This window comes from Oncorhynchus keta, chromosome 17 (assembly GCF_023373465.1).
Source record: "Oncorhynchus keta strain PuntledgeMale-10-30-2019 chromosome 17, Oket_V2, whole genome shotgun sequence".
In the NCBI taxonomy this organism is placed as follows: domain Eukaryota; kingdom Metazoa; phylum Chordata; class Actinopteri; order Salmoniformes; family Salmonidae; genus Oncorhynchus; species Oncorhynchus keta.
Genome location: NC_068437.1, coordinates 4,315,479 through 4,450,836, shown reverse-complemented (window position 1 = coordinate 4,450,836; position 135,358 = coordinate 4,315,479). Strand labels below are relative to the sequence as shown.

Below are 135,358 nucleotides of genomic sequence, written 5' to 3'. Positions count from 1 at the left end.
TGCATCTAAATCTTTTAAGGGGGGTGAGAAGGATTACTTTATCCTATCCTAGGTATTCCTTAAAGAGGTGGGGTTTCAGGTGTCTCCGGAAGGTGGTGATTGACTCCGCTGTCCTGGCGTCGTGAGGGAGTGTGTTCCACCATTGGGGAGCCAGAGCAGCGAACAGTTTTGACTGGGCTGAGCGGGAACTGTACTTCCTCAGTGGTAGGGAGGCGAGCAGGCCAGAGGTGGATGAACGCAGTGCCCTTGTTTGGGTGTAGGGCCTGATCAGAGCCTGGAGGTACTGAGGTGCCGTTCCCCTCACAGCTCCGTAGGCAAGCACCATGGTCTTGTAGCGGATGCGAGCTTCAACTGGAAGCCAGTGGAGAGAGCGGAGGAGCGGGGTGACGTGAGAGAACTTGGGAAGGTTGAACACCAGACGGGCTGCGGCGTTCTGGATGAGTTGTAGGGGTTTAATGGCACAGGCAGGGAGCCCAGCCAACAGTGAGTTGCAGTAATCCAGACGGGAGATGACAAGTGCCTGGATTAGGACCTGCGCCGCTTCCTGTGTGAGGCAGGGTCGTACTCTGCGGATGTTGTAGAGCATGAACCTACAGGAACGGGCCACCGCCTTGATGTTAGTTGAGAACGACTGGGTGTTGTCCAGGATCACACCAAGGTTCTTAGCGCTCTGGGAGGAGGACACAATGGAGTTGTCAACCGTGATGGCGAGATCATGGAACGGGCAGTCCTTCCCCGGGAGGAAGAGCAGCTCCGTCTTGCCGAGGTTCAGCTTGAGGTGGTGATCCGTCATCCACACTGATATGTCTGATTACTCCTTAGTCCAAGGACCTTACATGTTCTAAAGCTTCTTCGGGATCAGTGTCCCTTCCACCGGAAGGTTGAGCTAACGTAGGCTAATGTGATTAGCATGAGGTTGTAAGTAACAAGAACATTTCCCAGGACATAAACAATATCTGATATTGGCAGAAAGTTTACATTCTTGTTAATCTAACTGCACAGTCCAATTTACAGTAGCTATTACAGTGAAATAATACCATGCTATTGTTTGAGGAGAAAGCACAATTTTTAACATTAAAATTTATTAATAAACAAATTACGCACATTTGGGCAGTCTTGACACAAAATTTTGAACAGAAATGCAATGGTTATTCGGATCAGTCTGAAACTTTGCACATACACTGATGCCATCTAGTGGCCCAAACCTAAATTGCACCCGGGCTGGAATAATACATTATGGCCTTTCTCTTGCATTTCAAAGATGATGGTACAAAAAAATACAAAATAATAGTTCTTTATTATCTTTTACCAGATCTATTGTGTAATATTCTACTACATTCCGTTAACATTTCCATAAACTTCAAAGTGTTTCCTTTCAAATGGAACCAAGAATATGCATATCCTTGCTTCAGGGCCTGAGCTACAGGCAGTTAGATTTGGGTATGTCATTTTAGGTGAAAATTGAAAAGGGGCTAATCCTTAAGAGTGCAAATTGGCTCTGGAAGCCAAAACATAAAAATATCCTAAACGTGAATCGATTCTCAATTGCGGTTCTACTATCATACCACATCAAAATAATTTCACAAATGCAAAATACACACTTAATTGCAGCCGACAATATTTTTCAGTGACAACAAGTTTGTGGCGTCTGTTTTCCGTTTATACACTGGTGTTCGGAGACGCTTATAGCTAGCACAGGCCTTCCGTCTGTTTTATGTAAACAAGCGCTGTAACATGGAAATATGGCCTTGTGGGAGCCTAACCTTATAAATGTGTGTTCACCATGGAAGACAGACGCCAGAAACGTGTTGTCACTGATAAATATTGTTGGCTGCAACTGTTTAAAACACTGTAGAGTAAGTGTGTATTTTGCATTTGTGAAATAATTTCGATGTGATACGACAGAGGGATTTATGTTAAGTGTGAGTTTTTTGACAATTTTTTCCCGCTGATAAAGATATGATCCTTATGCTTCCAAAACCGTACTGCAAGCATTTCGTGCTAATGTGGATTCATGGATTCATTGTTACAGCAGCTGATGTCTTAGCCTAGTTTATTTAGGTGGTAGTGACTTATGTAGTCACATGTTACAAGGTTACATAATAGGATGCATTGTTACAGCAGCTGACAGAGTCCTAGCCTCGTTTATTTAGATGGTAGTGACTTATGTAGTCACATGTTACAAGGTTACATAATAGGATGCATTGTTAGCATGGTGCTACACAGGAGACTGCAGAAGTGTAATTACAGAACATATTGTAACATTTGGAACAAGACAATCTTGTAGTTACATATACATATATCATGAGTAATTACACATGGAATAACTCATGGAATGACAAGCTGAGTTGTAATTACATATCCCTGTTCCACTTATGTACTAACCTATATCGCTAAAACGTTTACAGCGCAATTACATTTAACTGCTATGTTATAAATACATATATTACTATTTAGTTACACATTAATGTACACTTAAGGTAAAGCGCTACCCATGAATGAAAAAGGTCCTCCATATTCACTAATCTGTTCAATTTAAAGAAATATATGTTTAAGGAAAGGATGGTCCCATAACCAAGGATAAATGTGACTGACCGGCAGTCATTTGAAATTGTGTTTTTTACAATGGATAAAAGTAGAGACTCAGAGCTATAAAATGGTATATCATGCACTGCAGTTGACCAACAACGAGAAAGTAATTCTGCTTTGAAAGTTGATAAACTTGTTAGCCCACTTTTGAGAAAGTGTCCCTTTAATGTTTTGGTACACCTACTGGAGAGCTCTTCTTTGTCTACACCCATTCAGCATCGTTCATACCCTCTTAAGCCTGAGCCCTACCCATCTCACATGTGAGGCCATGTGCTAAACAGAGCGAGTAGTTTAGTAAATAACCAAAGATTTCAAGACAAAGTGATGAAAGTTGTAGAAAGAGTACACTTTATCTAGAACTTGGCCTATATCCTAGTCTGACTTTGGTGCAGGTGTTCTTCACATTACCGTCTCTGGTAAACACACTATATCAAATACAATCTATGTTTATTTGTCACATGCACAGGGTACAGAAAGTGTAAACATTACAGTGAAATGGCAATTTCAAAAATAGTAAGCGTCCAGATAAATATTGCATACATCTTTTATAATTATTAGATTATTCTTACACAGACACACTTGTCTAAATTGATGGGTCATGTAATCATCAGAAGTGGAGTATTTTGATTAGACATAGCTAACTAAAAAATGAACCTAATGGTGCTTTCAAGACAGCTGGGAACTTGGAAAAATACGAGGTCAGAGATTTCAGTTCCCAGCTCCATGTTGTTTTGAACACGGTAATAATTACAACCCATACTGATTGTCATAGCTAGCCACCATGCACAAATCTGCAGGTAGCTAAAGCTGACCAACTAGGTTCAATGTTAGCTAGGTTCAATGTTGCAAATGGCTTTCTGAGATACAAATAATCTTACTACACATATCATACATGTAACACTAGCTAGCTAACAGTAAGCTTTAATGTCCAATGAAAATGACTTTGACTAAATTAGAAACGTATAATATCGAAAATGTAGCTAGCCAGACTCTTACCCGTATCCATGGCTGAAAGCTTCTCCCTCTGTTATGGATGCCATGGTTGCCTTTAGTTTGACGATGTAATCCAGAGAGGTGTTTTATACAACAGCCTTTCTGTGTTCTCTATTCGACTCCCTCCACATATTTGTAATCAAACGGCAGAATCTCCTTAGCTATCATACTCTGCTTCCACCGAGCATTACACTGATTTCAGAACTCTGTCAACTTCTTCCGCGACACCACTGTTGATCACCGTTTCTTCCCCATCACTGTGAACAGAAGTCTCTTCAATGTCTGGGTCAATGAAAATGTTTTTACCTAAATCAGGGATTTCCTCATCGTCGGACTCATTTTCAGCACGGCATGATCGTCCTCCAGAAGGTGGAGAGCAGTAGCAGCACCTTTGCAGTTCTACTACGTAATATATTTTAAAGAAGCAGCATTAGAAAGGATTACCTACACATACTGATCAGCTCATATTGTAGACAGAAGCAGCTACATGGCAGACCAATTCGAAACTCATTTCTCAGCATGTCCAGCCCACCCATTATCTCAGCCAATCGTGGCTAGTTGGTTCCTGTCTTTTTCCATGTCTAAACCATTAAGGTTCGTAATTTAATATTTTATTTGTTTTTACAGATGGCATACAAGTTTGTTATTAAGGCACATGAAATTTCACATGTTCCAGAAGGCATTTCTGCCCCCCAAAAAACACATTTAGATAAAAAATGTAATGTTGACGTTCAAATGCCTCTCCTAATAAGTAGTGATGTGTGACATACTCCTAATTTCCTGAAACAGGTCACAAATGGCTTCTACTTAGTTCAATCAAAACGTTTTACTTATCAAGCATCAGCCCATCTGCTGGTTTTTACACCAAAACACAGGTCACATGGAAGTATGCCAGTGAAACAAACCGATTGTGAGATAAATCCCATTGTTGAAAATCCAGTACACTTCAGTTGGTATGTCTGGTGCTCCTCCTACAAAGGAACACCAGACACTGTATCCACCTGTTTCCAGGTGGATATAGACAGGCCTTCATGGTAACCGTAGTATACCAGGTGGCAAAGCCGCCCACCATGCTTTGCCCTGTCTGGCAATTCCCATAAGTAACCTGTTTCCGGCTCCAAAATCTTGGACGAGGGGTTGGGTTTTTGAAAGGCTTGCAATGTTATTGCTGCTTAACACTGTTTGGCAATGCAATGATAGAATATATATAAAAAGACTAACTACATTATTGAGGGAAAATGGCTGACTTATTACACCTGTGATACGTGATTGTCTCACCTAGCTATTTTTTATTTTTACCTTTATTTAACCAGGCAAGTCAGTTAAGAACATATTCTTATTTTCAATGACGGCCTGGGAACAGTGGGTTAACTGCCTGTTCAGGGGCAGAACGACAGATTTGTACCTTGTCAGCTCGGGGGTTTGAACTCGCAACCTTCCGGTTACTAGTTCAACGCTCTAACCACTAGGCTACGCTGCCGCCCCAAGCTATCTTAAGATGAACGCATTAATTGTAAGTCACTCTGGATAAGACTGTCTGCTATATTTTGATTTCCTATTATGAATGATAAGAAGCCATATGTGCTCTTTTAAGGTCCTTACTACTAAATAGTGTCTGTTACAGGTGCATAGGAGTCCAAATAGGAATATTGGAAAAGATTGAGACCCGCACTGTCGGAAAAAAAAGAAAAAAGGAATAAATCCAAAACTGAGGCTTGAATGCAAAATAAAGATGCTTATTAAAATAGCACCGTGTCCAAAAGAATGGCCTCAGGCCATCATCATTGTAAATCATTGGCACAAACACCTGGCTTCTATTTCAAGGATAATTGCATATGTCACATGATCCAGCAAGACAATGCATCAGAAAATCTATAAATCAGTGCTTAGTACAACAGAATGCATGAGATGATATACAAAATGTACAAATGTGGACAGAGAAATAACAAAGGATTGCTTTAACATACTGTATGCCATGTCAACATTTCCTCAGAAAACATAACACAGGATTGTAATAGAGTAGGTAGCTAGAGAGACCATTAGATGGGGGTATGCAACACCAGTAAGAGGCACGATACCAGTTACAGAATACACTTCAAAAACAATGCCTGATGGGTGGAGAGTTTTTTAATTAACTCCTCTGAACTGCGTTTCTTTTCAGAAAACTTAACATGTGTAAATATGTGTATGAACATAACAAGATTCAACAACTGAGACATAAACTGAACAAGTTCCACAGACATGTGACTAACAGAAATTGAATAATGTGTCCCTGAACAAAAGTGGGTCAAAAGTAACAGTCAGTATCTGGTGTGGCCACAAGCTGCATTAAGTACTGCAGTGCATCTTCTCCTCATGGACTGCACCAGATTTACCAGTTTTTGCTGTGAGATGTTACCCCACTCTTCCACCAAGGCACCTGCAAGTTCCCGAACATTTCTGGGGGGAATGGCCCTAGCCCTCACCTTCCGATCCAACAGGTCCCAGATGTGCTCAATGGGATTGAGATCCGGGCTCTTCACTGGCCATGGTAGAACACTGACATTCCTGTCTTGCAGGAAATCACGCACAGAACGAGCAGTATGGCTAGTGGCATTGTTTTGCTGGAGGGTCATGTCAGGATGAGCCTGCAGGAAGGGTACCACATGAGGGAGGAGGATGTCTTCCCTGTATCGCACAGCGTTGAGATTGCCTGCAATGACAACAAGCTCAGTCCGATGATGCTGTGACACACCGCTCCAGACCATGACGGACCCTCCACCTCCAAATTGATCCCGCACCAGAGTACAGGCCTCGGTGTAACGCTCATTCCTTCGACGATAAACGCGAATCCGACCATCACCGCCGGTGAGACAAAACCGCTACTCGTCAGTTAAGAGCACTTTTTGCAAGTCCTGTCTGGTCCAGCGACGGTGGGTATGGCCCATAGGCGACATTGTTGCCAGTTATGCCTGGTGAGGACCTGCCTTACAACAGGCCTATAAGCCCTCAGTCCAGCCTCTCTCAGCCTATCGCGGACAGTGTGAACACTGATGGAGGGATTGTGCGTTCCTGGTGTAACTCGGGCAGTTGTTGTTGCCATCCTGTACCTGTCCCACAGGTGTGATGTTCGGAGGTACCGATCCTGTGCGGGTGAAGTTACACGTGGTCTGCCACGTTCCACAGGTGCATGTTCATTAATGGTTTATGGTTCATTGAACAAGCATGGGAAACAGTGTTTAAACCCTTTACAATGAAGATCTGTGAAGTTATTTTGGATTTTTTTGTAATTATCTTTGAAAGACAGGGTCCTGAAAAAGGCACATTTATTTTTTTTGCTGAGTCTAGAACATCCACCTTCATTCTGTCTGGAGAAGACTAAGTTCAAGATTTTCCACCCCTACGTGAACATTTTATCTGCTGTATAGCACAGAAGGGCATGGAGGAGATGGGGTGACCGGCCTCTGAGAAGTGATGTGCAATAGGGAATGTGGGGTAATTTCTCCTTACAGCTCTCTTGTGTCCAATAATATGCGTTCTTATCTGTCTACTGGTTTTACGCTCATATTGCTTGTTGCAAGGACAGGAGATACGGTCTAGGAAGCTAGAAGAGCTGTATGTGAGGAACTGTTTGCTAAATATGCTCAATTTTTCTTTTATAGGAATCCCTCCCTACATGTCGCATAACTACGGCAAGGGTACAAGCCAGTCACCTTGTCCAGTCTTCTGCCATTTATTTTCAGGGGGACATGGGTGTCAACCCGAGTAATTAAGGGTTAGTAATGTGAAAAGAGAGGAGGGTCAGAGAAAATATTTTGGCAAGCAGGATCAGCCATTCCAATGCTGCTTTATCACTCCCTTGATATCATCACTCAAAGGAAAATATATAGTGGTACAGACACATTCATGTTTTTGGATTTCTTTACTTTTATCCTTTCAGGTTGACCTCTCATCAATGGTACATTCTTTACGGAGAGCATCATCAAGCCATTATTTAGGGTATGAGCTTGCCTCAAAATATGTTCATAGTCTCATTTCAAAAGTCTGTTTCATGTGCTTCAGTCTCAGAAATTGTGTGTACGGTAATCCCTTCTTCAGAAATGCGGGATACACACTAGAGGTATGTAGGATACTGTTCTTGTCTATAGGCTTTGCATACAAAGTAGCGGACAAGGACAAGAGATCAAGGAAGGTTCTCGCCCTGACTAATCTCGAGTGTGAACTTGAACTTGAACCATATCGTTAAGGTAAGCGAGAAAATCATCGAACACATTGAGGGACCATTCGTAATGAGAAACACCTTATCAATATATATTTTGAGAAAGGGTTAGGGTTATTGTGCCAAGCTGTTTTTATTAAAGGCACAGTCATTTTAGTGTATGTAAACGTCTGACCCACTGGAATTGTGATCGAGTGGAATAAGTGATATAATCTGTTGGAAAAATTCTGTGTCATGCACAAAGTAGATATCCTAATCGACTTGCCAAAACTATAGTTTGTTAACAAGACATTTGTGGAGAGGTTGAAAAATACGATTTAATAATTCCAATTTAAGTGCAATTTAACTTCTGACTTCAACTGTAAATAGCGGGTGTTTACAGCGTGTCATGTGGGAGAATTATTGGTGCCACTCCAGGGTTTTTAAAAGGGTGTGTGCCGTCTCAGGACAGTTTCTAAACCTATTGCGCCCACTTGGGATTTGACTTTGGTTTTGGATGTGCTGTGTGAGGCCCTATTTGAATCAATAGACACTGCAACATACACTATGGATCCTCTCTTACAACATTGCACTGCTCGTGGCTTTGGTCTTGACTAAATGTATGATTGAGGTCAGGGCTTTATGATGGCCACTCCAATACCTTGACTTTGTTGTCCTTAAGCCATTTTGCCGCAACTTTGGAAGTATGCTTGGGGTCATTGTCCATTTGGAAGACCCATTTGCGACCAAGCTTTAAGTTCCTGACTCATGTCTTGAGATGTTGCTTCAATATACCCACATCGTTTCCCAACCTCATGATGCCATCTATTTTGTGAAGCACACCAGTCCCTCCTGCAGCAAAGCACCCCCACAACACGATGCTGCCATCCCTGTGCTTCATGGTTGGGATGGTGTTATTCGGCTTGTAAGCCTCCCCCTTTTTCCTCCAAATATAACAATGGTTATTATGGCCAAGCAGTTCTATTTTTGTTTCATCAGACCAGAGGACATTTCTCCAAAAAGTACGATCTTTGTCCCCAAGTGCACTTGCAAACTGTGGTCTGGCTTTTTTATGGCGGTTTTGGAGCAGCATTCTACACCGATGTCCACCCCTCTGTCGTCAGGACCCAGTGGGATTCGGCTCTCGCTCCCGGGAACGTATGACGGAACAGTTGCCGGGTGCCAGGGGTTCCTACTCCAGCTGGAGCTCTACCTGGCAGCTGTTCAGCCGGCCCCTTCAGGACGCGAGAGAGTGAGCGCCCTCATCTCCTGCCTGACTGGAAAAGCCCTGGAGTGGGCCAACGCCATCTGGGGAAGGGACTCTAGCAGCTGGTGCGGGATGGAGTGAGCGGGCCCTGATCGACCACTACAGGTGTAGTTTACGAGAGGACGTTCGTAGGGAGCTAGCCTGCAGGGACACCACTCTCAACCTTGACCAGCTGGTGGACTTGTCTATCCGGCTGGATAACCTGTTGGCCTCCCGCGGACGTCTGGATCGGGGTCCTCCCGTTCCTTTTCCCAGCACCTTGGATCCAACACCGATGGAGTTAGGAGGGGCTGCTATGAGTTGGACTGGAGGGGGGACCATTCCCTGCACCAGCTGTGGCAGCAGAGGGCACACTGCTGGTCGGTGCTCGGGTGGTTCTCCAGGAGGTCGAGGTAGCAGGCGGAGCACTGGTGGGTCATCCCAGGTGATTAGGCACACAACTCACCCAGAGCCCCCTGTTGCACACATGTGGTTACCTATGGAATTTCCTGAGTTCTGGGAACTTTATTGACCGCTCCTTAGCACATAGATTAGGGATTCCTATTGTTCCTGTTGATGTTCCCTTCCCTGTAAATGCCTTAGATAGTCGTCCTTTGGGGTCGGGGCTAATTGGGGAGGTCACAGCGCCCATTGCTATGAGAACGCAGGAGGGTCACGAGGAGAGCATTAGTCTCTTCCTGATCGACTCTCCTGCATTTCCTGTTGTGTTGGGTCTTCGTTGGTTGGCCTCTCATGGTCCTATCATTTCGTGGCAACAGAAAGCTCTCAAGTCCTGTCAGTGTTCAGGGAGGTGTGTAGGTGTTTCCTTAGGTGCCACTATGGTGGAAAGTCCAAACCAGGTTTCCACCATGCACATTCCCCCCGAATATGCCGATTTGGCACTCGCCTTCTGTAAAAAGAAGGCAACTCAATTACCACCCCATCGACAGGGGGATTGTGGGGGGATGTCTGTTCTTCCAACAGTCCTTCTCCTTCCTAGGGTACCGCTTTTTAGCATCAGGGGTAGAGATGGAGATTGACCACATTTCAGCCGTACGTAATTGGCCGAATCCAACCACAGTAAAGGAGGTACAGCGTTTTTTAGGGTTTGCCAACTACTACCAGAGATTTATCCAGGGTTTTGGTCAGGTAGTGGCTCCCATTACCTCACTGCTGAATGGGGGACCGGTGCGACTGCATGTCTATATACTGTTATAATCTGTTTTAGGAAAATCTACCCAGAATATTTCTATATATTTCTATATTACTTTACCAAACATATCATGGCATTAGTGATAATTAAAAGCTGTTAAATTTGTGAACTTGTGAACATTTGGGCCATTTAAACATTGTGCGTCCCTCCTATAGACAAGGGGAGAAAAGTAAAAAGCTAGATTTTGTCATTCTAGGCATTTGCAAGGTGTCTGCCTCTGACATTAAACAAATGTTTGACTTCCACACAAAATGACTTCTTGACTTATTTTAGGTTTAAGAAAGTATGTAGGTCACTTTCTTTATCGTAAAGCTATGATAGTTATGCCTTCTCACCCCCCTTAAAAGATTTAGATGCACTATTGTAAAGTGGATGTTCCACTGGATGTCATAAGGTGAATGCACCAATTTGTAAGTCGCTCTGGATAAGAGCGTCTGCTAAATGACTTAAATGTAAATGTAAATTTAGATCTGCCTGCTCGAGACAAATTCAGTGATTGCTTTGCCAAGTCTGTGCCATGTAGCAGTCGAGCTGGATACATATTTTAAGTATAGGCCCTTTGACATAATGTTGCAGTGAAGTGATATTCATCAATGTAATGATGTACCCGATCACCAGAGGGAGGCAAATACAAGTTTATTCAACAGAGAACTGGATTGCTGTCTTCTGACTTATAAAACGGTGGGAAATCAATCAAATAAGTAATGTAAACATATACACTACCGTTCAAAAGTTTGGGGTCACTTAGAAATGTTGTTGTTTTTGGAAGAAAAGCAAATTTTTTTGTCCATTAAAATAACATCAAATTGATCAGAAATACAGTGTAGACATTGTTCATGTTGTAAATGACTATTGTAGCAGGAAACGGCTGACTTTGTATGGAATATCTGCATAGGCCCATTATCAGCAACCATCACTCCTGTGTTCCAATGGCACGTTGTTTTAGCTCATGGCACATTGTGTGAGCTAGGCTAATTGATCATTAGAAAACCATTTTGCAAGTATGTTAGCACAGCTAAAAACTGTTGTTCTGATTAAAGAAGCAATAAAACTGGCCTTCTTTAGACTAGTTGAGTATCTGGAACATTAGCATTTGTGGGTTCGATTGCAGGCGCAAAATGGCCAGAAACAAAGAACATTCTTCTGAAACTTGTCAGTCTATTCTTGTTCTGATAAATGAATGCTATTCAATGCGAGAAATTGGCAAGAAACTGAAGATCTTGTATAACGTTGTGTACTACTCCCTTCACAGAACAGCGCAAACTGTCTCTAACCAGAATAGAAAGAGGAATGGGAGGCCCCAGTACACAACTGAGCAAGAGGACAAGTACATTAGAGTGTCTATTTTGAGAAACAGACGCCTCACAAGTCCTCAACTGGCAGCTTCATTAAATAGTACCCGCAAAACACCAGTCTCAATGTCAACAGTGAGGAGGTGACTCTGGGATGCTGGTATTCTAGGCAAAGTTCCTCTGTCCAATGTCTGTGTCTTTTATTTTAATTGGTCCGTCTGAGATATGGCTAATTCTTTGCAACTCTGCCTAGAAGGCCAGCATCCCGGTGTCGCCTCTTCACTGTTGACGTTAAGACTGGTTTCAGAACAAGAATAGACTGATGAATTTCAGAAGAAATGTATTTGTTTCTGGCCATTTTGAGCCTGAAATCAATCCCACGAATGCTGATGCTCCAGATACTCAACTAGTCTAAATAAGTACAGTTTTATTACTTCTTTAATCAGAACTGTCACGCCCCGACCTGAGTATTCTTTGTTTTCTTTATATATTTTGGTTAGGTCAGGGTGTGACATGGGTGATGTGTTTGGCACTGTCTAGGGTTTTTTGTAGGTTTATGGGGTTGTTTACCATCTAGGTGTTTTTGTATGTCTATGGTTGCCTAGATTGGTTCTCAATTAGAGGCAGCTGTTTATCGTTGTCTCTGATTGGGAACCATATTTAGGCAGCCATTTTCTTTGGGTATTTCGTGGGTTATTGTCTATGTGATGTTGCATGTTAGCACTCAGTTTTGATTTTGTTATTTTGTTGTTTGGTTAGTGTACTTCGTGTTTTTCATCTTTCATTAAAAATATGTATTCACATCACGCTGCGCTTTTGGTCTCCTCAATACGACGATCGTGATAAGAATAACAATTTTCAGCTCTGCTAACATAATTGCAAAAGGGTTTTCATTTTTAAATTTTAAACTTGGATTAGCTAACACAACGTGCCAAGAGTGATGGTTGCTGATAATGGGCCTCTGTTCGCCTATGTAGATATTCCATAAAAAATCTACCATTTCCAGCTACTACAGTAATTTACGACATTAACAATGTCTACACTGTATTCATTTTAATTGACCAAAAAAATGTGCTTTTCTTTCAAAACAAGGACATTTCTAAGTGATCCCAAACTTTTGAACGGTAGTGTAATTTAAAAACAAAAATAAGTAATTCTGTAATTCTGAAGGATTCCTTTACTAATGATTATGGTATCTAGCTAGCATAATTAATGTTAGCTGGATAGGTGACTAGCAAGTACCTCTATGGTCAACGTTTAACGTTGTTAGCTAGACACAAACAGAATGATATGTACAAAAAGATTGACTTTTAGAACGACATTGAAGATCGACATTAAGTTGCGCCGAATGTCATGCCTTTCAACGGAGTGGCAACACAAGGCTCCATGCGGTTGAAGGCTCCGTTGTTGCGAGACACTCTGCGATGTCTTCAGTCTAGCCTTATCATAGACCGGAGGTTTCCAAACCACAGAAGATTAAAATATTGATGACTTTGTAGGATAGCTAACATGTTAGCAACTTGTAAACGATTACCCATTTCTATAAGTAAGTTCTACTTATAGGAATACTTATAGTAATGATAAATAATACACATTGGCTTTTGAGGCGATTCTATTATATGACTGTTGCTTCCTGTTTAAGTTTATTGTTATGGTAATGTCATTTGTTTTTGATTGTAATTATAAGGTGGAGGTCGCTAGCTACAATGGTATCTTCAACCTAGCCTAGCTTTTAGCTAGCTAGCTGCTCTGCAGTTCAAGTTTACCGTAACGTTACAGAAACACGTTGAGGTAACTAAACAAAAAATAACTGATTATCACCTGAAACAATATATGTATCCTGTCTTTTAGAAGTCAAATGGACATCTTACAACGTATTCACCCTCCTAAGGTATTGTAATATAATTATGTTGTACCACCATTAACATGCAAGTGTGGTAAGAATAAGGTTTGGGGTATCACTTTTCTTTAGGAAGCAAAGCAACTCCCTTTCATTGAATCATATGCCAAGTATTCTCATTCTTCCACCCATCTTACACAATGGAACTACAAAGTGTGTTTTTAAAACAAGACTATAAGTAGGAATTTGCTTTCTTTGTTTTTTTTCAACCTCCTTTTCATGTCAAAATGTTACATGTGAAAAATAATTTCACAATAATTATGCCATTCAGTTTCGGTCACAAAAGGTAATCTGTGAATTGCCCACAAGGTGGCAGTATTTTCCCTATTGAAGTGACTGCTCTGCTCTCTGTCATCCACTGCTGAGTCACGACCGCACATTATCCCGTTTCTACTTGTGCTCAATTTTCCATGAAAGACAGAGGCCCAGTCCCAAATGGGACCCTACACCCTAAACCAGATCTGGGCAATTATTTTCCATGGAGGGCCACATTAGAATATACTTTTGCCACCGTGGGCCAGAATCATATTACAGGATTATACATCATGTGTATGACTGTGTTGACAGATATAGCTACTGTAAATCATATCCAGATATGCTACTTATTTTACTTTTTTAACATGCACAGAAATAAACCACATCCATGTTCTCCTTTTGGTAGGTATTTTCATTATTAAACATGCAATGAACTACACAGAGGGAAGAGTATGCTGTGCATTCAGCACCACGGACAGAACTCTTGTTAACCGGTATGCACAAAAACACAAGAAAGAGCTCAACATTGCATTTAAAATACTCAATCAGTGTGAGGAGTGAAGTCTCTGATGGGCATTGCCTAGAGCAGTGAAGTCAGGTATAGTTTCTGACGTCTCTATGCGCAGGATTGCTGAGAGGTGAGAGTCAGTAAGAAATTATCTGTGCCTTGACTTGTTATATTTCATCACTGAAAATGTCTGTTCTCATACATAGGTTGATCCAAACAGTACAAACAACTTCTGAGCATGACTCCTAATCTTTGGAAAGTTTTGTTCATTGAGAGATGCTTAGAACCTCGTCAGTGACACTGTTTTGAATAGTTCTCCAATCACAGCATCCGATTGAAGATCGATAAGCTCAAGTTGCAGGTCAGTGGGAGCGTTATCCACATTGAAGGTGAAAGGAGAGGAAACCAACAGCATATCATTTTCTAACACTTTGAAATCCTCATAACTACGAGACAACTTACCATTCAAAGCAGCAGTGATGTATACTTCTCCCGCTGGTCATCTGATAGGGAACAGACTAGTAGTGTCTGAAGGTGGGTGAGATTGTTAGATTCTACTTGGCGGGTCAGGAGGAGTCATTTTCCCCTGAAGGCTTTGACAAGGCTGTACATCTGATTAGCAAAAAGGCCCTTCCTTTGTAGTTTGGAATTCAGTTAATTCATGAGGGACATGATGTCCACGGTGAAGGCAAAATCAGCCAACCATTCTTTATCTTGCAGTTGAGGGAAATCCACATATTTTCCTCATTTGCAAAAACTCAACAATCTCCAAATTCAGGTCCCAGACCCTTTTAAGCACCTTCCCCAAACTCCGCCATCTCACGTTTGTGTGGTAGGGGAGATCTGCATGACCCGACTCTGTCTCTTCCAACAGTGAGACAAACTACCTGTGGTTTAAAGATGATGCTTTTATGAAGTTTACCACTTTAGTGACTGTATCCACAACATGGCTCATTTTCAGAACACATTTACCCGAGCACCTCCTGATGAATAATGCAATGCAGGAAAATCATTTTCTGATCTGGGTTCAGCTCAGCTCAAAAGGACAACGTTTTTCCCTGTCAAGTTTGAGCACCCATCATTGGTCACACTCAAAAACTTTTGCAACACACTTATTAATCTCCTCCAATAAATCTTTCCCTGTGGTTGTGCTCTTCATTGACTGCACTGAAGCAAGCTCCTCTGTAATTTCAAAGTCTGGGGTTATGCCTCGTAAGAATATCAACAACTGCACCGTGTCACTTGCATCACTGCTCTCATCCAGCGCCAAGGAGAAATAGGTGAAATCCTTTAACTTGTCATTCAACTGTTGTTCCATATTCTCTGCAATGTCCTCAACAGGCAGTGTCACTGTTTGTCTTGACAGGGAAACATTTTCTTGTCGGGGCAAGGTATTGCTGCAGAGTCAATTAAACATTCTTGTCAGGTGTGTGCGTACTGGCAGCGAAGTCAGGTGCAGGAGAGCAGAGAGTTGTGAACAGGCGCACACTTTATTGAGGCAGGAGAAACCAACAGACGGACGCAACTGCGTCAAAACCTCCACCCAATCTACCAAAGTACAAAACGAGCAAAACAGTCACAATAATTTATGTTTAACAATAAACATTTTCGTGAACAACACGGTATAACCAAACCAGTCTGGCACGTCAACAATAAACACGTATTACAAACAATTTCACACAAAGACATCAGGGGGAACAGAGGAATATATACATGCAGTGTGATTGGGGAATGTAAACCAGGTGTGCAGTGAACAAGACAAAACAAATGGAACAATGGAAAAATGGAGAGGCGATGGCTAGAAAGCCGGTGAAGTCGAATGATCCTGCTAATGGGATGGGTGCGTCAAGAAGTTAAGGTTGCAGTGACACATCCATAACCTGAGTAGAAACCAGATTGCATACCAGAGCTAATACTATAGACATCACAAAAGCCAGTCAGTTGATTATTGACAAGTTTTTCCAACACTTTTGATAAACAGGGCAAAATAGAAATAGGCCTATAACAGTTAGGATCAGCTTGATCTCCCCCTTTAAATAAAGGACGAACCGTGGCTGCCTTCCAAGAAATGGGAACCTCCCCAGAAAGGAGAGACAGGTTAAAAAGGTTGGAGATAGGCTTGGTGATGATAGGGGCAGCAACCTTAAAGAAGAAAGGGTGTAAACCATCTGACCCAGATGTTTTTTTTGGAGTCAAGTCTCAGGAGCTCCTTTAGCACCTCGGACTCAGTGGCTGACTGCAGGGAGAAACTTTGTAGCGGGGCAGGGGAAAAAGAGGGAGGAGCATCAGGGCTAGTCACATTAGAAGGGGTGGGAGATGAGGAAATGTTGGACAGGCAAGGAAACATGGCTGATTCAAATAGGAATGCTGACTTAATGAAGTGGTGATTGAAGAGCTCAGCCATGTGCTTCTTGTCAGTAACAATCACATCATCAACTTTAAGGGAGATGGGCAGCTGTGAGGAGGAGGGTTTATTCTCCAGATCTTTAACCGTTTTCCAGAACTTCTTGGGTTAGACCCACAGAGAGAGGACTGCTCCTTAAAAAGAAGGTCCAAGCATCTTCAACAGAGGGGCTCAAGCTGATTCTATACCATTTTACAGGCCAGTTCATGAAGGAAGGCTTGCTCATTTAAGTTTTTTCGCAAGAGTCTATGACAAATCAGGACAGGTCGTTTCACTGAGCAGCCATTACACAGACTGTAAAACAGTGATCACTAAGGTCATTACAGAAAACACCAGACTGATACCTATCAGGGTTATTTGTGAGGATAACTTTCAGTAGAGTAGTTTTTTCTGGGTGTTTGGAGTCATACCTTGTGGAATTGGTAATAATCTGAGAAAGATTTAGGGAGTCCCATGGCTTTAGGACCTGGTCAGGTGGTTTAAGCATGTCCCAGTTTATGTCATTTAGCAGGACAAATTCAGACTTGGTGTAAGGGGCCAGGAGAGAGCTTAGGGCATGGTAATGCCTCCAATACGGTAATAGTTCCATCTTGTTGTCTGACAGGCTAGGTTGAAGTTTCACTATATTGTTTATACTAATCACCTCCTCTCAGATCTCTACAAGTGCATAGGGTGTAGACTCTAGGGGTCCACTTGGGATTGGACCAAATACTACACTGAGTGTACAAACTATTAGGAACACATGCTCTTTCCATGACATAGCCAGGCGCACCAGTTTGAGTGTGTCATGAACTGAAACGCCAATGGGCTTTTCACGCTCAACAGTTTCCAATGTGTATCAAGAATGGTCTACCACCCAAAGGACATCCAGCCAACTTGACACAACTGTTGGAAGCATTGGAGTCAACATGGGCCAGCATCCCTGTGGAACACTTTCGACACCTTTTAGAATCCATGCTCTGAGTGCAAAAAGGGGTGTTCCTAATGTTTTGTACACTGGTGTATGTGTGCAAGTTTAAGGACCAGAGGCAGATACAGGTTCAGATGTCCGACACAGGTTGCCTGTTTTAGCCAATGGTGTAATTGCCTGTGTGAGGGCAGTAGAAGTCACAAGGACGGACAGGTACCACTTGTATGGCAGGTTGTGTCCAAAATGGCAACTTATTCCCTACATAGTGCACTACTTTTGACCAGAGCCATAATCGGCCCTGATCAAAAGTAGTGTGGAATAGGGTGCCATTTGGGACCTAGAGTCTAGACAGGATAATGTGGTCAGACAGTGTGCTCAGGTAATTGCTCTTTGGCATTGGTAATGTTAGGCCCTATGAAAGATTTTATGCTTACTGAATTCTCTGAGTCAGTCCCCTGTATTCAAGTCTGTTTGCGCTATCATGCCAACTCCTTGTCACTCATGGTCATGCCAAAACAATTGTTTTGAGCAATGGAGTTTGCAAGAGCACAAACAGATCTGGAAACAGGCTAAATTGTATTCCCTTCTTTTAACTTTCCTGTACTTCCTCTTGCTGTCTTATTGCTAAAAAATGCTGGGTTAAAAACAACCTCATTTGGTTAAATATTGGACAGAACACAAGTTGGGTTATTTTGACCCAGCCAGTTGGGTTACAAACAGCTCATTACCATGCCCTGCTCAGATCAGAAGACTGGAGGCGTGGCTTATTAGGGTAGTCGCTTGCAGGTCGTTTTTTTTGGGAGGACCAACCATGATAGTAAATGTCATTCTGGTGAATCTGTTCAATTGTAATGTCAACACAGGCTGAGTTAGAGCACTGACACTCTTATAGCTTTAATAAGACTTACACAAAAGTATGAGTTCCTAAATGCTCATCCCAAGCCTTCCCTTGGATTACCCAAAAATGGGTTAATTTATTAACCATCGGTATGGTATTTATTCAATTTCATGCAAGTTTGACCCTGCAGATGGGTATTATTATAATGTAATCCATCTCTTAAGGTCTGAGAGCATGAGTTTTTTTTATGTGCTTGATGTCAGAATGCACTCACTGTTTCAAAATGTGATTGTTACGCAACAGAACAGTTATCCTGCACTGCCCTCAAACCAAGGCATGCTGCCTGCTAATGATCTATAGGCTGTTTCAACTTACCAATTTAAAGTTGTTTTCAAACAGCAGTTTTATTTTCAAACAACAGTTTGAAATGAGGATTTCTGCCTCATTAATGCACATAAAAGTACCCCATTTTACTGGGGCAGCCAATTCACTTTTGAGGCATGCTATGCTAATGTAAGGACAGGATTAGCTAGATGAGCCGGGCAAACTACTCTCTTCGAGCCCAAGCAGTCCCTCAGTGTTTCCCCAGGTCAAGTATGCAGACACACCCCCAGTTAGAACCCGCATGAACTTTTCCCCCTGGCGCATGTTCTAGCTGGCGCACACATATCCTTCATTGCTGTTTACCTTATTCAAAAACTATGGACATGTGTGCATTCCCATCAAAGTATGTGATCTTATATCATAATAGTTTCTGTATATTGTGTTATATAGTTTCTACTGTAGCAAACCATATTTCTGTATGGAGGATAATGTATATGTGTGTATTCCTTTATAACCGCAGACGAATCAGGTAATGATTTCATAACCTTTACAGTGTTTAATTGTGCTTATGTAGGTAACTGGCACCGGAGGGGATGGCTGCAGTTGTACGGCCTCCTAACCAACTGTGCTATTTTGTTAGTTTTTTTGCGTTGTTCATAACTCAATTTGTACATAATGTTGTTGCTACCATCTCTTATGACCAAAAAGAGCTTCTGGACATCGGAACAGCGAATACTCACTTCCCAAAGAATATACTGCTTTGTCAAGACAAGGCCCAAATCCCTGTCAACAGCGAGAAGAACAGACAGAGAATAAGGGGGATGAGGGCGGGGTGCCTTGTAAGAATTTGCAGATGAGTAGGTAAACCACCACTACCCTCCGTATTATTGGCCAAAGTGCAATCATTGGAAAACAAACTGGACGATCTACAATTAACCTCTCTAGGGTATGTGGGAGTGTCCCACCTGGCCAACATCCAGTGACATTGCAGAGCGCCAAATTCAAATACAGAAATACTCATTATACAAATTCAGAAAAGATACAACTATTTTACATAGGTTTAAAGATTAACTTCTTGTGAATCCAACCACGGTGTCAGATTTTTAAAATGCTTTACGGCGAAAGCATACCTTACGATTATTTGAGAACATACCCCCTGCAGACAAGTCATTACAAACAGTAACCAGCCAAGTAGAAGAGTTACACAAGTCAGAAATAGAGAGAGAATTAATCACTTACCTTTGATGATCTTCATATGGTTGCACCCAGAAGACCTTCGTTTATTCAAAAAATGTTCCTTTTGTTCGATAAAGTCTCTCCTTATATCCGAAAACCTCTGTTTTGTTTGCGTGTTTTCTTGAGTAATCCACAGGCTCAAACGCAGTCACAACAGACAGACGAATAATCCAAATTGTAACCGTAAAGTTCATAAAAACATGTCAAATTATGTTTATATTTAATCCTCAGGTTATTTTTAGCCTAAATAATTGATAATATTTCAACCGGAAAATAACGGTGTCAATATAAAAGGTTAACAAGAAAGGCACTCTCTGGGTAGCGCACATGAAAAAGCTCTGTGACACGGCAGGTTCCACTCATTCTGTCACGAGTCCGACCGAGGGTGTTTCCCCTTCCCGGGCGGTTGGCGCTCGGCGGTCGTCGTCACCGGCCTATTAGCTGCCACTGATTGTTTTTCCTCCCCCTCCTTGTATGTTTAGTGGTAGCACCTGTTCATGATTGAATCAGCTAATTAGTTTGTCTTTATTAGGCAGCCGGCCCGCCTGGTTGTTGTGCGGGATTATTGCAGTGTAACCTTCGGCTCTGTTGTTAGAAGTACGTGTTAGTGCCTGGTCGTTACGTTTGCTGTTGTACATTCTCATTCCCTGTGTTTGGGGCCGTTACTATTGTGAGCACCCTGGGATGCGTTGGCGCTATTAAAGACGCACAGCTTTGTACTCACTGTCTCCTGCGTTTGACTCCACACACCTACGACACCTGAAGTGTTACAGAATCCCGCACCACGATAAAATCGAATGGAGTCAGCAGGAGCAGCAGCCAACCCTCTCCCATCGATGGAGGAACGGGTTCTCCACCACACCACCATTCTCCATCGGATCGGATCCGCGATGGATCAAGTGATGGAGAGAATGGACCGATGGGAGAGGAGTGGTCTCCTCTCTCCACCTTCGGCACCCCGACTCCGGACTCCCCATCACTCGACTCCAGCACCCTTCGTCTGACGCTACCGAGGGCTTATGATGGAGCGGCGGCGGGTTGCCAGGGGTTTCTGCTTCAGCTGGAGCTATACCTGGCCACCGTTAGACCCACTCCCTCAGGAGCGGAGAGGGTGAGTGTCCTCATCTCCTGCCTCACGGGTCGTGCTCTGGAGTGGGCGAACGCAGTCTGGAATGGCCCAGACTCAGCGGGAGCACTACCCAGAGTTTTCCTGCCGCTTCCGTGCCGTATTTGATCACCCTATAGACGGCCGAGCGGTGGGAGAACGACTTTTCCATCTCAGGCAGGAGAGGAGGAGCGCCCAGGATTACGCGCTGGAGTTCCGGACCTTGGCAGCCGGATCTGGGTGGAACGACAGGGCCCTTATGGACCACTACAGGTGTGGTCTCCGAGAGGACGTCCGCCGGGAGTTAGCGTGTCGGGACACCACTCTGTCACTGGATCAGCTGATTGACATGTCCATTCGACTGGACAATCTGCTGGCTGCCCGCGGGCGTTCAGAGAGGGTCCTGTGCGTTCCACCACCCAGTCCCTCCGCTCCCATTCCGATGGAGTTGGGAGGGGCTGCGCCGAGGGGTACCGGAGGAGGAGGCCTTCCTGCACCAACTGTGGTCGGAGAGGACACACGTCTGATCGGTGCTGGGGGTCCGTCTGGGAGTAGAGATGGCAGGCGGAACGCTTCTCGGTCACCCCAGGTGAGTCAGCATCAGACTCACCCAGAATCCCTTGTTGGCCATATGTTTGTCTTAATCTCTTTCCTTCACTTTTTCCCTCTTCCCAGCATAGGGCGCTAGTCGATTCAGGCGCAGCTGGGAACTTTATGGATCGCGGACTCGCCCTTAAGTTAAGGGTTCCGCTGGTGCCGATAGATTCTCCTTTCCCGTGCACTCCCTAGATAGCCGGCCATTAGGGTCAGGGATGGTCGGGGGAGACCACGGTCCCACTGGACATGGTGACGCAGGGGAGTCATAGGGAGCGTATCAGTTTTTTTATTATTGATTCGCCTGCGTTTCCAGTGGTGCTGGGGACTCCCTGGCTGGCCCGGCACAATCCTAAAATTTCGTGGAGACAAGGGGTTCTCCAGGGGTGGTCAGAGGAGTGTTCTGGAAGGTGTTTGGGAGTTTCCATCGGTGCCACGTCGGTGGAGAGTCCAGACCAGGGTGCCACGGTGTGCATTCCCCCCGAGTATGCCGATTTGGCAATCGCTTTCAGTAAAGTGAAAGCGACTAAATTACCACCTTATCGACCGGGAAGGGATTGTACGATAGATCTCCAGGTAGACGCTGCGCTTCCCAAGAGTCATGTGTACCCGCTGTCCCAGGAGGAGACGTTGGCAATGGAGACATATGTCACGGAGTCGCTGGGACAGGGGTACATTCGGCCCTCCATTTCACCCGTCTCCTCGAGTTTCTTTTTGTGAGGAAAAAGGAGGGAGGTTTGCGTCCGTGTATCGATTATAGAGGTCTAAACGCCATCACAGTGGGGTATAGTTACCCTCTACCTCTCATCGCTACGGCGGTGGAATCGTTCCACGGAGCGCAGTTCTTCACAAAACTGGATCTCAGGAGCGCGTATAGTCTGGTGCGTATTCGGAAGGGAGACGAGTGGAAAACCGCATTTAGTACTACATCCGGCCACTATGAGTACCTCGTCATGCCGTATGGGTTAAAGAATGCTCCAGCCGTTTTTCAATCCTTTGTAGACGAGATTCTCAGGGACCTGTGCGGTCAGGGGTGGTTGTTTATATCGATGACATTCTGATCTACTCGGCCACTCACACCGCGCATGTGTCTCTGGTGCGCAAAGTGCTTGGAAGACTGCTGGAGCATGACCTATACGTCAAGGCTGAGAAATGCGTGTTCTCTAAACGAGCCGTCTCTTTTCTGGGATATCGCATTTCCACCTCGGGGTGGTGATGGAGGGTGAACGCATTAGGGCCGTGCGTAATTGGCCGACTCCAACCACGGTAAAGGAGGTGCAGCGGTTTTGGGTTTTGCCAACTACTACCGGAGGTTTATCCGGGGTTTTGGCCAGATAGCGGCTCCCATTACCTCACTGCTGGGGGCCCGGTGCGATTGCAGTGGTCAGCACAGGCGGACAGGGCATTCAACAAGTTGAAGGCGCTGTTCACTGAGGCGCCCGTGTTGGCGCATCCGGATCCCTCTCTAGCATTCATAGTGGAGGTGGACGCGTCCGAGGCTGGGGTGGGTGCCGTGCTATCACAGCGCTCGGGTACGCCACCAAAACTCCGCCCCTGCGCTTTCTTCTCAAGGAAGCTCAGCCCAGCGGAGCGTAACTATGATGTGGGGGACCGGGAGTTGCTAGCGGTGGTTAGAGCTCTGAAGGTGTGGAGACACTGGCTTGAGGGGGCTAAGCACCCTTTTCTCATCTGGACCGACCACCAGAATCTGGAGTATATTCGGGCTGCAAGGAGACTTAACCCACGTCAGGCAAGGTGGGCCATGTTCTTCACCCGGTTCCGGTTTACTTTGTCTTATAGACCGGGCTCCCAGAACGTGAGGGCTGACGCACTGTCCCGCCTTTACGACACCGAGGATGGGTCCACCGAACCTACTCCCATCCTTCCCGCCTCTAAGCTGGTAGCCCCAGTGGTATGGGAGGTGGACTCGGACATCGAGCGGGCGTTACGGGCTGAACCCGCGCCTCCTCAGTGTCCAGCGGGGCGAAGGTACGTGCCGCTTGATGTTCGGGACAAGCTGATTCGGTGGGCTCACGTCCTACCCTCCTCGGGTCACCCTGGGGTGACGAGGACAGTGGGGAGCCTTCAGGGGAGGTATTGGTGGCCTACGTTGGTTAAGGACGTTAAGGGTTATGTCTCCTCTTGCTCAGTGTGCGCTCAGAGTAAGGCTCCTAGGCACCTTCCTAGAGGGAAGCTACAACCCCTCCCCGTTCCACAGCGGCCATGGTCACATCTGTCCATAGATTTCCTGACCGATCTTCCGCCGTCTCAGGGAACACCGCGGTTCTAGTGATTGTGGATCGGTTTTCTAAGTCCTGCCGTCTCCTCCCGTTGCCCGGTATCCCTACAGCCCTGCAGACTGCGGAGGCATTATTTACCCATGTCTTTCGGCACTACGGGGTGCCGGAGGACATCGTTTCTGATCGGGGCCCCCAATTCACGTCTCGGGTATGGAGAGCGTTCATGGAACGTTTGGGGGTCTCTGTCAGCCTGACCTCCGGTTATCACCCCGAGAGTAATGGGCAGGTGGAGAGATTGAACCAGGAGGTGGGTAGCGGTCGTATTGCCAGGATCGGCCAGGGGAGTGGGCACGATACATTCCCTGGGCTGAAATGGCTCAGAACTCACTACGCCACTCCTCTACTAACGTGTCCCCTTTTCAGTGTGTGTTGGGATACCAGCCGGTCCTGGCACCATGGCAAGCCAGACCGAGGCTCCTGCGGTGGAGGAATGGGTACAGCGCTCCAAGGAGACCTGGAGGGCCGTCCAGGAGTCTCTCACAAGCGAGTGGACGGCAGAAGAGGAGTGCTGACCGCCACCGCAGTGAGGCCCCCGTGTTTGTACCGGGGACAGGGTCTGGCTCTCGACCCGAAACCTACCTCTCCGCTTGCCCTGCCGGAAGCTGGGTCCGCAGTGTGTAGGGCCCTTTAAAGTCCTGAGGAGAATAACGAGGTGTGTTATCGATTACAACTCCCTTCCTATTATCGAATTAACCCCTCGTTTCATGTGTCTCTCCTCAGGCCGGTGGTAGCTGGTCCCCTGCAGGACAGTGAGGTACCGGAGGTCCCCCCCCCTCTAGACATCGAGGGGACCCCGGGCGTACACGATCCGGGCCATTCTGGACTCAAGACGCCGGGTGAGGGGCCTGCAGTACCTCGTGGACTGGGAGGTACGGTCCGGAGGAGAGGTGCTGGGTACCGGTGAGGGACATCTTGGATCCATCCATGTTGAGGACCTCCATCCGGATCGCCCTGCACCTCGTCCTCCGGGCGACCTCGAGGCCGGTGTCGGCGCTGCGGGAGCCGCGCGTCAGGAGGGGGGTACTGTCACGAGTCCGACCGAGGGTGTTTCCCCTTCCCGGGCGGTTGGCGCTCGGCGGTCGTCGCCACCGGCCTATTAGCTGCCACTGATTGTTTTTCCTCCCCTCCTTGTATGTTTAGTGGTAGCACCTGTTCATGATTGAATCAGCTAATTAGTTTGTCTTTATTAGGCAGCCGGCCCGCCTGGTTGTTGTGCGGGATTATTGCAGTGTAACCTTCGGCTCTGTTGTTAGAAGTACGTGTTAGTGCCTGGTCGTTACGTTTGCTGTTGTACATTCTCATTCCCTGTGTTTGGGGCCGTTACTATTGTGAGCACCCTGGGATGCGTTGGCGCTATTAAAGACGCACAGCTTTGTACTCACTGTCTCCTGCGTTTGACTCCACACACCTACGACACCTGAAGTGTTACACATTCACACTGCTCTTACTCTCTCATTTTTCAGAATACAAGCCTGAAACAATTTCTAAAGACTGTTGATATCTAGTGGAAGGCATAAGAACTGCAATTTGAGTCCTAAGTCAAAGGATACTGTAATGGCATTGAATAGAAAACTTTTTCTCAGGTTTTCGCTTGCCAAATCACTTCTGTTATACTCACAGATATTAGTTTAACCATTTTTGAAACTTTAGAAACTTTGTTTTCTATCCAAATCTACTAATTATATGCATATCCTATCTTCTGGGCCTGCGTAGAAGGCCGTTTCATTTGGACACACTTTTCATCCAAAATTCCAAATGCTGCCCCCTACCCTAGAGAAGTTAAGACTATCCTACCAACGGGGCATTAAAAACATATTAAATCTGAAAACTTATTAAATCTGTTTTACCTAATATCTACCAGCATGTCACATGCAGCCAGAGGAAACAACTCTAGACCACCTTTACTCCACACACAAAGACTTATACAAAGCTCTCCCTCGCCCTCCATTTGGCAAATCTGACCATAATTCTCTCCTCCTGATTCTTGTTTACAAGCAAAAACTAAAGTACCAGTGACTCGCTCAATACATAAGTGGTCAGATGACGCGGATGCTACGCTACAGGACTGTTTTGCTAGCACAGATTGGAATATGTTCCGGGGTTCATCCAGTGGCATTGAGGAGTACACCACCTCAGTCATCGGGCTTCATCAATAAGTGCATCGACGACGTCGTCCCCACAGTGACCGTATGTACATTTCTCTCAACCAGATGCCATGGTTGGGAAACAACATCCGCACCGGGCTAAAGGCTAAAGCTGCCACTTTCAAGGAGCGGGACACTAATCCGGACGCTTATAAGAAATCCCACTATGCCTTCAGACGAACCATCAAACAGGCAAAGCGTCAGTACAGGACTAAGATTGAATCATACTACACAGGCTCTGATGCTTGTCGGATGCGGCAGAGCTTGAAAACTATTATGGAATACAAAGGGTAACCCAGCCGAGAGCTTCCCAGTGACGCAAGCCTACCAGACGAGCTAAATGCCTTTCATGCTCGCTTCGAGGCCAGCAACACTGAAAAATGTATGAGAGCATCAGCTGTTCTGGATGACTGTGCGATCACGCTCTCCCTAGCTGATGTGAGCAAAACCTTTAAACAGGTCAAAATTCACAAAGCCAGATTACCAGGAGGTGTACTCAAGGCATGCGCGGACCAAGTGTCTTTACTGACATTTTCAACCTCTCCCTGGCCAAGTCTGTAATACCAACATTTTTCAAACAGACCACCAGACCAAACAGACCACTGTGCCCAAGAAAGAGAAAGGTTTGAAGGTTGATCACACCATCATGCCAGAAACCCTAGACCCACTCCAATTCACATACCCCCCCCCCCCAACAAATCCACAGGTGATGCAATCTAAAACGCACTCCATACTTCCCTTTCCCACCTGGACAAAAGGAACACTTATGTGAGAATGCTATTCATTGACTACAGCTCAGTGTTCAAAACCATAGTGCCCACAAAGCTCATGACTAAGCTAAGGACCCTGGGACTAAACACCTCTCTCTGCAACTGGATCCTGGATATCCTGACGGTCCGACCCCAGGTGGTAAGAGTAGACAACAACACATCTGCCACGCTGATCCTCAACACGGGGGCTCCTTAGGGGTCCGTGCTTAGTCCCCTCTTGTACCCCCTGTTCACCCACTAATGCGTGGCCAAACACGACTCCAACATCATTATTACATTATTACATTTGCTGACAACATAACAGTAGACCTGATCACCAAAATCGACGAGACAGCCTATAGGGAGGAGGTCAGAGATCTCGCAGTGTGGTGCCAGGACAACAACCTCTCTCTCAATGTGAGCAAGACAAAGGAGCTGATCGTAGACTATAGGAAAAGGAGGGCTGAACAGGCCCCCATTAACATCGACAGGACTGAAGTGGAGTGGGTCGAAAGTTTCAAGTTTCTTGGTGTCCACAGACAGATTATTTCATGTATAATGTACCGTATCAGAATTCCAGTGGGTTAGAAGTTTACATTCGCTAATAGGCTAATTTACATAATTTGAGTCAATTGGAGGTGTACCTGTGGATGTATTTAGAGGCCTACCTTCAAACTTAGTGCCTCTTTGCTTGACATCATGGGAACATCAAAAGAAATAAGCCAAGACTTCAGAAAATAAATTGTAGACCTCGACAAATCTGGTTCATCCTTGGGAGCAATTTCCAAACACCTGAAGGTACCACGTTCATCTGTACAAACAATAGAACGCAAGTTTAAACACCATGGGACCACGCAGCCGTCATACCGCTCAGGAAGGAGACGGATTCTGTCTCCTGAGATGAACGTACTTTGGTGCGAAAAGTGCAAATCAATCCCAGAACAACAGCAAAGGACCATTGTTATGTTTGTAGGAAAATGAGTGAGGCTTGCAAGCCGAAGAACACCATCCCAACCTTGAATTACGGGGGTACCAGCATCATGTTGTGGGGGTGCTTTGCTGCAGGAGGGACTGGTGCACTTCACAAAATAGATGGCATCATGAGGGAGCAAAATTATGTGGATATATTGATGCAACATCTCAAGACATCAATCAGGAAGTTAAAGCTTGGTCGTAAATGGGTCTTCCAAATGGACAATGACCCCGAGCATACTTGCAAAGTTGTGGCAAAATGGCTCAAGAACAACAAAGTCAAGGTATATTAGTGGCCACCACAAAGCCCTGACCTCAACCCTATAGAACATTTATGGGCAGAACTGAAAATGCGTGTGCGATCAAGTAGGCCTACAAACCTGACTCAGTTACACCAGCTCTGTCAGGAGGAATGGGCCAAAATGTATCCAAGTTATTGTGGGAAGCTTGTGGAAGGCTACTCAAAACGTTTGAGCTAAATTTAGCAATTTACTCAAATACTAATTGAGTGTATGCAAACTTCTGATCCACTGCGAATGTTATGTAAGAAATACAAGCTGAAATAAATGTTCTCTACTATTTTTCTGACATTTCACATTCTTGTAACAAAGTGGTCCCAACTGACCTAAGACAGGGAATGTTTATTAGGATTACATGTCAGGAGTTGTGAAAAACTGAGTTTATATGTATTTGGCTAAGGTATATGTAATTTTCTGATTTCAACTGTATATTCTGTATATAGACTTTTTAAGAATGTGTACATTTCTCTTTTTTTATGAATATATCGAACAACAACATTTTGGCCAAGCTATCCGTGGAATAAGTTTAGAGGGTGTTAGATAATATTACATTGTATTATATTTTATATATACAGTTTATGTTCTTAACCCATTAATGCACCCTACCTGACACCCTAGACCCACTCCAATTTGCTTACTGCCCAAATAGGTCCACAGACAATGCAATCTCAACCACACTGCACACTGCCCTAACCCATCTGGACAAGAGGAATACCTATGTGAGAATGCTGTTCATCGACTACAGCTCAGCATTTAACACCATAGTACCCTCCAAACTCGTCATCAAGCTCGAGACGCTGGGTCTCGACCCCGCTCTGTGCAACTGGGTACTGGACTTCCTGACGGGCCGCCCCCAGGTGGTGAGGGTAGGTAACAACATCTCCACCCCGCTGATCCTCAACACTGGGGCCCCACAAGGGTGCGTTCTGAGCCCTCTCCTGTACTCCCTGTTCACCCACGACTGCGTGGCCACGCACGCCTCCAACTCAATCATCAAGTTTGCGGACGACACAACAGTGGTAGGCTTGATTACCAACAACGACGAGACGGCCTACAGGGAGGAGGTGAGGGCCCTCGGAGTGTGGTGTCAGGAAAATAACCTCACACTCAACGTCAACAAAACTAAGGAGATGATTGTGGACTTCAGGAAACAGCAGAGGGAACACCCCCCTATCCACATCGATGGAACAGTAGTGGAGAGGGTAGTAAGTTTTAAGTTCCTCGGCGTACACATCACAGACAAACTGAATTGGTCCACCCACACAGACAGCATCGTGAAGAAGGCGCAGTAGCGCCTATTCAACCTCAGGAGGCTGATGAAATTCGGCTTGTCACCAAAAGCACTCACAAACTTCTACAGATGCACAATCGAGAGCATCCTGTCGGGCTGTATCACCCGATGTCACAGGAAGGCCATAAAGATCATCAAGGACAACAACCACCCGAGCCACTGCCTGTTCACCCCGCTATCATCCAGAAGGTGAGGTCAGTACAGGTGCATCAAAGATGGGACCGAGAGACTGAAAAACAGCTTCTATCTCAAGGCCATCAGACTGTTAAACAGCCACCACTAACATTGAGTGGCTGCTGCCAACACACTGACTCAACTCCAGCCACTTTAATAATGGGAATTAATGGGAATTGATGTAAAATATATCACGAGCCACTGTAAACAATGCTACTTAATATAATGTTTACATACCCTACATTATTTATCTCATATGTATACATATATATACTGTACTCTATATCATCTCCTGCATCTTTATGTAATACATGTATCACTAGCCACTTTAAACTATGCCACTTTGTTTACATACTCATCTCATATGTATATACTGTACTCGATATCATCTACTGCATCTTGCCTATGCCGCTCTGTACCATTACTCATTCATATATCTTTATGTACATATTCTTTATCCCTTTACACTTGTGTGTATAAGGTAGTAGTTTTGGAATTGTTAGTTAGATTACTCGTTGGTTATTACTGCATTGTCGGAACTAGAAGCACAAGCATTTCGCTACACTCGCATTAACATCTGCTAACCATGTGTATGTGACAAATAAAATTAGATTTTTGATTTAATGTAAAGCTAAAATCCTGAGTTGCCTCATGAGCGTTGTTCAACTGTAGTACCCCATGAGAACCCAAATTGTAAGCTTGTAAATGTAAACAAACACTGTATAGGCTCAAAAAATTGTTAAAAAATACAATTTTGCTATCGTGGGATGGTCAGTCGTTGCATCCATCGTTCTGTTTATGAATTTGAGTGTTTATAATCCTCCAGGCCCATCCCTCAGCTTTTTACTAAAACAGAGGCTTGTAAAATTTCAGGAAATTAGCTTGAAAACGGCAACATTATCTCTCTTATGCCAAGAGGTGGGCTTTTAAAATCTTCCTTTCCTGGTCCTAAGAACTGGTTCGTCTGGCCATGCACTGCCGAAGACATTGTAAAACTCCTTGTATGCGATTCCTATCTCACTCAAGTTAGAGGATCCCTGATGAATTTGCTATCACAAAATGGGTCCCCGGCCTCAAAAACTTTGAGAACCCCTGCCATAAGTCATTGCAAAATATGTAGAATTTCAGGGAATTAACTGTAAAATGGCAAAAACGTCTCTCCACCCCACAGCAAAATGTGTAGAATTGCAGAATATGTGCTGTTAAATTGCCAATATTTCTCTCCACCCAAACCAAATCTCACTTAGGGCCCCCCAAAAGGATAGAGCCAGCCATGCTATGTGTTATAACTGTTTATTATATACACCATTCTATAAAATGTTTATTACATGTATTAGCTATATATAACAAAGAAAATATAACAGTTAATAGTATATAGATGTTATTAATTATTTTATAAAACCAAGATTTGTCCAACATTATATAAAGTATCTTAGGCCTGTACTTAACATTGACACGCCAGACAACTTTCCCCTAAGAAGTAGCCAAAAAATGTTTTGACAGACATAACTCGAAAACACATTGCTCTGACCCGCTTTGCACTTCCTTCAGCATTTTCCATATTTAAACGTTTTAACTCATTGCTCTGGCCCCCGTTTTCAGGGAGGGAAATATTGTTCACGTTAGAATAAGAACAGAAACATGTATTATGTCAAAACCAAGTCCTGTTTACCTTATACACATACTATTGGTGGCCGCTGACTGTCACTCAAGGTCTTAGTGGGTGTTACCAGTTGACTTCGTAGGATTTACGAACGTAATAGATCTGTGATTGACAGTAGACAACGACAGTCAGGCGCGATAGACACTACGAACAGAACACAGATACACTTTGCCTGTAACCGCGCAGTTTTAGATAAAGGACATCCAGAGTGAGTTGTATTTTTTATTCCATCATCGCAAAAATAGCCGGTTTTCAACTAGTGCCCTCTATCAGAGTTCATGAAGAAGTGACGACGCTTTTTACACTTTTACATTTGGTGCCTGGACTGGACGATTCATTGAGTGTCTTTATGTGACAGTTGAGCTATTTGTCCGTTTACTTTAGAGATGGCAGATTTACCGCTGCCGCAACAGTTGGTTGATATAGACCCGGATTTCGAGCCACTCTCGAGGCCCCGGTCATGCACCTGGCCTCTGCCTCGACCAGAGTTCATCGAACCCGCCTGCTCAAACACATCTTCACCGGCGCCTTCAGTCAAACAGGAGCCTGTCGAATACATCAGTAACCTCAGTTTTTTAGAAGAGTCAGAGGACTACCCGGAGGATCAGAAACCGCTCGTTTTGTGCAATGATTTTCAGTGCCAGGGGAACTGCATACACCCGCAGCAGGAGAAACAACATCCACAGCAGTTACAGCAACATCAGCAGCACCCGTGTTCTCAGCTGCCGCACCAGCAACAGGTGCCCCCGGTCTCATCCCCCAACGGGTCGAATTCGGTGGCCGCCGCCACGGTGCAGAGGAAAAGCAGCTCGTCGCGTCGGAACGCGTGGGGGAATATGTCCTACGCGGACCTCATCACCAAGGCGATAGAGAGCTCACTGGAGAAGCGACTCACCTTGTCTCAGATCTATGACTGGATGGTGAAGAGCGTGCCATATTTTAAGGATAAAGGAGACAGTAATAGCTCAGCAGGTTGGAAGGTAAGCAATACTTCTCAGTGCTTACGTGATATCTATATAACATGATGTAGGCCTATTTTTTTATAACCAAATCGTTTTGTAATAAACCCTGTTTATTTTTTCAAGTCAATACAATTACGAGGTTTAATGCCAAGAATGTCCCACTTCATTAATTCACTGGGTGCCACAATGTCCTGCAGTGCAGCGTCATGGATAGATAGAAGTATCTGGGGATCACGGAGCAGTGATAAAAGACAATAACCAAATTGTGTATAATTATGAAGGGCTGATATTCCCCCCCACCTGTTGCATGTACACGGTCCCGTGGTCTCACTCAGTGAGTACGGTGCGGTCGGTGGCTGGTTAGGCATTGTCTATTTTATCAAAGCCAGATTTACTCACAAATAAACCTTGATGAAGCCCAAGTTCACCATACAACACATAACTCCAACAACCAGAGTGACATAGGCTATTCACCGAATTTGACAAACAATTTTCACCAAATGTATATACCAAATGTAAATATCAAGCTATACAAGAAATAGCCTCTGATGGCGGCATACTTCATATCATCCAACAAAATGACACGCTACTCAGCTCAGCCATAGAATAATGGAGCCAATACAGTGCATTCAGAAAATATTCAGATCCCTTGACTTTTTCCACATTTTGTTACGTTACAGCCTCATTCTAAAATGGATTAAATCGTTTTTTTTTTCATCGATCTACACACAATACCCCATGATGATATCACAATACCCCATAATGAATAAGCAAAAACAGGTCTTTAGAAATTTCTGCAAATGTATAAACCCCGAAGTAACACATTTACATACCCATCAAAAGTTGGGACACACCTACAAATTTAATGTTTTTTCTAAATTTGTACAATTTTCTACATTGTATAATAATAGTGAAGACACCACAACTATGAAATAACATATGGGATCATGTAGTAAGCAAAAAAGTGTTAAACAAATCACAATATATTTTATATTTGAGATTCTTCAAAGTAGCCACCCTTTGCCTTAATGATAGCTTTGCACACTCTTGGCATTCTCTCAACCAGCTTCACCTGGAATGCTTTTCCAACAGTCTTGATGGAGTTCCCACATATGCTGAGCACTTGTTGGCTGCTTTTCCTCCACTCTGCGGTCCAACTAATCCCAAACCATATCAATTGGGTTGAGGTCGGGTGATAGTGGAAGCCAGGTCAACAGATGCAGCACTCCATCACTCTCCTTTTTGGTCAAATAGCACTTACACAGCCTGGAAGTGTGTTTTGGGTCATTGTCCTGTTGAAAAACAAATGAAAGTCCCACTAAGCGCAAACCAGATGGGATGGCGTATCGCTGCTGAATGCTGTGGGAGCCATGCTGCCTTGAATTCTAAACAAATCACCTGTATTTGGGGAGCTTCTCCCACTCTTCTCTGTAGATTCTCTCAAGCTCTGCCAGGTTGGATGGGGAGTGTTGCTGCACAGCTATATTCTGGTCTCTCCAGAGATGTTCGATCGGTTTCAAGTCTGGCTGGGCCACTCAACGACATTTAGAGACTTGTCCCAAAGCCACTCCTGCGTTGTCTTGTTGGTGTGTTTAGTGTCATTGTCCTTTTGGAAGGTGAACTTTCACCCCAATCTAAGGTTCTGAGCGCTCTTGTGTAGGTTAACTACATTCTTCGCTCCGTTCAACTTTCCCTCGATCCTGATGAATCTCCCAGTCCCTGCCACTGAAAAACATCCCCACAGCATGATGCTGCCACCACCATGCTTAATCGTAGGGAGGGTGCCAGGTTTCCTCCAGACGTGACGCTTGGCATTCAGGCCAAGGTGTTCAATCTTGGCTTCATCAGACCAGATTATCTTGTTTCTCATGGTCTGAGAGTCCTTTAGATGCCTTTTGGCAAACTCCAAGCAAGATGTCATGTGCCTTTTACTGAGGAGTTGCTTTCGTCTGGCCACTCTACCATAAAGGCCTGATTGGTGGAGTGCTACAGAGATGGTTGTCCTTCTGGAAGGTTATCCCATCTCCACAGAGGAACTCTAGAGCTCTATCAAAGTGACCATCGGGTTCTTGGTCACCTCCCCGACCAAGGCCCTTCTCCCCCGATTGTTCAGGTTGGCTGGGAGGCCAGCTCTAGGAAGAGTCTTGGTGGTTCCAAACCTTTTCCATTTAAGAATGATAAGAGGCCACTGTGTTCTCTGGACCCTTCAATGCTGCAGAAATGTTTTGGTACCCTTCCCCAGATCTGTGCCTCGACACAATCCTGTCCCAGACCTCTAGGGACAATGGAAACAGTATTCCCCTGAGCTCAATTCGAATCTCATAGCAAAGGGTCTGAATATTGATGTAAATAGGTTATTTCTGTTTTTTATTTGTAATACATTTGCAAACATTCTAAAAAACAGTTTTCACTATGTCACTAAGTCGTTTTTCTTTGTCATCATGGGGTATTGTGTGTAGATTGATGAGGGAAAATATTAATTAAATCCATTTTAAAATAAGGTTGTAACGTAACCAAATGTGGAGAAAGTCAGGTGTCCGAATAATTTCTGAATGCACTGTATATGGCACATTTCTTCTCACTAGTTTGCAATACAAACACCATAGACAGGTTGGTTGTTTAGCAACGAAACCGACGTGTGCGCAACTATGTTTTGGAAAGGGTTGGCTTAAATTGTTGACAACCTGTAAACTATGTTTTGGAAAGGGTTGGCTTAAATAGTTGACAACCTGTAAACTATGTTTTGGAAAGGGTTGGCTTAAATAGTTGACAACCTGTAAACTATGTTTTGGAAAGGGTTGGCTTAAATAGTTGACAACCTGTAAACTATGTTTTGGAAAGGGTTGGCTTAAATTGTTGACAACCTGTAAACTATGTTTTGGAAAGGGTTGGCTTAAATTGTTGACAACCTGTAAACTATGTTTTGGAAAGGGTTGGCTTAAATTGTTGACAACCTGTAAACTATGTTTTGGAAAGGGTTGGCTTAAATTGTTGACAACCTGTAAACTATGTTTTGGAAAGGGTTGGCTTAAATAGTTGACAACCTGTAAACTATGTTTTGGAAAGGGTTGGCTTAAATAGTTGACAACCTGTAAACTATGTTTTGGAAAGGGTTGGCTTAAATTGTTGACAACCTGTAAACTATGTTTTGGAAAGGGTTGGCTTAAATAGTTGACAACCTGCAAACTATGTTTTGGAAAGGGTTGGCTTAAATAGTTGACAACCTGTAAACTATGTTTCGTCGCCGATGTTTATTGAAAACATAAATGCATTTACACAATTTGCACTTGTGTCTCTCAAATACATTGTAACTGTTAGCTATATGGCAAATTTGAGCCGTATTAGCAATGACATGAAATCAAGTCAAAACACCTCAAAAGACATGGAATCAAGAACACGATAAAACGAGCTTAAACAAGTCACTTACAATCCCTCACATGGCAGTTTCTTGTCATCTTTGCCAACTATCTGGCCATCCAGAATCAAACCAACACACTGACTTTAAAACATTTAAAACGCCAAAAGTGTCATCAAAACAAAATCCTAGCTTGATAAATCAAATGCATGAAAGCGATGTTGTCTATTCTCATGTTCATCCACAATTGAGAATAGTCTATGCTCAGGCTTAGGCTATAGACCTTTTTTTTTAACACCTTAGGATAGAATATTTGGGAAATAAGATACTGTTAATAACTTTAACTTTAATTTAAGAATTCATGATAGGCCTAGTAGGAGGATAGATTATTGGCCATTTAGTTTTCAACCTTGCGTGAAGGGATTTTCCCGGCCCGCGTGGGTCATTATTAAGCCTAAACTTGATTAAACTTGTCATTAAATGTTTCTATAGGCTATTGATATGGTTTGTTCTCTCTCGTTATTAGTCCCATTGCTACCGTACGTTTTTCGGCTATTAAAACAACCTTTTGAGATAGAACTCTGTCACATTCACAGTTTGATTGGGAGAAAGCCATGCATGAAACAATAAAAGACTAGCCTAACCCGCAACCAAAAATGCATTCGTAAGTCTTTCATGTTGAACTTCTCTGTGATAAAGTGATAAAAATGATCAAACCTGGCTTTCATTGAACACTGATATTGTCAGAAACGTCATTCCTCTCATCTCTGACCGGCTGCCTATTCCAGGTTGCTGTGTCTGTCAAGCTGAGTGTGGTGCCTGCGATCTGATGATATTCTGTCCAGTCCTCTGATAAAGGTCAGGACGATACAGCTAATTAGTGACCTTAATTTATCAATCAAGTACAAGGGAGGAACAAAAATCCACAGACACTCAGCAGAATGACTTTGACACATGTACAAGTGTGTAGTGTATTTTTTTTTTACGTATCCTACTCCGCCAAATACACCCTCAGATAGTGGGGTCAAAACCAGGGACCAGCCATTATTGGCAGCAACCCTGGAGCAATTATGGTTAAATGCCTTGCTCAAGGGCAGATCAACAGACTTTTCATCTAGTCAGTTTAGGGATTCAACCTAGCAATCTTTCATTTATGGGACCAACACTCTAACCGTTAGGCTACCAGGGTACACCAGCATTGAGACCTAAAGCAGCACCTAAAACTTTACCGTGCCGTCACGTTGATCTGAGCGAAGTCATCTGACCTCCCTGTAACGCAAGTCCTGCTAACATGCCCCGTACACTCACACTAGTCTGTGAGGTCACAGTTTGTCCTGTGATTTAATGATCAGTTTGACGTATTAAGTCTTGTGGGGCCTCACAGTGTGTCTGGTGACTGCTTACTAGGAATCACAGATTCAGAGGTGTGGATTAGACCAGCCTGACCAGGGATCAATAGCATTCTTCCTGCTTTATAAACTCTCTGGTTTACCATGATGGTTAGCTAGATGGTCATCTTTAGCTTAGTTGGTAAAGCACGGCGCTTGCAACAGCAAGAGAGTGGGTTTGATTTCCAGACCACCCATACGTAAAAATATGATGCATGCATGTAAGTCACTTTGGATAAAAGAGGCATATATGATAATTACATTGTAATTCTGAATTGAGTTGCAAATTGCTCTTTTTTTTCAGTTCTTGAATTTGAATTGACCACACCCCACAGGAAACGTAATTTGAATTTGAATTAAAACCTTTAAAATGTAATTGAAAATGTAATCTACGTAATCCCCAAAAGTAATTATTTATCATGAGAGGGCCATAAACAATAAATAGTAATCCTGCATACTCCAAGAAAGGTTCAAATCTCACCTTTCTGGTAATTCTTTATATAAATTGCTGAGGCTTTTGAGGACAAAAGCTCAAGTACAAACATGATACAAATATTATTTATTTCCTATTCAACAAATCTGTATGAATAAGGCTTGAAATGATATCTTTTTAGTGTATTGAATTTATAAAACAACTAACTATAAGATTTCATCTTCTTCATAACTGTAAAATACATATTTCTATATTTAGCGTTAGAGAAAATGTGCATATTTTCTAAAGTTCTCTCTTGATCAAAACGTCTGCCCCCATTGCTGTAAACGTCTCACAGATATCTAAGTAATCTTTTTAAAAAATATATATATTTTTTAGCCCCTTTTTCTCCCCAATTTCGATCTTGTCTCATCGCTGCAACTCCCCAACTGGCTCGGGTGGCGAAGGTCGAGTCATGCGTCCTCCGAAACATGACCCGCCAAACTGCCCTTCTTAACACCCGCCCGCCTAACTCGGAAGCCAGGCGCACCAATGTGTCGGAGGAAACACCATTCAACTGACGACCGAGGCAGGCACCCAGCCCACCACAAGGAGTTGCTAGAGCACGATGAGCCAAGTAAAGCCCCCCCGGCCAAACCCTTCCCCGATGCTGGGCCAATTGTGCGCTGCCCCATGGGACTCCCGATCACTTCCGGTTGTGATACAGCCCTAGACCGAACCCGGGTCTGTAGTGACGCCTCTAGCACTGCGAAGCATTGCCTTACACCACTCGGCCTGATCTCATCTTTCATTTCATATTAATCTCTTCCGTCTACGACAAACAGAAAGTGTTTTTTTTGTTTCAAATCAATGAATTATTTTAGATTACTGACATGAAATCCATCTCTGAATGAGCTACAGCGACGAAACCACTCTAGCCTGCTGCGCTACGGTGTACGGATTCACGGCATATATGTTGTTAGTGGCTGTGACGTAGATTTCATCCAGGAGTCGATGGGACAGTCGGAAGAGCGAATGAAATGGTACGAGGGACATCCCAGCTTCAAGTAGTGTCAGATTTCACACCCTGCTTCACATAGGCAGATGAGACATACTCCTGTGTCTGTGAGAATCAGGGCTACCCCTCAATGCAATCAATTTGGAACTATGGTGTCCAAATATACATTTTAAAGTGAAAATCTCTATCGGAACCAGAACCCAAAACAGGGGACTTTACATATAACAGAAGTTACATTTTTTATTCAATGAAATTCAAATGACTTATCGCCATAGTAATGTTTATTTTGACATGTAGTATAAGGTCATTTTTAAAAGTCATTCTCCTAAAGCAATTTGAAATAATTAAAGTGGTCATGTTGAGGGTTCAGTTGTCTATAATAGTTGATCATTCCTTACTTATTTTGAAATATATACGTTACATATATATATATATATATATATATATATACGTTATTCTGAAATGGATTCAATTCATGTTTTCCCTTATCAATCTTCACCAAATACCCGATTATGACAAAGCAAAAACAGGTTTTTAGTAATGTTCACAAATGTATTACAAATGAAAAACAGAAATATCTTATTTACATAAGTAAACAGACCTTTTGCGATGAGACTCGAAATTGAGCTCAGGTGCATCCTGTTTCCATTGATCATCCTTGAGATGATTCTACAACTTGATTGGAATCCACCTGTCTATATAAGGTCTCACAGTTGACAGTGCATGTCAGAGCAAAAACCAAGCCATGAGGTGAAAGGAATTGTCCGTAGAGCGCTGAGACAGAATTGTGTTAAGGCACAGATCTAGAGAAGGGTACCAAAACATTTCTGCAGCGTTGAAGGTCCCCAAGAACACAGTGGCACCTAAAGGACTCGTGGACCATGAGAAACAAGATTCTCTGGTCTGATTAAACTATCAGACCAGAGAATGCCAAGCGTCACATCTGGATGAAACTTGGCCCCATCCCTATGGTGAAGCATGGTGGTGGCAGCATCATGCTGTGGGGATGTTTTTTAGCAGCAGGGACTGGGAGACTAGTCAGGTTCGAGGGAAAGATGAATGGAGCAAAGAATAGAGAGATCCTAGATGAAACCCGCTCCATAGTGCTCAGGACCTCAGTCTGAGGCGAAGGTTCACCTTCCAACTGGACAACGACCTAAGCACACAGCTAAGACAATGCAGGAGTGGCTTCGAGACAAGTCTCTGAATGTCCTTGAGTGGCCCAGCCAGATCCCGGACTTGAACCCGATCGAACATCTCTGGAGAGACCTGAAAATAGCTGTGCAGCGACGCCCTCCATCAAATCTGACAGAGCTTGAGATGATTTGCAGAGAAGAATGGGAGAAACTACCCAAATACAGGTGTGCCAAGCTTTTAGCATCAGACCCAAGAAGACTCAAAGCTGTAATCATTGTCAAAGGTGCTTCAACAAATTACTGAGTAAAGGGTCTGAATACTTATGTAAATATGATTTTTAAGTTTAGGATTTTTATACATTTGCAAACATTTCTGAACCTGTTTTTGCTTCATCGTTATGGGGTGTTGTGTGTGGATTGATGACGGAGAAAAAATGATTTAATCAATTTTAGCACAAGGTTGTAACATACCACTGTGGAAAAAGTCAAGTGGTCTGAATACTTTCCGAATGCACTGTATTTAAACATATCAGAATTCATTGGATCAAACATCTCATGACAAAGAAAAATACTGTTTGATATATTTGAGTTGTGAACAAACTAATATTTGAAATGGTACGTGTGTTCTTTGCATTAATAAGTGGCATACATCCCTTCGATAAAATATTTGCCAAATTAACGAGATTTTCATGTTTTATGTTGAATTGGTTTGAATTGCTTGGAATTATATTCTACTTCCTTGAATTCAAATTCAATTCAAATTCTGCTTACTGTGGTGTGGGATCAATTCATTGTTTTAATTGAATTTAATGTAGAAATTCCGAATTGACCCCAACATTGATAATTATGTGTCACGTCCGTTGAATGGATGAGACCAAGGATCAACGTGATGAGAATACATCTTCTTTAATGAAACGAAGAAACTTAACAAACTTACCAAAACAACAAAACGAACGTGAAGCTATATATAAACAAGTGCAGACACAGGCAACTAACCATAGACATATAAAACCCCTAGACAGGAACAAAAACATACATCACCCATGTCACACCCTTACCTAACCAAAATAATAAAGAAAACAAAGAATACTAAGGCCAGGGCGTGACATTATGTTACTAGAAATAATGGTCGTCTTCAGGGGAACCTCAACGTAACAACAGCAGCAGTACAACGTCAGAGAAGTTGACTCGTTTCTCAAAGCTGAAGTGTATTCTCAGGGATGTGAAACACTCTGATCACAGCAGATGGAAATAGATTGAATAGAGCCAAGACAATTCCCTATTATATCTAGTTGATTCTGTCTACACATTTCTCACAGCTGATCCTTTCCTGTGAAGAACACGTTTCTCCATTATAGGCGAACCAACTTGCTCATCATAAGTGCTTCATAGAGCATTCGTTAACGATTCAAATGTACTACTTGGGTGCTTCAAAAATCATTCAAAAAACGAATGGTAATAAAATGTACAATAAAGCCTTTATAAATGGTTGTTTGCTTAAAGCCGAATCTGTGGACAGGAATGGAGGCCTACTCACAGGCACAGGTGTGTTTAGAACTGCCTCTCATTCACTCCACTACAGAGCTGAAGTTTTTGCGTATCAGTCTCGAGTCTGTTATGTTACTCTTATGGACGCCAGGCACCCCTCCCTTCTTCAGGCTAAAAATAGAGGATTACCTGGAATTACCTGCGATACTCCAGAGGTGTGTTTCAAGACGTGACAGTTATTGCCATTTGCCCTCGTTCTCCTTGTTAAAGGTCAGTGTCAACGTTCCATGTGGTCATGGGATGTTTCTTTGGATCCACTTTTAAGCTTTAGCTGTGGGTATGTGTGTCAGAGAGAGAGAGAGAAGAAGAAATCGAGAGAGACAGAGAGAGAGAGAGAGAGAGAGAAGAAATAGGAAGAAAGAGAGACTAGCAAAGTCTTCTCTCTGTCTCATGGCAAAATGTGTAGAATTGAAGGATATTAGCTTCAATTCTGCAACAACAAAATATGTCTCTGCCCCATGACAAAATGTGTAGAATTGCATGAAATTAGCTTGAAAATTACGAGAGAAAAAAATCAGCCTTGCCCAGAAGCCGCTTTTAAAATGTTCCTTCCAGGGCCTGAGACTTGGTTCGTCCTTCCGTGCACTGACAAAGTTATTGTAAAACTATGAGTGGGTCCCTGATGCTCACAAAAGGGGTCCTCGGCCCTAAAAAGTTTGAGAATCCCTGCTCGGAGGTTCCCCTCTAGTATAGAAAGGCTATTGTATTATGGTCTTCTTTTCAGTCCAGCATTTCGTTATGATGGACACAGCTCAGCCAAGACTGAAGAATAGTTTCTCTCCATCATAATAGACTTGCTAAAAACATGTCCCAAAGTCATTTACACCACCTATACTGTATGCACATTTTATTTCAGAATATTGCATTTACTGTCCTTCTAAAGCAGAATAAATGCTATATTTTCTCACATAATCCTTTTTGACCCAATTTAACTATGCCTATAGACACAGTGTTCATGATGCTATGGTTTGTTTGTGTGTCAATCCTGAATGTTTGGTTCCTTTTAAACTCTTAACACAAAAACACCTCTGTTTATATTAGTAATGTATTACTCTGTGTACCTGTCCATATTCCTCAACAGCACTGTTTATGTAGCAAAATACCCTGCTGCTGGTGGCTGTGCAAATGTTTAACAGTCAGCATTGATGTGGCTGGTTGCTGGATGAACCTTGGTACCCCAGCAACTTTTACATTCCAGAGGAGTGAGGGAAGAGAGTGGAGAGATTCCCCCCTGTCCAGTGATACAGCACGTTCTTCGGCCTCCCTCCTCTCTGTCACTCATTTTAGTGACTTCTTTCGAAACTAACAAGTTCTAGAAACTCTGTCGGAGAACTAGAGAGAGAGAGAAACCCGTAGCAGACTTATCTGAAAGTAAACAAAACAAAACACACTATGCACGTTGTAGGACAAGAGAAGCACAACAAACAGTGAGTGAGTGTGTGTGTTCAGAGTTGGTCACGGAAAGATTTGGCATGCACTGCAGGTTATTGGCACCCAAATGCACTGCATGACTCCCGTGGACACAATGACACAATTCCCTGTTGTTGTCAATTCTACAACGCTCTGAGTTTGTTGTGGTGTCTTACAGACATCCAGGCAATCAGAGAACGCTTCACTCAGCTCTATTTCTCCACTTAGTGTTGGGTCACACGTGAACAGCAGACAGTGACACTGCACTAGACTAGACAGTTGTAAAAGTACTATAAGCCTCAGTGGAGCTGGTCTGGCACTAGGCCAGTTCAATAAGAGCTATCATAACGCTGGCACAGGAAGTTGTCTCCTTTACTACAGCACTGTGAGCTGAGAGCAGGCTTGGGCTCAGACTAGAGGCCACATGTATCAAGCATTTCAGAGTAGGAGTGCTGATCTAGAATCAGGTTCCCCCTGTCCGTATCATCTTATCCATTGTGATCTTAAAGGCAAAAATAATCCTAAATCAGCACTCTTACTCGGAGACGCTTGATAGGCTACACATTGCCCCTGGACTAGGGTGATTGACTGCTGTAAGTGTGTGGTTGGAAGAGTAGAGAGAGAAAGAGCAATGAGAGAGCCCAATGGATATTGCAGAATAACAAGAAGAGCATTACTTTGGTGATTCGTCATAGAAGAGTTCTCCTCCTCGACGTTCGCCAAAGACGTTCCTTAACGGCTTGTTTGTGCTTTTTAAATAAAACGCCCCACCAAGGTTATTATAGTACACTAAAACTGCATCTAAAACTAATCATGAATAAACTATTTAGTAAATTGAAATAAAATAATTAAGAAACCTGTTTGAAAAACTTAAAGTATACTGAAGCTATTATCTTTGAATAAAAAAAATGAACTAAAATGAAATAAAAACCATATTGAATTACATTTCTGCTTTACCCAAATCCAGATAGCTGATGTTCTGAAAGAGCTGCAAAATCTGGACCCCTACAAATCAGCCGGGCTAGACAATCTGGATCCTCTCTTTCTAAAATTATCTGCCGAAATTGTTGCAACCCCTATTACTAGCCTGTTCAACCTCTTTTGTATTGTCTGAGATTCCCAAAGATTGGAAAGCTGCCGCGGTCATCCCCCTCTTCAAAGGGGGTGACACTCTAGAAGCAAACTGCTACAGACCTATATCTATCCTACCCTGTCTTTCTAAGATCTTCAAAAGCCAAGTTAACAAACAGTTTACTGACCATTTCGAATCCCACCATACCTTCTCCACTATGCAATGTGGTTTCAGAGCTGGTCATGGGTGCACCTCAGCCACGCTCAAGGTTCTAAATGACATCATAACCTCCATCGATAAGAGACATTACTGTGCAGCCGTATTCATCGACCTGGCGAAGGCTTTCGACTCTGTCAATCACAACATTCTTATTGGCAGACTCGACAGCCTTGGTTTTCAAATGATTGCCTCGCCTGGTTTACCAACTATTTCTCTGATAGAGTTCAGTGTGTCAAATTGGAGGGCCTGTTGTCCAGACCTCAGGCAGTCTCTATGGGAGTGCCACAGGGTTCAATTCTCGGGCCGACTCTCTTATCTGTATCTGTACCTGTACATCAATGATGTCTGTACATCAATGATGTTGCTCTTGCTGCTGGTGATTCTCTGATCCACCTCTACGCAGACGACACCATTCTGTATACTTCTGGCCCCTCTTTGGACACTGTGTTAACTAACCTCCAGACGAGCTTCAATGCCATACAACACTCCTTCCGTGGCCTCCAACTGCTCTTAAACGCAAGTAAAACTAAATGCATGCACACTTTACTCAACAAACTGGATGCAGTCTATCACAGTGCCATCCGTTTTGTCACCAAAGCCCCATACACTACCCACCATTGTGACCTGTACTCTCTCGTTGGTTGGCCCTCGCTTCATACTCGTCGCCAAACCCACTGGCTACAAGTCTCTGCTAGGTAAAGCCCCACCTTATCTCAGCTGACTGGTCACCATAGCAGCACCCACTCGTAGCACGAGCTCCAGCAGGTATATCTCACTGGTCACCCCCAAAGCCAATTCATCCTTTGGTTGTCTTTCCTTCCAATTCTCTGCTGCCCATGACTGGAACGAATTGCAAAAATCTCTGAAGCTGGAGACTCATATCTCCCTCACTAGCTTTAAGCACCAGCTGTCAGAGCAGCTCACTGATCACTGCACCTGTACATGGCCCATCTGTAAACAGCCAATCTACAGTGGGGCAAAAAAAGTATTTGGTCCACCATAATTTGCAAATAAATTCATAAAAAATCCTACAATGTGATTTTGTCTGTCATAGTTGAAGTGTACCTATGATGAAAATTACAGACCTCTCTCATCTTTTTTAAGTGGGAGAACTTGCACAATTGGTGGCTGACTAAATACTTTTTTACCCTACTGTATCTACCTACCTCATCCCCATACTGTATTTATTTATTTTTTGTGCTTTTTTGCACCCCAGTATCTCTACTTGCACATTCATCTTCTGCCGATCTACCATTTCAGTGTTTAATTGCTATATTGTAATTACTTCGCCACCATGGCCTATTTATTTCCTTAACTTACCCAATTTGCACTCACTGTACTTTTTGTTTTCTTTTTCTAGTGTATTATTGACTGTATGTTTGTTTATTCCATGTGTAACTCTGTATTGTTGTATGTGTCGAATTGCTACACTTTATCTTGGCCAGGTCGCAGTTGCAAATGACAACTTGTTCTCAACTAGCCTACCTGGTTAAATAATGGTGAAATAAATAAATAAATACAAATATTCAGTTCTAGTTTTTTGGGGAACACAAATCTAATGTGTGTTTCAAGCACATTGAGATTTACTTCATAATTTAAGACTCAGCGAGATGACATTGCCACAAGCAGCACCTCAAGATATTGGGAGAGTGTTTGAGTGGAAAGGTTAAAGTCACCAATGGTACACGAAAAACGAGGACTGAAGTCGGGGGAGGTGCATCTGCAACAGCTGAAAGTCAGATACTAATGTGGTTTTTTAACAGCAAGACTCAGATCAACATGGCAGTTTTGCATTTTTTTATATAAAGAATATATATATTATCATGTCGAATTTAACATGTATCTAACCCCCATATCACACATTACACACTGAAATCATAATATAATATTATGTGTGTACACATTGTAAAATCAGTTAGTGAGAAAGCTTCCAATATCAAATATTTTTGTATATATCCACTGTACACATAAATAATGGCAAATTGGTTCCTGTTTCAGTCATTTCTTTGCTCACATTTGTGTGGGTTAAACAAAAACACCAATGATTGGTTGACAATAGAGCCTTCCACAATGCAGAAACATGCAGTCGACTGCAGTCAAAATTTCATGACCTTTGATCCCAGGATTTTTGTAAAGTTCCTGCAGTTGACATGTAGGCGCAAGTCTGACATTTTTATCCCCAGAATGCAACACACTTTGAAATGCTGACTTGACTAAAGTGATCTGCTCAAACGTGCCCATTGAGATTAGTAGACAGAGTATCCGCACTACAAAGTGGTAGCCACAGGACCAAAATAGCAGAGTTTAGCCTCGCGTTTCAACACTCTTGGTTGTGGCGAAGATTTACTGTTTACTTCATGCATCTACGTCATCTCGCTGAGTCTACTTTTAAACCTCACCTAACCTATGACCTGACCCATCACCCCAACAAAACAAAAGCCACACAACACATAAATGGCTCCTAGCCTCCCCATGTATAGGCTACTTTATGTCCCTAATACTAAAACAGAAACAAATATACATGTTTTTATAAAAGTTAAACTAAATAAAAACTAGTTAAGTGGATCTGAAAACTAACTGAAACTAAACTGAATTTCATATAAAAATCGTAAAACTAATAGAAAAAAAAAACAAATAGAAAAACACAAAACTATAATAACCTTGGGCCCCAAATACTATATTTTGGGACTCTAAACCAATCCCTCTGTGCGAAAGGAATGTAAAAAATATACATAATAATGCACAACAATATTCTTGTATGGACTGTCATTTTCTTTTTCAGTCAAAACACTTGGACTCTTACAAGATCTATTTCATGTTTTTTTTGTTTGGCTATCTTGCCAGCGCTGTCTGAGGCTATGTGTTAATATGGATGTATGAGTTCAGATAGGGTGACTTATTATAAGAGATGTTCTGCAACAAAAAATGTACTGGAATTGGAATGCCCTGGGCCAAAGCCGTGGTAGTGAGTCAGCTCAGTGGTGATGATACAGGAGAGGAGAGCCGGGGAGAACCGACTCGGGAGGTGAGGAGGATTATGGGAGCTACACTTCTAATTAGATCAGATACACAGACAGACAGATGGAATAACAAATAGAAGAGGAGATGCAGACGTAGTTAGAAATACAGAATGACAGGTAGCTGTGGACTGACAGACAGTCAGGAAGACAGGCACAGACACGAACATGGACTCATAGGGATTAAGCCTAGCATTTGAACTCATCTCACACATCCTTCTGTGCTTGACTTGTTTTCAATTGACGTTCTGCAGTAAATGCCTAATAGTTGAGTGTTAAGGGAGTTCAAGTGCAGACAGAAATACTTCTGAGCTGTAGTACCTCCTCTTCTGTGAGATGAAACTAACAACCTTATGTCAGGAAATGCCTGCAGAGCTATGTGTGACTGACTGGCTGCCGGGGCTGAACAAAATCAGTTTCCCTCGTGCGAAAACCGTTCATGTACAAAACGGCTTCGTCACTGCATGAATTACTGCCCTGTCTATAAAGCAGCCGTTTCCCTCCTAAATATGTCTTGATATTCTTCGACATAGCCTGGGGGTGCATCACAGCAAGGGTAGGGTAGGGACGCTAGGCTCTGCTAGTAGCCACAGACCTTATTTTTAGGCCCCGAAAACCATAACTCAATTAACTGTTCTTCTTACCTGCTAAAACAAACAACAGTTTAGACCAGCATTCATTTTAAGCTGGTCGGATGCTTGTCAAGCTGTTGTGACCAGCATGGTCTAACTGGTGCTGCTGGCCGACCAGCTTTTGTTGTGTTTTCGCCGGTGATCAGTATTTGCTGTGTTTTCAACACTGGTAACCAGCATTAGCTGAAAAATACTAGCATCAAGTCACATTATACAGCCTTATGAAGACATGATTCATTCCTGTTGAAATCCAATCAGAGTGAATTCCCACAAACTGCATTCAGATTGACTGCCAGGATTAGAACAATACACGAGACTACCTAAACCATCTAAACTGGAACAACAATTTCAGTAACAGGTGAAATAAGTTAAACTAACACCTTAGATTCGTTTAGTTTAGTTATTTATATTTGTGTAGTATAAGATACATGAATTGATTAATTAATCCATCAATGTACAGTACATGCAAAACACAGATATTGAAACAAACAATTTAAAAAAAAATCTAACTGCAAAAGAGCATGCTGGGAAATATGAAAAGTACAGGTGTGGTTTTGCAGACCAGCAACATTCTGATTACTTGGGAGTCAGCCTCATTTGAGATTGGATCTCACAACTTCTCAGTTTCCTGCTTTGCCACTGGATCTGTGAGTATAATAAAGATTGTTAAAAGACTAGAACCAATAGACATTCTGTCATTTTTCCCTATGGGGGAACCCTTTTTGGTGCCACATAGAACCCTTAGATTTGTCCCTCTGGTTCCAAGTAGAACCATTGACAAGTTCTACAGTTATACTTATAGGATACTTCAGTTATGCATATGGCACACACTGTTAAGAGATAACTTTTCTTTTTCCAGTAACTTGTAGAAATGAACTGAAGGATGTTCGGCTTATGTTTTGATTCAGGGCTGGGTTTATTTTAATGTTACCACCCACCAGCGTAGTAGTGCTGTTTATTAATCAGAAACAGCTGCAAAGTTATTCCTCTTTGAGACTGAGATGAGCCAAACAGCCTTGTGTCCACTTGGCCACAAATTAAAATAGGGGGTGCAAACTTGTTTTGACACCTGCACTTTTTTTTACCTGAAAAATATCATAAGCTATTGGATAATTTGTCCCCAATTTTATTTTTTAGCTAGTCTGTATATAAAAATGATGTAGGACCATTTTATAAATTGTAGCCACTGGGATTTTTGCCCATTCTTCAAGGCAAAACTGATCCAGCTCCTTCAAGTTGGATGGGTTCCGCTGGTGTACAGCAATCTTTAAGTCATACCACAGATTTTCAATTTGATTGAAGTCTGGACTTTGACTAGGCCATTCCAAGATATTACATTTTTTCCCCATAAACCACTCGAGTGTTACTTTAGAAATATGTTTAGGGTCATTGTCCTGCTGGTAGGTGAACGTCTGTCCCAGTCTCAAATCTCTGGAACACTGAAACAGGTTTCCCTCAAGAATGTCCCTGTATTTAGGACCATCCATCATTCCTTAATTTCTGACCAGTTTCCCAGGCCCTGCCGATGAAAAACATTCCCACAGCATGATGCTGCCACCACCATGCTTCACTCTGGGGATGGTGCGCTCGGGGTGATGTGAGGTTTTGGGTTTGCGTCAGACATAGCGTTTTCCTTGATGGCCAAAAAGCTACATTTTTGTAGAAGTACCTTCTTCCATATTTGGGGAGTCTCCCACATGCCATGTACAGCTTAGTGGTCCTATGGACAGATATTCCTATCTCCGCTGCAGAGCTTTGCAGCTCCTTCAGGGTTATCTTTGGTGTCTTTGTTGCCTCTCCGATTAATGCCCTCCTTGCCTGGTCCGTGAGTTTTGCTGGGCGGCACTCTCTTGGTCAGTTTGTTGTGGTGCCATATTCTTTCCTTTTTTTAATAATGGATTTAATGGTGCTCCGTGGGGTGTTCAAATACATTTTTCAGATATTGTTTTTAATAACCCAACCCTGATCTGTACTTCTCCACAACTTTGTCCCTGACCTGTTTGGAGAGCTCCTTGGTTTCCATACTGCAGCTTGCTTGGTGGTTCCCCTTGCTTAGTGGTGTTGCAGACTCTGGGGTCTTTCAGAACAAGTGTATATATACTGAGATCATGTGACAGATTATGTGACACTTAGATTGCACACAGGCAGACTTGATTTAACTAATTATGTGACTTCTGAAGGTAATTGGTTGCACCAGATCTTATTTAGGGGCTTCGTAGCAAAGGGGGTGAATACATATGCACTCACCACTTTTCATTTTTTATTTTTAAGAATGTTTTGAAACAAGTTATTTTTTCCATTTCCCTTCACCAATTTGGACTATTTTGTCCATTACATGAAATCCTGGACTATTGTCCATTAAAGCTAGTCGTCAAAATAAAGCCTTATGAGCTATTTAATGTATGGTCATAAATTATAATTATAATAATATAATAGAATTATAATTATAACTTTAACACTTGCCACAGGACTGAAAGTTAACAAATTCAACAACCATGTCTCTGTCACCAAAAAGTACAGTCATGGGTGGTAACTCTACAATTCACTCAAAAGGAGGAGGGGGGCATCAAACATCCTCAAATTCCAGAGTTGTGTGCTCATATCCCTGCCTTGTCCGTGTCCTCTAGAGTTTCCTGAGCGGATGCCACTGCTTGGCCTTTTGGGTCTGCATCTAGTGCACTGCTTTTGACCAGAGCCCACAACATAGGGAATAAGGTGCTATTTGACCAGGAGACCAGGCCCAACCAGGCTCTCTCTCTCTCTCTCTGAGAAACAAGGGCTTGTTGTTGTTGTATCTTCTCCTAGAACTTCCCTTCCCTTCCCTCTCTGGTTTTACTGTATGAAGTGATGTCTGACTCTATATGTTTAAAGCAGTGAGAGTAGTGTGCAGTGGTTTGGGTTCATGTAGCATATAGCTTTATTGATAATAACAATAACAGAGATCTGAAAATGCTGATAAGCAGATGACAGTCTCAATGGTGGACTCATGATAATTAGATTTATTTGTTACATGTCTATACTTTGACTTATTTTGTGTATCTTTAACTGTCATACTTTGTCTAACCCATCGTTCATAATACATGTTCGATATAACAACATCATGCCTGTATGTGAATGCGGCCATCTATGTGTCTGACTGTCTGTCTGTATTGTGTATGCTGCTATGCGACCAGAAATCAGTACAAGACTCAGTTTAGCAGTGGGACAATCTTGGGGGGGTGGGGTGGAGTGGGGTAAGGGAGTGTGTGTGTTTGTGCGCGCATGCATGTGTGTTGGCCATGGGGTGAGTTGGAGTGTGGTATTGCATGTAGTCATCATGAACTCTAAGGATTGGAATCAAGCACTTTAACCACTCATAACCACAAAGTCTCCTGTCTGAGCCTTTAGCCCTCAGCCTTGTCCTGCAGTAGAGGACCACTCATATAGGACACACAGGGATAGCTGCAGCCTGAATGTTTGTGTGGGTCAGTCAGAGAAATCCTTGGCATGAACTGAGGTCATGGCTTTGGTACTGAGGTCATGACTTTGATACTACTTTGTTGTCAACAACCAATATATAAAACACAAGAATACTGCCATGACAAATATCGCATAGATTGTGGTTTGAAATATACAGTACCAGTCAAAAGTTTGGACACACCTACTCATTCAAGGGTTTTTATTTATTTGTATTATTTCTACATTGTAGAATAATAGTGAAGACATCAAATCTATGAAATAACACATATGAAATTATGTAGTAACCAAAGTATATTTTATATTTGAGATTCTTCAGAATAGCCACCCTTTGCCTTAAGGACATCGTTGCACACTCTCTCTCAACCAGCTTCATGAGGAATGCTTTTCCAACAGTCTTTGATGTAGTTCTCACATATGCTGAGCACTTGATGGCTGCTTTTCCTTCACTCTATGGTCCAACTCATCCCAAACCATCTCAATTGGGTTGAGGTTGGGTGATTTTGGAAGCCAGGTCATCTGATGCAGCACTCAGTCACTCTCCTTCTTGGTCAAATAGCCCTTACAAGCCTGGAGATGTGTTGGGTCACTGTCCTGTTGAAAAACACATGATAGTACCCATTAAGCGCACACCAGATGGGATGGCGTATCGCTGCAGAATGTTGTGGTAGCCATGCTGGTTAAGTGTGCCTTGAATTCTAAATAAATCACAGGCATTGTCACCAGAAAAGCACCCCCACACTATTACACCTCCTCCTCCATGCTTCACGGTGGGAACCACACATGCGGACATCATCCGTTCAACTACTCTGCGTCTCACAAAAACACGGCGATTGAAACCAAAAATCTAAAATTTGTACTCATCAGACCAAAGGACAGATTTCCACGGGTCTAATGTCCATTGCTCGTGTTTCTTTGCCCAATCAAGTCTCTTATTATTATTGGTGTCCTTTCGTCGTGGTTTCTTTGCAGCAATTCGACCATAAAGGCCTGATTCACTCAGTCTCCTCTGAACAGTGAACAGAAGGTTTTCACACCCCTTGACTTTTTCCACATTTTGTTGAGTTACAGCCTGAATTTAAAATAGATTAAATTGAGATGTTTTTGTCACTGGCCTACACACAATACCACATAATGTCAAGTGGAATTATGTTTTTCGATATTGTTACAAATTCATTAAAAATGAAAAGCGGAAATGTCTTGAGACAATACGTTTTCAAACCCTTTGTTATGGCCTTTGTTAAGCCTAAATAAGTTCAGGAGTAAAAATGTGCTTAACAAGTCACATAATACGTTGCATGGACTCACTCTGTGTGCAATACTAGTGTTTAGCAGGATTTTTGATTGACTACCTTGTTTCTGTATCCCACACATACAATTATCTGTAAGGTCCCTTAATCCAGCAGTGAATTTCAAGCACAGATTCAACCAGAAAGACCAGGAATGTTTTCCAAAGCCATTTAAAGAAGGGCATCTATTGGTAGATAGGTTCAAAAAAGAAGACATTGAATATCCCTTTGAGCATGGTGAAGTTGTTAATTACACTTTGGATGGTGTATCAATACCAGTCATTACAAATATATATTTTTTGTGATATCCAATTGGTAGTTACAGTCTTGTCCTATCACTGCAACTACAGCTGTAATCACTGCCAAAGGGGATTCTAACATGTTTTGACTCAGGGGGTTGAATATTTATCTAATCAAGATACTGTATATTCCTTTTATTTTTTTTATTTTTTTTTTACAAATGTTAGAATTTTTCTTCCACTTTCATTTTACAGAGTATTTTGTGTAGATCATTGACAAAATATTACAATTAAATGAATGTTAGTTACGCTTTATAACACAGCAAAACATGGAAGAAGTCAAGGAGTGTGAATACGTTTTGAAGGCACTGTGCATACATCATTTCAAAAACTCAATCACAGATAATTGAAAAGCCCATTTCGTAGAAAATGTTACGAACTGGACTATATGTAATATACTTTGAAGAGATGGTGATTGGGTCTAAATCGATGTTTGTCGTTTGGTAGTCTAAATTAAATGTCCTTGTCTTTAACTGCCATTTCCTGAAAGTCAACACATTTTTCTCAGCCTCAGAAGCATCTGCCCTCACCAGATTTTGTATCGTTATCCTTAGACGTATTATCCAGAATTATACATCGGGAATTGTTGATATGTTTTATTTTTGTTAATTGTTAGGTAAAATTTTCTCTGAAAAATGCTAAAAATATGGATTTTTTTTGTATTTTACAAGATAGAAAAATTAAATGTTTTTATCCACAATTGGCTGTGTATAAATCCAGTCCTGGAGTGTCTTAACCATATTAAACCAAAATATTTAGGCTGACTTCATCCAGTGTCCAGAAAAATGGATTTGCGTCATATGCATATATGTGCATATTTAATTAGATATCACAGAATTAGCATATTTTTACACAATATTCAAGAAATTGTTAATACAAAAGTACTAGTTATGTGTCTACACTCATTGTCTAGAGAGTGCTGTGACAAATTCTCCTGAAATACAACCTCAAAGAGCATCCTCACTTGTTGCTTGCCAACCGTCATTTTCCTTTAATGTACAACTAAAAAACACAACAGGAGCTTTTCATGTCATGTAATGCCGGCCGATCCCGGCCCCAGCCGCCAAGCCCCCGGCCCCTAGCCCCAGCCCCAGCCGCCAAGCCCCCGGCCCCAGCCCCCGGCCGCCAAGCCCCGGACGGTGGAACCTTTGGCGATTGGTTATTTTTACCCCTTCCTGTAAAAACAGCAGCAGCTCGGTTGGTGTGTTGGTTCGTCCCCCACAATGAACTATGATGCACATCCTGCTGACTAGCTGGAAAATAGCTCCGGCCTGCTGTTCACATCTCCTCCCTTTGCCCTGAAAAACATAAGGGCCAGGCAGGGAGAGAGGGGAGGGAAGGAGGGAGGGAGAGGTATGGTTCCTGGCTCAGGCTAATTATGTGTATGTGCGTGCACGTGCATGCGTGCATGCGTGTGTGTGTTTTCTCTAGCTGCTCTCCATTCTCCACAACGGTCATTCCCTGTGCTCACTGTGTTGTCGAGTAGTGATCATATCTCTAAAAAGGTCATAGGTCAGAGCTTATCTACAGTACATATTTAGTATGTACAGTAATTACACTACCATAATTCTGAAACAATATAGGGTGTGGGAAATCATTCCCCAACACCACACCCAGTGATACTGACATAATGATGATAAGGGTGATAGTAGATAGTAGGGTTGGTTGGTATCCAGATGTTCATATCGTCATACCGTCCTTCTCTCATATAATATATATATATATAATAATATACATTATTACCCGCTTAGTATGCATGCGCCATATATTTATGTGGATGCACCATCTATTTATGCGGTGGACACTTGATACGGTCACATGATATTGTTGTGGTATGTCACAAAATCATGTTACGACCACACATGTTCATTTTATGTATCAATATTCTGCTAAGTCTCGCTAGGTGGATGGGTCTCTACAGAAGGTGTAAACGGTACAGCCAAATGGTTACTTGCATAGTAGCAATATCAGAAAAAGATAGTGTCAAAATAAAATAATAGCAATAACAAGATCAGTGGTAGAGGTAGTTATATGCATACAATCAGGGGTAAAGTGGCTGAGCAGAGGGATAAAAAATAGTAGCAGCAACGTATGATGTGTGTGTTAGGAGAGAGTCATTTAAAACGAGGCACTGCAGATAGTGCTGATGAACTGGTCCGTCAGAACCACGCACGAACAAGGGAATCTATATTCTCAGAGCCTGTTTAGGTTCTGCCCTTGACTTTGGTACAGGGCATGTGATGTCCACAGCCTCTTCGTCGCAAAACTCCCTGAGCTTCTCAAAAAGATACATTTGTCGCGCTGTGTCAGCGTTGCGCAGCAGCTGAAACCTGGTCCCCCGACAGTCCGAACGCTCCTTGGCGACAACAACACCAGGCTCCAGAGCATCGAAGCTGTAAAACAGTGAATAATAACAACAAAAAATCTCGCAAAACATCAATTCACCTCCCAAGTTTAGATAAGAAGAATAACCTCAAACAATGAAAATGATTTTCACCTGAAGTGCTGGTACTGCGTGTTGTTGCTAGTCGTAGCTTTCACCAGCTCTATACCATCCTCCAGTCCAGCCAGCTGTGGGATGTTGACCCCTGTCACAGTGCTGTCCTTCACAAGACCAGCAGTCTCAGACAAAGTGTTCACTCTGGTCTTTCTGAAGTGCTGCTTGATGAGGCCGAAGCACCAGTCGGGGGCAAACTTGGTGTGGCCTGTGATCAGGAAGTGAAGGTTCAGACTGTGGTGTAGCTTGCACATGTTCCACCAGGCACAATACCAGAGCACAGACTTGTTCTTGTTTTGGCCACTGAAGTTATCACAATTCATGTCCACACGTGTTTTCCCAACTCTGTAGTTTGTGAAGAAATGGTGCATGTAGTTGATGACTGCGCTGCTGCCTATTCTTGCTTGGGCCAGCTCTCTTTTTGATGGGAGGCATTAGACCATTCTCCTATGACTGATGGAGGAGATTCAGGCGTGTTCTACTGATGCTGAAAGACAGATACAAATATTTTAGCATTATTATACAATAGATGTGAAATGGCATCACTACACACACTTCATACACGTAATGTTAGCTAGCTAGCCAACCGTATAACGTCAGCTGGCTAGCTAACAGCAAGCTTTAACTAGCAATACAAACTGATTGTCATAGCTACCTAAAGTTACCTAAATAGGTGCAATGTTAGCTAGCTAACATTAGGCTATAACTAGCAATGCGAAATGGCAATTCTGAAAAACATCACGGACGTTACACACAATTCACACACGTAAATTAATGTTAGATAGCAATCCAGCCATCTAACATCAGCTAATGTTAGCTAGCTAACAGAAAGCTTTAACTTGGGGTCTTTTGTTTAGACATGTCACATTAACATTAGCTAGCTAAAAAATGAACTAGAATCACAATCCATAGAGTAACATTACTAGCAATACAAACCGATTGTCATAGCTAAAGTTAACCAAATAAGTTAGGTTCAATGTTAACGTTAGCTAGCAAGCCAGCCATCTAACCTCAGCTTACGTTAGTTAGCTAAACAGCAACCTTTTTTTTTATTTTTTTTATTTTTATTTTTTTTTTATTTTTTTTTTTACCTTTATTTAACCAGGCAAGTCAGTTAAGAACATATTTTAACTTGTGTTTTTTTGTTTAGATATGTCACGTTAACGTTAGTTTGCTAACAGCAAGCTTTCACTTGGGGTCTCTTGTTTAGACATGTTACTAGCAATACAAACCGATTGTCATAGATTAAGTTAACCAAATAAGTTAGGTTCAATGTTAACTTAACTGGCAATGAAAACAACTTTCTGACAAAATTAAAACGTATAATATCTGAAACTATAGCTAGACCCGTATACATGGATCAACGCTTCACGGCAGACTGCAACCCCTTTCATTGAATAAGACGTCACGTGTCATTTCTGTTTAGTTTGCACAGTTTGTTTGGCCCGTTGTATTCAAACTTCTTCCGTGACAACACCACTGTTGATCGCTGTTTCTTCCCCATCACCGTCATCAGAAGACTTGACAATGTCTTCGTCAATGAAAATGTTTTCACCTAAATCAGGGATTTCCTCAGCGTCTGATTCATTTTCAGAGCCAGAGAGTGTCAGCATGGCCCGATTGTCCTCCAGAAAGTAGTCCATCACAACTTTTTCCCACTGATCTTTGTTGATAGCGCCTGCTAAATTCAGTGCAGCAATGTTATTGAGAGCAGTAGCAACATATTTGCTGTTCTCCATGGCTAACATTATATCTTTAGAAAAAACGGCATTAGAAAGGACTATCCACGCATTACGAGCAGCTCATTTTATAGACACAAGATGCTACACCGCAGACCAATCTGAAACTAATCTCTCGGCATGTCCAGTCGACTCATTATCTAAGTAAAAAATGGCTAGTGCGAAGGTTCCTGACTTTTTCTTTGGCTAAACCAACTAGGCTCTTATTTTAACAACTTTATTTGTATTTACAGATGGCATAAAAGTTTGTTAGTAAGACAGCTGAAAGTTCAAATATTCGAGAAGGAATTTCTGCCAAAAAACACATTTTGATAAAAAAAATATTTAAAATGGCTCTCCTGTGAATTTGTGACTTGCGACATATGCCTAGTTTCCTGAATCGGGTCACATATATTTAAAAAAAAAAATAATAATACTGTCGCTGAAACAAAGACGATTCTGATGAGTTGTCCTGCAGAGTTATTCGAGGAAGGAAAGAGAAGAAGGCTCACATCACTCTCTCACTTAATCTAATTACTGCTCTTTTTGTAGCTTTAGCAACTATGTGTGTGTTTTCTATACCCATTTGCTTATCTCCCTGTGGGCTTTACAGATGCTCCCCACCCATTGGCTGCAACCCTTCTAATTTAGTGTACCTTGCGCGCACAACCCATGTGGAATTCCGGGTCTCTGGCAGCGTTTGGAACTGCCGATCTGCAGTCAAGAACAGCGAGTTAATCTCAGCCTATGCTTCCCTTCAGTCACTTTACTTTTTGGCACCGACATAGATCACTGCAGAGAACAGGGCTAATACAGCTGCTCTCTTCATCTGACTATGTTTTCTCTCTCTGGTCATCGCATGGGTGGTACATTTCTCCTGAATTGAGATTTTCTCTTTTCTCCCTCTCCCTCTCCCACCTGTCCATCTCTTCATTTGAATTCCATGCTGTCGCTGTCGCTGTCACTGTCACTGTCACTTGTCCACTCAAACCTGTTTTCATTTTGCTTATCAAAGTTTGACACTTTGATAAATGATTTTCCTGACGATGGCTCACTGCTCTTCCTACTTGGCGACTTCAACCGCCTTCGATCCATTTCTTTCTAACTCACACCTTCCCGTCCTTGCCTCTTTTGACCTCACCCTTTCCCAATCCCCTCAAAAGGCAGGCAATATGCTTGACCACATCTTTACTAAAGGTTGCGCGCCTACTAATCTCACTGCAACCCTGATCACTACTTTGTTTCCTTCTCTGTCTCCCTTTCCTCCAACCCTAACCACTCAGGCCCTATCCAGATGGTCATGCGCCATCACAATCTTCGCTCTATCTCTCCCACTACTCTCTCTACTGCAACTCTCTGTTGGCTGGGCTCAATGCTTGTGCCATCAAACCCCCGCATCTTATCCAGAACGCTGCAGCCCCCCTGGTTTTCAACCTTCCCAAGTTCTCTCATGTCACCCCGAGCCTCTGCACACTCCACTGGCTTCCAGTTGAAGCTCACATCCACTACAAGACCATGGTGCTTATTTATGGAACAGCAAGAGGAACTGCCCCTCCCTACCTTCAGGCTATAGTCATTGGACCTCCCACCCCTACAGGAGGGTAGCTCCCGCTCAGCCCAGTCCAAGCTCTTCTCTGTCCTGGAACCCCAAGGGTGAAACCAGCCTCCCCCTGAAGCTAGGATAGCAGAGTCCTTGCCCATCTTCCAAAAACATCTGAAACCCTACCTTTTCAAACAGTATCTTAAATAATCCTCAAATGTCAAATGAAAATGAAACTATTTAATGCCGAATGTGTTGTATTTCTGTGAAGGAAAACTATAGTTGCACATCCCTGATCACTCTATTGAAGCAACAAATCAATACACAGTTTGACTCACCTGCTCCCGCTTTCTCCTGTTGTGCTATTTACAAATAAACACGTGACTGGCTTCATAATGTAAAATAATGTGACCGGTGAAATGAAGAACTCAATCTGCTTAATCTCCTAATCTAAATTGACTTCAGGTATTGACTCAAAAAGTAGCTACAAAATATTAAAATGTATTGCAAAACTTCAAAGGAATTGTTTCAATGGTATTGACCTATTGAAAAACCACCCTGTGGCTATTTCCAAATATCCCGGTATAAAATATATATATATTTTAGTTGAAAAGGAAATGACAGAAATTCAATTGTAAGGCATTCTGCATTGGGGCAGGTGTCTTTCTCCTGGTATACGCCAAACCCAGATTCGTCTGTCGGACTGCCAGATGGTGAAGTGTGATTCATCACTCAAGGGATCGCGTTTCCACTGCTCTAGAGTCCAATGGCGGCTAGCTTTACACCACTCCAGCTTGGTGTCGTGCATGGTAATATTATGCTTGTGTGCGGCTGCTCGGCCACGGAAACCCATTTCATGTAGCTCCCGACGAACATTCTTTTGGCTGACGTTGCTTCCAGAAGCAGATTGGAACTAGGTGGTGAGTGTTACAACGTTGGACACATTATTTTTACACGCTACGTTCTTCAGCACTTGGCGGTTCCGTTCTGTGAGCTTGTGTGGCCTACTACTTCTAGGAGAGGGAGAGATAGAAGGAGGAAGGGATGGAGGTAGACGGAGGACGGAGACAAGAGAGGAGAGAGGGAGAGATGATAGAAATAGAGAGGGAGAGAGAGGCTTGGTGAAGTGGAGAGAGGGAGTGGAGCGGGAACGAGAGAGAGAGGGGCTTGTGGAAGGAGAGGGAGGGTTGGGAAATGGGCCTTCACAGGGGGAGAGAGACTTAAGTAGGACGGGTGTCTGTCTGGAACTGTCAGCTGACTGCTGGGGCTGTGGTTTAGAGCTCAGGGGCTGAGGAGGGCTAAGGGTTTGAGTACAGTGCAGGGTCTGTGTGTGTGTGTGTGTGTGTGTGTGTGTGTGTGTGTGTGTGTGTGTGTGTGTGTGTGTGTGTGTGTGTGTGTGTGTGTGTGTGTGTGTGTGTGTGTGTGTGTGTGTGTGTGTGTGTGTGTGTGTGTGTGTGTGTGTGTGTGTGTGTGTGTGCGTGCCTGCATCTGTGTCTATGTGTCTATGTGTGTGAGGTTGAGGCCTGAGAGGGGCTGTGCAGAAGCAGTACAGTGCAGGGTCTATGGTGCAAGAAGCAGACTGTGTGAGGCTGTGGAATGTGTGGCACGCTTGGCCTCTGCATTGTCCTACAGTTCCAGCCAGCCAGCGACAGGATAATCACATCCCTTACACTACACCCCACCCCTCACTTCCCCCTCTATTCGAGGCACTGGGGGGCCTCTGGGCCACCACTAACAATACAACACACATCATATAACTGCAAGTATTTAAGAGGATTCATCGGGCTGGCTGGGGGGCAGACAGACTGGAAGAACATGGGGTGGTTTCTATAGTAGTAGAGGATTCATCGGGCTTGCTGGGGCTGTTGTAGGGCAGACAGACTGGAAGAACATGGGGTGGTTTCTATAGTAGTAGAGGATTAATCGGGCTTGCTGGGTCTGTTGTAGGGCAGACAGACTGGAAGAACATGGGGTGGTTTCTATAGTAGTAGAGGATTAATCGGGCTTGCTGGGGCTGTTGTAGGGCAGACAGACTGGAAGAACATGGGGTGGTTTCTATAGTAGTAGAGGATTCATCGGGCTTGCTGGGGCTGTTGTAGGGCAGACAGACTGGAAGAACATGGGGTGGTTTCTATAGTAGTAGAAGATTAATCGGGCTTGCTGGGTCTGTTGTAGGGCAGACAGACTGGAAGAACATGGGGTGGTTTCTATAGTAGTAGAGGATTCATCAGACTGGCAGGGGGCTGTTGTAGGGCAGACAGACTGGAAGAACATGGGGGGGTGGTTTCTATAGTAGTAGAGGATTCATCAGACTGGCAGGGGGCTGTTGTAGGGCAGACAGACTGGAAGAACATGGGGGGGTGGTTTCTATAGTAGTAGAGGATTAATCGGGCTTGCTGGGTCTGTTGTAGGGCAGACAGACTGGAAGAACATGGGGTGGTTTCTATAGTAGTAGAGGATTAATCGGGCTTGCTGGGGCTGTTGTAGGGCAGACAGACTGGAAGAACATGGGGTGGTTTCTATAGTAGTAGAGGATTAATCGGGCTTGCTGGGTCTGTTGTAGGGCAGACAGACTGGAAGAACATGGGGTGGTTTCAATAGTAGTAGAGGATTAATCGGGCTTGCTGGGACTGTTGTAGGGCAGACAGACTGGAAGAACATGGGGTGGTTTCTATAGTAGTAGAGGATTCATCGGGCTTGCTGGGTCTGTTGTAGGGCAGACAGACTGGAAGAACATGGGGTGGTTTCAATAGTAGTAGAGGATTAATCGGGCTTGCTGGGTCTGTTGTAGGGCAGACAGACTGGAAGAACATGGGGTGGTTTCTATAGTAGTAGAGGATTCATCGGGCTTGCTGGGGCTGTTGTAGGGCAGACAGACTGGAAGAACATGGGGTGGTTTCTATAGTAGTAGGGAGGACGGATAAACTAGTTGGAAATTGTTTTTACTGTTGTTTTTCTATATGTGTTAGACCTTGTTTTAGACCAGGTTAAAACACAAGATGTAAAGTCACATTGAACTCAGTCAGTGTGCCTGCCTGCCTGGGTGCATTTGAGGTGAAACAAAGCAAGTGGAAATAAAAACGCAAGCCAGTTTCCTGCTTCCAACCTCTTCCTCTACCAAACTCCTCAGCCATTCTCCAATGCTCTCACAACAGATTCCCACAACTCTTCAAAGTTTAAGTGGGCATCAGCACATGTCATCCTAACCCATGTTAGATATTGGACGTCATATCGATATCTGCAGATGTTGTGATGACTAGCTGACCACGTCAAATCAAATCAAACGTTATGGGCCAATATTGGACCAATACAACAAGTGTAGACCTTACTGTGAAATGCTTACTTACAAGCCCTTAACCAACAGTGCAGTTCAAGAATAGTTAAGAAAATATTTACCAAATGAACTAAAGTAAAAAATAATGAAAAGTAATAACAAGGCTATATACAGGGGGTACTGGTACCAAGTCAATGTGCGAGGGTACAGGTTAGTCAAGGTAATTTGTACATGGAGGTAGGGGTGAAGTGGTGAAGCTCACATTGAGGGAGAGGTTGTTGTGCTGGCACCACACTGACCTCTTCCCTATAGGCTGTCTCATCGTTGTCGGTGATCAGGCCGACCACTGTTGTGTCGTCTGCAAACTTAATGATAGTGTTGGCCACGCAGGCGTGGGTGAACAGGGAGAACAGGAGGAGACTAAGTACATAGCCCTGTGGGGCCCCAGTGTGGATCAGCGTGGCAGGTATGTTGTTGCCTACCACCTGGGGGGCGGCCCGTCAGGAAGTCCAGCATCCAGTTGCAGAGGGAGGTGTTTAGTCCCAGGGTCCTTAGCTTAGTGATAAGCTTCGTGGGCACTATGGTGTTGAATGCTGAGTTGTAGTCAATGAATAGCATTCTCAATGAACAGGTGTTCCTTTTGTCCAGGTGGGAAAGGGCAGAGTGGAGTGTGATTGAGATTGCGTCATCTGTGGATCTGTTGGAGGGGTATGCGAATTGGAGTGGGTCTAAGATATACGGGAGGATGCTGTTGATGTGAGCCATGACCAGCTTTTCAAAGCACTTCATGTCTACTGACGTGAGTGCTACGGGCGGTAGTCATTTAGGCAGGTTACCTTCTCTTCATTGGGAACAGGGACTATGGTGGTCTGCTTGAAACATGTACGTAGGTATTACAGACTCGGTCAGGGAGAGGTTGAAAATGTCAGTGAAGACATTTGTCAGTTGTTCTGCTCATGCTTTGAGTATACGTCCTGGTAATCCGTCTGGCCCCATGGCTTTGTGAATGTTGACCTGTTTAAAGTTCTTGCTCACATCTGCTACCAAGAGCGTTATCCAGAACAGCTGGTGCTCTCGTGCATACTTCAGTGTTGCTTGCCTCGAAGCGAGCATAAAAGGTATTTAGCTCGTCTGGTAGGCTCGCGTCACTGGGCAACTCGCGTCTGGGTTTCCCTTTGTAGTCCGTAAGTTTTCAAGCCCTGCCACATCTGACGAGCGTCAGAGCTGGTGTAGTAGGATTCAATCTTAATCCTGTATAGATGCTTTGCTTATTTGATGGTTCGTCTGAGGGCATAGTGGGATATTTTATAAGCATCCGGATTAGTGTCCCGCTCCTTTAAATTGGCAGCTCTAGCCTTTAGCTCAATGCGGATGTTGCCTGTAATCCATGGCATCTGGTTGGGATATGTACATAGGGTCACTGTTGGGACAATGTCCTCAATGCCATTGGATGAATCCTGGAACATATTCCAGTTTGTGCTAGCAAAACAGTCCTGTCGCGTAGCATCCACGTCATCTGACCATTTTCGTATTGAGCGAGTCACTAGGACTTCCTGCTTTAGTTTTCACTTGTAAGCAGGATTCAGGAGGATATAATTATGGTCAAATTTGCCAAATGGAAGGTGAGGGAGAGCTTTGTATGCGTCTCTGTGGGTGGAGTAAAGGTGGTCTAGAGGTTTTTTTCCTCTGGTTGCACATGTAACTTCCTCATAGAAATGTAGTAGAACGGATTTAAGTTTCCCTGCATTAAAGTCCCCGGGCCACTAGGGGCACCGCTTCTGGATGAGTATTTTCTTGTTTGCTTATGGCGGAATACAGCTCATTTGCTTATGGCCTTATAGAGTTGGTTGAGTGTGATCTTAGTGCCAGCATCGTTTTGTGGTGGTAAATTGACGGCTACGAATAATACAGATGAGTACTCTCTTGGTAGATAGTGTGGTCTACAGCTTATCATAAGGTACTCTACCTCAGGCTAGTAATCAGGCTAGACTTCTTTAATATTTGACGTCGCACACCAGCTGTTATTGACAAATAGACACACACTCCCACCCCTCGTCTTACCAGACGTAGCTTCTCTGTCCTGCCGGTGCATGGAAAATCCCTCTAGCTCTATTTTATCGGTGTCGTCGATGAAACATGAGATATTACAGTTTTGTATGTCTAGTTGGTAGGATGGTTGCACGTTAGCCAATAGAACGGATGGCAGTGAGAGTTTACTCGCTCGCCTAAGAATTCTCAGAAGGCATTCCGACCTCCGCCCTAGTTTATCTCTGTTTTATCTTCACGCAAATGATGGTGATTTGGGCCTGTTCCTGAGAAAGCAGTATATCCTTTTCGTCTGAATTGTTAAAGGAAAAATCTTTGTCCAGTTCGAGGTGAGTAATCGCTGTTCTGATTTCCAGAAGTTCTTTTTGGTTGTAAGAGACGGTAGCAGCAACATCATGTACAACATAAGTAAAAAATTAAGTTACAAACAATGCAAAAAAACAAACAAATAGCACAGTTGGTTAGGAGCCTGTAAAACGTCAGCCATCCTCTCCAGCCAAACATGCATGTTTCTTCAGCTGATGTGGCCAAACCATTTCCCTCACTCACAAAATCTCTCTCCTGTGATTGGAGGTTTGGTTTTAAGAGGCTGTTTTGGAAGGATGTAGACCCAGGTATTCTCTAAGAACATGAATTATGGCTGCCATCTTCAAAAGGCAGCAGAGGTCCCTTCTTCCTGACTCATTAGACGTTTCCCCCTGACTTCACTGGGACGCACGCATGCACACACATTCATGCACAAACACATAGAAACACATGAACACACACACACACACGTAGCCCCAGTGTGTTCATGGTGCCCTTTAGGGGGCCACTGTCTCCTGTGTTTGGCAGTCAGAAAGGCCATATCAGCACCAGGCAGCACTTCCTGAGCGGATATGATGGAGAAGGGAGTGCAGTGCTCTGACTGAACTGCCCACTAACAAGCACAATGGGGCACTGAGGTCTCTCGCTCTCTCTCTTTCTCTCTCTCTCTCTCTCTGTTCTCTCTCTTTCTCTCTCTCTGTTCTCTCTGTTCTCTCTCTTTCTCTCTGTTCTCTCTCTCTCTCTGTTCTCTCTCTGTTCTCTCTCTTTCTCTCTGTTCTCTCTCTTTCTCTCTCTCTGTTCTCTCTCTTTCTGTTCTCTCTCTGTCCTCTCTTTCTCTCTCTGTTCTCTCTCTTTCTGTTCTGTCTCTCTCTCTCTCTGGCATAACACTGCTCTGGCTTCGTACAGAGTACTGCAGACTATCACAGCACACACACACACTTAGTCATGTACTTATGTCCAACACACACACACCCACACCCACACCCACACCCACACCCACATACACACACAATCTGATCCTCTGAAAACCATGATATAAATCACAGAGAGAGAAAAAAAGGGAAAGAAATGGTGAGAAATAGAAAATGAGACAGAGAGGGAGGGAGAACGAGAGACAAAAAGAACGAGAGAGGCAGGGAAGGGGGACAAAGAGTGTGACATGGTGTGAAGAAAAATAAAGAAATTAGAGTTCATTCCTGTTAAGACTATTTGGCCTTTTTACCATGTAAGTAGATGCAGAAACGTGAGACATTAATTTTCAGATTAGACCCAGTCAGAGATGACAGTTCATAATATATCTGTCTAGAATTTATGCCTCAATTTCATACTGTGGAACTATTACAAGTCTGAATATATCTGTCATAGCTTCAGCCTGTGGAACTAATTAAGTCCTTATTATTAAGTCCTTATTATCGTGCAAATAGACCTACACTGGGAATATAAAACATTAAGGCTGACTAGATGAATGCAGGTGAAAGCTATGATCCCTTATTGATGTTACTTGTTAAATCCACTTCAATCAGTGTAGATGAAGGGGAGGAGACAGGTTAAATAATGATTTTTAAGCCTTGAGACAAATGAGACATGGATTGTGTATGTTTGCCATTCAGAGGGTAAATGGGCAAGACTAAATATTTAAGTGCCTTTGAACAGGGTATGGTAGTAGGTGCCAGGTGCACCGGTTTGTGTCAAGAAATGCATAGCTGCTGGGTTTTTCATGCTCGACAGTTTCCCGTGTGTATTCAGAATAGCAAAGATTTCCCAAAGGACATCCAGCCAACTTGACACAACTGTGGGAGGCATTGGAGTCAACATGGGCCAGCATCCCTGTGGAACACTTCCGACACCTTTTAGAGTCCATGCCCCGACATATTGACCCTGTTCTCGCAAGACTGACCTGAAGATACCTCTGTATCCCAGCGAAATCGGTGCCATGCAAGGTTGCCATGTTTGCAGTTTTCTAGACAAATTGGGCTACTTTAAAAACAATGTTGCAGGGGATAATATTTTGGTGGAGAATTGCAGGTTTTTGGGCTACTTCTACATTGCACCGCAGCCGCCGTGGCATTTCTCTCTCTCAAAACGAAGATTTCACTGTGACCTGCTGCTGCATCAGGCAGTGAGCAGGCTGTTGCTGAGTGAGTGTGCGGTGGGGAGGGCTGGATGTGTGTGTCACGTGACCGAGGAGAGTGAGTGAGGAGACTCACTTCCTGCAAACTTTTTACCGGTTGTAGGTAGGCTATTCAAATGAAATGAAATGTTATTTGTCACATGCGCCGAATACCACAGATGTAGACCTTACAGTGAAATGCGTACTTACAAGCCCTTAACCAACAATGCAGTTCAAGAAAGAGTTAAGAAAATATTGACTAAATATTTACTAAATCAACTAAAGTAAAAAATATTAAAAAGTCACGTAATAAAATAACAATAACGAGGCAATATACAGGGGGTACCGGTACCGAGTCAATGTGTGGGGGTACAGGTTAGTTGAGGTAATTTGTACATGTAGGTAGGGGTAAAGTGACTATGCATAGATAATAGACAGCGCGTAGCAGCAGTGAAAAAACAAATGGACGGGGTGTCAATGTAAATAGTCCGTGTGGCCATTTGAATGAATTGTTCAGTAGTCTTATGGCTTGGGGGTAGAAGCTGTTAAGGAGCCTTTTGGTGACTTGGCGCTCCAGGTACCGCTTTGCCGTGCGGTAGCAAAGAGAACAGTCTATGACTTGACACTTTTTGGGGCCTTCCTCTGACACCACCTGGTATAGAGCTTCTGGATGGCAGGAAACTTGTCCTCATTGATGTAATGGGCCGTACACACTAAACCCTCTGTAGCGCCTGGTCACAGCGCTATTGCAAATGTATCATTCTCCACATTTAATGTCAAATATAGGTCAAACAAGTTCAGTCAACATCCACTGAGGTTAATAAAGGAAAGTTATATTTTCTCTTCAGACATATTGAAATTCCTTAACTTGCATTATTTTTTTTTGGGATGGAAAACCAAATTTAGCTTCTGACATTATTACGAATTACATCGATATTACTTCTTAATCCAATCGATAACATTTTGGAAAAAGGGTTTCTTGGATAAATGTGGCAAGTCCTCTCTTGCTGCACAAAAAAAAAAAAACATGTTAGGAGAGTTTTCAGGCCTTGTGGGCGGGCTTTGAATAGTCATTGGTCTGGAAATGTTTTGCTAGACATGGCAACCCTGGTGCCATGAATAGGCTAGGATAGTCTACAGTGCATTCAGGAATTATTCAGACCCCTTCACTTTTTCCACATTTTGTTACGTTACAGCCTTATTATAAAATGGATAAAAAAAATGTTTTCTCATCAATCTAAAAATCTGTCGTTCTCCCCCTGAGCAAGGCAAGTTAACACACTGTTCCCCGGCACCGAAGACATGGATGTCGATCAAGGCAGCCCCTCGCACCTCTCTGATTCAGAGGGGTTGGGTTAAATGCGGAAAGACACATTTCAGTTGAATACATTCAGTTGGACAACTGACTAGTTTATCCCCCTTTCCCTATTCAGACTGGAGTTGAGATTGGAGTCAATTTGTGGTAAATTAAATTGATTGGACATGATTTGGAAAGGCACACGCCTGTCTATATAAGGTCCCACAGTTGACAGTGGATGTCAGAGGTTGGAGTTTTCCAAAAGGCACCTAAAGATTCTCTGGTCTGATGAAACCAAGATTGAACTCTTTGGCACGAATGAGGAAACTCCATATGGTGAATTATGTCGGTGGCAGCATCGTGCTGTGGGGATGTTTTTCAGGGACTGGGGCTGTTAGAATAGTCGAGGGAAAGATGAAAGGAGCAAAGTACAGCAAGATCCTTGATGAAAACAACGCAGGAGTGGCTACAGTCTCTGAATGTACACAGTACATTTTACTGGTGGTCCCAGAAATCAAACCCACTATCCTGGCTTTGAAGTGCCATGCTCTACCAACTGAGCGACAGAGACCTGGAATCAGACATAATGAGTTGTTTTCTGAAGAACTGGTACCTCAGCTACTGTTAATACAGCATGTAGATATGAGCAGCAACATGAAGTGTTAGACTGTCTATGCTAGTAAAATGTGACTCTCTCGGTCCATTAAGCCTGATGAAGCTTTGTTGTTTTCAACCTGACTATGCGCTCACTCACAAGCAAATTAGCAGGCCTGGCATAAAAAGGTCACTCATCACGTTGCTTAGTGTTCACAGAGGAGAGGATGCAACCCAAATGGCACCATATTCCCTGTGTTGTTCACTAGTTTTTACCAGAGCCTTATGGGCCCTGGTCAAAGTAGTGCACTATATAGGGAATAGGGTGTCATCTGGGACATAGACGTCATGTTGCTTAGTGTTCACAGAGGAGAAGGATGCACTATACTAGGACCATTAGAAGTCCTTCCCAAATGGCACCATATTACCTTTGTAGTGCACTACTTTTGACCAGAGCACATAGGTGCCATTCAGCTCTCTCTCTCTCTCTCCCCACCCTCTCTCTCTCTCCCCACCCTCTCTCTCTCTCTCTCTCTCTCCCGACCCCCTCTCTCTCTCTCCTCACCCTCTATCTCTTTCTCTCTCTCCCTCCCCACCCACCCTCTCTCTCTCTCTCTCCACCCTCTCTCTCTCCCTACCCACCCACCTCTCTCTCTCTCTCTCTCCCTCCCTCTCCCTCTCTCTATCTCTCCCTCCCCACCTCTCTCTCCCCACCCTCTCTCTCTCTCTCTCTCCCTCCCCACCCACCCACCTCTCTCTCTCTCTGTCTCTCTCTCTCTCCCTCCCCACCCTCTCTCTCTCTCCCCACCCTCTCTCTCTCTCTCTCCCTCCCCACCCACCCACCCTCTCTCTCTCTCCCTCCCCACCCACCCACCCACCCTCTCTCCCCCCCTCTCTCTCTCTCTCTCTCTCTCTCTCTCTCTCTCTCTCTCTCTCTCTCTCTCTCTCTCTCTCTCTCTCTCTCTCTCTCTCTCTCTCTCTCTCTCTCTCTCTCTCTCCCTCTCTCTCTCTCCCCACCCTCTCTCTCCCTCCCCACCCACCCTCTCTCTCTCTCTCTGTCTCCAGATTGTGCAAGAAGAGTGATGTTCATCTGCACCCACTGTGCACATGCATCACTACTGGCCTCTTTACAGGCCCGTAACACCAGCCAAGACTGCTCTCTCTCTCTGTTTCTCTTTGACTCTGCTTTCTGCTCAACTCTCATTTTGTAATTGTCTGTTTGCTCCTGGGCTAGCGAATGTGTGGAGTGAGAGAAAAAAGAGGTCGGTGGTGGAGAGTGTCAAGGGGGAGAGAGACAGAGAAAGATAGAAATCTTGAAAGGGAGAAAAGAGAAGAAAGAGATAGAGTTATGTACAGGAAGAGCACATAAGGATGTGGTTAGCCCATTCAGCCTGTCATTGTGAACGTATCTGTAAGCTCTGAATATGTCATCTTGCTTGTCTCTCTCTCCATTTATTATCTTCGTAAGACTCCAGTTCTCTTAAACCTCTTTAACAAATCTCAGCAATGTGAACATGCTTGTCGTTCTAACCATGATCATCGGACCGACTTGAAAACTGACACTGACAACTGTGTATCTTAAAAAGCAGGAATGTTCTTTGTGCTGTTTTGCTAACACTCTTATGGTTGTTGTCAATCTCCTGGAGATACTTTTGGCAGTTACAATTAGTGAGGTTGTGATGCTTCTGTCAGTTAGTATTCTCTCTGTAGATAGAGCAGTCAGTATACCCTCTATTAGCTGTCGAGGCTGTTCGGTCACCCAGGGTGCGCCTGGCAGGATCTGGGTCTTGTTGTGACCTATGACCGTTAATGTGATCCTCCACACACCTCACTAGTCTCAACAGCTGGGGACCATGAACTGGTTATTCATATTAGAAAGATGATGATTATGTTGTTGTAAAAACAAAAGTTCAGTTCATCATTAAGACTTCAATACGTCGGAGCACTTGAGAATCACCACCAAAGACCGATGCCTTAAATCAAGACATCTATCTCCTGGATACATCATAGAGTATATATCATCTCTTTCGAGGTCACCGTTTACTCATAGACTTATTTATAGACTCACAGACCAATGGGTAGAATAGGGAAGAGGAGAGTGTCCAGTGGTCACATGGTGAGTGGTGAGATGTAAAGATGCCTAGCACTGGTTAGCAGATGCTTAACTGTCTCAGATAAACAGATGGATGGGATGGATGGTCGGGCAGACAGACAGACGGACAGACAGACAAACAGACAGGAAGCAAATGGGACCAGGGCATCAAACCATCAGATGTGATTTACATTTAACATTTACATTTAAGTCATTTAGCAGACGCTCTTATCCAGAGCGACTTACAAATTGGTGCATTCACCTTATGACATCCAGTAGAATAGTCACTTACAATAGTGCATCTAAATCTTAAAGGGGAGGGGGGATGACATTGAGAGGTGAGAAGGGGATGCCTTTAAATCCCTTTGGCTGACTGGCCTCTGCTAACTTTAAGCCCCACACCATGAACATGCACACCACTGGCATCTCTGACTTATTGTGGGCAACACTGGAAATAGACCAGAGAGCAGCGAGGAGACATTCTCCTACAGCACAGCTGTATGTGTCCTTTCTTGTACATTGACATTGTGTCGCCTGTGAAAATGAACCTACAGTACCATAAACTGTTTGTTTGCTTAGAGCACCTTTGAATTGTAAATAGCACTCAACGTTTGTCATCAGTAGAACTGAAGGTGTCAGCAGCAGGCCTGCCTCTTATTAACGTGCCTGTAGATTCAGTAGATAGCTATATAATATATGCCATTTAGCAGACTTACAGTCACACATGCATACATTTAACATATGAGTGTCCCCAACAGGAATCTAACCCATAACCCTTCGCACTGTAAGCGCCTTGCTCTACCAACCGTGCTACACAGGACCAGAGACACAGATACATACATAGAGCAGATGATATCCACTCATAGCCAGAGAAAACAGGGGGTTCTGTCTGTAGGGAAACACAGATCTAAGGGATGGAGTTCACACTGCTATCATTGATCTAATCTACCTCTCAGCCTGACACTTTGGCTCTACTTTGGTTTTGAAGACGGGGTGCCTCAAATGACTCACTGGGTATTTTTTGGGGCAGGGTTGACATTTTAGGGTATTGTTTCTGAAGAAGAGTGGGAGGAGGGGACACCCCCAGCCCAGAGTCATTGATGTTGTTGAGGTCTCTTCTGCTGTGTCCTGCAGAGTGAGACCTGTTTCAGTTTAGGGATTTAAAAAATATATATATTTCACCTTTATTTATCCAGGTAAGTCAATTAAGAGCGAAATGTTTTATTTACAATGTCGACCTGTCAGCGAGCGAGCGCACAACGTATAACACACAAGTAGGTGAAAAAACATCATACAAACAAGAATACACATAATGAACAGTCAGCAATACATTTAGTAATAGGCGGGATTTAAGAGACAGGGGGGAAAACACATGCAGTTATCAGACTAGCCCCCCAGAGGAATGACCATCTCTCCTTTGATCCCCCCATGGTTGCCACTGCATTCACCGTGGACCCTTTAATGCTACGGCATCCATACATAGTCATGCACGTAAACACACACACACACACACACACCTGCACAAAGTAACACACACACACACTGTCATGTTACTATCCTTTTTTTTCTCAAACCCTAAAACTATTTTTTTTATAGAATTTTAAGACAATACAATCTACTTGCAGTGAAGACACTCAACATTTATATTACATTCCAGTCATCGAACAGACTCCTTTCCAGAGCGACCCACAGGAGCAACAAGTGTCAACGCCCTGCTCAAGGGCACATCGACAGATCTCCCACAAGGTCAAAAACGGGGACCCGAAACAGCAACCAGTCAGCCAACGGCCCAAGCTCCCAACCGCCAGGTCACCAGCTCTCCAACCAAGATCCTCCCACAGTTTCCCGAGTGCTGCCCCTCAACTATCCACCCATTCCACCACCCATCCCACCACCCATCCCACCACCCATCCCTCCACCCATCCCTCCACCCATCCCTCCACCCATCCCTCCACCCACATCACCACCCATCCCTCCACCCATTCCACCACCCACCCCCCTCAACCCATCCCACCACCCATCCCTCCACCCATCCCACCACCCATCCCTCCACCCATTCCACCACCCACCCCACCACCCACCCTTCAACCCATCCCACCACCCATCCCTCCACCCATCCCTCCACCCATTCCACCACCCATCCCACCACCCATCCCTCCACCCATCCCTCCACCCCATTCCACCACCCATCCCACCACCCATCCCACCACCCATCCCTCCACCCATCCCTCCACCCATCCCTCCACCCATCCCACCACCCATCCCTCCACCCATCCCTCCACCCATCCCTCCACCCATCCCTCCACCCATTCCCCCACCCATCCCTCCACCCATCCCACCACCCATCCTCCACCCATCCCTCCACCCATTCCACCACCCATCCCTCCACCCATTCCACCACCCATCCCACCACCCATCCCACCACCCACCACCCCTCCACCCATCCCTCCACCCATCCCTCCACCCATTCCACCACCCATCCTCCACCCATCCCTCCACCCATTCCACCACCCATCCCTCCACCCATCCCACCACCCATCCCACCACCCATCCCTCCACCCATCCCCCCTATCTCTGCTGGCCACCCTCTTCTGAAGCCAGTGGAGAGAGCGGAGGAGCGGGGTGACGTGAGAGAACTTGGGAAGGTTGAACACCAGACGGGCTGTGGCGTTCTGGATGAGTTGTAGGGGTTTAATGGCACAGGCAGGGAGCCCAGCCAACAGCGAGTTGCAGTAATCCAGACGGGAGATGACAAGTGCCTGGATTAGGACCTGCGCCGCTTCCTGTGTGAGGCAGGGTCGTACTCTGCGGATGTTGTAGAGCATGAACCTACAGGAACGGGCCACCGCCTTGATGTTAGTTGAGAACGACAGGGTGTTGTCCAGGATCACGCCAATGTTCTTAGCGCTCTGGGAGGAGGACACAGTGGAGTTGTCAACCGTGATGGTGAGATCATGGAACGGGCAGTCCTTCCCCGGGAGGAAGAGCAGCTCCGTCTTGCCGAGGTTCAGCTTGAGGTGGTGATCCGTCATCCACACTGATATGTCTGCCAGACATGCAGAGATGCGATTCGCCACCTGGTCATCAGAAGGGGGAAAGGAGAAGATTAATTGTGTGTCGTCTGCATAGCAATGATAGGAGAGACCATGTGAGGTTATGACAGAGCCAAGTGACTTGGTGTATAGCGAGAATAGGAGAGGGCCTAGAACAGAGCCCTGGGGGACACCAGTGGTGAGAGCGCGTGGTGAGGAGACAGATTCTCGCCACGCCACCTGGTAGGAGCGACCTGTCAGGTAGGACGCAATCCAAGCGTGGGCCGCGCCGGAGATGCCCAACTCGGAGAGGGTGGAGAGGAGGATCTGATGGTTCACAGTATCGAAGGCAGCCGATAGGTCTAGAAGGATGAGAACAGAGGAGAGAGAGTTAGCTTTAGCGGAGCGCCTCCGTGATACAGAGAAGAGCAGTCTCAGTTGAATGACTAGTCTTGAAACCTGACTGATTTGGATCAAGAAGGTCATTCTGAGAGAGATAGCGGGAGAGCTGGCCAAGGACGGCACGTTCAAGAGTTTTGGAGAGAAAAGAAAGAAGGGATACTGGTCTGTAGTTGTTGACATCGGAGGGATCGAGTGTAGGTTTTTTCAGAAGGGGTGCAACTCTCGCTCTCTTGAAGACGGAAGGGACGTAGCCAGCGGTCAGGGATGAGTTGATGAGCGAGGTGAGGTAAGGGAGAAGGTCTCCGGAAATGGTCTGGAGAAGAGAGGATGGGATAGGGTCAAGCGGGCAGGTTGTTGGGCGGCCGGAAAGGAGCTTATCAAGGCATCAAGCTCATTGATGAACTCTCAGAGGGGACCTGGAGGGCGATAAATGATAAGGATGTTAAGTTTGAAAGGGCTGGTAACTGTGACAGCATGGAATTCAAAGGAGGCGATAGACAGATGGGTAAGGGGAGAAAGAGAGAATGACCACTTGGGAGAGATGAGGATCCCGGTGCCACCACCCCGCTGACCAGAAGCTCTCGGGGTGTGCGAGAACACGTGGGCGGACGAAGAGAGAGCAGTAGGAGTAGCAGTGTTATCTGTGGTGGTCCATGTTTCCGTCAGTGCCAAGAAGTCGAGGGACTGGAGGGAGGCATAGGCTGAGATGAACTCTGCCTTGTTGGCCGCAGATCGGCAGTTCCAGAGGCTACCGGAGACCTGGAACTCCACGTGGGTCGTGCGCGCTGGGACCACCAGATTAGGGTGGCCGCGGCCACGCGGTGTGGAGCGTTTGTATGGTCTGTGCAGAGAGGAGAGAACAGGGATAGACAGACACATAGTTGACAGGCTACAGAAGAGGCTACGCTAATGCAAGGAGATTGGAATGACAAGTGGACTACACGTCTCGAATGTTCAGAAAGTTAAGCTTACGTAGCAAGAATCTTATTGACTAAAATGATTAAAATGATACAGTACTGCTGAAGTAGGCTAGCTGGCAGTGGCTGCGTTGTTGACTTTGTAGGCTAGCTGGCAGTGGCTGCTTTGTTGACACTACACTAATCAAGTCGTACCGTTGAGTGTAATAGTTTCTACAGTGCCGCTATTCGGGGGCTAGCTGGCTAGCTAGCAGTGTTGATTACGTTACGTTGCGTTAAAAGAACGACAATAGCTGGCTAGCTAACCTAGAAAATTGCTCTAGACTACACAATTATCTTTGATACAAAGACGGCTATGTAGCTAGCTATGTAGCTATCTACGATCAAACAAATCAAACCGTTGTGCTGTAATGAAATGAAATGAAAATGTGATACTACCTGTGGAGCGAAGCGGAATGCGACCGGGTTGTTGAGTGCGGAAGTTCTATTCGGAAGACGTTGGCTAGCTGTTGGCTAGCTAGCAGTGTCTCCTACGTTAAGGACGACAAATAGCTGGCTAGCTAACCTCGGTAAATTAAGATAATCACTCTAAGACTACACACTCTAAACTACACAATTATCTTGGATACGAAGACAGCAAAGACAACTATGTAGCTAGCTAACACTACACTAATCAAGTCGTTCAGTTGAGTGTAATAGTTTCTACAGTGCTGCTATTCGGTAGACGGTGGACGTTTGCTAGCTGGCTAGCTGCTGGGCAGATAGCAGTGTAGACTACGTTAGGACGACGAAATACGATAATTACGCAATTATCTTTGATACAAAGACGGCTATGTAGCTAGCTAAGAAGAAATTGCTAAGATTAGACAAATCAAACCGTTGTACTATAATGAAATGTAATGAAATGTAATGAAAAGTTATACTACCTGCGGAGCGAAGTGCGGATGCGACCGCTTGCTCCAACCTGGAGTGGTATTGTTTAAAGTCACTAATGATACATTTATTTCATCCAATTTTTAATTATTAAAGTGGCTAGAGATTTGAGTCATTATGTTGGCAGCAGCCACTCAATGTTAGTGATGGCTGTTAAACAGTCTGATGGCCTTGAGATAGAAGCTGATTTTCAGTCTCTCGGTCCATGCTTTGATGCACCTATACTGACCTCGCCTTCTGGATGATAGCGGGGTGAACAGGCAGTGGCTCAGGTGGTTGTTGTCCTTGATGATCTTTTTGGCCTTCCTGTGACATTGGGTGGTGTAGGTGTCCTGGAGGGCAAGTAGTTAGCCCCCGGTGACGCATTGTGCAGACCTCACTACCCTCTGGAGAGCCTTACGGTTGTGGGCCGAGCAGTTGCCGTACCAGGCGGTGATACAGCCCGACAGGATGCTCTCGATTGTGCATCTGTAAAAGTGTGACAAGCCAAATTTCTTCAACCTCCTGAGGTTGAGATGTTGCTTCCTACCCTCACCACCTGGGGGCGTCCCGTCAGAAAGTCCAGGACCCAGTTGCACAGGGCGGGGTCGAGATCCAGGGTCTTGAGCTTAATGACGAGTTTGGAGGGTACTATGGTGTTAAATGCTGAGCTGTAATCGATGAACAGCAATCTTACATAGGTATTCCTCTTGCGTTGTCTGTGGACCTATTGGGGCGGTAAGCAAATTGGAGTGGTCTAGGGTGTCACGTAGGGTGGAGGTGATATGATCCTTTACTAGTCTCTCAAAGCACTTCATGATGACGGAAGTGAGTGCTACGGTGCGATAGTCATTTAGCTCAGTTACATTAGCTTTCTTGGGATCAGGAACAATGGTGGTCCTCTTGAAGCATGTGGAAACAGCAGATTGGGATATAGATTGATTGAATATGTCCGTAAACACTCCAGCCAGATGGTCTGTGCATGCTCTGAGGATGCGGCTAGGGATGCCGTCTGGACTGGCAGCCTTGTGAGGGTTAACACGTTTAAATGTTTTACTCACGTTGCCTGCGGTGAAGGAGAGCCCGCAGGTTTTTCTGAGCTGTTGAATTGTGACTACTTTGTATCTATACTGACACATAGCTTGTTTGATTGCCTTGCGGAAGGAATAGCTACACTGTTTGTATTCTGTCATGTTTAAGGGCGCCTTGCCATGATTAAAAGCAGTGGTTCAGGCTTTCAGTTTTATTTTTAGGGTCAATTTTAGATGAATGTTATGCTTTTTCAGCCATTCCTGATCCTGAGACCATAAACATGCTACCTGAAAGCAATACCAAAACAAATGGTCTATTGATTATTTATCCACACAACAAAATCTGCAGAGCTGCAATGATTGTATTCCCCAAATATTCAACATTTTGTTGGTGGCAAAAATACTGCATAATAATTTTAGCTGAAAAACACTTCTTGAATTTTGCATCGTTTTATGTTTCATCTCATACACCCTGTACCACAGGTCTTTTATTAAACAGCACATTTGAGTTCAACCGTAATATTTGTTCTATCTTTTCAGGGGGATGAAATTCAAGTTGTAACCAGCTCTGCAATACTTGTTTGAAAAAGAGAGATACTTTGAAAAAGGTTTCATTTTCAATTAATCGAAAATGAGACTAACGGCTTTTTTAAATTTATTTTTACCTTTATTTAACTAGGCAAGTCAGTTAAGAACAAATTCTTATTTTCAATGACGGCCTAGGAACAGTGGGTTAACTGCCTGTTCAGGGGCAGAACGACAGATTTGTACCTTGTCAGCTCGGGGATTTGAACTTGCAACCTTTCGGTTACTAGTCCAACGCTCTAACCACTAGGCTACGCTGCCGCCCCCTTTCTTCTGTGGACGAAGGATCGGACCAAAGCGCAGCGTGGTTAGTGTTCAAAATGTTTAATAAAGACAATAAATGTGAACACTACAAAAATACCAAAACAACAAATGTGAAAAACCGAAACAGTCCTATCTGGTGCATAGACACAAAGACAGAAGACAGGAAACAACCACCCACAAAACCCAACACAAAACAGGCTACCTAAATATGGTTCCCAATCAGAGACAATGACTAACACCTGCCTCTGATTGAGAACCATATCAGGCCAAACATAGAAATGGGAAAACTAGATACACAACATAGAATGCCCACTCAGCTCACGTCCTGACCAACACTAAAACAAAGAAAACACAAAAGAACTATGGTCAGAACGTGACAGAGACATGGCAATCTTTAAACAATGGATGAGCTTTTCTTAGTAATCCACTTGAGAACCATTTAGGGTTCAAGTAAAACCTTTTGGATAAGTGAAGCTTTTAGAGAGAGGTTTAGTGCTTTTATATTTAATAATCTCAACCCACCCAATTCATATTCATTATATAGATAGGCATGCTTTATCTTGTCTGGTTTAGCATCCCAGATAAAGCAAAATATTTTTTTGCTCATATCATTTGAAAAACCAATCATCAGGAGTAGCCAGTGCCATGAGTAAGTGAGTAAACTGAGATATTAAGGAGTTAATCAGTTTTTGTACTAGTTTTCTATTGAAATTCATTGTGGAGAGCTCATTTATATATTTTGTGATGTGATCTTCTGTAATGATCGTCGTTGGTGGTATTAGACCAAGATGCAGCGTGGGGTAGGTTAATAATCATATTCTGCAAATCACACCCTGACCAAACCAAATAGAGACATAAAAAAGGCTCTCTTAGGTCAGGGAGTGACAATCTACTTAAAATGTTTAGCTTTCTCTTTTAAAATATAATTAGGAGAATCATAGATGACTCTGTCTTCAGTAAAGAAGAGTTTCTGCAAATTATTTTTGGTTGCGTTCCTGTGTTGGAGATTCAGGAAGAATTTGGAGCATTTTTCTCCATATTCCATCCAGTTTGCTTTATTTTTGTAATAGATTACATTAGATCATTCTTGAATAAGTTCCTCAAGTTCTTTTTGTTTTCCCTCCAACTTATTTTGTATCTCTGTAGTATCGTTTTTATTGCCACCTATCTATTATTAGTTCATGTATTTCCTTGTTCGTCTTGTCTCTTTAGACCGGAACTGCTTTTTTATTATTGATGCGTACGGAATTGAATGCCCTCTGAAGGTACAGTGCATTTAAAGGTATCTCAAACAATAAGGGGACTTTGATTACATTTCCAATATCCCCGTCCACGTGGGAATTCTGTAAGAGTTATGTGAAAGCCAATTAGATGTCAGGATGAGTACGACTATAATGTGTGATGTCTAAATAAATAATAACCCAGCCATTTTGCGTCGTTGATTGTCGATGTGTGTAACATGAAGTGAGTATAGCCTTAACATTCCGGATGATAATTGTCATCGTTATCGTATCACCATCATAGTTGCATCATATTTACATGAAACATAACTCTCATAGAAAAAGACATCCTAGTATTTCCATATGTCCTAGTATTTTCTAGAGATGGCTTCACTATATGTTATTATGTTATTATTTCCCAACGTCCTTGTTCTGATAACTTCCCATTGCTTGTTGAAAACATAAATAATGAAGGCAAAGACATACAAAAAATAGACAACCAAAAAACATATTCAATTATAGAAATGTTCTCAACAATAGAGAGAGAGGAGAGAAGATAGAGAGAGTGAGATAAGAGTGAGAGATCAAGTGTGTGTGTGTGTATGCAACCGTAAGCGAGCGTGTAATTGAGTGTGTGTGCACGTATCAACTTCATAGTGTTCAGATATTTTTACAGTCCCCATTATTTTTTCTGGAGCCTGATGTCCCCATAGAATTTAGTATAGCCATGGTGTTATGGAGCTGTCTCAGAAGAGCTGCCCATCTATAAAGAGTTTGTTCACAATGATAAAGGCACGCTTTCCCTTCTCCCTCTGTTGCCTTTACTTCGTTCGTTTATCTCCCTTGGAAATTGGTAATTGAGCCCGAATTTGGCCCCTTTAAGCTCCCTTCCCCTGCTTTTGATCATCAAATCAAATGTATTTATATTGCCCTTCGTACATCAGCTGATATCTCAAAGTGCAGTACAGAAACCCAGCCTAAAACCCCAATCAGCAAGCAATGCAGGTGTAGAAGCACGGTGGCTAGGAAAAACTCCCTAGAAAGGCCAAAACCTAGGAAGAAACCTAGAGAGGAACCAGGCTATGAGGAGTGGCCAGTCCTCTTCTGGCTGTGCCGGGTGGAGATTATAACAGAACATGGCCAAGATGTTCAAATGTTCATAGATGACCAGCATGGTCAAATAATAATAACCACAGTAGTTGTCGAGGATGCAGCAAGTCAGCACGTCAGGAGTAAATGTCAGTTGGCTTTTCATAGCCGATCATTCAAAGTATCTCTACCACTCCTGCTGTCTCTAGAGAGTTGAAAACAGCAGGTCTGGGACAGGTAGCATGTCCAGTGAACAGGTCAGGATTCCATAGCCGCAGGCAGAACAGTTGAAACTGAAGCAGCAGCATGGCCAGGGGACTGGGGACAGCAAGGAGTCATCATGCTAGGGAGTCCTGAGGTAGTCCTGAGGCTTAGGTCCTCTGAGAGAGAAAAAGAAAGAATTAGAGAGAGCATACTTAAATTCACACAGGACACCAGATAAGACAGGAGAAGTACTCCAGATATAACAAACTGACCCTAGCCCCAATACACATAAACTACTGCAGCATAAATCCTGGAGGCTAAGACAGAAGGGGCCAGGAGACACTATGGCCCCATCCGATGATACCCCCAGACAGGGCCAAAGAGGAAGGATATAACCCCACCCACTTTGACAGAGCACAGCCCCCACACCACTAGAGGGATATCTTCAACCACCAACGTACCATCCTGAGACAAGGCCGAGTATAGCCCACAAAGATCTCCGCCACGGCACAACCCAAGGGGGGGCGCCAACCCAGACAGGAAGACCACATCAGTGACTCAACCCACTCAAGTAACGCACCCCTCCTAGGGATGGCATGAAAGAGCACCAGTAAGCCAGTGACTCAGCCCCTGTAATAGAGTTAGAGGCAGAAAATCCCAGTGGAAAGAGGGGAACCGGCCAGGCAGAGACAGCAAGGGCGGTTCGTTGCTCCAGAGCCTTTCCGTTCACCTTCACACTCCTGGGCCAGACTACACTCAATCATATGACCCACTGAAGAGATAAGTCTTCAGTAAAGACTTAAAGGTTGAGACCGAGTCTGCGTCTCTCACATGGGTAGGCAGACCATTCCATAAAAATTGAGCTAAATAGGAGAAAGCCCTGCCTTCAGCTTTTTGCTTAGAAATTCTAGGGACAATTAGGAGGCATGTGTCTTGTGACCGTGTAGGTATGTACGGCAGGAACAAATCAGAGAGATAGGTAGGAGCAAGCCCATGTAATGCTTTGTAGGTTAGCAGTAAAACCTTGAAATCAGCCCTTGCCTTAACAGGAAGCCAGTGTAGGAAGGCTAGCACTGGAGTAATATGATCAAATGTTCTGGTTCCAGTCAGGATTCTAGCAGCTGTATTTATTACTAAGTGAAGTTTATTTAGAGCTTTTTCCGGAAAGTAGAGCATTGCAGTAGTCTAACCTAGAAGTAACAAAATAATGGGTACATTTTTCTGCATCATTTTTGGACAGGAAGTTTCTGATTTTTGCAATGTTACGTAGACATCCCAAAGGTGTTTGATTGGGTTCAGGTCAGGGCTCTGTGCGGGCCAGTCAAGATCTTGACGAACCATTTATGCATGGACCACACTGTGTGCACAGGGGAATTTTCATGCTGAAACAGGAAAGGGCCTTCCACAAACTGTTGCAACAATGTTGGAAGCACCGAATCGTCTAGAATGCCATTGTATTCTCTAGCGTTAAGATTCCCTTTCAATGGAACTAAGGGTCCTAGCCTGAACCATGAAAAACAGCCCAAGACCATTATTCCTCCTCCACCAAACTTTACAGTTGGAACTATGCATCGGGGCATGTAGCTTTCTGCTGGCATCCGTCAAACACAGATTCGTCCATCGGACTGCCAGATGGCGAAGCGTGATTCATCACTCCAGAATACCCATTTCATGAAGCTCCCAACGAACAGTTCTTTGCTGATGTTACTTCCAGAGGGAGTTTGGATCTCGGTAGTGAGTGTTACCACCGACAGATGATTTTTACGTGCTACTTTCTTTAGCCCTCGGCGGTACGGTTCTGTTTGCTTGTCTGGCCTACCACTTTGCATCTGAGCCGTTGTTGCTCCTAGACATTTCCACTTCACAATCACAGCACTTACAGTTGATCAGGGCAGCTCTAGCAGGGCAGAAATTGGACGAACTGGCTTGTTGGAAAGGTGGCATCCTATGACAGTGCCATTCTACTGCCAATGTTTGTGTATGGAGATTACATGGCTGTGTGCTTGATTTTATACACCTGTCAGCAACGAGTATGGCTGAAATAGCCAAATCCACTCATTTGAAGGGGTGTCCACATACTTTTGTATATGGGTGTATTTAAGTGCCCATTTGAGGATGTTCCAGCTAGTTAGTAACGTTTTGGGTAAGGAGAGGCAGTATCTGAGCCTGGTAGACCCCACATGTGCTTTGCTGGTTAAGACAGGTGTTGCCTGATGAGAGGCTTTTTCTTTTGAATGCTGACATTTTGATGTCAAAACTTTGTAAATATTACCGTCACCTTTGAAACACCAGCGCAGTGTAAATAAATCCAACACTCATTTGCACCTCTACTGTACCTGCATGCCTCCTGCTGAATCTTGTACTTGAATGCCCTTATTTTATGCTGACACAGCGCAGCGGAGATGGTGGTCTCGGAGTCTCTGAATTTCAACTTCATGTTTATTGTGGTGTAGTGTGATATAAACAGAATTCAATATAATTCCAATGCAAGAACCCCCCAAAATGTCGCTCGCTGATTATTTCATCTGCCCCCTGGCGCCGGGTCTGACCTGGTGACCGAACAGGCTACCAGCTGGGGTGATAGCTCCAGGGGCCCTTGGGCTGGGCATTCATGATTGGCGGAGACCCAGGGGGGGCTCGGAGTACCTGACCACCACACAGGCCTGTCTGTCGACATAAGCCCCACACACCACAGGGCCTTCAGCCTGCCAGGGGTGGTCAAATCTCCCATCCCTGAAGTTGAACTTTAACCGTTAATAACTGGCACACAAGAGCATGTCTAGACGTGAAATTTCCCATAATCAAATCCATTTTGGGATAAAAATGTAATATAGGATAAGGTGAGGACAGCAGGGGTGGAGGAGGTGGGGGGAAGGCGTTCCGGGGGGACAGGTCCGGTTCGAACGTTGGTAACTGTAGGGTGAGACCCAGAAAGGGGCACTCCATCCAGCCAGCTTCCTGCCCTGACCCACGGAACTTACTCTGCCCCCCAGAAGGAAAGTGTCACTCACCCAGTCACCTACCTCTAAGCCTCACTAGAGGCACAGTAAGCCAGAAAAAGGAGGGACAGAAAAGCCAACCTCCACAGATGCTGTCTGCTCTGCACTCCTAAAGGACAGTGTAACACACACCTATTTACATAGTCCTTCTCCCTGGGGTCTACCTGACTTCCAGGCAGGCTCCCACAGACCTCTGTTGGTTCTGACTCCTACCTCACCCTCCTTGGCTCTCTTTGGGCATCACCCATCACCACGTCCCAGCCAGGACTCAGCCACCTCCACAACCTCGCCCCAAGGTGAAACTGGGCCCCACTACTGTCGGTAAGCTGTTAGTGTCTTTAACGACCGTTCTACAGGTACGTGTTCATTAATTGTTTATGGTTCATTGAACAAGCATGGGAAACAGTGTTTAAACACTTTACAATGAAGATCTGTGAAGTTATTTGGATTTTTACGAATGATCTTTGATAGACAGGGTCCTGAAAAAGGGACGTTTATTTTTTTTGCTGAGTTTATATACAAAAGTATCTGGACACCGCTTCAAATGAGTGGATTGAGCTATTTCAGCCACACCCTTTTCTGATAGGTGTATAGAATCGAGCGCACGTCCATGCAATCTCCATAGACAAAGATGGGCAGTAGAATGGCTTTACTGAAGGGCTCAGTGACTTTCAACGTGGCACCTTTCAAACAAGTCAGTGTGTTAAATCTCTGCCCTGCTAGAGCTGCCCCAGTCAACTGTAAATGGAAACGTCTAGGAACAACAGCAGCTCCACACATGCTCATAGAATGGGACTGCCGAGGGCTGAAGCACGTAGTGTGCAATAGTCATCTGTCACGGGTTGCAACACTGACTATGGAGTTCAAATCTGCCTCTGCAACCAACGTCGGCACAAGAACTGTTCGTCGGGAGCTTCATGAAATGGGTTTCAATGGCCGAGCAGCCGCACACTAAGAGTGGTGTAAAGCTCGCCGCCATTGGACTGTGGAAACGCGTTCTCTGGAGTGATGAATCACGCTTCACCATCTGGTAGTCCAATGGACAGAGCTGGGTTTGGCAGATGCCAGGAGAACACTACCTTCCCCATTGCATAGTACCAACTGTAAAGTTTGGTGTAGGAGGGATAATGGTCTGGGGCTGTTTGTCTTGGTTCAGGCTCGGCCCCTTTGTTCCAGTGAAGGGAAATCTTAACGCTACAGCATACAATGACATTCCAGACAATTCTGTGCTTCCAACTTTGTGGCAACAGTTTGCGGAAGGCCCTTTCCTGCATGACAATGCCCCCGTGCACAAAGCCAGGCCTAATCTCCCAACATCAGTGCCCGACCTCACTATTGCTCTTGTGGCTTAATGGAATATTGTAACATGTAGTGGAAAGCCTTCCCAGAAGAGTTGAGGCTGTTATAGCAGCAAAGGGGGACCAACTCCATATTAATGCCCATGAAAGCGTCTGCTAAATGGCATATATATATATATATATATATCTTGGAATGAGATGTTCGGTGAGCAGGTGTCCACATACTTTTGGTCATGTAGTGTAGCTTACTTCCTTTCTTGTGTTCTTCTTATTTCTATTTCCTGTCTGTTTTTGTTCTACTTTATTTTATAGTACTACTGTTATTGGTTACTGCATTGTTTGAAAAGAGCATACAAGAAAGGCATTTCACTGTGCTTGTGCACGTGACAATACAACTTTGGAACTTAAACATGTGAGTATATGCTGTTGTTGCCCTTTACATCCTTACAGTTTGCTTGAACAAAATAAGAAAACGGTGGTCATTGCGTGTGTGCGTGTGTGTATTCGTTCTCTTTAAGCTCTTCCCAGCAAGCAGGGGACGTCCTGATGACATTTGGTGATGTTCCCATTTGGTCCCTTAAGGGTTTCGACGTGATGTTATCCCAATGACGTTCTGAGATTTTATTTGATTTATTAGGATTGTTCTAAGAACATTATAAGAGCATTGAGTGATAGTCCCAAGGGAATGTTCTCTGGGGGACCTTTGACATCTTCCCTGTAAGTTCTCAGCGTGTCACTGCGGACCATGTCATTTTTTCTAGTCCTTAGGATGGTCCGAAGGCAACATTCTCTGCGGGACATTTATATAGAGTTTCCGGTTTGTTCCAGGGGAGTTTTTAGGATTTTCTTGGGTCGTTGTGCTATGATCCCCTTAAGGTCACATTAACTTTCTTGGTAGGTTTTGTCTGGATCCCGGTTTGTCATTTTTAGGACATTCTTGGGACGTTTGTGTCATGGTCCCCTGAAAGATTTTTGGACGTTCTGTCATTGTCCCCTGGAGGTTTTTGTCACATGATGGTCCCAGGTGTCCCAAACCACATTCATTACTTATAATACATCTCTGCACTTAGCAAAATAATGTCATCTGCACTGCTATTTTAGTTATCAGGTAATCTGACTATTCTCTCACTGATTTAATTGACTCATTTCAGCAATTTGAGTTTGGGGTTTCAGTAGAGTTGTTGGTGGGGCTTATTATTCAGTTTTAATGTTACTCCTGAATCACTATGATAAATATAATAGTTTTTCTTCAGTGTATTTTTACCAGAGCTGAGATTTACTTAGATGTGAAACGTGTAGGAAAAGGCCATCAGTCAATGATGCAGACATTGTGGTGTAGCAGGAGGATTGGAATGCTGTGAATCAAGAGTTTGTGAGTTCAAATCCCAGGTGATGACATGTTGAATAATAAATACTGTATGAATAAACTTACATCATGTGTGTCAAATATGTTGAACACATTGTGTTGAATGCTGTGGTTGTGACTGGATCAGTTTGGTTCACCAATCAGAGTCTTGATGGGCTTGGCAAAAGTAACAAGGGTGATGTAAAATGAAACTAGGGTGTGTGTGCCCTGGGTAAATAAAGAACACATTTGGGGATGGGTGTTTCTTTGTGACAATCAGGTGACAAAGACCTCCAGGGGACCATGACACAGTGTCTCAAAAATGTCCCTGGGACTAACTGGGAACTAGGCAAAACCTCCATGCAATCATGACAAAAAGTCCAGATGACTTTAGGTGGCAATTTTGTGACATCCCGGGGACGTCCTAATGCCTGATTATTTTTTGCAGGGGTACTCCAGTACTTACTGTATTCAATTCAACTCAACCCACACACACACAGAAGGGAAGTGAGTCATGTGGAGACAGCGTTGCTTTCAACCCCTCTGAGTAAAGCCAGGCTAATCAGATCTTACCTCACAAAACCCACTGGCCAAGTCGGCTGGAAGAGAGAAAAAAAAGTTTTAATGTCACATACACCAGATAGGACTAACTATTCACTTATCATTGTCACTTCAACAAAAAACTATAACGTTGTTTTCATACAGTATATATTCTCTTGTGACTGAAAAACATTGCAGTTAATGTTGAGATGTGTTCTTTACTTGAACTCTGTGAAGCATTTATTCGGGCTGCAATTTCTGAGGCTGGTAACTCTAATGAACTTATCCTCTGCAGCAGAGGTAACTCTTGCTCTTTCACTGCTGTGGCGGTCCTCATGAGAGCCAGTTTCATCATAGTTCTTGAAATTTTACAGATTGACTGACCTTCATGTCTTAAAGTAATGATGGACTGTCGTTTCTCATTGCTTACATGAGCTGTTCTTGCCATAATATGGACTTGGTCCTTTACCAAATAGGGCTATCTTCTGTCTACCCTTGTCACAACACAACTGATTGGCTTAAACGCATTAAGAAGGAAATAAATTCCACAAATTTAATTTTTAAGAAGGCACACCTGTTAATTGAAATGCATTCCAGGTGACTACCTCGTGAAGCTGGTTGAGAGAATGCCAAGTGTGTGCAAAGCTATCATCAAGATGAAGGGTGGCTATTTGAAGAATCTCAAATATAAAATAGATTGAGTTATTTAACACTTTCTTGGTTACTACATGATTCCATATGTGTTATTTCATATTTTTGATGTCTTCACCATTATTCTACAATGTAGAAAATAGTACAAATAAAGAAAAACCCTTGAATGAGTAGGTGTTCTAAAACTTTTGACCGGTAGTGTATGTGGTTCACTTACTGTCATCTAGGTATATTGTTTGTCAGTTATGTTCTTCATTATTGTGTTTTTGACGGAGAAACTATTTGTGTGGGGAACTATTTCCATTGTCGTTTACTGAGCTCTTCAAACTGTTTCTCTGGGTGTCTTTTGTAATGCTGCCCGGCCCGCCTGTAAAAAGAAAACCTTTTTTTGATATTTTCCCCTCCCTTTGTTCTTTCTCTCTCTTTATTTTCTCTCTGTTTGATGGTGTAGGCAGTTAGGGTGTGTGTGTGCACATGTGCATGCTTCTGAGGGGGAGTTGATAGATGAGTGGGAGAGGGTTGTACAGGTGAAACAGGGTGGAGTTCTACAGGAAACGTGTTACTCAGAGCTATTGTGAAAAGGATTACAACCATTGGTTGTGTGTGTATGCATATTCGTGTGTATATGTGCTGTCAGTGAAATGTAAAAAAAAAGCACTAGCACCTCCCCTTCCTCTCTGGCTCAGAGTGCACACCTCAAAGATCTACACATATTTTTTAGATTATATTCAAGGTTCTAGACCTTTTCAACAGTCAAAACAATAACATGTGCTATATGCAAGCGCCACCAAGATCTTCTCCAGTAAACATCCAATCCTGCAGATCACCATCATCCTTAACTACCTAGTTAGTTGGCTAGCTAGCACAAAAATATAAGTTAGTATTTATTGATCCAACCCAAAAATGTAACAAATTAATTATATACACACATTGACTTGTTGCTACCAGATCCACGAAACAAAATCATCAGAAAATGTTTATTTCCCGTTTATTATCCGTTTAATCTGATGGTGTTACATTTGGCTAGCACAGCAAATAACCAGAGCTAGCATAGTGAAGGTAGACAAAGATCAGTTTACCTTGTTAGCCAGCTAGATAGATGAAGATCAGTTTACCTTGTTAGCCAGCTAGATAGATGAATTTATCTCACGGCAGCCAACAATATAACTAAACATTGTTTAGCTACATCAAAGTTAGCTAGCAGCAGTAATTACCCCACTTATCGACCTCTCTCTCTCCCCCTCACTAATCTCTCTCTCCTAGCTCTTCATCTGCTTCCTCCAAAACGCAACTATATTTTAACCAGGTGTACTGCCCACTTAGTTTTAATGAACCGCTAGCTTGTGCTAGACATGTATTATAAACCTCACGTTACGAGACCAAGCTAGTTGTTTGTTTACATGTAGTAAAGCTTATAATACAAATGCTGCACCTTGTGGTGATAATGTTGATCTGCATATGAATTACTCCAGGATGATACATTACATGAAGCAACTTTATTTCAACCATCATGTATTTTGAGAGGGACCACTGTGAAGGGTAACTTTTACATGGGCTGCAAAGTAGCTATGTAGTAATGTGTGAGTTCCATCTTTGTATGGCTGACCGGCCAGGACACAAACCCTAATCAAATGACACTTGTAGCTAGCATGCTAATCACTGGAGAAGGAGGACAATGAGTGTAGCGGAATGAAACAAATCGGTGCAAAGTTGCAGGAGGAGATCCTCCCGTAGCCGAGATGCTTACAGTATTAAAAATATAGATACCGTCATGATAGACAGGAGGATACACTACTTCAAGTCTCAAGAGGGATGACATCACATTGGCTACTAGAACTCAAATGCAGCTCACCTCTACTACAGTCACAACCCTTTCACCTCCTCCTATGCCAGCGACAGTATAACTCAGCCACCGACTGTGTGATCAGAGTCAATGTAGCAATTTTGTGGGTACTAGATTGACTCAGTTCACACAGTCTGCTCTGCTGGCTGCTGAGTTTGATGCGGAGGAGGACGAGGTCAGTGAGTGTAGAAGAGAGGTGAGTGTGTATCACATGTGAGCTAGTTGACAGGTGAGTGCTAGGCTCTTTCTCAATTCATCATTACTCGATTCATCTCCTAGTCTCCTTCTAAAAACCCATTGGAGAAGTAGGTCAGAGGGGAGGGACTTTGTAACTTCTCCTCCAATACAGTTGCAATACAATACAGTTGAGGAGATAGGATGCAAATAATCAAGGAAAGACAAAGTGAGAATGCCCTAGTAGCCATGGTGTGGTGACGTCACCCGCCCTGAGACCTAAGGTACTGTTATCCTAGCCCAACCACGGTCAAGGTTTTGGTATGATAATAGACGCTGCTTTGTGGGTATGCAGTGCTGTTGTGGACCGGGGTTGCATCCTAGGTCAGCCAAATCTGTGCAATATCATCAGACAAAATGAGAGTGAGTGACAACCAAATAAAACAGAAACAGTGACTGTTCAATGACCAAAAAAATCCACTATACTTAATTAAACACTTTACACTTTATTTCATATCATACATATCATGTAAATCGTTAGTGGGTTTAATAATAATAATAATATATGCCATTTAGCAGACGCTTTTTATCCAAAGCGACTTACAGTCATGTGTGCATACATTCTAAGTATGGGTGGTCCCGGGAATCGAACCCACTACCCTGGCGTTACAAGCGCCATGCTCTACCAACTGAGCTACAAAAGGACCACATTAATCTTACTCCAAAACAAGAGAATACAACACTCCTTCCGTGGCCACGAACTGCTCTTAAATGCTAGTAAAACTAAATGCATGCTCTTCAACTGATCGCTGCCCGCACCCGCCCGCCGGACTAGCATCACTACTCTGGACGGTTCTGACTTAGAATATGTGGACAACTACAAATACCTAGGTGTCTGGTTAGACGGTTAACTCTCCTTCCAGACTCACATTAAACATCTCCAATCCAAAATTAAATCCAGAATCGGTTTCCTATTTCACAACAAAGCATCCTTCAATCATGTTGTCAAACATACCCTCGTAAAACTGACTATCCTACCGATCCTTGACTTTAATATAATAATATAATATGCCATTTAGCAGACGCTTTTATCCAAAGCGACTTACAGTCATGTGTGCATACATTCTACGTATGGGTGGTCCCGGGAATCGAACCCACTACCCTGGCATTACAAGCACCATGCTCTACCAACTGAGCTACAGAAGGACCAAGACCAAGGACCACTTTGGCGATGTCATTTACAAAATAGCCTCCAACACTCTACTCAGCAAATTGGATGTAGTCTATCACAGTGCAATCCGTTTTGTCATCAAAGCCCCGTATACTACCCACCACTGCGACCTGTATGCTCTCGTTGGCTGGCCCTCGCTTTATTTCGTCGCCAACCCCACTGGCTCCAGGTCATCTATAAGTCTTTGCAAGGTAAAGCCCTGCCTTATATCAGCTCACTGGTCACCATAGCAGCACCCACCCATAGCACGCGCTTCAGCAGGTATATTTCACTGGTCATCCCAAAGCAAACTCCTCCTTTGGCCGCCTTTCCTTCCAGTTCTCTGCTGCCAATGACTGGAACGAATTGCAAAAATCACTGAAGCTGGAGTCTTATATATCTCTCACTAACTTTAAGCATCAGCTGTCAGAGCTTCTTACCGATCATTGCACCTGTATACAGCCCATCTACAAATAGCCCACCCAACTACCTCATCCCCATACTGTTATTTTTCTCTTCTCCTTTGCACCCCAGTATCTCTTACTTGCACATTCATCTTCTGCACATCTATCACTCCCGTGTTTAATTGCTAAATTGTAATTATTTCACCACTATGCCCTATTTATTGCCTTACCTCCCTTATCTTACTACATTTGCACACACTGTATATATATATATTTATCTATTTATCTATCTATTAAACATCATTAGGAAGGATGTGTGTATATAGATGTAGCAGGGCACTGTCTGTCTGGCCTGTTTATTTGATTTCACTCCCACCTCCTTCTCGTATGAAAAACTGTCAAATTAGTTTTCCCTTTCAAGCCCAATAGGCCATGCCTTACCTATGTAGCTCATATTGAGTGGCTAGGACTGTGGCAGCCCTTGTGTGGTCTCTGGATGTGTGTGTGTGCACATGTGTGTGCACGTGTGTGCGTGTGTACGTATGTGTGTGATGTGGTGTAACGAGGCAACACTTGATCTACAAGTAGTTGGAATTGTCTCCTCAAATACACACTAACATGTCACACCATGTAGTGTTTCGTAGGGACATTAGGTCAGGTTAGATATGGATTATTTAATGGAAGAATACTGGGGAGGAAGACAAAGTTACACCATCGTCGGAAATCAGAGGACGGACTTTATTTGAGTATAGATTGTATCCTGAAATGTTGAAGTAAAGCCTGAATGGTGTTATTAGCAATGTCTATTATGATGTTAAATCCGAACTCTCTCCTCCCCTCCAGAATTCCATCCGCCACAACCTGTCCCTCCACAGTCGTTTTGTTCGTGTGCAGAACGAGGGGACAGGGAAGAGCTCGTGGTGGATGCTGAACCCCGAGGGAGGGAAGAGCGGGAAGTCCCCCCGACGTAGAGCTGCCTCCATGGACAACAACAGCAAGTTCACCAAGAGCAGAGGACGGGCTGCCAAGAAGAAGGTAGGAAGGAGCAGAACAGTACATACACTGTCTATCATCAGCTGTATTTCAGCACCACTACAGTGTTTGTTTGTCAATATGGGAAAGTGAATAGATTGGGGTACATCACTTATATCCATTATAGGTTAATATGAGTTGCCAAAAAGTACTGAAATTAAAACAATCTCTAATTTTACCTACAGTGCAGAGTTGTTCTGCACGTCTGTCAGCTTTGTGTCAGTGGCCTGTCCACCTGTGTACCTTTGTCTACCTGAGCTCACCTCTGTCCCTCTCCTGTCTCCCCAGGTGGCTCTCCAGGACGGGGTAGTTGGGGGTGCAGACAGCCCAGGAGGCTCGCAGTACTCCAAGTGGCTCGGCAGCCCCAACTCCCACAGCCACAGCAATGATGACTTCGAGGCCTGGACTACCTTCCGGACGCGTGCCTCCTCTGACGCCTCCACCCTCTCTGGCCGTCGCTCTCCCTTCCTGGAACAGGACATCGACCTATCAGAGGCCGACGTCCATATGGGCTACCCTGGAGGGATGGGGCCTAAGATTACCTCCATGGCCACCCTGCCCAGCCTATCAGAAGTGGGCCTGGCCGGCTCCATGGGGGGTCATCATCATGGTCACCACGGAACAGAGAATGTCATGGAGAGTCTCCTTGACAACCTCAACCTGCTGTCCCCCAAGAATCAAGGCCAGCTGGTGGTATGTGGCGGGCCTGGGTCTGGGCCCGACTCCTCACGGTCCTCCTCCTCCTCCATGCTTCAGAACAGCCCCTATAGCTCCCCCTCCATGAACCCCCAACCCCAACAGCAGGACTACAGGAAGTGCCTCTATGGCCAGGCTGGGCCAGGCATGAACAGCCCACATCTCTCCCCCATCCCCATGCAGACGCTGCCAGAGAGCAAGCCTCCAGGATCCTTTGCACACTTCCGGAGCCATTACAACTGCCCTGCTGGGCTCCTTAAGGAGCTGCTGACCTCTGAAGTAGCTGACCCCCGTGGTGGGGGTGGTGGGGAGGCAATGCCCACCATGGAGACAGTAGTGTCCCAGTCAGGGAGAGGGCGAGGAGGAGGAGGGCAGATGCTGCCCAACTACAGCAGCCAGGGGCAGGTGGGACAGGTGGGGGGGCACAGAGGGGTGAAGATGATGAGTCCCCCTCCTCAGCAACACACACGACAACCTCAGTCCCACACTCAAAATCCACACCCTCACCCACATCTGCAGCCTTTCCACAGCCAGGGCCAGTGCCCTCCCCCATCTGGGCCCTCCATGAACGGCTGTGGCCTGATTCCCCTGACCAGCCTCAACCACGCTGGGGGCCCTGCCCGTCTAGCCAGCCTCAGGACACACATCCACCAGCTACAGCAGCGGCCCCACAGTGGTGGTGGTCACCCAGTCTCAGGCCATCACAACCACAGTCCCCACCACAACGGAGCGCCTCCACCCAGCTACAGCAGCAGTGCTAATGGTTATGGGAGACCAGGTCCAAGTCCCAGGTCTGCTCATCCCCAGTCCCACCACCACCACCACCACCATCATCATCATCATCAGGAGAGGCTGCCTAGTGATCTAGACGACATGTCCATCGAGAGGTTTGAGTGTGACATGGAGTCTGTTCTTCATGACACGCTGATGGACGGAGACTCGTTGGACTTCAACTTTGACCCCATGGTGACCAACCAGGGGTTTAGTCAGGGGGTTGGGGTGAAGACCACCACACACAGCTGGGTGTCTGGCTAAGACACACACACACACCTCTCCGACTCAGAGCAGACAGGTTAGTGTATAGAGATGCAATATAATACAACAGTGTAAACATAATATCATATATTTACTATTAAATTGTGTCTCAATGGTAAATGTTTTGCAAATCCTTTAATAGATTCATTATGCAGTTATTGATGGTTTTACAGTTTTGATTTTTCAGATTTTTCAACATTCTCCACTGGCCTTCATGAAGAGAATGGAAGAGTCTAAAGAATCCATTGCCCCTCTCCAGAGGACTATCATCAGCCCGTCCCAATTCTGTCACTATCCATTGCAGATATGTAAGGTGGAAGAAATCAGGTGGAAGCTCCATCACTAAACTGTGTTCACATATCTAGACCCTTTAGATTTGGGGGTAGGGGTACGGAGGGACTGCGCTGGCTGAGACCTTGAGGGAAAGGCTGGTCTGAAGTTGGCCTTGTAAATATAGCAGCACAATAGCATTCACTTCAACAGTACTTGGAAGAAGCTGGAGACTCTTAAAGCAATGTTTTATTGTGAAAAATGTTTTGTGTTTCGTATGTTATTTGAGTTTTTTTGGGTATCTCACATTATGTTTTTGCGAGTGTGTATTTATCTTTTTTTAGTTTGGCTTTAGCTCTTCAAAAACAACTGGAATGGAGTCGGTTCTGTTTCACGTTCAAGTGGGGTCTGTCCCACCCTTCAAGGTGCTTCTCTATAAGGTTGTCAAAAAAGGTTTGACATATTATGTCTGAGTAAGATATTATCGATGTAAATATGCTACTATACTTCAAACATACAGTGCATTCGGGAAAGTATTCCCAACCGCTCAACTTTTTCCACATTATGTTACGTTACAGCCTCCTTCTAAAATTGATTCAATTGTTTCCCCCCGCATCAATCTACACACATTACACAATAATTACAAAGCAAATTTTATATTTAAAAAAAAACATTTTTGTAATTGTTAAAATAAAAAAAATAAAAAATGAAATATCACGTAAGTTTTCCGACCCTTTACTCAGTACTTTGTTGAAGCACCGTTAGCAGAGATTACAGCCTTGAGCCTTCTTGGGTATGACACTACAGTCACGTGTGCTCCCTCTCCGGCCTCTAGGTCACCAGGCTGCTCATTATGGCGCACACCTTTCACCATCGTTACGCGCACCTGCGCATTATCGGACTCACCTGGACTCCATCACTTCCCTGATTACCTTCCCTATATATGTCACTCCCTTTGGTTCCTTCCTCAGGAGTTATTGTTTCTGTTCCAGTTCCATGTCTGTGTTGTTCGTGTTTCGTGTTTTGTATTATGTTTTCATTTATTTATTAAATGATTCACTCCCTGAACTTGCTTCCTGACTCCCAGTGCACACATTACAACTACAAGCTTGGCACACCTGTAGTTGGGGAGTTTCTCCCATTCTTCTCTGCAAATCCTCTCAAGCTCTGTCAGGTTGGATGGGGAGCGTCGCTGCACAGCTATTTTCAGGTCTCTCCTGAGATGTTCAATCACATTTAAGTCCGGGTTCTGGCTGGGCCATTCAAGGACATTCAGAGACTTGTCCCGAAGCCACTCCTGCATTGTCTTGGCTGTGCTTTGTGTTGTTGTCTTGTTGGAAGGTCAACCTTTGCCCCAGTCTGAGGTCCTGAGCGCTCTGGAGCAGGTTTTCATCAAGTATCTCTCTGTACTTTGCTCAGTTCATCTATGCCTCGATCCTGACTAGTCTCCAAGTCCCTGCCACTGAAAAACATCCTCACAGCATGATGCTGCCTCCACCATGCTTCACCGTAAGGATGGTCCCACGATCCTCCAGACGTGACTCTTGGCATTCAGGCCAAAGAGTTCAATCTTGGTTTCATCAGACCAGAAGATCTTGTTTCTCATGGTCTGAGAGTTCTTTAGGTGCCTCTTGGCAAACTCCAAGCGGCTGTCTTGTGCCTTTTACTGAGGAGTGGCTTCCGTCTGGCTACTGTTCCATAAAGGCCTGATCGGTGGAGTGCTGTAGAGATGGTTTACCTTCTGGAAGGTTATCCCATCTCCACAGAGGAACTCTCCAGCTCAAGGCCCTTCTCCCCCGATTGCTAAGTTTGGCCGGGCAGCCAGCTCTAGGAAGAGTCTTAGTGGTTCCAAACTTCTTCCGAGTTTCATAGCAAAGGGTCTGAATACTAATGTAAATAAGGTATTTATGATGTTTATTTTTAATACATTTGCTAAAAATATATATTTAAAAAACTTTTCGCTTTGTCATTATGGGCTATTGTGATGTCATCATGGGGTATTGTGTGTAGATTGATGACAAAATAAAAGTATTTAATCCATTTTAGAATAAGACTGTAACGTAACAACATTTGGAAAAAGTCAAGGGGTCTGAATACTTTCCAAATGCACAGTATATGCTATATGCTGTGTGTATATTTGTGATACAGAATATTCTTAAATTTTTTCATATTTCCCTAAAACCAGAAATGTCTTAGTTTCTCTCAGTCTATGCATTAAAAAGCCTTTCAAACTGCCGATATTCTATGTTGAACCTTGTACCCAGGAACCAGTCCAGCATAGGAATAGCCATAATCACAGTGATTTATATATCAGTGATAGTACATATCAGACTAGTTCAGTGATAATAGATTCAGTGTATTTCAGTGACAGGACAAATCCGAGAGATGTAACAAGGGGTTACTTATCCAACATTTTAGGCTATTCTCACCTCAGCCTTTCATCGGTCTTCCATTCTCTCCCTCTTCAAGTCACTCCTCAGTTACTATTCCTAATTCCATCTACTTTTCTCTCATCATCTAATGTATTTGACAATCAAACTCTCCCTTCCTGGCCTTTCTCAAATCAGCTTACTTCCCAATACACCACTTGTTCTCTCTCCCTCTTCCAAAATATCTCCCTCTCTCTCTGTATGCCTTAATATTCTCTCCCACTTTATCTCTACTCCTTCCTTCTCTCTCTGGCCCTCTCTCTGTCTCTCCCTCCCTGCCTGTGGGTGTGAGGGCGCCGTATGCTTTAGTGGTCATTTGAAAGGCTGATAATGGAACCTAGTTTAACTCACAGAACTCACAGAACACAGGATTTGAGCTATGTGCTTCCCTGTTTATCACGGACCACAACATGTTACCCAACTAACCTGAAGTTTTGGAGTCAGTGTACGTATTCTACAGGTAACTGCCAAAATAATATCACACAAGTATATGGGGGATACAAAGTCAATTGAAAGCAGGTGCTTACATACAGTTGTGTTTCCTCAGTTAATTAAGCAATTAACATCCTATCATGATGAGGAACATTATTTTGGCTACCATGGCTATGCCACCATAGGATGGCAACGCCCCCATCCACAGGGCACGAGTGGTCACTGAATGGTTTGATGAGCATGAAAACAATGTAAACCATCTGCCGTGGCCGTCTCAGTCACCAGATCTCAACCCAATTGAACACTTCTGGGAAATCCTGGAGCGGCACCAGAGACAGCGTTTTCCAGCACCATCAACAAAACACCAAATGATGGAATTTATTCTAGAATATTGGTGTCGTATCCCTCCGATAGAGCTCCAGACACTTGTAGGATCTATGCCGAGGTTCATTGAAGGTGTTCTGGCTTTGTGGTGGCCCAACAACCTGTTGAGAAACTTTATGTTGCTGTTTCCTTTCTTCAAGTTGTATTAGTCGTACGTTCCTTCTCGACAATGCAACAACAATCAAAAAATATGACAAAATAACAATATGTACATAAAGTAAATTGCTCAGTAGAATAAGTTATCATTTTAGCATGAGTGTAATACATTTATAGTCCAATATTTACACGTTTTGGAGAATGGGGGATTGGGGGGCAAGTGTTTAAATTGTGCTGTATTTATCAATAATAATTAGAGGCTGGTAGCAGCAGTTGTGATATGTGTAGCATGAATGTGTGTGTGAGTGTGTGTGTTTGTTTGTTTGTTGGTGTGTGCGTGTGTGTGTGCGTGTGTGTGTGTGTGTGTGTGTGTGTGTGTGTGTGTGTGTGTGTGTGTGTGTGTGTGTGTGTGTGTGTGTGTGTGTGTGTGTGTGTGTGTGTGTGTGTGTGTGTGTGTCTGTGTGGGTGAGTGAGTGCATGTGTGCTGAGGTGCGGAGAGTCATTGCAGGTGGTCAGTCCAGTTCAAGTGTTCAGCAATCTGATGGCTTGTAGATATAAACTGTCTCTGAGCCTGTTGGAGTCAGACCTCATGATGCAATACTGTCTGCCCAATGGTAAGGAAGTGAACAGCTCGTGGCTGGGGTGTGTGGGGTCCTTGACGATGCTGCAGGCCTTCCCCAGGCAAGTAGATGTCCTGGATGGGTGGGAGCACGGTCCAGGTGATTTATTTTGGCAGTTACCTGTATATAGTCTCACATTTTGCTGAAAATAGTTGTTACTATTCTGTTCCTATTCATTTAGAACATTATTTTCCCGAGATGTTGTGCGGTCCTCCCATTAAGACTCGTCGGGAAAGCATGTTGTTTATTAGGCTACATATGAAATAAGTTATAATGAACTTCACAGGGTGGTGAAAGTGCAAGGTGATGAGTTTGATGTTAGTTTCCAATAAATATTGGGGGTCTTATTCTGGAGACATGATTAATGATGCTTGGCTGCCGTTTGGTAATCTCTTTCTTTTTTCCTTAATAATCTCATCCTGTAGGCTATACCCGCACTGTATCTGCAAGCTTTTGGCTATATAGCACAATTTTTCTCGTGAGAACACCATCAGTAGATTTAAAACTGAGATGGAAATGAATTGAACTTGTATTTTTTATTCTGTACAAAGTCCTCATGCACAGCCTTTTATCCACAGTAAGTAAATGATGGAAACGTCTCTGTTAATGCACATATAGTTTTTTATGCAGATTTTAGAATATTTGCATGAAAATCAGTCGCCAATTGCATGGAAACCTAGCTAGTGACAGTCACCCAATTAGCTTTTTTTTTAAAAAGTCTAGTCTCCAGCTATTCACTGTAAATAATAATACATTAATATAATACATTAATATAATACATTAATATGTTGATTGTTTAAAATGAATTAAACGTTTAGGATAGGGTATGCAGTATCTACAGAGATCTTATCGTGAGTGACTCTGTCCCAAATAGTACCCTAGTTCCTATATACAGTGCATTTGGAAAGTATTCAGAACCTTCCCCTTTTTCCACATTTTGTTATGTTACAGCCTTATTCTAAAGTGTCTAAAATTGTTTTTTTACTCATCAATCTACACACAATAACCTATTATGACAAAGCGAAAACATGTTTTTAGACATTTTTGCACATTTATTAAAAATACAACAGAAATACCTTATTTAAATAAGTATCTAGACCCTTTGCTATGAGACTCGAAATTGAGCTCAGGTGCATCCTGTTTCCATTGATCATCCTTGAGGTGTTTCTACAACTTGATTGGAGTCCACCTGGGGTAAATTCAATTGATTGGACATGATTTGGAAAGGCACATATCTGTCTATATAAGGTCCCACAGTTGACAGTGCATATCAGAGCAAAAGCCAAGCCATGAGGTCAAAAGAATTGTCCTTAGAGCTCCGAGACAGGATTGTGATCTAGGGAAGGGTACCAAAAAATGTCTGCAGCATTGAAGAAGAACACAGTGGCCTCCATCATTCTGAATAGAAGAAGTTTGAACCACCAAGACTCTTCCTAGAGCTGGCCCTCCGGCCAAACTGAGCAATCAGGGGTAGAAGGGCCTTGGTCAGGGAGGTGACCAAGACCCAATTGTCACTCTGACAGAGCTCCAGAGTTCCTCTGTGGAGATGGGAGAACCTTCCAGAAGGACATCCATCTCTGCAGCCCTCCACCACAATCAGGATTTTATGGTAGAGTGGCCAGACGGAAGCCGCTCCTCAGTAAAAGGTACATGACAGTTCGCTTGGAGTTTGCCGAAAGGCACTTGAAGGACTCTGACCATGAGAAACAAGATCTGGTCTGGTTTGATGAAACCAAGATTGAACTCTTTGGCCTACATGCCAAGCGTCACATCTGGAGGAAACCTGGCACAATCCCTATGGTGAAGCATGGTTGTGGCAGCATCATGCTGTGGGGATGTTTTTCAGCGGCAGGGACTGGGAGACTAGTCAGGATCTAGGGAAAGATGAGCAAAGTACAGAGAAATTCTCGATGAAAACCTGTTCCAGAGCACTCAGGACCTCAGACTGGAACGAAGGTTCACCTTCCAACAGGACAACGACCCTAAACACTCAACAAAAACAATGCAGGAGTGGCTTCAGGACAAGTCTCTGAATGTCCTTGAGTGGCCCATGATAGAAACTCCCCAAATACAGTTGTGCCAAGCTTGTAGCATCATGCCCAAGAATACTCGAGGTTGTAATCGCTGCCAAAGGCGCTTCAACAAAGTACTGAGTAAAGGTTCTGAATACTTATGTAAATGTGATATTTCATGTTCTTTTTTTTGTTTTCATTTCTTTTGTTTTATTACTGTTTTTGCTTCTTCATTTTTGGATATTGTGTGTAGATTGATGAGAGGGGGAAAATGAGTTAATCCATTTTAAAATAAGGTTGTAACATAACAAAATGTTGGAAAAGTCAAAGGGTCTGAGTACTTTCCAAATGCACTGTAGTGCACTTTTTTGGGCTAAATTCCATAGGGATTAGGGTGCAATTTGGGATGCAAACACTTTTGTAAATGCCAGCTTTAAGATAATCATTCATGAGACAATTGCATTGTATAAAATATAAACTTTCTGTTACTATTTTGATTTTGATTTAAGTGCTGTTTTTTGATTTCGTAACATACATTGTTACGTAGCTGCTGTTTGTATATATATTAAAAAAAAATAAAAAAATAAAAGTAGAAATGTTAAAATAGACTTTATCAACAACATAGACGGCAGGTAGCCTATTGGTTAGACCGTTGGGCCAGTAACCGATCGAATCCCAGAGCTGACAAGGTCCAAATCTGTTGTTCTACCCCAGAGCAAGGAAGTTAAACCACTGTTCCTAGGCTGTCATTGTAAATACGAGTTTGTTCCTAACTGACTTGCCTCGTTAAATAAAAAGAGAAGTTGAATAAATACAAGTAGGACCAATTTTCATTTAAAATGTTGCACTTTTAAAGTTTTGTAGTTGCTCAAGTGTTTCATAGAATTTGTTTTGATTAAAAAGATTTTACAGAAAAATGCTTATCCTCAAACGTAAAAAAGTGTTTGAGCCGGTTACATTTCTTAACTTATGTATAGAAAGCAAAATGTATTTTGATATACAGTATGTGGGAAATACCAATAAAGTATCATATAATTATTCAATGCGATTTGTTTATGCATTACAGATGATATATATTCAGAATTATATATTGTAAGGTAGCTGTTGCTGTTTGTTATATAGACTATTTACTGTTTTGTTAGTTATGATTTGGAGCGAGGTAGAATTGTTAACTGTTATGATTTGTATCACATTTTGACAATGGAAAATCTTTAAAGTCAATGGGTATTGTTCAATGTTAATTCTGACCTTAAAATCACTGTTGATGAGTTGGTGTTGACTCTGACTTGAAGTTGTTTTTGGTAAGTGTTCATTACATGTTAATGTTATTGGTAAATGTTTATTCTGCCATGAAAATGCTGTCTGGAATTATTTAGCCTTGGTGTTAAAAAAAAATACATCCAACCACTCCCCCGATTGCTCAGTTTGGCTGGGAGGCCAGCTCTTGGAAGTGTCTTTGTGGTTCCAAACTTCTTCGATATAAGAATGATAGAGGCCACTGTGTTCTTGGGGACCTTCCATGCTGCAGAAATGTTCTGTGCCTCGACACAATCCTGTCTCGGAGCTCTACAGACAATTCCTTCAATGTCATGGCTTGGTTTTTGTTCTGACATGCACTGTCAACAGTGGGACCTTGTATAGACAGGTGTGTGACTTTCCAAATCAAATAACTAAATGATCCTTGATATGACCATCTTAAAATAATTCCATGTGTTGGCTTAGTAGAAATCCAGCCCCAGGCCTTTAGACATTAGTAGTCATATCTTTAAATGACAACCCAGACCAGCTATCTACACCACAGTGGAACCCGGAACCTCTCCTCGAGGAGCAAGTGCCTGACACTATTCTATTTGCGCCATATTTACAACAACAAAATGCAACAACTTCAATTTTTTTGCAAATGTTGGTTGAAGCCATATATGTATATAAATGATCTTACTGAAAATCTTTGTCGTGATCTCTTCATTGTATAGTTAGTTGGTGATCATCTCTCTTTGTAATCCCTATATCAATGGCCTGACACTAAAAGGCTGCTTTTAACTACTTACTGTACTTTCCACCTTGCTACACCCAACCCCTATAATCTACAGTCCATGTTTACTGTTATCTTCTCCAGTTATTTGCACAATGTTTAGACATACTGTTGCAATAACAGTGCTAGGTTCATTTAGATTGTACAGGCTCTTGTGATTTGTTGTAAATCCATGCTGAATGCGTTTTCAGAACTACACCCCCTCACCAAAAAAATAAACAGGCTTCTGGACAACAGTTGTGGCAAAACTTTGGCAAATTTGAGGCAAGCTCATATTTTTGCGACATAAATTTGCGACAAATAGTGAACTTCTGGGGAACTTGTGGCAAACATTCTGTGGCTGCAAACTCAGTGTGAATATGCACATTCTATCAGGTTTTTGGTTACTGTGTGTTTTAAACAACATTGAAATATATCTACATAAACCAAATCACATAACTTTAAGTGAACGTACTTCAGAGTAAAAAACATACTAAACGTAGTAAATATACTTACTAACATATATTCACTGTCAGATAACAGATACAAATATATTCTAAAATACAACTTGAAATCATCACAAAGAAAATTGCCAACTGTATATTTCCCAAATTAATTGTTTAACAAAAACAACATTTGCACTATGGGGAGGATGACCTTAGGATGTTTAAAGGGGCAACTACATAATTATTTACATGAGCCAAGTGATAGCTGAGCAATAGATGAACCAATGGAAGTTTAAAAGATAATAAATGTAATAAAAACAAAAATGTTTTGCGTTCGGAGACGGCGGCCCTGTGGAAGTCCTTCATTCAAAGCATATTGAATGCAGACACTGAAACAACCAGAAAACAAAATTAGGATACAGAAAACTATTTATATTTTGTCATCTTAAAAGATTTACATTTTTCCAAAATGAATTATTGTTACTCTAAAAAATGCTGGGTTAAAAATAACCCAATTTGGGTAATTTCGACAACCCAGTGCTGGGTCAATATTTAGTCCAAAAATATTGACGGCCGACACGTCCCTAGTGTCCTATGTGCCAAAGAAAGGGAAAAATATGGTACTCATGAGTATGCTGCATAGGGATGGGAGAATCCGTGGCCAGGAACATCAAAAACCAGAAATCATAATGGATTACAATGCCACAAAAGGAGGGGTGGACAATTTAGAGACTGGCTACAGCTGCAAAAGAAGAACCCTATGCTGGCCACTTGTGATATTCTTCAACATCTTGGACATCTCGGTGTACAGCCCGTTTGTCATCTGGATGTCTTTGAATCCAGATTGGAACAGAGGGAAGCTCCAGAGGAGACGGCTCTTTCTCGAGGAGCTGGTAAGACCTCAAATCCAGAGAAGGCAACATATCCCAAAGACCCCAGCTTCTGCAGGCATCGTGCGGAGCATTCAGGAGGAGGATGCTGATGTGTAGGCCGGCCTTCATTTGTTTTCAATTGGACTCATTTATCATTTACATAAAATACTGTATGTAAAATTTGTCCTTCCAATTTGTTCAGTTCAAAGCAATAAACATCAATAGTGATGAAATATATTTGTTCAAGAAAAACATGATTTATTCGACCCATGTCTTGAAAATCACATTTTATAAAAAAACGAATAACGCTTTTAATAGTAAATGTGATCTAGCAAAGGTAAATGGCAAATATGAACCATGTATGCTGTCTATATTGCCTGTAAATGATATAAGTCAACATCAAATAAAATAAACGTTTTATTTGTCACGTGTGCCGAGTACCACAGGTAGGCCTGATCACCGACAACGATGAGACGGCCTATAGGGAGGAGGTCAGAGAACTGGCAGTGTGGTGCCAGGACAACAACCTCTCCCTCAATATGAGCAAGACTAAGGAGCTGGTCATTGACTACAGGAAAAGGCAGGCCAAACAGGCCCCCAAGAACATCGACGGGGCTGTAGTGGAGCGGGTCGAGAGTTTCAGGTTCCCTGGTGTCCCCAGATCCTTAAAAGGTTCTACAGCTGCACCATCAAGAGCATCCTGACCGGTCGCGCCACCGCCTGGTATGGCAACTGCTCGGCATCTGACCATAAGGCGCTACAGGGGGTAGTGCGAACAGGACCTATATAATAGGCGATGTCAGAGGAAAGCCCATAAAATTGTCAGACTCCAATCACCCAAGTTATACACTGTTTTCTCTGCTACCGCACGGCAAGCAGTTCCGGAGGGCCAAGTCTAGGACCAAGAGGCTCCTCAACAGCTTCTACCCCCAAGCCATAATAGTGCTGAACAATTAATAAAATCACCCCCCCCTCCTTTTTGTACAGTGTTGCTACTCGCTGTTTATTGTCTATGCATAGTCACTTCACCCCGACCTACATATACCAAATACCTCAACTAACCTGTACCCGCGCACACTGACTCTGTACCGGGGCCCCCTGTATATAATCTCATTATTGTTATTTTATTTTAGTCTACTTGGTAAATATTTTCTTAACTCTTCTTGAACTGCACTGTTGGTTAAGGGCTTGTAAGTAAGAATTTCACTGTAAAGTCTACACTTGCTGTATTTGGTGCATGTAACAAATCAAGTTTGATTTGATTTGATTTGTGGGGCCCCCGTGTTGATGATCAGCGTGGCAGATGTATTGTTACCTACCCTTACCACCTGGGGGCGGCCCATCAGGAAGTCCAGCATCCAGTTGCAGAGGGAGGTAAATAGTCCCAGGGTCCTTAGCTTAGTGATGAGCTTTGAGGGCACTATGGTGTTGAACACTGAGCTGTAGTCAATGAAGAGCATTCTCACGTAGGTGTTCCTTTTGTCCAGGTGGCAAAGGGAAGTGTGGAGTGCAATAGAGATTGCATAATCTGTGGATCTGTTGGGGCGGTATGGAAATTGGAGTGGGTCTAGAGTTTCTGGGATAATGGTGTTGATGTGGGCCGTGACCAGCCTTTCAAAGCACTTCATGGCTACAGACGTAAGTGCTTCGGGTCGGTAGTCATTTAGGCACATTACCTTAGTGTTCTTGGGCACAGGGACGATGGTGGTCTCTTTGAAACATGTTGGTATTACAGACTCAGACAGGGAGAGGTTGAAAATGTCAGTGAAGACACTTGCCAGTTGGTCAGCACAAGTCCGGGTAATTCGTCTGGCCTGCGGGATTTGTTATAAGCGTCCGGGTTAGAGTCCCAGCTCTACCCTTTAGCTCAGTGCAGATGTTGCTTGTAATCTGTGGCTTCTAGTTGGGGTATGTACTTACAGTCACTGTGGGGACGACGTCATCGATGCACTTATTGATGAAGCAGGTGACTGATGTGGTGTACTCCTCAATGCCTTCGGAAGAAACCCGGAACACATTCCAGTCTATGCAAAACAGTCCTGTAGAGCTTAGCATCGGCGTCATCTGACCACTTCTTTATTGATCGAGTCACTGATGCTTCCTGCTTTAGTTTTTGCTTGTAAGCAGGAATTAGGAGGATAGAATTATGGTCAGATGTGCCAAATGGAGGGTGAGGGAGAGCTTTGTACGTGTTTCTGTGTGTGGAGTAAAGGTGGTCTAGAGTTCTTTTGAAAGAACCAACCAAACCCCGTTGCACAATTTATTAGCGAATATTACATTAACAAATCTCCTCTTTTCCAGACCAGTGTGGTCACAGCTTTCCGTGTGCTGTGAGTCACATCAGCCAGGCTAGTTAATCACAGCAAACAGAATCAAATTCAGTCTAATGTTTTTGTAAAAAAGGTAAGACACAATGCCTGGTGTATACAGCAGATGCGGATACTCTCAGACTATTTTGACTGTCTTGGCCCCATTCTGTCTGGTCCACTGAGCCCTCTGGATTTCGGCCAGATGTTGTTCAGCCACTTTGTCATCTGGTCTGCTCTCTCACATTTGACTCTGTTGTGAGCACAAAGTACTCAATGAATTATAAATTCCCTTTAACAATCAATTTTCAAAATATAAAACAGATCTTTCAACATGTACCTGGCAAGACCCGGCTACTGATCAAGCTTGGTCGGTCCACATTCCTATCTTTTCACGTGTGTGTCTCAAGAACATCCCCTCGTGTATTTACGGAACACTCACTGCATGTAAGGCTTTTATGTTCTTCTTTATTTCAGGCTATAGTTGTGCAAAAGAAAGTGTGTTTTTGCACCTTGCTGACTCTGGGATTCGAACAAGCGACATATTAGTTACTGGCCCAATGCTCTTAACCTCCTGGCTTAACCAGGAGTGGGGAGCTTTTAAGGGAGAGTTTCACCCAAATTTCTAAATTAAATACTTTGAGGGAAGGGTTGATAAGCCAGGTCAAATGGTTGAACAAAGGCAAGGGAGTGAGGAAACGCAAAATGTATAGGTGTGGCAGTAGCTTCGAGGTTAGAAAAGCAGGCCGATATTCGAACGCCTGTGCTGTCTGCGGGGAAATCTGCAGGGAGTGATCTGTCAGCCAGGGGGTTACCATCTATAATATCTCTATACTACCTACTGATGTTGAAGAAGTGCCCATGAGCTGCTCCAAGCCTGTGATGTGTGTAGTGTGTCAGGTTGGTATTAAAGAGGCAAGGATCCACTCATTCAGTGTATGTTTACAAAGCTGTTCATTCATTGGTCTTGACCTCTGCAATAAAGAAATGTTAGCTAAACTAACTAGACTACATCCAATTTAAGATAAACTCTAACATTAGCTAGCTAACAGAATTCGCATCCATCCTCCTCAACTTCACAAGTCCGACTAAAGCTGCCACTGTCAGCAACCATTGACAACCAGTACAGTAACGCTAGCTAGCTAACTCAATCAATCGCCATGCAAGCATGAGATAAGCCTGCTAAATAGCTTTGTTAAATTAAACCAGATGGAGAATAAGTCAAATCTAGCTATGGTAACTTAGCTACTTAGCCAGCTAACTTAGCCAGCTAATGTAACTAACGAGTGAAACAGTGTCCGAGACAGTCCAGAAGAAGTGTCAGACTAAGCTAGCTAAGGTAGCTAAATTTGGCTAGATAATGTTACAGACACTGACATAGGTAGCTAGCTAGCCAAACATTGACAAAAAACCTACATTTAGTTACAACACTTCAGTAACCTTGCATTGAGAGCATGGTCACGAGGCTTATGTTACCACAGCTAGAGATATTAGAACATAAAATGGCTAGCTAGTTCATTCGCTAACATTAGCTACCTACCTAATTATGATAGGACAACATATTTAACCTGAATGACCATCAAATTCATAATTCGTTACATTTGTTACTTAGCGTTTTCAGTTAGCCAAAATACCCATAGTCTGTCGAAACTGTCAGTCACTCAGTCACACTAACTATAACTAGAATACTTGCAAGTATTCTGGTGGAATTCACGTGCTGGTGGTGGGACAATTATCCCACTGGCTGGGTCAAATATCCATAACCCAATCTTAATAACCCAGCACCAACAACCCAACCTTGCTGTACAGTATTTACAGTAAACAACCAAACTATTTTTGCCTAACTGATTGCTTCTAGAAAGAGAGAAGGAACAACACATGATCAAGATGAACTAGCTACTATTTTAAAGCAATAAAAGCTCTAATTGTTACAAAAACATGAATCTATGGGCTACATGTATGAGAATAATACCTGCATTTACTTACCCTATCAATCTTGAAGACGATACACTAATTTATCACTCAAAAAATGTGTTATGAGTTCACCACAAACATATTTTCTGGGTTTTGATGAATCCTCCTCCCAATACATCCTCTTCCAACGCCATGGGTTAAGGGAAGGTTATCCATCTTCAAAAGTTTTGTTTTGCGTTGATGTCAAATAAACTCGTAGTTTTGCTAGATAGCTACCTAGGCTAGCTAACATGATACTGAACCGTGACACTAGCATATTGACATGCATATTGGTTTTAAAAGACAACAACGTATTCACCTAAAAATAGGCAAATCATGAGTTATCTAGCTAGCTACCTATCACATGAATTGTGCAAAAATATGGTATCTAATGTTAGCTAGCTATGCGCTAGCCAGTCAGTCAGTGGCACTGACAGATTAAAACTGGTATCAACAAAATATGTTTCACTCTCTCCCATAAAACATGACATTGCTAACATGACATTTAGTTAATAAAATGTTAAAGTTTATTAGGAAGTTTAATTAATAAGTTAGACACTCACAGGACAACATTGGTAGGTAGCTAGCAAAATAGCTTGGTGACTCTCTTCAATCTTGGGTTCATCGTCAGCAGGGATGGTCAAAAATGAAACAATACACAAATAAATACCATAAAGATAATTTAGCTAAATAAACCACTAAATACATTTTAAAATAGAGAAATACATTTGCAATTACACGGCCCAAACAGCAACAATATTCTCATAACGGTTACAGTACCCGTTACTGACTTGCTATGATGTGTGTTGCTTATAACTACCTTAGTTGAATGCACTGACTTTAATTCTCTCTGGATAAGAGTGTCTGCTAAGTGACCAAAATGTTAATGTAAACATGAAAAGTGAACATACCTACATGAACTGCAAAGCACCCTGGGTATTATTATTGGCCTTGTTTCGAAGTCATGTCTAGACAGGATACAGCATAATCTAATTATCCTAACCTGCTATTTAATTATCCTAACATGCTGCCTAAATTCTCCCAAAACTGCTACGAAAAGTACATTATTACAAAAGTTGGAACAGAAATACTGCCCATCTCTGATTGCATGAGCAGGATGTGAAGAGAAGATGTGTCATCCTTCAGACAAATTCAAAGCCAAAGTAACACACCAAGTCTGACTGGGATAGATACAATACCGGTTTAATGTTTTTAGCTGAAGGTCCCAAGTGTATATGAAACTCTGTTGATAAGCCGATATCAATCTCTGGCCATCTTCAACCTTTATTAGACATTTATTTAACATTACAGGACACGCCTGTCTGGGGGTCCTCCTCGTGCCATTCACTCAGTAGGAAGAGCCTGCAGGTATAATGCTATATAACTTTTTATAAATATATATATACATATATATGTCTCAGACAGTCAAACAGACGGGTATCAGAAGAGAACTGGCTCTAGAGGAATGTTGCCTGCTGGTGCAGGATAGACATGCATCATTAACAAGCACACGTAGTCCAGAGAGCCAGAGCCAGCTCCAAGAAAGCTTGAGGACTTGAGGACACATAGCACAGGGGAGATGGGTTCACTAGCTGGGGCAGTGTATCTGTAGGACAACCCCACAACCCTTCTTTCTTTCTTTCTTTCTTTCTTTTTTTCTCTTTAATCAAGTTAATTTTGGGGGAATGGGTTATGGCTGTTATGGGGAAAGTGTTTCAGATGACACATTCCAGACCTACACTCTAAGTGGTGACTCGAGGAACCCTGGAGATCTTCAAGAGACCCATTGCTAGTCAATGGTTCATATTGGCACCTTCAGTTAGTATCGGGGTTATTTGACAAACCTTTAGTGGTTTAATATAGCAACAGGTTCCTGGAGGAACCCTGGAGTGGAGGAGTGGCTTGGTAAGGGGCATAGCTTTACAATATATATATTTTTGGGCCACCCATTAGATTAAATGTTATTCCTGTACATCTGTTCTGTTTAATTGTCATTACATGGCCGTGTTGAACACTGACAATTTTGTAACTTCAATGAAGGGGTGGCAGGTAGCCTAGTGGTTAGACTGTTGGACTATTAACCGAAAGGTTGTGAGGTCAAATCCCCGAGCTGACAAGGTAAACATCTGTCGTTCTGCCCCTGAACAAGGCAGAAAACCCACGGTTCCTAGGCTGTCTATGAAAATAAGAATTTGTTCTTAACAGACTTGCCTAGTTAAATGAAAGAAAAACAAATAAAACAGATCCCAAAGTTGGAATGGTGAACACTGTATTTAATCAGCAATGATAAATATTGAATAAACTTTTTATTTTTTTTGCAGTGTACAAACTTCTTATTTCTATGGTTATGACATGCTGCGGTCATTCCCTTGTGAAAAGGCAGTGTCAAGATCATGTTGTTCAAAGTGACTGGAGAGGACTCCGTAATGAGAGAGAGAAATATTGATACAGCCTACAAGATTCAATCGAGCTTCGCTTGCTTCAGTTCAGTTGCATTAATGAGAGGAAACAAAGGCACCCCGCTGGGCACAGACGTCAATTCAACCTCTATTCCACCTTGGTTCAATAGAATTTCATTAAAATGACGTGGAAACATTCAACCAGTGAGTACCCAGTGGGACTTGCACATACTGTATTCTGATCCTCATGACTTTCTTTCATGTTTACAACATTTTACTTGATACCCAGTGTCATAACATGACACCATGTGTCAAAACAGCTGACAACCGTTTTTCATCCTCCTAACCAATTGTGATATTGTGTGTGTGTTTTTTTGCCTTATTTGTAACTTATTTTCTACATAATGTCTCTGCCACCATCTGTAATGACTGAAAAGAGCTTCTCGAAATCAGAACAGCGATTCTTAAGGTTTTGCTCGCCTGAGGTAGAGTATCTCATGACAAGCTGTAGACCACAGTATTTACCAAGAGAGTTTCATCTATATCCTTCGTAGCTGTCTATTTACCACCACAAATCTATGCTGGCACTAAGACCACACTCAATGAGCTGTAAACAGGAAACCGCTCATCCATTTGGCCAATCAGAGTTCCTCTGCCCAGTGGCTGTGTTATTTTGGCCATCTTAATCTCTTATTTTTATTGCCCAGTCTAAGATATGACTTTTTCTTTGAAACTCTGCCTAGAATGCCAGCATCCCTAAGTCACCTCCTCACTGTTGATGTCGAGACTGGTGTTTGAAGCTACTATTTAATGAAGCTGCCAGTGGAGGACTTGTGAGACATCTGTTTCTCAAACTAGACACTCTAATGTACTTGTCTTCTTGCTCAGTTGTGCACCGGGGCCTCCCACTCCTCTTTCTATTCTGGTTAGGGACAGTTTGTGCTGTTCTGTGAAGAGTAGTACACAGCGGTGTGCGAGATCTTCAGTTTCTTGGCAATTTCTCGCATGGAATAGCCTTCATTTCTCAGAAAACGAATAGACTGACGAGTTACAGAAGAAAGGTCTTTGTTTCTGGCTATTTTGAGCCTGTAATCGAACCCACAAATGCTGATGCTCCAGATACTCACCTTGTCTAAAGAAGGCCAGTTTTATTGCTTCTTTAATCAGGACAACTGTTTTCAGCTGAGCTAACATAATTGCAAAAAGGGTTTTCTAATGATGATTTAGCCTTTTAAAATGATAAACTTGGATTAGCTAACACAACGTGCCATTGGAACACGAGAGTTATGGTTGCTGATAGTGGACCTCTGTACTCCTATGTGGATATTCCATATAGAATCTGTCGTTTCCAGCTACAACAGACATTTACAACATTAACAATGTCTACACTGTATTTCAGATCAAGTGTATGTTATTTGAATGGACAAAAAATAGCTTTTCTTTCAAAAACAAGGACATTTTTAAGTGACCCCAAACTTTTGAACGGTAGTGTCCATATTACCTCAATTACCTTGACTAACCGGTGCCCCCGCACATTGACTCTGTACCGGTACCCGCTGTATATAGCCTCGCTATTGTTATTTTAATGTTGCTCCTTAATAATTTGTTGCTTTTTTTTCTTGTTTACTGTAAGGTCTACCTAATATAATAATAATATAATATAATAATAATAATATATGCCATTTAGCTGACGCTTTATCCAAAGCGACTTACAGTCATGTGTGCATTCTACGTATGGGTGGTCCCGGGAATCGAACCCACTACCCTGGCGTTACAAGCACCATGCTCTACCAACTGAGCCACAGAAGGACCGAATACACCTGTTGTATTCAGCATTTCAGCATTTACACCTGTTGTATTCGGCATTTAGGTCTACTACACCTGTTGTATTCGGCATTTCACTGTAAGGTCTACTACAACTGTTGTCGTCAGCATTTCACTGTAAGGTCTACTACACCTGTTGTATTCAGCATTTCACTGTAAGGTCTACTACACCTGTTGTATTCAGCATTTCACTGTAAGGTCTACTACACCTGTTGTATTCAGCATTTATCTGTGAGGTCTACTACAACTATTGTATTCAGCATTTCACTGTGAGGTCTTCTACACCTGTTGTATTCAACATTTCACTGTAAGGTCTACTACACCTGTTGTATTCGGCATTTCACTGTAAGGTCAACTTCACTTGTTGTATTCAGCATTTCACCCTAAGGTCTACTACACCTGTTGTAGTCAGGATTTTACTGTGAGGTCTACTACACCTGTTGTATTTAGCATTTCACTGTAAGGTCTACTACACCTGTTGTATTCAGCATTTATCTGTGAGGTGAGGTCTACTACACCTGTTGTCTCACATTTCACACACCTGTTGTATTCAGCATTTATCTGTGAGGTCTACTACAACTATTGTATTGCATTTCACTGTGAGGTCTTCTACACCTGTTGTCAGCATTTCACTGTATTTCACTGTAAGGTCTACTGTTGTACATTTCACTGTAAGGTCAACTTCACTTGTTGTATTCAGTATTTCACCCTAAGGTCTACCATGTGATTTTACTGTGAGTCTATAACCATTTGACAGATAACATTTGATTTGATTTGATAACCTGTTATAATATGGTCATAACACTGCCATGACTCATATATTTAGACCTGTTATGACCTATATTGCATAATTTTATGTCTGGTTATGACACCGACATAAAAGTGTCAAAACCCACATTTATTTATATTTAAAACAATTCTGTCAAGTTTGTCTATTAAATCTTCTGTTTTTGTTTAATTAATTCTTCATTGTTTTTTTTCCCATCATATTTTAAATAACTGGTAGAAAATACACTTTATGGCACTGTCAAGAAGCATTATGACCGTCCTGTGTCCCTTTATTTGGACTGATAAAATACACTTTTTGACACTGTGACACTGTATATATAACATACTGTTTCTGTGGGTTTTGACACTCTTGTGTCGGTGTCATTACCAGCCATAACATAACTGCATACATATCACAACAGGTCTAAATGTATGTGTCATGACAGAGTTATGACCATATTATAACAGGTTATGAATGAACAGTTCTCAGCTGTTTTGACATATTATGTCATGGTTAAGACCATGTCATGAGGTGTTATGAAGCTGGGTGTCAAGTAAAGTGGTACCCAATTTTGTTTTGCTCATTTCAGTTATATTGTTTGTCCCTCCTCTCTTATTAAGAGATGGAGTCCATAAACAGGCTACTTTAGGAAACTTTCTGAATGGACATAGAGAGAATTAGCTAACTTCCACACACACAACCACCCACACACACACACAACCACCCACACACACACACAACCACCCACACACACACACAACCACCCACACACACACACAACCACCCACACACACACACAACCACCTGGCCTTTTTTTTGCCTTTACCTCCCTTATCTCACCTCATTTGCTCACATCGTATATAGACTTGTTTCTACTGTATTATTGACTGTATGTTTGTTTTACTCCATGTGTAACTCTGTGTCGTTGTATGTGTCGAACTGCTTTGCTTTATGGCCAGGTCGCAATTGTAAATGAGAACTTGTTCTCAACTTGCCTACCTGGTTTAAATAAAGGTGAAAAAATATATATATATTTTTTAAAAAGGACCCATCAATCAAAGACACCAGCGCATCTCAGACACACAGAAATCACATTTCCTAAAACCCTGTTCAAAACCTAACTTCAAACCTGTAGTCCACCAGAAAGTAGACCTTGGCTACATTAAACATAATGGGTGATATTAGAGAAATATACTTTTTTATTGCACATTTAATTAAACTGCCACAGTTGGCGATGTTCAACTTTAATTCATTGGCTCATATGTTCTTGTCCCTGGCTTGCATAGCACAAGTGATGGTCGCCTAAATTCACTATAGTAGGCTAGCATACAAATGGTGGATGAATAGTCCAGCCTATGAATCAATTCCTAATTTAATCGTGTCTTCACTGTTCCCTTCTTGCGTAATTCATGCATCTTCCATCCTCTCTCTATTCCTCTTATAACTCTTGAACCAACCTATAGCTGAATTTCATTTAACCAGGCAAGTCTGTTAAGAACAAACTATTTTTTTACAATGACGGCCGACACCGGCCAAACCTGGACGACGCTGGGCCAATTGTTCACCGCCCTATGGGACTCCCAATCATGGCAGGTTGTGATACAGCCTGGATTCGAGCACTGAGATGCAATGCCTTGGACCGCTGCCCCACTCGGGAGCACCTACAGTGTGTCTGTCCCAGAAGTAGCAATATGGTCACTAACTTTGAGCAATTAAAAAAATCTATATATTCCAGGAAAGAAGCACCTTGCTCTTGGCCACAGCCTTCACAATGAACTGTCAGGGACGTTTGAATGGCGAGAGCATCTCTGGCTTGATGTGATCACATTGACTGGTGGTAAAAATGCAATAAATGGGAATCCTCTTTCCCCATGCCCAATACACACAATTTAATGCATTACATCAGAATGCCCAATTTTAGAATGTTTCCAATCAAATGTACGAATGAATCAGTCTATTTGCATACACATGGTGATTGACTGATAGCTGTGACGGTTCTCAAATTAGGATCAAGTCCTTAGATGTTCATATTTGAAGATTGACAAAAGGCCAGCCTCTTTGGCAAATGACAGGAGTTGCAAGGAGTAGAATGCAATAGCCGAGACGGCAACCAGGCTATTCCAGACCTGCATTGTTTGTTGAATTGACAGAATTATCACCATAGGCAACCAACAGTAATGCTCTAAAAGAATGCTGTATCTGAGTTCATCAGTAACTGCACTTAGTTGCTTTACAGTGTTACATCAACACTTTCCTTGGAGTTCCAGTATGACCTCAGCGAAGCCTTTGAAGTTTTGCCCGTGCGGTGTGGTCACATTTGATGGAAATTCCTCCAAAGTTTGGAAATTCAATATGGAGCCTTTCATGTTGTGAGCCACTCCGGAATTCCATCATGGAGTGCAGCAAGCTGAGAATAGTCTCTTATTCACTCTGATCACCTCTTCTCACCTCTCTGATTCAGAGGGGTTGGAATAAATGCAGAAGACACATTTAGGTTGAATGCATTCGGTTACGCAACTGACTAGGAATCCCCTTTCCCCTGTGTGTTTGTCAGAGAATTACTGACTGAGTCAGGTGAGTTCAACTAACTCATCGTGTCTCGTGTCCTGGCTGTTTCCCTCTCCAGTCACACGCGATCTGTATCCACCAGCAGCCATCCCCATATGACTCTGCCCTCCCTTCAGCCTACTGATGCCCAACATCAGTATTAACGGGTCGTTTAGTTTTCTAAAAGAGCGTGGTCACTGTGTTTACTTCATATGAGGAAGAGTCGAGAGGTATCTTTAGAATTTTCTCGTGGCACGAATGGCTGTTTTCTTTCTCTGTTTCTGACATAATGCCAGAGAGGTTTCGTCATCTGTGCCACCCATCAATGACTGGGCACAATTGGACATGCCCAGAGTAAGTTTCAAGCACATGACCTGTTTTTGATGAGGAAGTGAGAGTGTGTGTCCCTCTCTTGCCAATGCCATCAACTTGCCCTATACACTTTTTAGCTGTTTGGGCAGAATGGATGTCCATTTTGGTGAATGCATGAGATGCCACCATTGTTACCTGCATCGCACAAATGTTATCTGTGCCACACAAATGCAGACATTAACTATTTTGATTAATTTCCTCTATTCCATGGATAAATTCGGTTTTGTTGGAGTTCATGAATTACAAGCTGTTGTGTTATGAATTGGCCAAGGAACCACTGTCTCTGTCTGTCTGTCTGTCTGTCTGTCTGTCTGTCTGTCTGTCTGTCTGTCTGTCTGTCTGTCTGTCTGTCTGTCTGTCTGTCTGTCTGTCTGTCTGTCTGTCTGTCTGTCTGTCTTTGTGTGCAGCTGTACTCTGCTTGTAATGTGTCAGACCATATTGAGACAATTAACATTATTCTATTGTCTTTATAGGTTTCTTATGTTTTATATAACAGCTATTCTGAGCTTTCATTCTGTATTTAGTGTTTTGTGCAGTTCAGCATACGTACAAGGCAACGTGGCTTCCATTGGAAGACCAGCAGTGGCCATGTGAATTTGAAAAGAGTTGAAATACTTATACATTGTAAAACTTTGTCTCTCGCTCTCTCTGGACTTTGATATTTACTTCTGTTTGATTGAGATTCCAGTTTTTTTTTGTATCGTAAAAAGACTGAACAAGACAGACAGAGCAGAGCAGGAACAGTTGGTTTAGCTGCATGTTGGTTCATTTTTTTCTATTGTCTTATTATATGTTGACTGGGATGAAGAATGAAATTATAAAACTGCATCATTTCAAATGACTGGGGAAGTTAGACAGTGGCCATAAGATGATCATCTCATCTACAGTACAGAGTGCGTTGGAAAGCCCTGGTCCAGAGCCAAATCATTTCTAAGCCTATATCAAAGATTGCAGAATGAAACTGATATTCCACCATTGTCTAACAACCTTTTTGTTTAGATGTGCCTGAGTGTAAGTCAACCTTACAGATAGATGGCTGGTTATTAGCGACCTATGATGTCATGGAAAGATGTGCCGCTCGCCTATGGTGGAAAATAGTGCCAAAGTCTGTCATTCAATGAGGATTTAGAGAGTGGGGTGTCCCTGGTGATACAGGATGGTGGTGCAGGTGGTGTGGGGTAACGGCAGCAAGGTGATGGATGCAAAGACATACGTTTTACTCTCCTCTCTGCTCCTCTCCCCTTTCACCGTTAACGGAAAGCTTAAGGTCTCTATTAAGATATTGTATGTAAGTTGTAAAAATTGACAGTGTTCTCCCTGTTTTTCCTAATGCGGGCATAATTTCACAGACAAAACAATATTGCCCATTGCCTATATATCATGAAAATGTAGCTTCATGTCAAACTGTCTTAATGACTCATTTGACGGGAAGCAGCGAAAGGACAGTATAAAATGTGCTTTTATGTCTTTACAATCTGTGCCATGTCAAGAGACACGCTGTATCACAGACTATTCATGTGACTAAAATGAACAAATAGAACATAAGATAACACAAGATTTCTATAAGACAACAGGGAAACCATTCCTTCTAAGTTTGGAAAAACACAAAGAGCTTCAAGGTATAATGCCTTAGAATTGCATATAGAAATGAATAGGATCTCTGTTCCATTTACATAAAAAAAATACTAATGGACTTGGGGTGAGCAAATAACAAGCAACATCGATCTATCATCCATCTCCAACAATTAAAGAAAAAGAGAGGGTCAAATGACAGATAATTTCAGTGTGCTCTTTAAAGGGGGAGTAAAAATGAGAAAGCCTTTGTATTAAAGCTACACTACTCACCCTCACTTACCACTCTATCACCCCCCCCCCCCTTTCTCGCTACTCTCTCTTTCTCTCCATGAAAACATTCCCCCCCCCCCTCTATTTCTCTCTCCCTCACTATCTCGCTCACTCTCTCTTTACCGCCCTCGATCCCTCTAACTTCCCCACTCTCTCTACCCGCTTCCTTCCTTCCCTCACTCTCTCTCTCTCTCTAATCGTCAGATTACCAGATGCTGCCAGTTTCACACTCAATGAATCCCGGTAAGATTGGTCAATCAAGTGGACTGAGAGCCATTTAGCAGCGGGGGGGCGGATGACAATAAAATGCCTTAATTGGTTTCTGGATACAGACCTCTGATTGGTCCAAGAACAAGTAAGCGAGTGATGTGGGAGAGGGGTTGGGTGGTGGTGGGTCATATACTAGAAAAAAAGGGACCAAGTAGAACCATATAGAGTTGTGTGGTTTGTCCCCATAGGGGAACCCTTTTTGGTGCTAAGCAGAACCATATAGAGTTCTTTGGTTTGTCCCCATAGGGGAACCCTTTTTGGTGCTAAGTAGAACCATATAGAGTTCTTTGGTTTGTCCCCATAGGGGAACCCTTTTTGGTGCTAAGTAGAACCATATAGAGTTCTTTGGTTTGTCCCCATAGGGGAACCCTTTTTGGTGCTAAGTAGAACCGTATAGAGTTTTTGGTTTGTCCACATAGGGGAACCCTTTTTGGTAATGGGTAGAACCATATAGAGTTCTTTGGTTCGTCCCCATAGGGGAACCCTTTTTGGTGCTAGTTACACAGTAAACTTTGCAGGGTTAAATCAAAACTTAAAGAGTTCATTTTAATACTATCTCAGAGTACATACTGTATGGTCCCACTCGACATAGTGTAATAAGTACTCTGATTATAGTGTTACATTAACACTCAAAATGTAACACACCATAGTGTCAAAAATTACCACTGCATTACACTTGCCAGTGTTACTCAAATGGGGTAATTAACACTCAGTGTTATTTGTATTCAACACTAGTACTGATCTAGAGTTAACCTCTATTAGTGTTAAACAAAAACACTGTTACAGTAAGTCATTTTGGGTGTTGTTTTAACACTGTATGTTGTAAAGCCTCATTTGCATATTTCCAATGGTTCCTTTTCTTCTCGAGTTATATGTAGAGTTACCACCCATGACTGTAGTTTGTTAGTGACAGAGACATGGTGTGACGTCCCTCCCACTCAGTCTGCTGGGTTCTCCTGTTTGCTAGTCTGTTTGTCGCAGGAGGCCAGTGGGCAGACTGTTTTCACCATACAACACCCTCTCCATACACTACTGATCCTATGGATGTCCACAACTCATGTTACATTTTTGTATTTATTATTATTATCTGTTGAATAAATGTACAGTTGAAGTTTGAAGTTTACATGCACCTTAGCCAACTATATTTCAACTCAGTTATTCACTAATTCCTGACATTTAATCCTAGTACAAATCCCCTGTCTTAGGTCAGTTAGGATCACCAATTTATTTTAAGAATGTGAAATGTCAGAATAATAGTAGAGAGAACTATTTATTTCAGCTTTTCTTTCTTTCGTCACATTCCAAGTGGGTCAGACGTTTGCATACACTCAATTAGTATTAAGGAGGCATTGCCTTAAATTGTTTAACTTGGTTCAAATGTTTCGGGTAGCCTTCCACAAGCTTCCCAAAATAAGTTGGGTGAATTTTGGGCCATTCCTCCTGACAGAGCTGGTGTAACTGAGTCAGGTATGTAGGCCTCCTTGCTCGCACAAGCTTTTTCAGTTCTGCCCACAAATTTTCTATAGGATTGAGGTCAGGGCTTTGTGATGACCACTCCAATACCTTGACTTTGTTGTCCTTAAGCCATTTTGCCACAACTTTGGAAGTATGCTTGGGGTCATTGTTCGTTTGGAAGACCCATTTGCGACCAAGCTTTATCTTCCTGATTGATGTCTTGAGATGTTGCGTCAATATATCCACATAATTTTCCATCCTCATGATGCCATCTATTTTGTGAAGTGCACCAGTCCCTCCTGCAGCAAAGCACCCCCATAACATGATGCTATCACCCCCAGTGCTTCACTGTTGGGATGGTGGTCTTCGGCTTGCAAGCCTCCCCTAATCCTCCAAACATAACGATGGTCATTATGGCCAAACAGTTCTATATGGTTTCATCATACATTTCTCCAAAAAGTACAATCTTTGTTCCCATGTGCAATGGCAAACCGTAGTCTGGCTTTTTTTTAACCTTTATTTTACTAGGCAAGTCAGTTAAGAACAAATTCTTATTTACAATGATGGCCTAGGAACAGTGGGTTAACTGCCTGTTCAGGGGCAGATTTGTACCTTGTCAGCTCGGGGGTTTGAACTTGCAACCTTCCGCTTTACTAGTCCAACACTCTAATCACTAGGCTACCCTGCCGCCCCGGATTTTTTTATGGCGGTTTTGGAGCAGTGGCTTCTTCCTTGCTAAGCGGCCTTTCAGATTATGTCGATATAGGACTTGTTTTACTGTGGATATAGATACTTTTGTACCTGTTTCCTCCAGCATCTTCACAAGGTCCTTTGCTGTTTTTCTGTGATTATTTTGCACTTTTCTCACCAAAGTACGTTCATCTCTAGGAGACAGAACGCGTCTCCTACCTGAGCGGTATGAAGGCTGCATGGTCCCATGGTATTTATCCTTGTGTACTATTGTTTGTACAGGTGAACGTGGTACCTTCAGGAGTTTGGAAATTGCTCCTAAGGACGAACCAGACTTGTGGAGGTCTACATTGTTTTTTTCTGAGGTCTTGGCTGATTTCTTTTGGTTTTCCCATAATTTCAAGCAAAGAGGCACTGAGTTTGAAGGTAGGCCTTGAAATACATCCACAGGTATAACTCCACTTGACTCAAATGATGTCAATTAGCCTATCAGAAGCTTCTAAAGCCATGACATCATTTTCTGGAATTTTCCAGGCTGTTTAAAGGCACAGTCAACTTAGTGTATGTAAACTTCTGACCCACTGGAATTGTGATACAGTGAATTATAAGTGAAATAATCTGTCTGTAAACAATTGTTGGAGAAATAACCTGTGTCATGCTCAAAGCAGTTGTCCAAACTGACTTGCCGAAACTAAAGTTGTTAACAAGAAATTTATGGAGTGGTTTAAAAATGAGTTTTAAGGACTCAACCTAAGTGTATGTTAACTTATGACTTCAACTGTACATGTTGGATAACAGATATTGCTGAACACTCTTGTTCCAGCTGGGCTTCACCTTGTCTGTTAGTCAAGAAGCCTGATTCATATTTTAGGCCATGCACAGACTATCGCCAAGTTAGCAACATTACAAAGCCTGCTTCTTTGCCTCTTCCTCGTATGGAGGATTGTGTTGATCAAGTGGGTTCTGCAAAATTTGTGAGCAAGTTCAATCTTCTAAAGGGCACCGGCAGGTCCCCTTGTCTCCTAGAGCATGGGAGATTTGTGCTCTGATCACAACTTCTGGACTGTATTTCTATACAGTTGTGCCTATTTGCAGTGTTAAGCATGGCAATTCACAGTAGCTGTCCCTTATAGAATTAATTACATGGCTACAGTATGTATGTTTGCTGCATTCATTTAATCACTAACAATTTGTTATTACCTCTCTGCCACTGTTTGCAATTATCAGGGCCAGCTTGACAGTGGCCAGGTCCTAATGTCAAAGATGGAAGCTCTTCACAAACTGAACTTACACTGTGAGAAGAACAAACTGTATCCTCTCAGACAGAGGCACAAACGTTAACGTTAAACGTTATTCAGCTGTAGTGCTGAGACCCTAAAATGTGAATTGCCTTTTATACCGCTTTTATACCGTTACATTCTTTGTTGCATTTATTTGTGTAATTTGCCAAAAAAGGCAACTTCAAGTGCATTTACAATGAAGTCATACAATCCTCTGAGCATTGATGTTTCTAAATCTGGATTATTTATTGAAGTCAAGTGAAGGAGATAAGTGTGAGATTCAAAAATACACGTTTGTCCCGATTCCCGAGCCGAGTAAAATATGCATAAATGGGAACGTAAATTCCATTTTTATGCACTTTTCTCTCTATGCATATTCTGATCATGAATTTAAGCATGAGAATAAGGTCTCCCGAGTGGGGCAGCAGTCTAAGGCAGCTCATCTCAGTGCCAGAGGGGTCACTACAGGCCCTGGTTCAATTCCAGTCTGTGGGCACTCTCAAATGTCTTCATTATAGTCTACCTCAACTTTCTGTTTCCTATTTCTATCATGTTAAATGTTAGCCACTATCAGTATCGACCGTCAGTAGGTCTAATAACAACATATATTCCACTCCCAATTTACTGTTAGTTCCCGTCGGTTGCTATAGCCTACATTATCATTTAATGACATTATTTTGCTTACCTTCATTTGTAAACGCCATTGTGGTTGTTGCTGAAAATAATTAGTAACATTTAGTAATATAAAAAAAAGTAATGAAGGCTAATTCAATCTTTATGGGGTGTTGAGCTGACCAAGCCGTAGTGGTTGGAACCAGATGCATAGCGCACAGTTCCATGGTTAGTGCAGGCAATAGACGAGGGTATAGCCTACTAGTGTACACTATTCTCCCTATCATAATTATATGTACATTAATATTTCAACATTACCATGGGTCAAACTTGATTTTTAAGATTCATACTGTAAATACTTTTCTAACCTTAAATAATCTACAAGATCAGAGTATTTTTAAATCTACCAATTGGTGCGAAAACGGAGATGAATATGCATATATTTAGATGGCTTTCTTTCGTTGATTTGGCGGCAGGTAGCCTAGTGGTTAGAGCGTTGGACTCGTAACCAAATGTTTGCAAGATTGAATCCCTGAGCTGACAAGGTAAAAATCTGTCATTCTGCCCCCGAACAAGGCAGTTAACCCACTGTTCCTAGGCTGTCATTGAAAATTAGAATATATTTTTAGCTGACTTGCCTAGTTAAATAAAGGTAAATAAAAAATGAATCTCTAATATTGTCAACCTCTTCTCTCTATATATTCTATTGAGTCTGTCAACAGAATTCTAACTAAAAGATACACCGTATGGCTTCAGCTTAATGTGGTGAAAACCCTATTGAATGAAAACTCAATTAGAAAATCTGTTGGCCAGCAAGTGGGAGGGTTTTGGGCAGTTAAATTACATTTATTCAGTGCGCACAAGGGAACAACGACTGCAAAGCCTGTTATGAGACTGAATAAGTTAAGTCTGAATACCTACTGAGAAGTTATAGGAAAGTCTTGTGTAAGAAAGGTGTAATTTCCTAAGTCGGAATCAGGCCCTTTATGAACAAGTAACTATGGGTGACAGGTCACAACTTGGCCCACTCATTTCTGTAAAAAACCCGAATGATTTATGTATTTGCGTTCCAATTTTTTGTTCGTTTCGCACTGTTGGGGGTAAGTGCACATGATTCAGCAGGCCTAATATGAATTGGTGCACGAGACAGAAATACAATAATGCAGTGCGACTTGAGTTTCACCATCAGCTGCAAGACTGTCCCCTTGTCTCAGCGGAGGGCAGAGGGACAGTCAGCCTTACCTCTGTTCCCTCCCTCCTCTCAGACTGACCATCAGCTGGAAGACTGTGTCCCCTTGTCTCAGCGGAGGGCAGAGGGACAGTGAGCCTTACCTCTGTTCCCTCCCTCCTCTCAGACTGACCATCAGCTGCAAGACTGTCCCCCTTGTCTCAGCGGAGGGCAGAGGGACAGTGAGCCTTACCTCTGTTCCCTCCCTCCTCTCAGACTGACCATCAGCTGGAAGACTGTGTCCCCTTGTCTCAGCGGAGGGCAGAGGGACAGTGAGCCTTACCTCTGTTCCCTCCCTCCTCTCAGACTGACCATCAGCTGGAAGACTGTGTCCCCTTGTCTCAGCGGAGGGCAGAGGGACAGTGAGCCTTACCTCTGTTCCCTCCCTCCTCTCAGACTGACCATCAGCTGGAAGACTGTGTCCCCTTGTCTCAGCGGAGGGCAGAGGGACAGTGAGCCTTACCTCTGTTCCCTCCCTCCTCTCAGACTGACCATCAGCTGGAAGACTGTGTGCCCTTGTCTCAGCGGAGGGCAGAGGGACAGTGAGCCTTACCTCTGTTCCCTCCCACCTCTCAGACTGACCATCAGCTGGAAGACTGTGTCCCCTTGTCTCAGCGGAGGGCAGAGGGACAGTGAGCCTTACCGCTGTTCCCTCCCTCCTCTCAGACTGACCATCAGCTGGAAGACTGTGTCCCCTTGTCTCAGCGGAGGGCAGAGGGACAGTGAGCCTTACCTCTGTTCCCTCCCTCCTCTCAGACTGACCATCAGCTGGAAGACTGTGTCCCCTTGTCTCAGCGGAGGGCAGAGGGACAGTGAGCCTTACCGCTGTTCCCTCCCTCCTCTCAGACCGACCATCAGATGCAGGCCATCAGTCCAGTAAAAAGTAAATCAGCTAATTGTTATGCTCACTTAGCTGTGCTTCAAGTAATACAACAAATGATATATTACCAGTGTGATTATATACCTACATTTCTTTTAAATATAGCCCAATTTCAAAATGGTCTGAGAAGAACAACATTGGTAGGTCAATTAAACCATAGCCAATATGCAGTGATAATGTATGTAAAAATGTGTACTTTGGTCTGATGAGTCCAATTTTGAGACTTTTGGTTCCAACCGCCGTGTATTTTTGAGATGCAGAGTAGGTGAACAGATTATCTCCGCATGTGTGGTTTCCACCGTGAAGAATGGAAGAGGATGTGTGATGGTGAGGGGGTGCTTTGCTGGTGACACTGTCTGTGATTTATTTAGAATTCAAGGCACACTTAACCAGCATGGTCCGATAGTCCAGGATTATGAGGAAAAACATTAAGATGTGCAATATTTATTCCACGGAACAAAACTAGGTCCAGATTATGACTGTGGCAGTGAGTAGGTCTGGAGACATGTTGGACAAAACCCACTGAGTCGATGATGGCTCTGAAAGCCTTTTGGAGTGGGTCTGTGGACTTTTCCATGTGAACATTAAAGTTACCAAAAATGTGAATATTAACTGCCATGACTGTTTCATCCTAACATCGTTGGTGCCGACGTGGATAACAATATCCCTATACTCTCTACACTCACCAGTTTTAGCCTTAGCCTGCAGCATCTTCAGATTAGCCTTACCGTTGGTAGCCCTGCCCCCTGGGGATCAGTTTATGATCGCCGGGTGATTATTTTTAAGTACTGCGGGTAAAGGAGTCGCCAATGACTAGGGTTTTCAATTTGTCAGAGCTAATAGTGGGAGGCTTCGGTGTCTCAGACCCCGTAACTGGAGGAGGAGAGACCAGAGAAGGCTCGGTCTCTGACTCTGACTCGTTGGTTAACCTTGTTGGGATAGGGGGAGGCATTTTCACTTTTGGATGAATAGCATGCCCAGAGTGAACTGCCTCCTACCCTGTCCCAGATGCTAATATATGCATATTATTATTAGTATTGGATAGAAAACACTTTGAAGTTTCTAAAACTGTTTGAATGATGTCTGTGAGTATAACAGAACTCATATGGCAGGCAAAAACCTGAGAACAATCCAACCAGGCAGTGGGAAATCTGAGGTTTGTAGTTTTTCAAATCTTGGCCTACCGAATACAGCGTCGAATTGTTAGATTACTTGTTAGATATTACCGCACTGTCGGAACCAGAAGCATGTATGTGACCAATACCATTTGATTTGATTTGAAACACAAGCAAGGATAAGAACCCCAAAGTATGCATGTTAAGGGGTTTGGTCCATCTCCTTCCATCTCTCTCCAAAAGCTCCACTTCCCTCCAAATTAATGCAGTCCAGAATGATTTTCTGGATGGTGTCTGGGATGAACAGTTCAAAAGAAGACGTTATAAGTAACCGTCATCCACGTCAGTCCTGGTTGTATCACATTGGCCGCCATGCGGGGTGGCTCAATCCTTGGGCAAGAAGACTATTCAATTAAAAAAATGTTTGACATCCATATTTCTCCTCCTGCCGACTGCTGATGAGCTGGTTGCTGACGGGCTGGTTCTGGGGCTGGCTGAGGGTCAATCTCAGCTTCTTCTTCCAACTCACTGTCAGACTCCAGACTGATCCTCATATTCTTCAAATTCTTCATATTCCAATGTGGAGACGCTCCTTCCACAATAGCTTCTCTCTCTGAAAAAATAAATGTCAAAGGTCAATCTGTGCTAGCAGAAATGTCCTGAAGCTTAGCATCTAATTCATCTGACCACTTTTTTATCGACAGAGTCACTGGTGCTTCACATTTACATTTTACATTTAAGTCATTTAGCAGACGCTCTTATCCAGAGCGACTTACAAATTGGTGCATACACCTTATGACAACCAGTGGAACAGCCACTTGCATCTAAATCTTGTTGGGGGGGTGAGAAGGGGGGTGAGAAGGATTACTTACCCTTACTTACCCTATCCTAGGTATTCCTTGAAGAGGTGGGGTTTCAGGTGTCTCCGGAAGGTGGTGATTGACTCCGCTGTCCTGGCGTCGTGAGGGAGTTTGTTCCACCATTGGGGGCCAGAGCAGCGAACAGTTTTGACTGGGCTGAGCGGGAACTGTACTTCCTCAGTGGTAGGGAGGCGAGCAGGCCAGAGGTGGATGAACGCAGTGCCCTTGTTTGGGTGTAGGGCCTGATCAGAGCCTGGAGGTACTGAGGTGCCGTTCCCCTCACAGCTCCGTAGGCGAGCACCATGGTCTTGTAGCGGATGCGAGCTTCAACTGGAAGCCAGTGGAGAGAGCGGAGGAGCGGGGTGACGTGAGAGAACTTGGGAAGGTTGAACACCAGACGGGCTGCGGCGTTCTGGATGAGTTGTAGGGGTTTAATGGCACAGGCAGGGAGCCCAGCCAACAGCGAGTTGCAGTAATCAAGACGGGAGATGACAAGTGCCTGGATTAGGACCTGCGCCGCTTCCTGTGTGAGGCAGGGTCGTACTCTGCGGATGTTGTAGAGCATGAACCTACAGGAACGGGACACCGCCTTGATGTTAGTTGAGAACGTCAGGGTGTTGTCCAGGATCACGCCAAGGTTCTTAGCGCTCTGGGAGGAGGACACAATGGAGTTGTCAACCGTGATGGCGAGATCATGGAACGGGCAGTCCTTCCCCGGGAGGAAGAGGAGCTCCGTCTTGCTGAGGTTCAGCTTGAGGTGGTGATCCGTCATCCACACTGATATGTCTGCCAGACATGCAGAGATGCGATTCGCCACCTGGTCATCAGAAGGGGGAAAGGAGAAGATTAATTGTGTGTCGTCTGCATAGCAATGATAGGAGAGACCATGTGAGGTTATGACAGAGCCAAGTGACTTGGTGTATAGCGAGAATAAGAGAGGGCCTAGAACAGAGCCCTGGGGACACCAGTGGTGAGAGCGCGTGGTGAGGAGACAGATTCTCGCCACGCCACCTGGTAGGAGCGACCTGTCAGGTAGGACGCAATCCAAGCGTGGGCCGCGCCGGAGATGCCCAACTCGGAGAGGGTGGAGAGGAGGATCTGATGGTTCACAGTATCGAAGGCAGCCGATAGGTCTAGAAGGATGAGAGCAGAGGAGAGAGAGTTAGCTTTAGCAGTGCGGAGCGCCTCCGTGATACAGAGAAGAGCAGTCTCAGTTGAATGACTAGTCTTGAAACCTGACTGATTTGGATCAAGAAGGTCATTCTGAGAGAGATAGCGGTAGAGCTGGCCAAGGACGGCACGCTCAAGAGTTTTGGAGAGAAAAGAGAGAAGGGATACTGGCCTGTAGTTGTTGACATCGGAGGGATCGAGTGTAGGTTTTTTTCAGAAGGGGTGCAACTCTCGCTCTCTTGAAGACGGGAGGGACGTAGCCAGCGGTCAGGGATGAGTTGATGAGCGAGGTGAGGTAAGGGAGAAGGTCTCCGGAAATGGTCTGGAGAAGAGAGGAGGGGATAGGGTCAAGCGGGCAGGTTGTTGGGCGGCCGGCCGTCACAAGACGCGAGATTTCATCTGGAGAGAGAGGGGAGAAAGAGGTCAGAGCATAGGGTAGGGCAGTGTGGGCAGAACCAGCAGTGTCGTTTGACTTAGCAAACGAGGATCGGATGTCATCGACCTTCTTTTCAAAATGGTTGACGAAGTCATCTGCAGAGAGGGGGAGGAGGGGGGGGGAGGATTCAGGAGGGAGGAGAAGGTGGCAAAGAGCTTCCTAGGGTTAGAGGCAGATGCTTGGAATTTAGAGTGGTAGAAAGTGGCTTTAGCAGCAGAGACAGAGGAGGAAAATGTAGAGAGGAGGGAGTGAAAGGATGCCAGGTCCGCAGGAGGCGAGTTTTCCTCCATTTCCTGTTTTAGTTTTTCCTGAGGAATCAAGAGGATAGAATTATGGTCAGTTTTGCCAAATCGAGGATGAGGGAGAGCTTTGTACGCATCTCTGTGTGTGGAGTGAAGGTGGTCTAGAGTATTTGTATTAGGTAAAACGGATTTAAGTTACCCTGCTTTAAAGTCCTCTACCACTTGGAGTGCTGCCTCTGGATGAGCGTTTTCCTGTTTGCCTATGGCCATATACAGCTCATTGAGTGCGGTCTTAGTGCCAGCATCGGTTTGTGGTGGTAAATAGACAGTAACGAAGAATATAGATGAAAACTCTCTTTGTAAATAGTGTGGTCTACCACTTATCATGAGATACTCAAGCGACCAAAACCTCGAGACGTCCTTACTATTAGATTTTGTGCACCAGCTGTTGTTTACAAATTTCAACTCAGCAAAAAAAAAAGAAACGTAGCTTTTTCAGGACCCTGTCTTTCAAAGATAATTCGTTAAAAAATGAAAACAGATCTTCATTGTAAAGGGTTTAAACACTGTTTCCCTTGCTTGTTCAGTGAACCATTAACAATTAATGCACAAGTTCCTCTTTAAGGAATACCTAGGATAGGATAAGTAATCCTTCTCACCCCCCCCCCCCTTTAAGATTTAGATGCACTATTGTAAAGTGACTATTCTACTGGATGTCATAAGGTGAATGCACCAATTTGTAAGTCGCTCTGGATAAGAGCGTCTGCTAAATGACTTAAATGTAATGTAAATGTAAATGTTTGTTAAGACACTAACAGCTTACAGACAATAGGCAATTAAGGTCACAGTTATGAAAACTTAAGACAGGCCTTTTTACTGACTCTGAAAAACACTAAAGGAAAGATGCTCAGAGTCCCTGCTCATCTGCGTGAACGTGCCTTAGGCATGCTGCAAGGAGGCATGAGGACGGCAGATGTGGCCAGGGCAATAAATTGCAATGTCTGTACTGTGAGACGCCTAAGACAGCGCTACAGGGAGACAGGACGGACAGCTGATCATCCTCGCAGTGGCAGACCACGTGTAACACCTGCACAGGATCGGTACATCCAAACATCACACCTGTGGGACAGGTACAGGATGGCAACAACTGCCCGAGTTACACCAGGAAGCACAATCCCTCCATCAAGGCTCAGACTGTCCGCAATAGGCTGAGAGAGGGCTGGACTGAGGGCTTGTAGGCCGGCAACAACATCACCTATGGCAGACACCCACCGTCGCTGGACCAGACAGGACTGGCAAAAAGTGCTCTTCACTGACAAGTCGCGGTTTTGTCTCACCAGGGGTGATGGTCGGATTTGGGTTTATTGTAGAAGGAATGAGCTTTTCACCGAGGCCTGTACCCTGTAGTGGGATTGATTTGGAGGTGGAGGGTCCGTCATGGTCTGGGGCGGTGTGTCACAGCATCATCGGACTGAGCTTGTTGTCATTGCAGGCAATCTCAACGCTGTGCGTTACAGGGAAGACATCCTCCTCCCTCATGTGGTACCCTTCCTGCAGGCTTATCCTGACATGACCCTTCAGCATGACAATGCCACCAGCCATACTGCTCGTTCTCTGCGTGATTTCCTGCAAGATAGGAATGTCAGTATTCTGCCATGACCAGCGAAGAGCCTGGATCTCAATCCCTTTGAGCATGTCTGGGACCTGTTGGATCGGAGGGTGAGGGCTAGGGCCATTCCCCCCAGAAATATCTGGGAACTTGCAGGTGCCTTGGTGGAAGAGGGGGGTAACATCTCTCAGCAATAACTGGCAAATCTGGTGCAGTCCATGAGGAGATGCACTGCAGTACTGAATGCAGCCTGTTACTTCTCTGTTACTTTTGCCTTTGTTCAGGGACACATTATTCCATTTCTGTTAGTCACATGTCTGTGGAACTTGTTCAGTTTATGTCTCAGTTGTTGAATCTTATGTTCATACAAATATTTACACATGTTAATTATGTTTGCTGAAAATAAGTTTACATAGACCGCTTCCAATTGACTTACCAGAGGCGGCTGTACGAAATAAGTTACAAATAACGTGAAAAACACACGCAATAGCACAATTAGTTAGGAGACCGTAAAACGGCAGCCATCGACTTTCGGTGCCTCCTGGTATATAGTGCACCAGGAGGGGTGTGGGTTTCATGTTCCTCTACTCCATTAAATATTCATTAAATAGTCCTCATAAAACTGTGACAGCAATTAACCCTGAATTAACAGCTGTGTTAATTTATTCATGATCGTCCGAGGATCTATTGTAGGTTTGGCAGTGAGAGACAGTACTGTTTCGCACAGAACGTCCTCATACGGCAGCTGCATACTGTGAGGTGTTGCATTTGGTGGTGCTGTGTAGTGCTATATCGGTGTTACAAGCTGTTGGTGTATGAAGCGACCCCTACCAACAAACAATCCATTAGCTTTGCAAGAGCACAGCCTGCACAGGGAAGCACAAGCCCACTTTTTAAACCACTCTGCTGTACATTAACGTCATCAACGTCGCTGTTGCAAACAAAATAACAGACATTTTGGCACATGCCTCTTTTGAATCACATTAAAAGGACCTTCATAGTTTCACAAAGCTGTGCTTTGTTCTCCATTTAGCTAGAGTGTATTTTTTACAGCCCGTCATAGGCCAGAGAGACGTGGGCACAAATTCATCACCAGTCCCCTGGGAATCAGAGAGAGGATTATGTTATTTAGTAGGTGGACAGAGTTGTTTCTGAGTACACATACAGTGCTTTCAGAAAGTATCCACACATCCTTAACCTTTTCGACATTTTGTTGTGTTATAGACTGAATTTACAATTGATAAAATTGAGATTTTGGGTCACTGTTCTACACACAATAATCTATAATATCAAAGTGGAATCATGTGTTTAGAATTTTTTACAAATGAATCAAAAATGTAAAGCTGAAATGTCTTGAGTCGATAAGTATTCAACGTCCTTGTTATGGCAAGCCTAAATAAGTTTTAAAAATATGCTTAACAAGTCACATGAAAAGTTTCATAGACACACTTTGTGTGCAATAATAGTTTTTTTTAAATGAATCCCTCATCTCTGTACCCCACACATACAGTTATTCGAGCAGTGAATATTTTTTTATTATATTAAAATGTTATTTTGACCCCCTTTTTCTTCCTAACTTTGTTCTTGTTTCATCGCAGCAACTCGCCAATGGGCTCGGGAGGGAAAGGTCGAGTCATGCGTCCTCCGAAACAGGACCTGCCAAACCGCGCTTCTTAACACCCGACAATTAACCCAGAAGCCAACCGTACCAATGTGTCGGAGGAAACACCGTTCACCTGATGAACAAGGTCAGCCTGCAGGCGCCCGGCCCGCTACAAGGAGTCGCTAGAGGTATGATGAGTAAACCCGGACAAGGCTAGGCCAATTGCTCCCCTAACCCGGACAAGGCTAGGCCAATTGCGCCTGCCGATCACGGCCGGTTGTGAAACAGCCCGTGACATGGATATTCAGATAGCGGGATATACGCTTCACCGGCAAGATAGAACAGCACACGCCGGTAAGACGAGGGGGGTCAGTCTGTGCATATTTTTAAACAACTGCTGAAATCTAATGAAGTCTCTATATTTTGCTCGCCTGAAGTAGAGTATATTGTGATAAATTGCAGGCCACACTACTTGCCTAGAGAGACTTCAGATATACTTTTATTGGTTGTTTATTTACCACCACAGATAGATGCTGGCACAAAGACCACACTCAGTCAGCTGTATAAGGAAATAAGCAACCAAGAAACCACTCACCCAGAGGTGGCGCTTCTAGTGGCCGGAGACTTTAATGCAGGGAAACTTAAATCCGTTCTACCAAATTTCGAACATGTTAAATATGCAACTAGAAGGAAAATAATTCAAGATCACCTGTACTCCACGTACAAAGCTTTCCCTCGCCCTCCATTTGGTAAATCTAACCACAATTCTGTCCTCCTGATTCCTGCTTACAAGCAAAAATCAAAGCAGGAAGCACCAGTGACTCCGCCTATAAAAAGTGGTCAAATGAAGCAGGTACTAAAATACAGGACTGTTTTGCTATCAAAGACTGGAACATGTTCCAGGATTCTTCCGATGTCATTGAGGACTACACCACATCAGTCACCGGCTTTATCAATAAGTGCATCGAGGACGTCATCCCCACAGTGACTGTACGTACATACCCCAACCCAGAAGCCATGGATTACAGGCAACATTCACACTGAGCTAAAGGGTAGAGCTGCCGCTTTCAAGGTGTGGGACTCGAACCCGGAAGCTTACAAGAAATCCTGCTATGCCCTGCGACGAACCATTAAAACAGGCAAAGCCTCAATACAGGGCTAAGACTGAATCATACTACACCGGCTCCGAAGCTCATCTTATGTGGCAGGGCTTGCAAACTATTACAGACTACAATGGGAAGCACAGCTGCCCAGTGACATGAGCCTACTAGATGAGCTAAATCACTGATATGCTTGCTTCGAGGCAAGCAACACTGAGGCATGAACGAGAGCATCAGCTGTTCCAGACGACTGTGTGATCATGCTCTCCGTAGCCGACGTGAGTAAGACCTTTAAACAGGTCAACATACACAAGGCTGCAGGGCCAGGCGGATTACCAGGACTGGTTGCATCACTGCCTTGTACAGCAATTGCTCTGCCTCTGACCGCAAGGCACTACAGAGGGTAGTGCGTACGGCCCAGTACATCACTGGAGCTAAGCTGCCTGTCATTTCACTGTCCACATGACAAATAAACTTTGATTTGATTGATCCAGAGTCTGTAGTGACATCTCTAGCACTGCAATGCAGTGCCTTGGACCGCTGTGCCACTTGGGATCAAGACGTGAATTTCAAACACATGCATGCTTTTCAACCGATCACTGCCTGCACCTGCATGCCCGACTAGCCTCACCACACTGGATGGTTCCGACCTTGAATATGTGGACACCTATAAGTACCTAGGTGTCTGGCTAGACTGCAAACTCTCCTTCCAGACTCATAGCAAACATCTCCAATTGAAAATCAAATCAAGAGTCGGCTTTCAATTCCGCAACAAAGTCTCCTTCACTCACGCTGCCAAGCTTACCCTAGCAAAACTGACTATCCTACCGATCCTCGACTTCGGCGATGTCATCTACAAAATGGCTTCCAACACTCTACTCAGCAAACTGGATGCAGTTTATCACAGTGCCATCCGTTTTGTCACTAAAGCACCTTATACTACCCACCACTGCGACTTGTATGCTCTAGTCGGCTGGCCCTCGCTACATATTCGTCGCCAGACCCACTGGCTCCAGGTCATCTACAAGACCATGCTAGGTAAAGCTCCGCCTTATCTCAGTTCACTGGTCACGATGGCAACACCCATCCGTAGCACGCGCTCCAGCAGGTGTCTCACTGATCATCCCTAAAGCCAACACCTCATTCGGCCGCCTTTCGTTCCAGTACTCTGCTGCCTGTGACTGTAACGAATTGCAAAAATCGCTGAAGTTGGAGACTTATCTCCCTCACCAACTTCAAACATCAGCTATCTGAGCAGCTAACCGATCGCTGCAGCTGTACATAATCTATTGGTAAATAGCCCACCCATTTTCACCTACCTCATCCCCACAGTTTTTATTTATTTACTTTTCTGCTCTTTTGCACACCAATATCTCTACCTGTACATGATCATCTGATCATTTATCACTCCAGTGTTAATCTGCAATATTGTAATTATTTGCCTACCTCCTCATGCCTTTTGCACACATTGTATATAGACTCCCCTCTTTTTTTTCTACTGTGTTATTGACTTGTTAATTGTTTACTCCATGTGTAACTCTGTGTTGTCTGTTCACACTGCTGTGCTTTATCTTGGCCAGGTCGCAGTTGAAAATGCGAACTTGTTCTCAACTAGCCTACCTGGTTAAATAAAGGTGAAATAAAAAATAAATTAAAAAATAAAATTCAACCACAAAGACCAAGGAGATTTTTCAATGCCTCGCAAAGAAGGGCACCTACTGCTAGAAAGGTAAAAAAGAGACAATGAATATCCCTTTGAGCATGGTGTAGTTATTAACTACCCCATGGAAGGTCACTACAAAGATACAGGTATCCTTCCTAACTCATTTGCCAGAAAGGAAGGAAACCACTCAGGGATTTCACCATGAGGTCAATTGTCACGCCCTGACCTTAGAGAGCTGTTTTATTTCTCTATTTGGTTATGTCAGGGTGTGATTTGGGGTGGGCATTCTATGTTTTCTATTTCTTTGTTTTTGCCAAGTGTGGTTCCCAATCAGAGGCAGCTGTCTATTGTTGTCTCTGATTGGGAATCATACTTAGGCAGCCTTTTGCCCATCTGTGTTTTGTGGGTAGTTATTTTCTGTTTACCTGACAGAACTGTTCGCTTTTGTTTTGTTACTTTGTTCGAGTGTTGCTTTGATGAATAAAATCATGAACACTTTCCACACTGCGCCACTACCCACCACCAAAATACCAAAAAGCTTGGTCAGGAGGACTGGACCTGGGAGGAAATCCTAGATAGGAAAGGACCCTGGATGCAGGCTGGGGAGTATGGCCGTCCAACGGAGGAGATTGAAGCAGTGAGAACAGAACGGCGATGTTACAAGGCGTTAACCTCTCTGGGATATGCGGGACGCTAGCGTATTTCAAAAAGGATTTTCGGCGAAAGCAAACGATGCTATTATCTGAGGATAGCACCTCCATAAACAAAGAGAGAAAAGCAAATTTCAACACTGCAGGCGCGACACAAAACACAGAAATAAAAATATAATCAATGCCTTACCTTTGACAAGCTTCTTTTGTAGCTCAGTTGGTAGAGCATGGCGCTTGTAACGCCAGGGTAGTGGGTTCGATCCCCGGGACCACCCATACGTAGAATGTATGCACACATGACTAAGTCGCTTTGGATAAAAGCGTCTGCTAAATGGCATATATTATTATTATATTATTGGCACTTCAATTTGTCCCATAAACATCACAAATTGTCGTTTTTGTTCGATTAACTCCGTCGATATATATCCAAAATGTCCATTTATTTGGCACTTTTGATCCAGAAAAACACCGGTTCCAACTTGTACAACGTGACTACAAAATATCTCAAATATTACCTGTAAACTTTGCCAAAACATTTCAAACTACTTTTGTAATACAACTTTTGTAATACAAATTTCTTTACATAAATAATCAATAAAATTGAAGACGGGATGATTTGTGTTCAATACAGGAAGAAAACAAACAGTGCACTTCAAGTGACCCTCGTTCAAGATGGCCGTACTTCTTCATTACACAAAGGAAAAACCTCAAACAATTTCTAAAGACTGTTGACATCCAGTGGAAGCGATAGGAACTGCAAGAAGGTCCCTTAGAAATCTGGAGTCCCAATGAAACCCAATGAAAAGAGTGACCTCAACAACAAAAAAATCGGAATGGTTTGTCCTCGGGGTTTCGCCTGCTAAATACGTTTTGTTATACTCATAGACATGATTCAAACTGTTTTTTTAGAAACTTCAGAGTGTTTTCTATCCAAATCTACTAATAATATGCATATCTTATCTTCTGGGGATGAGTAGTAGGCAGTTGAATTTGGGCATGCATTTCATCCAGACGTGAAAATACTGCCCCCTGTCACCAAGAAGTTAAACCATCGAGGCAAGCACGAGAGGCAGCCCCAAACAATTTTTTGGGGGAAGCACACAGGGATATTGGCAGAGTCAGGGTTTAGACCTGAGCCAACTCCCTGTGCTTACTGTGGGGAGCGTGTGACTGGTCAGGCACAGTGTTATGCAGTGATGCGCACGGTGTCTCCAGTACGCATTCATAGCCCAGTGCTCTCTGTTCCAGCTCCCCGCAGTTGCTGTGCTAGAGTGGGCATTCAGCCAGGAGGGATTATGCCGGCTCAGTGTTCCTGGCCTCCGGTGCGTCTCTTCGGCCCAGGTTATCCTGCGCCATCTCTACGCACGGTATCCCCAGTTCGCCAGCACAACCCATTGCAGCCTGCTCCAGCTCCCCGCACTTTCCGGTCAATGGGGTGTATCCAACCAGGATGAGTTGTGCCAGCTCTGCGCTCCAGACCTCCGGTGAGCCTCCACGGTCCAGTGTGTCCTGCGCTGGCTCTACACACTATGCTTCTAGTGTGCCGTCATAGCCCAGTGCATCTTGTGCCAGCTCTCCACACTCACCGAGCTAGAGTGGGTATCCAGCCAGGACGTGTTGTGCCAGCTCCACTCACTAGGCTGCCAGTACGTCTCCTCAGTCCGGTGAGACCTGTTCCGGCTCCACGTACGAAGCTTCCAGTGATGATCCATGGCACGAAGCCTCCAGTGATGATCCATGGCCCGGAGCCTCCAGTGAGGATCCATGGCACGAAGCCTCCAGTGATGATCCATGGCCCGGAGCCTGTAGTGGTAATCCATGGCACAAAGCTTCCAGTGATGATCCATAGCCCTGAGCCTGTAGGGATGATCCATGGCAAGGAGCCTGCAGCGACGGTCCCCAGTTCCGGAGCCTCCAGCGACGGTCCCCAGTTCCGGAGCCTCCAGCGACGGTCCCCAGTTCCGGAGCCTCCAGCGACGGTCCCCAGTTCCGGAGCCTCCAGCGACGGTCCCCAGTTCCGGAGCCTCCAGTGACGGTCCCCAGTTCCGGAGCCTCCAGCGACGGTCCCCAGTTCCGGAGCCTCCAGCGACGGCCCCCAGTTCCGGAGCCTCCAGCGAGGGTAGATGCCCACCCACACCCTACCCTATAGGTTCAGGTTTGCG

The 135,358-nt window shown here is 43.6% G+C and overlaps 1 protein-coding gene across 2 annotated transcripts; it reads left to right on the top strand.

Moving 5' to 3' along the window:
• The first annotated feature begins 30,891 nt into the window (after positions 1-30,891).
• On the top strand, positions 30,892-95,252 carry LOC118396308 (forkhead box protein O1-A-like). Of its 2 annotated transcripts, none has more exons than XM_035790422.2 (4): positions 30,892-32,156; positions 90,827-91,018; positions 91,304-92,783; positions 92,934-95,252. In XM_035790422.2, the coding sequence occupies exons 1-3, from the start codon at positions 31,563-31,565 to the stop codon at positions 92,744-92,746; spliced, it is 2,229 nt and encodes a 742-aa protein (XP_035646315.1). In that variant the 5' UTR covers positions 30,892-31,562; the 3' UTR covers positions 92,747-92,783; positions 92,934-95,252. The 2 variants fall into 2 exon arrangements, with proteins under 2 accessions (XP_035646315.1, XP_035646316.1); XM_035790423.2 differs by having other exon boundaries at positions 92,920-95,252.
• Positions 95,253-135,358: the final 40,106 nt, after the last annotated feature.

Coding starts and splice junctions, on each gene's coding strand:
- LOC118396308 (XM_035790422.2), top strand. CDS start 31,563: ATGGCAGATTTACCGCTGCCGCAACAGTTGGTTGATATAGACCCGGAT. Junction 32,157..90,826: donor ATAGCTCAGCAGGTTGGAAG/GTAAGCAATACT, acceptor CCTCCCCTCCAG/AATTCCATCCGCCACAACCT. Junction 91,019..91,303: donor GACGGGCTGCCAAGAAGAAG/GTAGGAAGGAGC, acceptor CTGTCTCCCCAG/GTGGCTCTCCAGGACGGGGT.